Raw genomic sequence first — 107,991 nt, forward strand, 5'->3', positions numbered from 1 at the left:
TAAATAAAAATTGTCCTCAATCTACACACAATACCCCATAATGACCAAGCAAAAACTTTTTTTTAGATTTGTTTTCAAACGTATTCAAAATAAACACCTTAACATAAGTATTCAGACCCTTTACTTTGAGACTGAGCACTGGGGCATCCTGTTTCCATTGATCATCCTTGATGTTTCTACAACTTGATTGGAGTCCACCTGTGGTAAATTCAATTGATTGAACATGGTTTGGAAAGGCACACCTGTCTATATAAGGTCCCACAGTTGACAGTGCATGCCAGAGCAAAAACCAAGCCATGAGGTCAAAGGAATTGTCCGTAGAGCTCCGAGACAGGATTGGGTAGAGGAACAGACCTGGGAAAGGGTACCAAACAAATTCTGCAGCATTGAAGATCGCCAAGAACACAGTGGCCTCCATCATTCTTAAATGTAAGAAGTTTGGAACCACCAAGACTCTTACTAGAGCTGGCCGCCTGGCCAAACAAGCAATCGGGGGAGAAGGGCCTTGGTCAGGGAGGTGATGGTCACTGACAGCGCTCCAGAGTTCCTCTGTGGAGAAGGGAGAATGTTCCAGAAGGACAACCGTCACTGCAGCACTTCACCAATTAGGACTTTATGGCAGAGTGGCCAGATGGAAGACACTCCTCAGTAAAAGGCACATGACAGCCCGCTTGGAGTTTGCCAGAAGGCATCTAAAGGACTCTCAGACCATGAGAAACAAGTGTCTCTTGTCTGATGAAACCAGGATTTAACTCTGGCCTGAATGCCAAGCTTTAATTCTGGAGGAAACCAGGCATCGCTTATCACCTGGCCAATACCATCCCTACGGTGAAGCATGGTGGTGTCAGCATCATGCTGAGGGGATGTTTTTCAACGTCAGGGACTGGGAGATTAGTCAGGGTCGAGGGAAAGATGAACGGAGCAATGTACAGAGGGATCCTTGATGAAAACTTGCTCCAGAGGGCTCAGGACCTCAGACTGGGGCAAAGTTTCACCTTCCAACAAGACAACGACCCTAAGCACACAGCCAAGACAACGCAGGAGTGGCTTCGGGACAAGTCTCTGAATGTCCCTGAGAGGACCAGCCAGAGCCCGGACTTGAACCCGATCAAACATCTCTGGAGACCCCTGAAAATAGCTGTGCCTCGACGATGAATACATAAATGTGATATTTCAGGGAGGGCGGGGTTTATACATTTGCTAACATTTCTAAACCTGTTTTTGCTTTGTCATTGATGAGGGGGGGAACTATTAAACCATTTTAGAATGAGGCTGTAATGTAACATTTGGAAACAAAATCAGGGGGTCTGAATACTTTCTGTATACACTTTATATTATCATCCTTCTGCCTCTGACTGCTGTCCAATAGCATAAACGCCCCTAGGCACTTCATTGAGATCTAAAAGGGTGTATTAGTTATGTATGGTTAAAAACCAACCAGTTCCTCTGATTGGCTTGGTGGAATTTGCCATAATGTTTACACAAATCCAATCCTTTCAGCTCTACTCAAGTAGCTATAGGCATTCAAGTTGAGTTAGATGTGTGAAGGGGAGAATGAGTGAGCTCTGACATCGCAACCATGAGCATATTCATTACGCTGATTCTGTTAAAGTGAAGCAAACGGAACAAAACGGGAAGGGACCTACCAGAATTTGTCAAATAGAAACTCTTGTTTTAACTGGTAAGCCAAGGAGGAGGACTGTTTGGAAGTTTGTTTAGTCTAGCATTCTAGCTTCAGGTGAAGTTCACTCTTGTATGAGTGAGCAAGACTTCACTCAAACAAGTGTGCATGTGTTTTGGGGTTGAGGGTGGTCCCTAATCTGCCTTTATCACCAACTCTTGGATGCATTCCCTCTAGAAAACCATGACTCCCCCACTGGTGTGAGGGAACAAAGCTGGTGGGAATTCAAACAGCTGTCAGGGGAGCTTTAAAAAGCCAATATAAGGAAAAGTGAAGGAGAACGGGGAAGAAGAGCGAGGAAGGAGTGTGGGCAGCATCACAAGACCGGAATGTCACTGTGCTCAGTAGCTCTTGAAAAACAAAACATCATTGGACACCATGGGCCTCACTACACCGGTAAGATAATAATGGTGTCCCATCATATTCAAAATGGCCGTGCAACTGTTTTGGCAGTTTAGTAGATTGTATTAAGATATCTAACACTGTTTCAAAATGAACTAGTTGTTTTTTTGAGACTCAAAGTTTTTAGTTCTATGTTGGATTATTTTGTGACCACTTTGGTCTGTGTCTTCTGTGTCTAAATAACGGAATGTCTATAGGCCTATACATATTTGGCTGAATCTCTGTCATTTCACAACTATCACAGTCCTCCATAACTAAATATGGATGTTTCCCTTTTGTTTAGACTATAAAATGTAGCTCCAAAGTAAATAGAGGGAGAATAAAAGTTGACTTCAGTGTGTATCTATGCTGCTTTTTGGAACTGTTTTAAACTTAGAGAAGAGAACAGTTAAAGAAGAGCATCAGCTTATTAGTGAAACAGTGACTGGTCTATTGAATAAATGGTTTAAAGGATAAACAATAGTACCAGTCAAAAGTATAGACACACCTACTCATTCAAGGATTTTTCTTTATTTTTACCATTTTCTACATTGTAGAATAATAGTGAAGACATCAAAACTATGAAATAACACATATGGAATCATGTAGTAATACAGAGGGTTAAACAAATTAAAATATATTTTAGATTCTTCAAAGTAGCCACCTTTTGCCTAAATGACAGCTTTGCACACTCTTGGCATTCTCTCAACCAGCTTCATAAGGAATGCTTTTCCAAAAGTCTTGAAGGAGTTCCCACATATGCTGAGCATTTGTAGGCTGATTTTCCTTCACTCTGCGCTCCAACTCATCCCAAACCCTCTCAATTGGTTTGAGGCCGGGTGATTGTGGAGGCCAGGTCATCTGATGCAGCACTCCATCACTCTCTTTGGTCAAATAGCCCTTACACAGCCTGGAGATGTGTTTTGGGTCATTGTCCTGTTGAAAAATAAATGATAGTCCCACTAAGCACAAGCCAGATGGGATGGTGTATCGCTGCAGAATCCTGTGGTAGCTATGCTGGTTAAGTGTGCCTTGAATTCTAAATAAATCACTGAGTGTCACCAGCAAAGCACCCCCACACCTGCTCCTCCATGCTTCACGGTGGGAACCACACAGATCATCCGTTCACCTACTCTGCATCTCACAAAGACACGGCAGTTGGAACCAAAAATCAAACATTTGGACTCATCAGACCAAAGGACAGATTTCCACCGGTCTAATGTCCATTGCTCATGTTTCTTGGCCCAAGCAAGTCTCTTCTTATTATTGGTGTCCTTTAGTAGTGGTTTCTTTGCAGAAATTCGACCATGAAGGCCTGATTCATGCAAACTCCTCTGAACAGTTGATGTTGCGATGTGTCTGCTTCTTGAACTCTGAAGCATTTATTTGTGCTGCAATTTCTGAGGCTGGTAACTCTAATGAACTTATCCTCTGCAGCAGAGGTAACTCTGGGTCTTCCTTTCCTGTGGCGGTCCTCATGAGAGTCAGTGTCATCATAGAGCTTGGTGGTTTCTGCGACTTCACTTGAAGAAGAAGTTTTTGAACTGTTCCGTATTGACTGACCTTCATGTCTTAAAGTAATGACAGACTGTCATTTCTCTTTGCTTATTTGAGCTGTTCTTGCCTTTATATGGATTTGGTCTTTTGCCAAATAGGGCTATCATCTGTATACCACCCCTACCTTGTCACAACACAACTGATTGGCTCAAATGCATTAAGTATAAATAAATTCCACAAATTAACTTCTGACAAGGCACACCTGTTAATTGAAATGCATTCCAGTTGACTACCTCATGAAGCTGGTTTAGAGAATGCCAAGAGTGAGCAAAGCTGTCATCAAGGCAAAGAGTGGCTACTTTGAAGAATATAAAATATATTTTGATTTGTTTAACACTTTTTTTGGTTACTACATGATTCCATATGTGTTATTTCATAGTTTTGATGTCTTCACTATAATTATACAATGTAGAAAATAGTTTTTTTTTTAAATAAAAAAAACTTGAATTAGTAGGTGTGTCCAAACTTTTGACTGGTACTGTATGTCAGAGACATCTTAAGACAGTGTATTAACCTCAGGTCTTATAGTATGTAACTGCTGTACTTTCATGTTATGATGTGAATATTGTGACTGTCCACTGTCAAAGTATGGACTATTAATGCTACTTTAGAATATTAGACAATAAGTGTTTATAGTGACACTTGTACATGCTTCTGTCTGGACTTTTATGGTTATATTGTTAGTATTAGATGTGTGGGTGTTTCCTAAAGCAAGCCAGCTGTTTATCCTCAGGTTAAACTCATGTAGTTAATGATTGTCCTTTTCCTCTCCTCCTTTGTGATCAGATAGTCCCTACCCCCACTTCTGTTTGTTTATAGCTACTGCATATATTTCTCTCTCTGTTCTCCAGCATGCTCCTCTGTGTCCCTGTTTCCCCCGTGGTACTGTGCTCAGACACAGCCTCTATTGAAACTGAGAGCTGCCTGTTAGCTTTCTCTACTCACTCTTAAAGGATGTCACATTATGAATTGAGTGTTAAACTTGTGACCTGGGGGCAGGGTAAGTGTCAGTATCCCTGTGAGCATGATGTGAATGAAATTGTGGGCCATCTTTCCCTGTTTTCCCTTCCTTTAACAGGGTGTGTGTGTGTGTGCCATCTTTCAATATACTTGTAGAACGGAAGTCTGAATCTTATTTGTGTGTTCTTTCTTTCTCTCTCTCTCTCTCAGCAGTGAGGTATTCTTTCTGTAGGGTTGGTAAAAAGTATCAGGGGTGTGGAGAAAGATATAAACAACACTGTACTCACACTCTGTACCACTCTGCCTAACACTGGGACCATGAATGCACAGGTAAGCAGGAACATTTCTTTCTTAATGAAACATTCTTAAACCAGGCAAGTCTATTGAGAACTTGTCCTCATCTACAATAACAGCCTGGCCACGAGGTTGCTAACTGATTTGTGTGTCGTCCCTCTCCCAACACCCTGCTAAGAAGGCCACTCCCTGTGAGTATGCTGGCATACTGGGGGACAGCTCAGACTCTGACGAAGGTAAGGAATCCGTTTTGCTGTCTGAGCTGCATCGTTGCCAGCAACAGGACGTGGCTGTACTTCCATTTCCTGTCCTCTCTGTTGTTGTATGCTAGCGAAGCTATGTACACTCTGTCCTCTCTTCTCCTCTCCTCTCCTCTCCTCTGCTCCTCTCCTCAGAGCCCAGTCCAGAGGATCAGCTGGCTATCTCCTGGGAGCACCTTCCTATACTGGAGAGATTGGGCCTCAGCAGGTCAGTTTATACCGGAGAGATTGGGCCTCTGCAAGTCAGTTTATACTGGAGAGATTGGGCCTCTGGAGGTCAGTTTCTACTGGAGAGATTGGGCCTCAGCAGGCCAGTTTATACTAGAGAGATTGGGCCTCAGAAGGTCAGTTTATACTAGAGAGATTGGGCCTCAGAAGGTCAGTTTATACTAGAGAGATTGGGCCTCAGAAGGTCAGTTTATACTCGGACACACTTACTTTAACACTAACTTTTTCGATAGTCACAACCTCACTCTTCTCTTACCTCTCCCTCCCCTTTCTTCCCCTTTCCCCTATCCTGGCTCTCTACCTCACCTTTTCTCTCCAGTGGTACAGAGATGACTGAAAAGGAAGTTGAGGTGAGAATTCTTTGCGATTAGTACACTTGGACAAAGAGACTAGAGACTACATGCACCCACATGCAGACGCACGCACACACACACACTGCACACTCATCCACACACTGTTCTGTCCCCTATAGAATGCGTTTACCCAGCTTGCACTGGCGTTCCGTTGTGACCAGTACACCCTAACCCAGAGACTGCAGGCTGAGGAACACGACAGAACAGTGGCCCAGGAGAACCTCATCCTTGAACTGGAGCAAACCAGAAACACACTGCAGGTAGGGGTGTGTACACGTGTGTTTGACCTGGCTGCTTCACAGTTAATGGTCTGATAAATGTATGTTTCAAGTTTAAACCGTACCTCTCTCTTCCTCCACACTTCCTTTCTCTTTTTACTATATCTATCCTCCAATCTTCTATTCCCCCCCCCCCCTCTCCCCCTCTCACCCAGTATCTGAGAGGTAGATGTGTAGACGCTGAGATGCTGAGTCGTATTGAGGCCAGTCTGGACACAGTGCTGGACGGCGTGAGTGACATCATCACTGCTGCTGAGATGCTGGGGGCCGTGCACCAGGTGAGACTGTCGTGTAATCCTAGGCTTGCTCTTTTGAGGTATAAATCCAGGTTTTGGTTAGTGCTCTGTGAGAAATATATATTGGTTCAAAACTGTTATACATGTAGTTTGTTTGAAACTTTGATAAATGTTTCTGCTGGGTCAGGAGGCGCGTGTGTGTCATTCTGTGGAGATGATGGGTATACACGTGGAGCATCTGAAGCGTCGTCACGCTGTGGAGAGATCCGAGCTGTTGGAGACCAGGAAATGTTTCCACCGCAGCCGGGGCAGGAGACACAGCGACTCAGGTCTGAGTGCTGCTCCTCAATGGATTTTTTGTGAACAAGTGAAAGGAAAATTAATCACAAAGCAATGACTTTTCTGAATACTTTGATTCTTAAAGTACATTTATTCTTAAAAGAACAATTAATTGTAAGTAGGCCTGATCCACTATAAGTGGCTGATTTTCATAATAGGAGCACAGTATCCTCTGACTGTACAGTATAACAAAATTCTCCACATATGGAAAATCTGTGTTCTGACTGATGGCTTTTGAATCATTACAGAGGATGGAGACGTTAGGCACCTGTTTGCCAGGCGAGACTCCCAACATGTAACACAGTTCACTTCATTGCTTTTCATATCCTTCCTTCAAATATCTCAGTTAAATAAATATAAAATATCGGTGAGGGCAGCCCAGTTAAATAAATAGAAAATATCAGTGAGGGCAGCCCAGTGGCTTGAATTCTAACATTTTTAAATGTTTCACTTCCCCGACTTTCTCAGACCCTCCTTCGGCGAAGAGTCAGCGTCACACTAATCCCAACGGGATCCCAGGTTAGAAACAATAACACTAAGACCTACTCCCATTGTGGTCCTGTGATCATGGTATGCATAACTCTAATTCTATGCTGACCTCTCTTTTCTCCCCCCTCTTCAATTGCCTCTTTCCCCCCTCTCATTTTCCCTCTCAGCTCAGCGACCTGGAGACCAAGTTCCAGGAGGGTTGCAGGGCCAGTGCTGCCACTGACAGCCAGGGGCCAGAAGGGGGCAGTGTGAACCAAGCCAGCAGGTACAAGACAATCTGCCCTGTCATTAGTGCAGTTAGTGCACTGAGAGTCATCTGCATGGTCAGTTGTCACTAGTCGCTAGATGGCCATGCTAGTCACTAGTCAATGTGGAGGCTTTCATACGCATATGCACCACAGGCTTAGACACAAGTGTACGGACTATAGTATAAACCTATGATGGATTTAACTGCTGTAGAAAACACATTGTGTGTGCATGGTGTCTGCTGATCTTATGGCTTATCAATGTGCTGTGCCTTGTGTTCATACCATCAGAACTATACAGACCTCTGTAACAGCAGCATTGTTTGTTGTTATAGTATTACCTTGTTTAGTTGGAAGTGTAAATTTAACAGTTTCCTTTTTAAAGGCCCTCTGAGATGTCCCCCCACCACACCCCCCTCCTGCTCAGACAGAGCTCCACACAAAGCTCCCAGAGCCTGGAGGAAGAGAGCGAGGTAGCCCCTCACACCAGGTGGGTAGCCCCTCACACCAGTTAGGTAGCCCTTCATACCCCATGTAGGTAGCCCCTCACACCAGATGGGTAGCCCCTAACTCATCAACAGGTTCCCCATTTATGACTCATTGACATTTAAATAATGACCAACGGGTCACGTGCGACTGACGCAGGGCTGACCATACTGTGTGGGTGGTTGTGTGTGTTACAGTTCCCTGCAGATGACGCTACATCACAGGCGGAGGTCTGCAATCGTGACGCGTGAGGCTAGTTCAGAGAAGGCCAAAGCCAAGGAGTCAAGAGCGGGGTCTGGAGTGGGGGCGGGGTCTGGAGCAGGCACATCCGAGACCACCACAGTCTGCACCACAGTACCGTGAGTGTTAAGATGACTTAACATTATTAAGCTGCTATTAAGTCATATTAAAATGCATTAAGATAACACCATATTATTCAACTGATATAGCAGACAGTTGTCATTATCTGGCCAGGCTAAAAACGTATGTATATTGAAGGCCATAGTGACACACAGCCTGGGATTCCCTGTAAACAAACATGCAACTTTTAGATAATGATGATGAAGACATAAATCTGGCCATAGCATGAATACTGGAAATTTGCTGAGATCATGATTTTAATCTGTATGCCTCCATTTCCCTCCAGGCTAGTGGTGCTGTCAGAGCAGCGCCTCCTAGCTACATGGCTGTCTTACTGGATGTGGATGGTGCTGCTCCTCCTGGCTCTCTACTTCTTCCTGCTGCTGGGGTTCCTCCTCTGGGGTCTGAAGGTTCCACACCACAGCTTCTGATATCTCACTTCTGCTGTACTGCATCTCAGCTCTACACAACAGAGTTCTGGGATTTAGCAGACGCTTTTATACAAAGCAACTTACAGTCATGCATATTTTTACTTCTGTACCACTGATGTCTAAGAACTGAATTCTGAGCTATGCACCACCACCAACTGGACCTGGCTTTGTGAATGCAGGAGTTCCCATAGTGTGGTCTGCAGTTGGGCTCTGCTCAACTACCAGAGTCTCTCGCTGTGCAGTGAGTTTAAAAGGGATGAGAGTAACATGGTTAAGAATGTACAGTATACTCACTCCACAGCTAGCTTGAAATATCACCAACGGATAGCAAACTGGATCCTTTTCTATAGCTCAATTGGTTGGTACAGTACGTTGTTGTCACGCCTACTCCCTTCCTCAGGCGCTCGATGTTGTCGGTCTACTAAGCACTGGTCCTTGCAGCCCACATTACGCACACCTGGCAATCATCATTACGCACACCTGGACTTCATCATTACGCACACCTGGACTTCCTCATTACGCACACCTGGACTTCATCATTACGCACACCTGGACTTCATCATTCCGCACACCTGGACTTCATCATTACGCACACCTGGACTTCATCATTACGCACACCTGGACTTCATCATTACGCACACCTCGACTTCATCATTACGCACACCTGGATTTCATCACCACCCTGATTACTATCCCTTCATATAGCCCTCACCACCCTCAGTCATCAGACTGTATTGGTTTTGTTTTCATGTCTAGATGCTGCGCTTGTTTTGTAACACGCTATGTTCATTATTATTAAACTCACCATCTGCAACTGCGTCGTCGTTGTCAAGGAGGGCGGTCAAGTGTGTTTGCGATCAGAGCCCGTTATGGGGACGGGGACAGTGGAAGAAGCTATACTGTTAGCAGCACACTGAAATCTGTTTTACTGGTGCTGTGACCCAGATCTGCAGTTGTGCTCAGCTCAACGACTGTAGTCTCTCGCTGTGTAGTGAGTTTTAAGAGGGATGATTGTAACAGAGTTAAGAGCGTGCAGTAAGCTCACTCCACAGCTAGCTTGAAATGTCACCAATGGCAGCACACTGACATAGGTTTCATATATAACCATCTTTTATCATAATAAACAGATTGGACAGTGAAGAGAAGACGGGAGACTAGGAAGAATGCGAGTGAAGGTACAGTGGGCTGGCTTAGAACAGACTGACTGGTATACAGTGGGGCAAAAAAAGTATTTAGTCAGCCACCAATTGTGCAAGTTCTCCCACTTAAAAATATGAGAGAGGTCTGTCCATTTTCATCATAGGTACACTTCAACTATGACAGACAAAATTAGAAAAAAAATTCCAGAAAATCACATTGTAAGATTTTTAATGAATTTATTTGCAAATTATGGTGGAAAATAAGTATTTGGTCACCTACAAACAAGCAATATTTCTGGCTCTTACAGCCCTGTAACTTTTTCTTAGAGGCTCCTCTGTCCTCCACTCGTTACCTGTATTAATGGCACCTGTTTGAACTTGTTATCAGTATAAAAGACACCTGTCCACAACCTCAAACAGTCACACTCCAAACTCCACTATGGCCAAGACCAAAGAGCTGTCAAAGGACACCAGAAACAAAATTGTAGACCTGCACCAGGCTGGGAAGACTGAATCTGCAATAGGTAAGCAGCTTGGTTTGAAGAAATCAACTGTGGGAGCAATTATTAGGAAATGGAAGACATACAAGACCACTGATAATCTCCCTCGATCTGGGGCTCCACGCAAGATCTCACCCCGTGGGGTCAAAATGATCCCAAGAACGGTGAGCAAAAATTCCAGAACCACACGGGGGGACCTAGTGAATGACCTGCAGAGAGCTGGGACCAAAGTAACAAAGCCTACCATCAGTAACACAGTACGCCGCCAGGGACTCAAATCCTGCAGTGCCAGACATGTCCCCCTGCTTAAGCCAGTACATGTCCAGGCCCGTCTGAAGTTTGCTAGAGAGCATTTGGATGATCCAGAAGACCCTGGGGCGGCAGGGTAGCCTAGTGGTTAGAGCGTTGGACTAGTAACCGGAAGGTTGCAAGTTCAAACCCCCGAGCTGACAAGGTACAAATCTGTCGTTCTGCCCCTGAACAGGCAGTTAACCCACTGTTCCCAGGCCGTCATTGAAAATAAGAATTTGTTCTTAACTGACTTGCCTGGTTAAATAAAGGTAAAATAAAAAAAAAAATAAAAAAAATTGGGAGAATGTCATATGGTCAGATGAAACCAAAATATAACTTTTTGGTAAAAACTCAACTCGTCGTGTTTGGAGGACAAAGAAACCTGAGTTGCAGCCAAAGAACACCATACCTACTGTGAAGCATGGGGGTGGAAACATAATGCTTTGGGGCTGTTTTTCTACAAAGGGACCTGGACAACTGATCCGTATAAAGGAAAGAATGAATGGGGCCATGTATCGTGAGATTTTGAGTGAAAACCTCCTTCCATCAGCAAGGGCATTGAAGATGAAACGTGGCTGGGTCTTTCAGCATGACAATGATCCCAAACACACCGCCCGGGCAACGAAGGAGTGGCTTCGTAAGAAGCATTTCAGGCTCCTGGAGTGGCCCAGCCAGTCTCCAGATCTCAACCCCATTGAAAATCTTTGGAGGGAGTTGAAAGTCCGTGTTGCCCAGCAACAGCCCCAAAACATCACTGCACTAGAGGAGATCTGCATGGAGGAATGGGCCAAAATACCAGTAACAGTGTGTGAAAACCTTGTGAAGACTTACAGAAAACGTTTGACCTCTGTCATTGCCAACAAAGGGTATATAACAAAGTATTGAGATAAACTTTTGTTATTGACCAAATACTTATTTTCCACCATAATTTGCAAATAAATTCATTAAAAATCCTACAATGTGATTTTCTGGATTTTTTTCCCCTCATTTTGTCTGTCATGGTTGTAGTGTATCTATGATGAACATTACAGGCCTCTCATCTTTTTAAGTGGGAGAACTTGCACAATTGGTGGCTGACTAAATACTTTTTTTGCCCCACTGTATGTGTGCTGGGGTCAACAGCACCAACCACTAGACCACACAGGCCACAAGATGACAATACTTGTCACCACACAAACCAAACCTCTTTGTCTTCATCTAGTCATCCAACCAACACTGCAGCTGCAATGAGGCTAAATGAAGTCAGAGGGCCCCTAAGACTAACCACTGCCGCCTTTCTGGAAGAGCAGGGACATTCTGAGGCTGCTGAAATTAACTGTATACTTTGCTGGCTTCTAACTTTACATTGACCCTTCGTGCCTAACTGTATCCTCTCTTGCCCTAAAAAGTCTGGGTTGGGATGACGTTGATAGCTTCACTGCCTAATGGTAGTGCACACATTGACAATGTTCCCAAAAACATTTTTTGGCACAGCAAATTTCAGGTCTGCTGAGCTCAAACTTGAATGTTGTGAAAATTCTGTGCAACTTCCAGCGAGCGTTTATTGTTAACACTGAGGCTGTACCCTCAGTTTTAACAGTGACCAAGTACACTATTTGATAATGTAGGCCTACCAGAGTGGCCTACCATCAAAAACAATGGAGAAAATGCCTCCCATAACATTTTAACATGGAATTAGCTGTTCTATCATTCAGCCAATGTGTGGTGTTCAGTGTACCTACATTCCAGGAGACATTTGGGGAAAAAACATGCAGGGCTTGACATTAAAAACCTCAAGGATCGGACCCTTTTTTTCAATTCTAACTGTAGCTCAGGACCTGAAGCAAGGATGCATATTCTTGATATCATTTGAAAGGAAACACTTTGAAGTTTGTGGAAATGTGAAAATAATGTAGGAGAATATGTATGTCATGTACTGTCATGTTGTGTCTTGTTTCTGTCCTTTCCCTTCACCCTGTCTCCCTCTGCTGGTCGTTGTTAGGTTACCTTTTCTCCCCCTCTTTCCCCCAGCTGTGCCTTGTCTCCTCCTAACTACCTCGTCACCCCTTTTCCCACCTGTTCCCTTTTTCCCTCTGATTAGTCCTCTATATCTCTCTCTGTTTCTGCTCCTGTCTTTGTCGGATTCTTGTTTGTGTTGTTCATGCCTGAACCAGACTATCGTCATGTTTGCTGCAACCTTGTCCTGTCCTGTCGGAACCTGCCGGTCCATCTGAGCCTACGTTTTGTTTTGTTATTAAAGAAGCTCTGTTTACGTTAATTCGCTTTTGGGTCCTCATTCACGCACCGTAACAGAAGAATCCGACCAAGAATGGACCCAGCGACTTCGGATCCTCTCCACTCAGCCGTCGAGATCCAGGGAGCGATGCTAGGCAGACACAAGCAGGAATTGTCTGCTGCTCGACATGCCGTTGAGACCCTGGCCACCCAAGTCTCCAACCTCACAGAACAGGTTCACCATCTCCGCCTCGATCCACCGGCCACTTCCAGGGCTTTCGAATCTCCGGAGCCCAGAATCAATAACCCGCCGTGTTACTCTGGGGAGCCCACTGAATGCCGCTCGTTCCTCACCCAGTGTGATATTGTGTTTTCTCTCCAGCCCAACACTTACTCCAGGAGCACTGCTCGTGTCGCCTACGTCATATCTCTCCTTACTGGACGGGCTCGTGAGTGGGGCACGGCAATCTGGGAGGCAAGGGCTGAGTGTACTAACCAGTATCAGGACTTTAAGGAGGAGATGATACGGGTTTTTGATCGATCTGTTTTTGGGGAGGAGGCTTCCAGGGCCCTGTCTTCCCTATGTCAGGGTAATCGATCCATAACAGACTACTCTATTGAGTTTCGCACTCTTGCTGCCTCCAGTGGCTGGAACGAGCCGGCTTTGCTCGCTCGTTTTCTGGAGGGTCTCCACGCAGAGGTAAAGGATGAGATTCTCTCCCGGGAGGTTCCTTCCAGCGTGGATTCCTTGATTGAACTCGCTATTCGCATTGAGCGACGGGTTGATCTTCGTCACCGAGCTCGTGGAAAGGAGCTCGCGTTCTCCGTTGCCCCCCTCTCCGCATCACTACCATCTTCCTCTGCCGGCTCGGGTGCTGAGCCTATGCAGCTGGGAGGTATCCGCATCTCGACTAAGGAGAGGGAACGGAGAATCACCAACCGCCTCTGTCTCTATTGCGGTTCTGCTGGTCATTTTGTCACTTCATGTCCAGTAAAAGCCAGAGCTCATCAGTAAGCGGAGGGCTACTGGTGAGCGCTACTACTCCTGTCTCTCCTTCAAGATCCTGCACTACCTTGTCGGTCCATCTACGCTGGACCGGTTCGTCAGCTTCCTGCAGTGCCTTAATAGACTCTGGGGCGGAGGGCTGTTTTATGGACGAGACCTGGGCTCGGGAACATGACATTCCTCTCAGACAGTTAAGGGAGTCCACGGCCTTGTTCGCCCTGGATGGTAGTCCTCTCCCCAGGATTCAGCGTGAGACGCTACCTTTAACCCTCACTGTTTCTGGTAATCATAGCGAAACCATTTCTTTTTTAATTTTTCGTTCACCTTTTACACCTGTTGTTTTGGGCCATCCCTGGCTAGTTTGTCATAATCCTTCCATTAATTGGTCTAGTAATTCTATCCTCTCCTGGAACGTCTCTTGTCATGTGAAATGTTTAATGTCTGCTATCCCTCCTGTTTCCTCTGTCTCTTCTTCACAGGAGGAGCCTGGTGATTTGACAGGGGTGCCGGAGGAATATCACGATCTGCGCACGGTGTTCAGTCGGTCCAGGGCCACCTCTCTTCCTCCACACCGGTCGTATGATTGTAGTATTGATCTCCTTCCGGGAACCACTCCCCCCCGGGGTAGACTATACTCTCTGTCGGCTCCCGAACGTAAGGCTCTCGAAGATTATTTGTCTGTAGCTCTTGCCGCCGGTACCATAGTCCCCTCCTCCTCTCCCGCCGGAGCGGGGTTTTTTTTTGTTAAGAAGAAGGACGGGTCCCTGCGCCCCTGCATAGATTATCGAGGGCTGAATGACATAACAGTGAAGAATCGTTATCCGCTTCCTCTTATGTCTTCAGCCTTCGAGATCCTGCAGGGAGCCAGGTTTTTCACTAAGTTGGACCTTCGTAACGCTTACCATCTCGTGCGCATCAGGGAGGGGGACGAGTGGAAGACGGCGTTTAACACTCCGTTAGGGCACTTTGAATACCGGGTTCTTCCTTTCGGCCTCGCTAACGCTCCAGCTGTCTTTCAGGCATTAGTCAATGATGTCCTGAGAGACATGCTGAACATCTTTGTTTTCGTTTACCTTGACGATATCCTGATTTTTTTCACCGTCACTCCAGATTCATGTTCAGCACGTTCGACGTGTCCTCCAGCGCCTTTTAGAGAATTGTCTTTTTGTGAAGGCTGAGAAGTGCTCTTTTCATGCCTCCTCCGTCACATTTCTCGGTTCTGTTATTTCCGCTGAAGGCATTAAGATGGATCCCGCTAAGGTCCAAGCTGTCATTGATTGGCCCGTCCCTAAGTCACGCGTCGAGTTGCAGCGCTTTCTTGGCTTCGCGAACTTCTATCGTCGTTTCATCCGTAATTTCGGTCAGGTGGCAGCCCCTCTCACAGCCCTTACTTCTGTCAAGACGTGCTTTAAGTGGTCCGTTTCCGCCCAGGGAGCTTTTGATCTCCTCAAGAATCGTTTTACATCCGCACCTATCCTTGTTACACCTGACGTCTCTAGACAGTTCATTGTCGAGGTTGACGCGTCAGAGGTGGGCGTGGGAGCCATTCTTTCTCAGCGCTCCTTCTCTGACGACAAGGTCCACCCTTGCGCGTATTTTTCTCATCGCCTGTCGCCGTCGGAACGTAACTATGATGTGGGAAACCGCGAACTGCTCGCCATCCGCTTAGCCCTAGGCGAATGGCGACAGTGGTTGGAGGGGGCGACCGTTCCTTTTGTCGTTTGGACTGACCATAGGAACCTTGAGTACATCCGTTCTGCCAAACGACTTAATGCGCGTCAGGCGCGCTGGGCGCTGTTTTTCGCTCGTTTCGAGTTCGTGATTTCTTATCGTCCGGGCTCTAAGAACACCAAGCCTGATGCTTTATCTCGTCTCTTCAGTTCTTCAGTAGCCTCCACTGACCCCGAGGGGATTCTCCCTGAGGGGCGTGTTGTCGGGTTGACTGTCTGGGGAATTGAGAGGCAGGTAAAGCAAGCACTCACTCAAACTCCGTCGCCGCGCGCTTGTCCCAGGAACCTTCTTTTCGTTCCCGTTCCTACTCGTCTGGCCGTTCTTCAGTGGGCTCACTCTGCCAAGTTAGCCGGCCACCCTGGCGTTCGGGGTACGCTTGCTTCCATTCGCCAGCGCTTTTGGTGGCCCACCCGGGAGCATGACACGCGTCGCTTCGTGGCTGCTTGTTCGGTCTGCGCGCAGACTAAGTCCGGTAACTCTCCTCCTGCCGGCCGTCTCAGGCCGCTTCCCATTCCCTCTCGACCGTGGTCTCACATCGCCTTAGATTTTGTCACCGGACTGCCTTCGTCAGCGGGGAAGACTGTTATTCTTACGGTTGTCGACAGGTTCTCTAAGGCGGCTCATTTTATTCCCCTTGCTAAGCTTCCTTCTGCTAAAGAGACGGCACAAATCATCATCGAGAATGTTTTCAGAATTCATGGCCTTCCGTCAGACGTCGTTTCGGACAGAGGTCCGCAATTCACGTCTCAATTTTGGAGGGAGTTTTGCCGTTTGATTGGGGCTTCCGTCAGTCTCTCTTCCGGCTTTCACCCCCAGTCTAACGGTCAAGCAGAACGGGCCAATCAGACTATTGGTCGCATCTTACGCAGTCTTTCTTTTCGCAACCCTGCGTCTTGGTCAGAACAGCTCCCCTGGGCAGAATACGCCCACAACTCGCTTCCTTCGTCTGCGACCGGGCTATCTCCTTTTCAGAGTAGCCTCGGGTACCAGCCTCCGCTGTTCTCATCTCAGTTCGCCGAGTCCAGCGTCCCCTCCGCTCAGGCTTTTGTCCAACGTTGCGAGCGCACCTGGAAGAGGGTCAGGTCTGCACTTTGCCGTTATAGGGCGCAGACTGTGAGGGCTGCTAATAAGCGTAGAACTAAGAGTCCTAGATATTGTCGCGGTCAGAGAGTTTGGCTCTCCACTCAGAACCTTCCCCTTAAGACCACTTCTCGCAAGTTGACCCCGCGGTTCATTGGTCCGTTCCGTATTTCTCGGATCATTAATCCTGTCGCAGTTCGACTTCTTCTTCCGCGATATCTTCGTCGCGTCCACCCGGTCTTCCATGTCTCCTGTGTCAAGCCCGTTCTTCGCGCCCCCGCTCGTCTTCCCCCCCCCCCCCCCCCCATCCTTGTCGAGGGCGCACCCATCTACAGGGTCCGTAGGATTTTGGACATGCGTCCTCGGGGCCGTGGTCATCAGTACCTAGTAGATTGGGAGGGGTACGGTCCTGAGGAGAGGAGTTGGGTTCCCTCTCGGGACGTGCTGGACCGTGCGCTGATCGATGATTTCCTCCGTTGCCGCCAGGTTTCCTCCTCGAGTGCGCCAGGAGGCGCTCGGTGAGTGGGGGGGTACTGTCATGTACTGTCATGTTGTGTCTTGTTTCTGTCCTTTCCCTTCACCCTGTCTCCCTCTGCTGGTCGTTGTTAGGTTACCTTTTCTCCCCCTCTTTCCCCCAGCTGTGCCTTGTCTCCTCCTAACTACCTCGTCACCCCTTTTCCCACCTGTTCCCTTTTTCCCTCTGATTAGTCCTCTATATCTCTCTCTGTTTCTGCTCCTGTCTTTGTCGGATTCTTGTTTGTGTTGTTCATGCCTGAACCAGACTATCGTCATGTTTGCTGCAACCTTGTCCTGTCCTGTCGGAACCTGCCGGTCCATCTGAGCCTACGTTTTGTTTTGTTATTAAAGAAGCTCTGTTTACGTTAATTCGCTTTTGGGTCCTCATTCACGCACCGTAACAATGTAGCATAGTTTTGTGGGACCAGAAACAGCAGGGGTTCAAACTTTAGAACCCAGTTCCTACATTTTGAATCAAAAAATGTATTTTATCAAACAAAACTGTTATGTTTTTACCTCCGGATGACAAATCAGAGCAAGATTACTGAATATATCAAATCAAGTGCTGTGATAAAAGTTTTGTTGTGCACTGTCAAACAATAGCATGATATATTTTTGCTGGAATAGCTACTGTAAATTGGACAGTGCAGTTAGATTAACACGAATTTAAGCTTTCTACACATATAAGACATGTCTATTTCCTGGAAAGTTGGATGTTACTTAAGTCATTCTAGTCACATTAGCGGCAGTTAGCAACAACCGTCCCAGTATAGGGACACTGATCTCGTAGAGGTTGACATTAACCTGTTTATCCACTTGTCCTTCAGACAAGGAGGTGACTGAAAATATTGTTGTTGCAAGAAACCACTTTACAAAATAATATCCATTATTATTCCCATACCATTATTATAGAGAATCAGACAAATTATTCTACCCTCTGCATGTTGGCTACTTAGCTTACTCAAGCCTGTCTCAAAATACAGTGCCTTGCGAAAGTATTCGGCCCCCTTGAACTTTGCGACCTTTTGCCACATTTCAGGCTTCAAACATAAAGATATAAAACTGTATTTGGGACAAGTGGGACACAATCATGAAGTGGAACGACATTTATTGGATATTTCAAACCTTTTTAACAAATCAAAAACTGAAAAATTGGGCGTGCAAAATTATTCAGCCCCCTTAAGTTAATACTTTGTAGCGCCACCTTTTGCTGCGATTACAGCTGTAAGTCGCTTGGGGTATGTCTCTATCAGTTTTGCACATCGAGAGACTGAAATTTTTTCCCATTCCTCCTTGAAAAACAGCTCGAGCTCAGTGAGGTTGGATGGAGAGCATTTGTGAACAGCAGTTTTCAGTTCTTTCCACAGATTCTCGATTGGATTCAGGTCTGGACTTTGACTTGGCCATTCTAACACCTGGATATGTTTATTTTTGAACCATTCCATTGTAGATTTTGCTTTATGTTTTGGATCATTGTCTTGTTGGAAGACAAATCTCCGTCACAGTCTCAGGTCTTTTGCAGACTCCATCAGGTTTTCTTCCAGAATGGTCCTGTATTTGGCGCCATCCATCTTCCCATCAATTTTAACCATCTTCCCTGTCCCTGCTGAAGAAAAGCAGGCCCAAACCATGATGCTGCCACCACCATGTTTGACAGTGGGGATGGTGTGTTCAGGGTGATGAGCTGTGTTGCTTTTACGCCAAACATAACGTTTTGCATTGTTGCCAAAAAGTTCAATTTTGGTTTCATCTGACCAGAGCACCTTCTTCCACATGTTTGGTGTGTCTCCCAGGTGGCTTGTGGCAAACTTTAAACAACACTTTTTATGGATATCTTTAAGAAATGGCTTTCTTCTTGCCACTCTTCCATAAAGGCCAGATTTGTGCAATATATGACTGATTGTTGTCCTATGGACAGAGTCTCCCACCTCAGCTGTAGATCTCTGCAGTTCATCCAGAGTGATCATGGGCCTCTTGGCTGCATCTCTGATCAGTCTTCTCCTTGTATGAGCTGAAAGTTTAGAGGGACGGCCAGGTCTTGGTAGTTTTGCAGTGGTCTGATACTCCTTCCATTTCAATATTATCGCTTGCACAGTGCTCCTTGGGATGTTTAAAGCTTGGGAAATCTTTTTGTATCCAAATCCGGCTTTAAACTTCTTCACAACAGTATCTCGGACCTGCCTGGTGTGTTCCTTGTTCTTCATGATGCTCTCTGCGCTTTTAACGGACCTCTGAGACTATCACAGTGCAGGTGCATTTATACAGAGACTTGATTACACACAGGTGGATTGTATTTATCATCATTAGTCATTTAGGTCAACATTGGATCATTCAGAGATCCTCACTGAACTTCTGGAGAGAGTTTGCTGCACTGAAAGTAAAGGGGCTGAATAATTTTGCATGCCCAATTTTTCAGTTTTTGATTTGTTAAAAAAGTTTGAAATATCCAATAAATGTCGTTCCACTTCATGATTGTGTCCCACTTGTTGTTGATTCTTCACAAAAAAATACAGTTTTATATCTTTATGTTTGAAGCCTGAAATGTGGCAAAAGGTCGCAAAGTTCAAGGGGGCCGAATACTTTCGCAAGGCACTGTACATCACTGCCCCTTTTAAGACAAAATCAAATGTATTTACCTGACTCCCTTTTCAAAGATGTCTAGAAATGTACACATTTTGTGCTCTTGAAGGAAACAATCACTCCCCTATTGCTGACTACAAATTACAAGTGGAGCTCCTTTGCTAGCTCACTAACTAGCAAAGGTTATGAATAAAATGTGCACACATGGCTACATGCAACTCTTGCTTTGATCTCAAAACACTCACAACCACAGTTGTAAACACAGTCCAGTTCTAAGTAAATGGCACAGATCCATATATGGCAAGGGTCTATTTATATATAGGCCTACTGCAGCTCTGATTGGTTATGCTGCACCGCCTCAGTAGCATATGAGCTGAGTCATGTGCAATAGAATCCTACTCTGATGGTATTTTGGTATTTTAAACCCAAGTGGGAGTGCCCAGCAGGCCAGCCATTTCCATATTTGAACCCTGAACCTAATGTAGCTTTATGTAATATTGACTCCCCATTTTAGGGAATACAGCAGACTGTATGCAGTTTTAGTCACATGTTCAGCTCACCGGTTCATGTTTTGGTTCTTCAAGAACATGCTTTTCAAGAACTCCTAACCTGGTAGTGGTAGGGTCTTGATCTGACCCTTCAGTCCAGAGGGACACTGCAGACAGAACTGACCAACTGTATGTAGGTACAAAACTACAACAGCAGTGGATGATGAGGTAATAGAGAAAGCGCTAGCACCCTCTTAATCTGTTACAGGGCTTCTCTACTCCCTAAGATCTTCTTCATCCAGCTTTAGTTTAGGGTGTCCAGTCTTGCGCCTTATAAATGTGTTCTATGGCAGAGCGAGAGGTCTATCACAATCATAGAATCAGAAATGATGAATGTTGTCATGCATTTATATTTTAATAGGTGGCCAGAGTGAGGCCATAGGTCTCCAAACCCTGTCAAGCACACACACGCACACACACACACTATTGTCAATGCTACGGCAGAGAGAATGCTTGCAGCTTGGTGTGAACCAGGACAGCTTTCGTATCAGAGGGAGGAGACAGGTTGGGACTTATACATTATGATATTCAGCAGGCGCCGAATTGTGTGTGGTATTGGGGTGATGGCGTCATATTTAGGCTGTAGATTATATACCCAGCCAAACAATGTGCACCTGCAGTTGGGTACGCTGAAATATGATGAAACAGTTTGATGATTGTGTAAGATAGTATTATTTTTTTGTTAAACTAAACTCAGTTATTTTACATGGATTTCTGAAATGTGTGGAATAGAGAGCAATGGTAATGTCATTTTTGTAGGCATTAAATCCGCCATGGTTCGTAGAACATAGCCTATGGGAAAATGTGTGTATTTTCTGGAAGGTGTTTGGATACACGCCAGGGGATCTTATAGGTTTTGTTCTATGAGATAATCTTCATCAGCTAAAGTCACTTTTTGTGAATCGGTAATAAACCGAAAACCCTATTCTTTCCCCAATAAGTTTAACCATAGGAACGGCTGAACGAACGAGAGGTAAATCATACTGAAGTATGCTCAAATCTAGCGAGATCTACTTGTCATTTACCCAGTAACTAATCATATGTTTTCTGATTGGCCAAGGTATTAATGAAGTTGTAATAGCTTTATTGAGGCTGGAAGTGACAGTCTTGAATTGTGGTTGATGGTGGTTGATGTGGTTTAACGGTTGAAGCTGTTAAATAGTTATTCTTATCCGTACCATCCAGTCCTTGCTCCTACAGAAAGTAATCCATCAACCTGTACTCGGACCCTCAATGTACATATGGAAAGATACGAAAAGCCTACAGGGAAGGTATAATGCATTACAATGCGTGGCAACAATTGGCATAAGCACTTATTACACCCATATAACAATCTAAGATGTAACAAAGATAGATATTATCAACAATTTACTCATAATTTATAATACTGCAAATGCAAATGCGTGATACTGTGACATAAGACAATATTGAAAGCACTCATATAGTTATTTAAAGTAATGTATGCACCCCCAGAATGCAATTACGTAGTTGAATAGTCTTGCCATAGGTTCACAATGAGGCCATCTAAAGCAAAACATGCCAATCTGGCAGGTTACGGGTTGTTTTCCTATACAGTAAACTAGCACGTTATCCACTGACACTATACTGCATTGTCGCGAATAAACCGCGCAGGATGTGTTGGGGGACTGCAACGCAAGTGATGTGGAGCGCAAAACACGCCCCCTAGACGCTCGGCTGAAGTGTCTGCAGGGAAGAGGCAGGTAGGTCTATCGAGATACCTCAAAAAGTGTCCGCTCGCTCCTCTCTGTAGCTAAGGTAAGAACAAATGGCCATTTTACTTTCCCATTCAGTTATTAAGATCTAAAGACTTTGTTGTTGTGTCAGTGTTTTCAGTGTTTAGTCTAGGCTACATTATTAGAGAAAATAAAGTTGTTTGTAAAAATAAAATAGAACATGTTATATAATTGAAATGAAGTGCTATCTCTGGCTTCAAGTAATGAACCATTTACTGTAGTTTCATATGGGCATAGTTTTCAACATCAACCTGATTTATCCATGTGTAAAAGGATTGTAAAATTTTATGCACTGTTCTGAGGACCTATTGGATGGATGCTATCAGATGATCACCCAGATTCTTCCCACAGTGCTGCTACTGGATATTATGAATGATCTGGAAAATACTTGTTTTTTGGATTCATTTTAAACTGGACAAAGCTTACAAAAAGAAATCTGCATGGAATGGACACACGACCAACTCCATTTATGGATTCTACCATGGTCTACCTACACTTTCTATGTTGCCTGATATGCCTGATGGCATTCAGAGAACTCAAGGGGGCTTAAGATACTTTTTTATTCCGATGCTGATTTAAAAATAAACAACCAGCTTGGTGAGAGTTTGTTTTGGGGGTTTGTCAGGGAATCAGCAGTAATCTGTTTCCTGAATTGGCAGAGAAAGGAGAGCGAGGGGGGTAGAAAAGTAACCATTACTAGGCATTACAGCTCTAATCCTGCACCCCTTTGGGCCTTCTGTAAGTAATAGGTACAAACAAGCTTAGCCCAATCATGACTGACCTCATACTGAACATGCAAGCTTTGTGTAAGGAAAACAGGGTTGTATACAAAATGAAGGTATCTAACAGAGATATCCACCAAAGCCGTGGTCCCCAAACATTTTTTGTTTTGTGATCTACTTGAAGCCTTTCAAACTTTCTTGTGCCCAAACGATGTGTCTAGCCATATTAGTCCTAAGACGTGACCCAAGAGGAACTGGCTGTGACCTACCAGTGGGTCGGTCCCCAGTACTCACCCGCCATTTGTGAAACACTGGCCCAAAGTGTTTGGTCATGTTCTTTATTTGTGGTGAGGGTTGTCTTTACAAAAATTGATGTATATACATCTAAGACAGCCCAGTCTTAACGAGACAGAAGAGTAAACCTGCCTGTCTGTATGTTGTTGTTCCAGGAGCCTGCAGTGACGACAACATGGGTCGCAAAGAAATAACTTGCAGTTGGAAGAAAGTCACCAACAACATCAGAGATGTGTTCGAATTCAAACAAGCGCTGGGATCGTAAGTACTTTGTCTGATATGATTCGAGCCTAGAGGGTTTTCCTAGCCAGGTCAGTGTTTAAAACCACCACTTAATCATTCTAAGGGGACACTGTAGGCAAACCTTGGTGTCTAGGTTTTCATTTCATTTTAACTCTGTCTCTGTGCCTCAAGCCATTTAATGTGTTTTACGTTTATAACTAAAAGCACTTTTACTTTTGAGCAGGGCCCTCACACACCCAAACAATCTGAGGGGACATAAAGTATGGCTGGGCGGTGGTCTCAAGGGGGCTAGGCCCCCCGTCGGGAAGTTGGAGAATTGAGCACTTTTCATACACCTGAAGCAGCTTTTTCCTACAATCTAGAGCCATAATCATTATGATTAATTCTAGTCTATTTTCTTTATATCTAAGCATACCTCTTGAGCTGTCTGTATCCTCCTGACTGGTGTTTTCTTTTTGAAGAAACTAAATAGGCTTCTCTGCATCTCTGCTAAAATCTGGGTAAAAGTTTAAAAGGAATGTGAATCTTATTCAGTACATTTAATAATTGCTTGCCAGCCAACATGACAGCTAAAATAGTTAGACAAGCTAGCTATTCTAACTTGATTGATAGCCTGAAATGGCTTCTTGGTACTGTAGCTAGTTATGATGTTGGGATATCAGGAACCTATCTGCCCAACAACAAAAACATTTAATTAATAAATAAATACACAGTACCAGTCAAAAGTTTGGACACACCTTCTCATTCCAGGGTTTTTCTTTATTTTTACTATTTTCTACATTGTATAATAATAGTGGAAACTATGAAATAACACAAATGGAAACATGTAGTAACCAAAAAAGTATTAAACAAATCTTCAAAGTAGCAAGACAGCTTTGCACACTCTTGGCATTCTCTCAACCAGCTTCATAAGGTAGTCAACTGGAATGCATTTCAATTAACAGGTGTGCCTTGTTAATTTGTGGAATTTCTTTCCTTCTTAATGCATTTGAGTAAATCAGTTGTTTTGACCAGGTAAGGGTGGTATACAGAAGAAGGCCCTATTTGGTAAAAGACCAAGTCCATATTATGGAAAGAACAGCTCAAATAAGCAAAGAAAATGACAGTCCATCATTACTTTAAGACATGAAGTTCAGAGTTCAAGTAACAGACACATCTCAACATCAACTACTCAGAGACTGCGTGAATCAGGCCTTCATGGTTGAATTGCTGCAAAGAAAACACTACTAAAGGACCCCAATAAGAAGAGACTTGCTTGGGCCAAAAAACACGAGCAATGGACATTAGACCGGTGGAAGTCTGTCCTTTAGTCCAAATTTGAGATTTTTGTTTCCAACCGCCATGTCTTTATGAGATGCAGAGTAAGTGAACGAAGATCTCCGCATCTGTGGTTCCCACCATGAAGCATGGAGGAGGAGGTGTGATGGTGTGGGGGTGCTTAGCTGGTGACACTGTCTGTGATTTATTTAGAATTTAAGGAACACTTAACCAACATGGCTACCACAGCATTCTGCAGCGATACGCCATCCCATCTGGTTTGCGCTTAGTTGGACTATCATTTGTTTTTCAACAGGACAATAACCCAACACACCTCCAGGCTGTGTAAGGGCTATTTGACCAAGAAGGAGAGTGATGAAGTGCTGCATCAGATGACATGGCCTTCACAATCACCCGACCTCAACCCAATTGAGAGGATTCGGGATGAGTTGGACCACAGAGTGAAGGAAAAGCAGCCAACAAGTGCTCAACATATGTGGGAACTCCTTCAAGACTGTTGGAAAAGCATTCCAGGTGAAGCTGGTTGAGAGAATGCCAACAGTGTGCAAAGCTGTCATCAAGGCAATGGGTGTCTACTTTGAAGAATCTAAAATGTAGAATATATTTTGATTTGTTTAACACTTTTTTGGATACTACATGATTCCATGTGTTATTTCCTAATTTTGATGTATTCACTATTGTTTAGCTTTTGGGATAGTTCACATCATCTAATATGTAGAACCTACCTGGGTGATGCACGGCAGACATTTTTTGCTTGGTCGTTTTCAGTGGACCTTTGTTGCTGGGCAGCGACTCTTGTCAGCTTCTTAACTCAGAGAAAAGGGCCATTATTACATGATTGAGTGGATCTCCAGGAGACCTACTTTACCGGTTTCCAGAGAAGGATCCTAGTTTGGCACTATAATCCTGGACGGGCCTGAACATTCCACCCAGATTATCAGATTATCAGGACCCAGGTCAGGGCAGGTCTTCTTTATCAACTGAAGTGGAATACTCACACAATACAGCTTCTCTCTCTGTAGATATGGTTCAACTAGGACCCAAGTACAGACAATTCTTTAGAGATTTTAGAGATGAGATAGCAACAGTAACCAAAAGAGGACAGGACATTGAAAATGTAGTAAAAATGGTTAACTAATATCTGCCCAGTGTGTGAGCGTACATGTTTGGTTGTGTATTTGTGCCTGAGTGTGTGCTTGTCTGTGTGTGTGTGCGGCCATGTGTTCATGTCAGCTTGTGGGCGTGTGCATGTGTTGGTATTTGTTTTTGCAGTGTTTCCCCTAGGATTTTCTTCAGCATATAGGAAAACACTGGTGTTTTGTGTGTGTTTATACATTAAGCCCATGTGTTTGAATGTACAGTATGTGTGAGGTATAGGGGGCTTTATGACTGTTTCAGAGTCTGTTGTGCTTTGCAAAATCAAATAGAAGGAACAGCGTTGTCCAGTTGTCCACACAATGCTGATATCTGCAGAGTGAGAGTGGTATGTCTGCTGGCCCCTGGCCTGTTTATCTGAGGCTCCTGCTCAACTCATCAGCCTCTCCTCAAGCAGCTTATACTCCAGAACATCCCTGGCTGTGAATGAGAGGCTGACGTTGAGAGAGAGGTGTGAGCCAGGCAGGTGTGCAATGACGTCATTACAGCTCAGGAACATCCTAACTCTGTTATAGGATTAGGGGCCTGGGATTGTGTGTCTGTGTGTTTACTGTGTGAGGGAATGTGTGTGCCTGCATGTCTGCATGTGTGAGTTTGAGTGTGAATTTAAGTATCTGTATGTGTGTGTTCATCAGACCTGGGTTCAGTTAGTATAATTTTCTTTCAAATACGTTAAGTGTCTGATGGAGCCTTTTAGGAATATCAGATGAGTGGAATTTGCACTTTTGGAACTAGTATATTGGTCCCATTTTGCCAGGAAGCCAAGTGGCAAGCTCAATCAAAGTGTTTGAAAGAAAACAAATAGTGCAGTATTTAAACCCAGGCCTAGTTGTGTCTGTATGTATGTCTGTCTCTCCCAGACAGTGATGTCTTTGGGCACAAACACACTCATTGCATCGGTTTCACAGGTGTCGGAATGTGACGGTCAGGCCCAGAGTGTCTGCTAAACAGAGGATTACCCTCACCTTGATCTCCTTCAAACAGGGAAATCAGCAGATGGAGGGTAGATCCATTTTGAGTCTTAGGATCCTTTTGGCTTCCTCCCACGCATTAAAACTAACTTCTCTCCTGATGTCATGTTATGGCTGGGGTGTTTGTTTGGTCTGACGAAGAAACAACCCACCCTGCTCAGGGTTCATCCAGGGTTGACTGTGCTAGGTCAGACCGAGACAAACAGACACAATGAACAAATTAAGACCACAATGGAAATAAGCCTCCGGGCTTTATTGTGTTTTTATCGGCAATCGTTTTTTATGTATGTTATGTTGTCTCCCGCTTGAGCAGACTACCACTTTTAATGATCTAATCAGTTCAATCAATCAATCAATCATTTTAGGGGTCCCTGTCCTGAGCTTCAGGCTGGGTTATGTAAAGTGCTTGAGCACTAGTCCTGCCCTGCTGCTATTCTCAGGCCTCAGGAGCACAGGCCTCAGGAGCACAGGCCATACCTGAGCCTCTATCTGGGACACCCTCGTCTCGTTCCTAGCTGTGTGTCAGCTATGAGCCTGGCTAGTGAGGCTGGGTGGTGGTGACTCCACCTACAGCACATAACATTAGGTAGTCTAGCTGTTAGAGTGTTGGGCCAGTAACCGAAAGGTCGCTGGTTCGAGAACCAGAGCCGATAACTTGAAAAATCTATCGATGTACCCTTGAGCAAGGGACTTAACCCTAATTTCCTCCACGGGCGCCTTACTACTACTACTACTACTAACCTTTTTCTCTGTCTGTCTGTGTGGGTGTGTAGGGGTTCGTTCTCCGAGGTGTATTTGGTGCGAGAGAAGAAGACAGGAAACATGTACGCCCTGAAGTGTCTGAAGAAAAAACACCTCAGCTGTAGCAACCTAGAGAACGAGATCACTGTGCTGAAGAAGTGAGTACACGCACGCAGACACACACGCTCATACTCTTCAACACTCTCACACCTGAACAAGTTAACATCACATATCTCTCAATCTTCCTCTCAGGATAAGACATGACAATGTGATTGGACTGGAAGATTTCTATGAGACTCAGACACACTATTACCTCGTCATGCAGCTGTGAGTGAAAACCCTTATCACTACATAAGCTAAATACATGTATTAGCCTACAGATAAATGTTACTATTTTAGAGAACTTGCTGTATTAATCGGGTGTTTAATAAGGGTTGTAAATGCTGGTGATGAGAATGGTGATGTTGATGATGGTGATGCCAAAGATGACAATGTTTATGGTGATGACGAGGATGTTTATGGTGATGATGCGGATGATGATGGTGAATATGGCGGGGAGATTCTGATGTGTGTGTGTTCTTTCCTAGGGTGTCTGGTGGAGAGCTGTTTGACCGTATCATAGATCGGGGGGTGTACACAGAGAAGGACGCCAGCCAGCTGGTCCGCCAAGTACTGCAAGCGGTCAACTACCTTCACGAGAACAGCATAGTGCACAGGGACCTCAAGGTATGTTACACACACACAGTCAACATACCTGGTAGAGAGTGGGGATCAAAGTACATTTTAATGTAGCTAAAAGGTAAATAAATAATATACAATTTGCCACTCCAAACATATTTCATACACGTTACTATATCATCAGTGGTGTATTGGATTTGCACTTTTTACTAGAAAATGCATTGAAAGTATAGGGAGCGTTACTTTACTCACAGCGAACCTTGAACCCATCTATTTTTTGTATACCATGTTGAGAGAACAGTTCCTCTGCCGCTTGTTGACCCTCTCCCCCTCTGTCTCCCTGTGTGTGAGAGCAGCCAGAGAACCTGCTATACTTCGACTCAGACGAGAACTCCAAGATCATGATCAGTGACTTCGGCCTGTCCAAGATGTCCGACCACGGAGTGATGTCCACAGCCTGCGGCACGCCAGGATATGTTGGTGAGAGAGTGTGTGTCAAATCAAGTCAAATTTGTCACATGTGCTGAACAGGTGTAGACTTTACCGTGAAAAGCTTGCTTACGAGCCCTTCCCAATGATGCAGAGGGCTCGTAAGCAAGCATTTCACAGTAAAGTCTACACTGTTGTATTCAACGCATGTGACCAATGCGATTTCATTTAATGCAGATGTGCAGCAAGTGTGTGTTAGATGGTTGGTCATTGAAATAGAGAGTAAAGCTTCATTGCACCGCTAGATAATATTAGCATGGTATCTAACCCTGTTTATATTTGATCCTCTACAGCCCCTGAAGTTCTGGCTCAGAAACCCTACAGCAAGGCAGTGGACTGCTGGTCCATAGGAGTCATCACATATATCCTGTGAGTGCCTATCTAGGACTTCTAGATCTGCCAGCACCTCCTCTCAACCCTTTCATAGTATCAGGATGACTGCATTGTGAGATGGTAGTTCTGTCACTTTTGGGAAAAGTTATTGTAATTCTATGTTAACTCTTTAAAAACTACTCTATGTTCCCCCTCTCTCTCTGTGTGACAGGCTGTGTGGCTACCCTCCCTTCTTTGAGGACAACGAGACACGTCTGTTCGCTAAGATCATGAGGGCCGACTACGCTTTCCACTCGCCTTTTTGGGATGACATCTCTGAGTCAGGTAAGACAAATACCACCACATCAACAACAAGGGTATTTAAAGTGGAACTGACAGCATTTTAGCAACATGAAATCTTATTAAAATCTGTTCATATACACCTCCAAGAAGAATATGACACCTTTTTTTTTTACATTTTCTGACAAGCGAGCACTTAGATATGGTCGTTTTCATAAATTCATAGAATGTTTGGGAATGACGTTGTAATGAGTACGATGGGAGACAGAGTGCTGGTTTCAAGCGCAGGGCGCAGCAGGTGTTTATTACTAATAAAGGACCACAGGAGGAGGCAGGTAGCTGGGTCCAAGGGCAGGCAGAAGGTCATACACAGGAGGAGGCAGGTAGCTGGGTCCAGGGGCAGGCAGAAGGTCATACACAGGAGGAGGCAGGTAGCTGGGTCCAGGGGCAGGCAGAAGGTCATACACAGGAGGAGGCAGGTAGCTGGGTCCAGGGGCAGGCAGAAAGTCATACACAGGAGGAGGCAGGCAGAAGGTCATACACAGGAGGAGGCAGGCAGAAGGTCATACACAGGAGGAGGCAGGTAGCTGGGTCCAGGGGCAGGCAGAAGGTCATACACAGGAGGAGGCAGGTAGCTGGGTCCAGGGGCAGGCAGAAGGTCATACACAGGAGGAGGCAGGTAGCTGGGTCCAGGGGCAGGCAGAAGATCATACACAGGAGGAGGCAGGTAGCTGGGTCCAGGGGCAGGCAGAAGATCATACACAGGAGGAGGCAGGTAGCTGGGTCCAGGGGCAGGCAGAAGATCATACACAGGAGGAGGCAGGTAGCTGGGTCCAGGGGCAGGCAGAAGGTCATACACAGGAGGAGGCAGGTAGCTGGGTCCAGGGGCAGGCAGAAGGTCATACACAGGAGGAGGCAGGTAGCTGGGTCCAGGGGCAGGCAGAAGGTCATACACAGGAGGAGGCAGGTAGCTGGGTCCAGGGGCAGGCAGAAGGTCATACACAGGGGGAGGCAGGTAGCTGGGTCCAGGGGCAGGCAGAAGGTCATACACAGGAGGAGGCAGGTAGCTGGGTCCAGGGGCAGGCAGAAGGTCATACACAGGAGGAGGCAGGTAGCTGGGTCCAGGGGCAGGCAGAAGGTCATACACAGGAGGAGGCAGGTAGCTGGGTCCAGGGGCAGGCAGAAAGTCATACACAGGAGGAGGCAGGCAGAAGGTCATACACAGGAGGAGGCAGGCAGAAGGTCATACACAGGAGGAGGCAGGTAGCTGGGTCCAGGGGCAGGCAGAAGGTCATACACAGGAGGAGGCAGGTAGCTGGGTCCAGGGGCAGGCAGAAGGTCATACACAGGAGGAGGCAGGTAGCTGGGTCCAGGGGCAGGCAGAAGGTCATACACAGGAGGAGGCAGGTAGCTGGGTCCAGGGGCAGGCAGAAGGTCATACACAGGAGGAGGCAGGTAGCTGGGTCCAGGGGCAGGCAGAAGGTCATACACAGGAGGAGGCAGGTAGCTGGGTCCAGGGGCAGGCAGAAGATCATACACAGGAGGAGGCAGGTAGCTGGGTCCAGGGGCAGGCAGAAGATCATACACAGGAGGAGGCAGGTAGCTGGGTCCAGGGGCAGGCAGAAGATCATACACAGGAGGAGGCAGGTAGCTGGGTCCAGGGGCAGGCAGAAGGTCATACACAGGAGGAGGCGGGTAGCTGGGTCCAGGGGCAGGCAGAAGGTCATACACAGGAGGAGGCAGGTAGCTGGGTCCAGGGGCAGGCAGAAGGTCATACACAGGAGGAGGCAGGTAGCTGGGTCCAGGGGCAGGCAGAAGGTCATACACAGGGGGAGGCAGGTAGCTGGGTCCAGGGGCAGGCAGAAGGTCATACACAGGAGGAGGCAGGTAGCTGGGTCCAGGGGCAGGCAGAAGGTCATACACAGGAGGAGGCAGGTAGCTGGGTCCAGGGGCAGGCAGAAGGTCATACACAGGAGGAGGCAGGCAGAAGGTCATACACAGGAGGAGGCAGGCAGAAGGTCATACACAGGAGGAGGCAGGTAGCTAGGTCCAGGGGCAGGCAGAAGGTCATACACAGGAGGAGGCAGGTAGCTGGGTCCAGGGGCAGGCAGAAGGTCATACACAGGAGGAGGCAGGTAGCTGGGTCCAGGGGCAGGCAGAAGGTCATACACAGGAGGAGGCAGGTAGCTGGGTCCAGGGGCAGGCAGAAGGTCATACACAGGAGGAGGCAGGTAGCTGGGTCCAGGGGCAGGCAGAAGGTCATACACAGGAGGAGGCAGGTAGCTGGGTCCAGGGGCAGGCAGAAGATCATACACAGGAGGAGGCAGGTAGCTGGGTCCAGGGGCAGGCAGAAGATCATACACAGGAGGAGGCAGGTAGCTGGGTCCAGGGGCAGGCAGAAGATCATACACAGGAGGAGGCAGGTAGCTGGGTCCAGGGGCAGGCAGAAGGTCATACACAGGAGGAGGCAGGTAGCTGGGTCCAGGGGCAGGCAGAAGGTCATACACAGGAGGAGGCAGGTAGCTGGGTCCAGGGGCAGGCAGAAGGTCATACACAGGAGGAGGCAGGTAGCTGGGTCCAGGGGCAGGCAGAAGGTCATACACAGGGACTCCAACAAGGTAACAGTACAGGCAGGGAAAAGGGTAGTAACGTAGTCCGGGAGATCAGGCAAGAGGTTGACAGGAAATCTAATAGGCAAAAGTACAGGCAGGGTGGTGTCGTTAGTAAGGATGGCCAAAAACTACGATACACGGGAGGACTAATACGGAACTAAACAGAGCTCCGAATAGAATGTGTACCAAAACAAACAATACCTCACAATGATGGGGTGCAAAGAACTGAACTAAGTAGTGTGTGTAAATGACATACAGGTGTGTGAACAGGTGATCAGAATTCAGGTGATTGGGATCTGGAGAGTTACCTGCATTCAAGGGATCTATGTGTTTGAGAGTGTGGGCTGGAAAGTGAGCTGCGTTCAGGGGATCTATGTGTTTGAGAGTGTGGGCTGGAAAGTGAGCTGCGTTCAGGGGATCTATGTGTTTGAGAGTGTGGGCTGGAAAGTGAGCTGCGTTCAGGGGATCTATGTGTTTGAGAGTGTGGGCTGGAAAGTGAGCTGCGTTCAGGGGATCTATGTGTTTGAGAGTGTGGGCTGGAAAGTGAGCTGCGTTCAGGGGATCTATGTGTTTGAGAGTGTGGGCTGGAAAGTGAGCTGCGTTCAGGGGATCTATGTGTTTGAGAGTGTGGGCTGGAAAGTGAGCTGCGTTCAGGGGATCTATGTGTTTGAGAGTGTGGGCTGGAAAGTGAGCTGCGTTCAGGGGATTTATGTGTTTGAGAGTGTGGGCTGGAAAGTGAGCTGCGTTCAGGGGATCTATGTGTTTGAGAGTGTGGGCTGGAAAGTGAGCTGCGTTCAGGGGATCTATGTGTTTGAGAGTGTGGGCTGGAAAGTGAGCTGCGTTCAGGGGATCTATGTGTTTGAGAGTGTGGGCTGGAAAGTGAGCTGCGTTCAGGGGATCTATGTGTTTGAGAGTGTGGGCTGGAAAGTGAGCTGCGTTCAGGGGATCTATGTGTTTGAGAGTGTGGGCTGGAAAGTGAGCTGCGTTCAGGGGATCTATGTGTTTGAGAGTGTGGGCTGGAAGCAGACATTACAGATGTAGAGTAAGGCATTTGTGAAAATTCTATAGCAATATAGAGTGTGAAAGCGTCCGTGCTTTTGGACACTAATAGACACTGCAGGAAATAAAACCGAATAAAAACATTTGCCCAAGAGATAAGAAGCAATGCTTGACTTGGGAAGAAGCTCACCGGGGCTGGGTTCTGGCACCTCAAATGTTCTACTGCTTGAGCTCCTCTTCCTCTTATAGAATATTAGCTCAAAAGTATTGTGGAGCTCCTACATTTCAATATCAACAGTACCAACACCCAAAATTAGTACCTGAACCTATTTCAGTCCAAGTCAAGCACTGATAGGCCTTTTTTACGACGTTTCCACAGGATCAGAGCATGACCTTTTTCCCTTTCATGCTGAGGGGTTATCGAAAGGGAGAGAGCTGGAAAGATTTTTCAAATACATTGAGGAACTATTGTAATTCTCAATGGATGTAAAAACAGACATGGTTTGCTTGCTGTTTGAGGTGAAGAAAACATTACTTTGAAAAGCTCCACAGATCATTAGTGGTGGTACTTTAAGCCAATCTTTATTTTTCTCTTTATTTTTTACTATTTTCTACAATGTAGAATAATAGTGAAGACATCAAAACTATAAAATAACACATGGAATCAGTTAGAAACCAACAAAGTGTTAAACAAATCAAAATCTATTTTATATTTGAGATTGTTGAAAGTAGCCTCCTTTTGCCTTGATGACAGCTTTGTACATTCTTGGCATTCTCTCAACCAGCTGGGATGGGGTATCGCTGCAGAATGCTGTGGTAGCCATGCTGGTTAAGTGTGCCTTGAATTCTAAATAAATCACAGACAGTGTCACCAGCAAAGCACCAACACACCTCCTCCTCCATGCTTCACGGTGGGAACTAGAGGTCGACCGATTATGATTTTTCAATGCCGATACCAATACCGATTACCGACCCAAAAAAGCCGATACCGATTAATCGGCCGATTTTTAAATATATATTTGTAATAATGACAATTACAACAATACTGAATGAACACTTTTATTTTAACTTAATATAATACAGAAATAAAAATATATTTAGTCCCAAATAAATAATGAAACATGTTCAATTTGGTTTAAATAATGCAAAAACACAGTGTTGGAGAAGAAAGTAAAAGTGCAATATGTGCCATGTAAAAAAGCTACCGTTTAAGTTCCTTGCTCAGAACACGAGAACATATGAAAACTGGTGGTTCCTTTTAACATGAGTCTTCAATGTTCCCAGTTAAGAAGTTTCTAGTTATTATTGGAATTATAAGACTATTTATCTCTACACCATTTGTATTTCATATACCCTTAACTATTGAATGTACTTATAAGCACTATAGTATTGCCAGCCTAATCTCAGGAGTTGATAGGCTTGAAGTCATAAACAGAGCTGTGTTTCAAGTATTGCGAAGAGCTGCTGGCAAAACGCACGAAAGTGTTGTTTGAATGAATACTTACGAGCCTGCTGGTGCCTATCATCGCTCAGTCAGACTGCTCTATCAAATCATAGACTTAATTATAACATAATAACACTCAGAAATACGAGCCTTAAGTCATTAATATGGTCGAATCCAGAAACTCTCATTTAGAAAACAAAACATTTATTATTTCAGTGAAATACGGAACCGTTCCATATTTTATCTAACGGATGGCATCCCTAAGTCTAAATATTGCTGTTACATTGCACAACCTTCAATGTTATGTCATAATTACGTACAATTCTGGCACATTCGTTCGCAATGAGCCAGGTGGCCCAAACTGTTGCATATACCTTGACTCTGCGTGCAATGAACGCAAGAGAAGTGACACAATTTCACCTGGTGAATATTGCCTGCTAACCTTTATTTTAGCTAAATATGCAGGTTTAAAAATATATACTTCTGTGTATTGATTTTAAGAAAGGCATTGATGTTTATGGTTAGGTACACGTTGGAGCAACGACAGTTCTTTTTCGCTAATGCGCACCTCATCGATTATATGCAACGCAGGACATGCTAGATAAACTAGTAATATCATCTAGTGATTATGATTGATTGTTTTTTATAAGATAAGTTTAATGCTAGTTAGCAACTTACCTTGGCTTCTTACTGCATTCTCGTAACAGGCAGGCTCCTCGTGAGGGAGGTGGTTAGAGCGTTGGACTAGTTAACCGTAAGGTTGCAAGATTGAATCCCTGAACTGACAAGGTAAAAATCTGTCGTTCTGCCCCTGAACAAGGCATTTAACCCACCGTTCCTAGGCCGTCATTGAAAATAAGAATTTGTTCTTAACTGACTTGCCTCGTTAAATAAAGTTGTAAAATAAAATTTGTATAAAAAAAAATTGTCGTACAAAAATACCGATTTCCGGTTGTTATGAAAACTTGAAATCGGCCCTAATTATTCGGCCATTCCGATTAATCGGTCAACCTCTAGTAATGACCTAACATAATCAGATGGTGTGCTTTCGTCATAAAGCCTTTTTGAAATCAGACACTGTGCTGGGATTAACAGCAAGTTTATCTTTAAAATGGTGTAAATACTTGTATGTTTGAGGATTTTTAATTATGAAGTTTCTGTTTGAATTTGGCGCCCTGCACTTTCACTGGCTGTATCGATCCCGTTAACGGGATCTCCGCCGTAAGAAGTTAATGCTAGATAGCAACTTACCTTGGCTCCTTGCTGCACTCGCGTAACAGGTGGTCAGGTCAGCCTGCCTGTAAGGGATCTCGTCCTCCCCCAATACATTTTTGTGGCTGCCTCTCGGGCTTCCAGCCACGCCGCCGTGCTGCCTCCTCATACCACCGCCTCTCGGCTTTCGCTGCCTCCAGCTCAGCCTTGGGGCGGCGATATTCTCCAGCCTGTGCCCATGGTCCCTTGCCGTCCAGAATCTCCTCCCAAGTCCAGGAGTCCTGCGATCGCTGGTGCTGCCCATTACCACGCTGCTTGGTCCCTTTGTGGTGGGTGTTTCTGTAAGTGATCTCGTCCTCCTCTTCTGAGGAAGAGTAGCGAGAAGGATCGGAGGACCAAAACGCAGCGTGGTAAGTGTCCATAATTTAATGAAGCAAAATGAACACTGAACGAAAACAATAAACAACAAACGAACAGTCCCGTAAGGTGAATGACAAAACACTAAACAGGAAATAAACACCCACGAAAGGCTACCTAAGTATGATTCTCAATCAGAGACAACTAACAACACCTGCCTATGATTGAGACCCGTATTGACTGAATTTCATGTCTTAAAGCAATGATGGACTGTAGTTTCTCTTTGCTTATTTGAGCTGTTCTTGCCATAATATGGAATTGGTCTTTTACCAAATAGGGCTATCTATGTATACTACATAACTGATTGGCCCAAACGTGTTAAGAAGGAAAGAAATTCCACAAATTAACTTTCATCAAGGCGCACTTGTTAATTGAAATGCATTCCAGTTGACTACCTCATGAAGCTGGTTGAGAGAATGCCAAGAGTGTGCAAAGCCGTCATCAAGGGAAAGGGTGGCTGCTTTGAAGAATCGCAAACAAAAAATATATTTTGATTTGTTTTAACACTTTCTTGTTTACTATATGATTTCACATGTGTTATTTCACAGTTTTGATGTCTTCACTATTATTCTACAATGTAGAAAATAGTAAAAAAAATAAAGAAAAATCATTGAATGAGTAGGTGTGTCCAAACTTTTGTCTGGTACTGTATATATTAAAGATATTCATAATTTTTAGAAGGCTGAAAGTTCCATGTCAGTTGTTGATGTTTCTGTCTGTCTCTGTTTCCATAGCGAAAGACTTCATCCGGAACATGATGCAGAAGCACCCTAACAAACGGTTCACCACAGAACAGGCCCTCAGACACCCCTGGTGAGTCACACAAACAGATCCAGGATCAGCCTATCCTCTTGCTCATCTTAACTATAACCATCAGAAGAGGAAAATAGAAAACTGACCTCAGATCAGTGTCTAGGTAGCTCACTCTTTCCTGTTTATTACTAGTTCCTGGTGACCCTATCAATGTCATTTCCTGTTGCAGGGTCATTGGAAAGACAGCGAGGGATCAGGACATCTATAAATCAGTCAGCATGCAGATCCAGAGGAACTTTGCCAAGTCCAAATGGAGGGTGAGCAACATACAGTATGCTAGCATACATATATTTATTATATTATTATTATTAACAAAACCCGATTATTTATACAAACATATCAATGCTAATATTCCTGTGTGTTTGTGTGTGTTACAGCAAGCCTTCAACGCCACAGCAGCCATCAAACACATAAAGAAGCTGCAGTTGGCCCACGCCGACCCCGACGCCCCTCTCCCTCCCATCCCTGCCATAGCCATCAACCCCTGCAACTCCCAGAATCCCCTGCGGGGTGTCAACAACATCACCACAGAGGATGTTGACTCCACCAGCAACCTCCCGATCCCAATGTGTCACATGACCCCTCCAGAGGCACAGTACCGGGGCCTGAGAGCCAGTCACAGCGAGCCCATGCACGCGCCGGTCGTCATGGAGACATATAACGCAGAGAATTGCTCCTCATTCACGGCAGCTAAGAGGTGAGTCCAAGTGGACTGAGTGGAGGGGAATGTAGGGGGGGGGTTCAGATATGTCCACTAAGTGTAGAATCTGTGGTTCTGAAGGCTCTGCTTTTTAATGTTGTGTTTCAGCTGTGATATGGACAGGGCGACCAATAGGAATGGCCAGACTATGCAAACTGGGGTGTGTTCTGTCATGTGATTGGTTGATTGGCCTGAGGATCAATTCAACTACGTCAAGGTAAATTGGTCTCATATACACAATGCATGTTCTTTTGAATACACTCATGCACACAATAAACAAAATACAGAGAGATAAGTTGATAGGAAAACACCCAACTTTCTCACTTTAATTATATGAATCTTCATGTGAACCCCCCTTCTCTCTCTCCAGTGTTTCTGCAGTGTTGCAGTCAAGAAGTTTGAGCCACTCCTTGCTGCTCTACAGGTGTCTGTCTGCTGCCTCCTGCTGGTTCATTTCTGTAGTGCTCTTCTGAGATTTCCAGGGGCCCATAGCAAGGACCCGGGGCCTGAACCTTCTCCAAAGGAGAACACAGGAATACCTGGGGTTCATACCCAATTACAGTGCAGTACATTTACACTCACGCACAAATGTATGCACTCACACACACAAATGCAAACTTTAATTTCTCTGACCCAAGCTACTGTCGATGAAGCTTTTGAAGTGTACATTCTGTCATGCAGTACCAGTCAAAAGTTTGGACACACTTACTCATTCAAGGGTTTTTCTTTATTTTTACTGTTTTCTACATTGTAGAATAATAGTGAAGATGTCAAAACTATTAAATAACACGTATGGAATCAAGTAGTAACCAAAAAAAGTGTTAAACAAATCAAAACATATTTTGCACACTCTTGACATTCTCTCAACCAGCTTCACCTGGAATGCTTTTCCAACAGTCTTGAAGGAGTTCCCACATATGCTGAGCACTTGTTAGCTGCTTTTCCTTCAATCATCCCAAACCATCTCAATTGGGTTGAGGTTTGGTGATTGTGGAGTCCAGGTCATCTGATGCAGCACTCCATCACTCTCCTTCTTGGTCAAGTAGCCCTGTCACAGCCTGGAGGTGTGTTTTGGGTCATTGTTCTATTGAAAACAAATGATAGTCCCACTAATCGCAAACCAGATGGCGTATCGCTTCAGAATGCTGTAGTAGCCATGCTGGTTAAGTTTGCCTTGAATTCTAAATAAATCACTGACAGTGTCACCAGCAAAGCATCATCACACCCCCTCCTCCATTCTTCACAGTAGGAACTACACATGCAGAAATCATCCGTTCACCTACTCTGCGTCTCAGAAAGACACGGCGGTTGGAAACAAAAATCTCAAATTTGGACTCATCAGACCAAAGAACAGATTTCCACCGGTCTAATGTCCATTGCTCGTGTTTCTTGTCCCAAGCAAGTCTCTTCTTCTTATTGGTGTCCTTTAGTAGTGGTTTCTTTGCAGAAATTTGACAATGAAGGCCTGATTCACACAGTCTCCTCTGAACAGTTAATGTTGAGATCTGTCTTGTTACTTGAACTCTGTGAAGAATTTATTTGGGCTGCAATTTCTGAGGCTGGCAACTCTAATGAACTTATCCTCTGCAGCAGAAGTAACGCTGGGTCCTCATGAGTGCCAGTTTCATCAACTTTCAATGTAAAAGCATTCCAGGTGACTACCACATGAAGCTGGGTGAGCGAATGAAAAGAGTGTGCAAAGCCGAAGGGTGGCTTCTTTGAAGAATCTAAAATCTAAAATATATTTTTATTTGTTAAACACTTTTTTGGTTATTACATGATTCCGTATGTGTTATTTCATAGTTTTGATGTCTTCACTACTATTATACAATGTAGAAAATAGTCAAAATAAAGAAAAACCCTTGAATGAGTAGGTGTGTTCAAACTTTTGACTGGTCCTGTATTTGCAATGTATATTTGTCTATGACTAATGGTTATTGACCTATGGAAAACAAATGTGTGTGTATATATATATATATCTATATACACACACATATGTATATATATACACACACAAACATTATATATATACACATATGTGTGTGTATATATATATATATGTGTATATATGTGTATTATGTGTATATGTATATATATATATATACTTTTTTTTGCTGATATGATAGCTGTGACAGCTAGATTCTAATTCATTAATTCATTGGCTTTGGCTACTTTATGTGATGTTGTCTGAACTGAATCAAACTTTGTTGTTCTTTCACTCACATCTGAAACTAATAATGGATCAGGAGAAACATGGAAACCTGGTAAAATAATGGTTTCATGGAAAAGTTTATGAATACTGTACAACATATTCAAGGAGAAGGGTTTCGAGATGTCATTGTCATTCGAGATGTCATTGTGTTATGTATTTTTATATGAACTGAATTCTTTTTTTATCTTCTATAATCCTAAATGTAAGGCTTTTGACTGTTATGAAGCTTGCCGACAGGTTTGAATGTCATTGACAGGTCTCACTATTTGAATCCTGACACCCATGTCATAACACACTGACTTTAGGGCGAGAAGGGTTTGGAGGGCTGTCGTTTCTCTGTGTAAGAGAAGATGGTTACACCACTTAAAGTTGGTCTGTGCACTAACACCACTTTACATACAGGGTTAAATGATATGTGCCACTTTTATGCCATAAGCTGCTATAGACTTCCTGTTGTTTTGACGATGCCATGGTACCTGTATGACTGGAGATGCTCATATCTTAGAACCACCGGCACTATACTTTACGTCTTTGTTTTGTTTCTTCATAAAACAAATGATATAAACTTCCTCTTCTGTGCTTTGGTGTTCTCGCCTTACACAATCACAGATCCCACCCCTCTCTCCTCGACAGCGATCTGATTGGTGGAAGGTTTGAGAGACACTGTTGGGCCAATCAGGATGTACCACAGTAATAAAAACCTGCCACACATTTAGGAAAGCTCCCAGACCACACAACATCAATAATAAAGCTTTTTATTGGGACATTCATTCTACAAAAGTGGAACAAAATAAATATGTAACATCGCTCCTCTATCCCAAAGAACAGACTATGTGAGGATGATCTCTGCACTTTGACCTCAGCCCTGGCAGGTGGAGAAGATCGTGACCTTCTGTCTCATGTCAGCCAGAAGGTCCAGCAGTTTGGCTTCCAGGCCAGTCAGCCTCTGGGACTTCAGTAGGACCTCATCCTGTAGACTATGCAGAGAGTCTGCTTTACCTGGACAGAAAATGGGGGGGAGCAGAAGAGAGAGAAGGAGAGGAGAAGGGAAAAGGGAGGGAGAAGGAGAGCAGGAAAAGGGACAGAGGGAGAGAGGAGAAGAGAGCAAGAGAAGGGAGAGAGAAGGAGAAGGGACAGAGGGAGAGAGAAGGAGAAGGGACAGAGGGAGAGAGAAGGAGGAGGGACAGAGGGAGAGAGAAGGAGGAGGGACAGAGGGAGAGAGAAGTGAGAAGGGACAGAGGGAGAGAGAAGTGAGAAGGGACAGAGGGAGAGAGAAGTGAGAAGGGACAGAGGGAGAGAGAAGGAGGAGGGACAGAGGGAGAGAGAAGGAGAAGGGACAGAGGGAGAGAGAAGTGAGAAGGGACAGAGGGAGAGAGAAGGAGAAGGGACAGAGGGAGAGAGAAGGAGGAGGGACAGAGGGAGAGAGAAGGAGAAGGGACAGAGGGATAGAGAAGGAGGAGGGACAGAGGGAGAGAGAAGTGAGAAGGGACAGAGGGAGAGAGGGGAATGTTTGATTCATTAATACTCATCACATCATTTCAGATTTCACCTCAGCATTCAGTGTCTTTTTCAATGTGCCACAAATGCACGCGCATATACAGTATTTATATGTTAGCAGATGTACATGTCTCCTTGCCATTCCCCATCCGTACCTGCTAGTGCCTTTATCATGTCTCCAGTGTCCTGGGCCAGAGAACCAGCCTCCTCCTGCAGCTTCTGGAGACGAGCCCCTGCTGTCCCCGTCCCATCGCCACGCCCACTGGTCCTCTCTGCAGCACGCAGCTGCTCCAGCTGCTTCTCCAGGGATGCCAGCTCCTACAAACACATAGGCAAAGAGAGAGGCCATGAGTTGAGCACAAACTCATATACAGAGATGGACATACACAAGCAAACACACGTACACATACACAAACTAAACTCACCTTGGCCGCAGCGTCTGCCTCCCTCTTAGCTTTATCGGCCTCTTCTGTTGCATTCTGGGCCAGCATATCTCCAGAGCGCACCAGAGCCCTGAGCCCCTCCAGCTGAGGCTTCATCCCCTCAGCCAGGGCAGACACCTCCCCTAGCGCCTTCACCGCTGGAGACAACTGGGCCTTGGTCTGGAGGGAGTCAAAATAAGGATGTTATTGGGGGGATGGAGAGAGGAGGGATCAAAATGAGAGGAATAATACAGTAAGAAGCTGTTTAATCAATGTAGGTGTCAGACTCGTTTGGAAGCGTATTTGTATTCATCTCCGTCTCACCTGTGTGAGGTTGCTGCTGATGTCATCCACTATGTCCAGGCTCTCCTGCACTTTTTCCTCCAGGCCAGAGAGGGAGCCCTCCACTGTAGTGAAGCCCTCCAACAGCCCGTCAACATCAGCCTTCACACCCAGCGCTGCGTCCCTGTCACACAACAACATTATAGCAATGTTACAGCAACCTTACTACAATGTTCACAGCAGTCACAACAATGTTAAAGTGACCTCAGAAACCATACAGAATTGTCATTAATTACAACAACTAGTTATACTTTACTTAAATTCATAGAAGAAACTTAAAGACTTAAAGATACTTTACTTAAATTCATGGAAGATGTTTGGTGGCGGGGGTGCTGGGGGGTGCCCGCTCTTCAGACGGCTATATCAGCCCACGAATACAGAACTAGTAAAAGCCCAGTGCACTAGTTTGTGTGTATGTATTGATATGTAGGCTATGTGTGCCTGTTTTAAATTGATGTAGTTCTGTTCTTGTCTATTAATGTTCTGTATTATGTCATGTTTCATGTTTTGTAAGGACCCCAGGCAGAGTAGCTGCTGCTTTCGCAAATAAAATAGCAAATACCACTATTTTTGTAGCACCCTCAGCACCCCTACTTCCTGCGGCTAAGCTTAAATGTCTACAGTACATAACCCTGTCTTAAGACTGACAAAAGAGGTCATAAGGTGTTATACCTGGCGTCCCGGGCCTCCTGTAGCAGGCGCCGGGCGATGTCAAGCTGTGGTCCAGCCTGGTCCAAGACCGCAGTGCTGTCTGGGAGTCCTGCCGCAAGGTCTCTGATCTCCTGGAGCTTCCTCTTCAGAGTAGCCAGACTGACAGGCAGCTTGGCATTCAGGATCCACTCACTCACTGTGCTGATGTGTGTCGGGTCTGATGATGGGTCTGGAGAGAGGGAGAGAGAGGATGGAGGGAGGGAGGATATAGAGGGGAAGATGGAGGATGAGAGAATGGAAGATAGGTGGGGGAGAGGGAGGGAGAAAGGAGGGGAATGTCCTTACACTAGACACTCCCAAAAATGCTATACTACTACTTGAATACTTTTACTAAGAGTTAATAAGTAAGTGGTTATTGAAGGTACTGGAACATAACTGTCAATGTCTCACCTGACAGGAAGTCCTTCAGCTCTTTAACAAAGTCTCTCGTCTCCTGCAGATCTGCATCCAGGTCATCCCTGGCCCGCCTCATCTGATTGTCCAGATCGTCTGTGGACTGTCTGACCTTATTGGCTGTGTCCTGTGTTTCCTGAATCTGTGAATTGAATGGAGAAAAGAACAAAGCATTGAACGCCACATGATGAAACAAACCACTTGAATAACTAGTAATGTCCTTCATGTAAGTATTAAAACACTGTAATAAACGGTTAGAAACATACAGTAAACAAACAAAATGTTAGCTCGTACCTGTGCAGCCGCCTGTGTGATCTTCCCATTGAGCTGCTTCAGTCTGTCTTTCACCTCCTCAGCATCACTCACAGCCCGGGTCCCCTGAGGCAGAGCCCCGACGCAACTCTCTCCACGGCCACAGGGGGGCGCCCCCTCTGCAGGGCACAGCTCACCATCACACTGAGCAGGGGTACAGGGGGCAAAGCGCACGCTGCCACACACCTGAGAGACAGGGAATAACAATACACATTCACATTTAGGTGGAGGTACGGTTAGGGCAGGGTTTAGGGCAGGGTTTAGGGATATGGTTAGGGTTAGGGCTAGGGCTATGGTTCAGGTTAGGACTAGGGCTATAGGGTTAGGGTTAGGACTAGGGCTATGGTTCAGGTTAGGACTAGGGCTAGGGTTTTGGTTAGGGCTAGGGCTATGGTTTGGACTAGGGCTAGGGTTCGGGTTAGGACTAGGGTTAGGGTTAGGGCTAGGGCTATGGTTCAGGTTAGGACTAGGGCTATAGGGTTAGGGTTAGGGCTAGGGCTATGGTTCGGGTTAGGACTAGGGCTAGGGTTTGGGTTAGGGCTAGGGCTATGGTTTGGGTTAGGACTAGGGCTAGGGTTTGGGTTAGGGCTAGGGCTATGGTTCGGGTTAGGACTAGGGCTAGGGTTCAGGTTAGGACTAGGGTTAGGGTTAGGGCCATGGTTCGGGTTCGGGCTAGGACTAGGGCTAGGGTTAGGCTTAGAGCTATGGTTCGGGTTAGGACTAGGGCTAGGGTTTGGGTTAGGGCTAGGGTTAAGGCTAGGACTAGGGCTAGGGTTACCTGCTTGGCAGTGGGTGTGAGGTCAGGTTTGGTGTTCAGCTGGTGGTTGAGTTTCTCCAGGTCTCTGGTGTTGGCTGGTTGGACCTGGTTCTGGAGGTCAATGGCGTCTTTTCTGACTGCTTTTGACTGGTCAACAGTCTTCCCACTAGCATCAACACTTTTGGCAGAGTCAGTTGACTTGTCATAGGCATCCTTTATGGAAGAAAAGGCCCCTGAGAGAGAACCAACCAAGAGGACAGAAACAGGTGTGATAGCAGCCATAATTTAGCTCAAACCAAAACAGACTGGCATCAAGGCTTTGGTTCTGATTTTGATTGTGGATTCTAAATTCCAAACCCTTGTTTTTGCCACTCGACACATAGATGGTCCTCCTAGCTCTGTGGCGGCGTCTTCCTCACCTGCATTGTTGGAGTTGACGGAGTTCCTGAGAGCATCTCTCTTGGTGTTGTACACCAGACCCAGGCCGTCCAGTAGAGCCTGGAGTTCGTCCAGCTGCGTGCCTAGCTCAGGGGCTCTGCCTTGGGGTGACAAATCTCCATCCACCTGATCCAACTGGACCCTGGAGGATTATAATGGAGATGAGGGACAGTGAGCTGGGTAATGAAGGACTGTAGTCTACAGGAAAGAGGTGTTTAAATGTATACACTTAAATTTTGAAAAGCAAAGCATTTAGACATTCTAAGTTTGCCAGGACATCTGAACATTCCCCACCTTAGCCTGCGGAGCTGAGAGAGGGCGTCGCTGACTTGTCTGGCAGAGGGAGGTGGCAGTGGGAGAGAGTCTCGTATCTGGGTGAGAGTGGCCTCCAGGGTTCTGATGCGGGGACCCAGACTGGTAGGTAACGAGCCCCCAGGAAGAGAGGGAATCCTGGAGGAGAGTCTCTCCAGGCCGAGGGTGAGGTTCTGGATGTTTGAGTCCAGAGAGAAAAAGCAGGAGGGGCAGACCTCACAGTCAGGGAAGGAGTCACAGTGGCCACGGGTACAGGCATCGCAACGGGCACCTGTGACACCCAGCCGGCACCGGCAGGCCCCCGTACGCTTATCACAGCCTCCTGGCTTTGTGCCCCCAGCAGCACACTGACACGCTACAGAGAAAGGGAGAGAGGGAGGAGATGGAGAGAGAGAGGGAAGAGAACAGGGTCACGAGGAGAGAAAATTATTGTTAGTCTGCCTATTGGATTGAATTATCAAAAGCATTGAACAAAGCATGTTTAAGAGCCTTTGAAGGTTTCTGTGACAGAACACGACAGGGCACTTACATCTGCAGCCAATGAGTGGGTCTCCGTAGGTGTTGTCAGGACATTCTGTACAGGTACGACCTCCGAACCCTGACCTGCACTGGCACTGACCCGTACTCTGGTCACAGGTGTCACCGTGGGAGTTGGTGGGGTCACAGCGACAGGGCTCACAACCACGGGGAGAGGATGGATTCCAGTAACCATGGGAACACAGCTCACAGGTCAGCCCCTGGAGATGAGGTTGGCAAGGACACTGACCACTCACAGGGTCACACACACTGGACAGGGAGCCCTCGTTACTGCACAGGCACTCTGGAGAGAGATAGACACAGAGTCAGATGGGGATAGATCAACCCCACAGTATGGGGAATACAGCTGTAAGTAATCATGACATGAGACTTTATGAATTGCCTATTCAGGGTCAAGAGTGAAAGATGACGCACTGTTGCAGCCCAGAGGGTTGGAGGCGGTCAGACCGTAGTATCCCATCTTGCAGCGGTCACATTGCGATCCATCAACATTGGCCTTACAGCGACAGGACCCTGTGACGTCATCACACTGATCCCCATTCTCCACCCCCTCAGCACTGCAATGACAGCCTGTACAAAACACAGGGAAAAAAACAGAAACACAACAATAATCAAACACAGCAAAGATATTGCCACACTGCGACCTAATGTGGTGGTGATTAAACCTATAGTAGGAGAGAAAGAGGGTTAAAGGCAGCAGTATTTTATTAAAGCATCTTAAACAACGGTTTTAAGATCACTCACGTATGCAGGCATCAGGCCGGTCCATGCTGCTCCGGTGATTGGGTTGGTATCCAGGGGCACAGCGGTCACACTTGGGTCCAGTCGTGTGGTGCAGACAGCTCTCACACATACCTCCACTCCTCCGTCCGCTCGACTCATACACATCTGGGTCGAAACGGCACCGCTGGGAATGGTTGTTACACTCACAACCTACAGGGGGCAGCACCATGGGAAATAATCAACACACACATCTGTGCCTGTATATGTTCAGTCAACTCACACTCGTCTTCACTGAGTTATTACTTATGGTTGCTGGTTGTGCGATACATTAGCAAAGTCATCCTATTTCTCCACACTTGTACCAAAAAGATGTAGTCAGTGTATTAAGGCATTAGTGGTTGCGTACGTTTGCAGGTATGTGTGTCCCCCTCCTCTGCAGGTCTCCAGGGCAGGTCGTTGTAAAGATCTGCACAGCGCTCACAGTTTATACCCGCTGTGTTGTGTTGGCATTCACACTGAGCACTGACCTGCAACACATACACAGAGTTATAAACCCACTAAAGAGCCATTCACTTGTACTGTAACTGTAACCTGCGTGTTTAACTATATGTACCTGTGTGTTGGGTAGCTGGTTAGTATCTGGCAGACACCGGTTGGCATGGCCGTGGCAGAGGCAGGTGCCCATCACTCTCATCTCTCTGAGGGCGTAGAACAGAGAGGGAGCGCGGCCCGGCAGGCGGGGCACAGCACCCAGATTAGTCAGCCTCACTCGCAGGCCTGACAATCCTGATACCTCTGTGGACAGAGAGAGCTGTCAGTCACTGGGCAAAGAACCTCATTGGATCAGGATTGTGTCAATCAAGAAATGTGTAAGTGTTTCTGGAGGAGAGCACGTGCTAAATGGCTTAAATGTCATGTGTAAAGATTGGAATATACTGTAAGTACTCTTTTTGGACATGTAGTTATATTGTCCATAGCAACCGTGGGGGGACGCTATGGACGGGTAAGCATCTTACCTTGAATCTTCTGCCCATCGGGGATGCTGATGGTAGAGAACTGACGCAAGGGGCTGAATTGAATCTGTTTCATACAATGAGCAAAATCAAAAAGAGTACAGAAAACAACTTATTCATGGTACAGAGGCAAAATATCATGGGAATTTTCTCCAGTTTTCAAAGTTGTGTCCCCCTCCCTTACCGTCTGGTCCTGGTAGGGGTTAGTGGTGGCGGGGGGCAGAGTGTAACAATATGTCTGGTCCAGGGAATGTGGCGTAATCATGGCAATGCCAGGGAAGGCCGATCTGCAGTCGGAGGCCATGTAGAGAGCAGGTTGCCATGTGTTACCGTTATCCAGCGTCCTCTCCACCACCAGCGCACTGGGACGAGGACCCTGTGTAGAGGCAACAGGAAAATCAGTCCATCAGATTCTACTGTACTTAAAAAGACTAATTGGCCCTTCCACATTGGAAAAGCCCTGTCCATGCTGGTCTGGCGGCTGGATCTTACCTTGAATGTCAGAACGAGGTTGTCCAGCTGAAACAGGTTCTGTAGGTCCAACTGTACGGTGACCGGACTCACGTCTAAAGAAAACATAGGTTTTGTTTATTTTCTGGATCACAACAGGACAGAGTTTTAGGATGGATCTCAGCACTAAGACATGTGTTCTTTAGCTGTGTATCCCCTCACCTTTCCTGGCCTGCCACCACCTGTTGGGTCCAGCAGTGGATAGAACATCCTGGATGGTGTGAGCCAACTGACTGGATGGGTTCCTGGAGTCACAGGGACAACACTTCATCTTCGACTAAAGGAGAGAGGAGAGAGAGAGAGCGGGAGAGAGAGAGGTAGGGAGCAAGAGAAGGCGGGAGGGAGAGGGAGAGAGAGAGAGAACGAGAGAGAGAGAGGTAGGGAGAAAGAGAAGGTGGGAGGGAGAGGGAGAGAGAGAGAGAGAGAGAGAGAGAGAGGTAGGGAGAAAGAGAAGGCGGGAGGGAGAGGGAGAGAGAGAGAGAGAGAGAGAGAGAGAGAAAGAGAGAAAGAGAGGTAGAGAGAGATAGAGAGGAGAGAGAGATCATTTTAATACTACTTAGCATTATATTCTGCATTTGGCAACCTTTGTCTTGCATGTGCATGTCCCCTGACCTCTTTTTGTGATGATGAGTCATTGGTCATTGGTCAGCACACATTCAAACAGCACGTGAGTCGTGGGAGGTTTCTGTGCCCTTACTTTGACAGGAAATGCTAGTTTAACAGACCAATATGGACTAAGGGAACGTATTGCAATCACACAGCAACAACACAGATCAGGGTATCAGTTCCTCCTCCAACACAATGGAATCTCTCACAACGACCAATGTGCAACTAAATGTTATTGTGGATTTTCCCACAGACACCATAGATAACATTGAGCTAAAGCCTTCAATTTTTGTTCTCTCTCTCGCTTTCTCGCTCTCTCAATTACATTTCAATTTAAGGGGCTTTATTGGCATGGGAAACATATATTTCAATTGCCAAAGCAAGTGAAATAGATAATAAACAAAAGTGAAATAAACAAAAAATGTACTGTCACGCTCTCTCTCTCTCTTTCTCGCTCTCTCTCACGCTCTCTTCACACTCTCTCTCTCACACTATCCCTCTCTCTCTCTTTACCCGGACATCGCCCCTCTCCCTGAATGGGGTGTCCAATCACAACCAGGACCCTGTGACATCATCACACTGATCCATCAAGTCATTGTCAATAATATAATGCTTTTAGCAAAAATGTTTAGCTTTAATTTATGATCTGTAGAATCTATGAAAATAGAAAGGTACAGAACTTTTGTGAAACATCACAGCATAGATGAAAAATATATAGCAAATAGAAATAAAAAATGGATGGTCTTCAGAGATGGATGGGAGCGGTTGATGTTAGCTGAAGGATCGGATTAAAAACAAAAGATAACTATTGTAAAATACATTGTGTTCATAAAATGTATATAGTATGTATACACTGGAAGTAAAAGCCTACGTGTTGTTGTCTATTAGTTTACTCCAATTAGGGGAGGGGTGGTAGGATAAAAAAGCACCACATCATTCAGCTGGTCAGGATTTGTGTCGCCGTGGTAGTGCTAGTGCTAGTGCTAGTGCTAGTGCTAGTGCTAGTGCTAGTGCTAGTGGCAGTATACTTCATAAATAGAACACTAATGGGAAGGCTCTTGTGTAACACGAGTGGAGTTTTCCAGCCCTGGGTTTGCTACGTGTATTATGTGACCCAAGATCACTTGCTCCACACACACACACACACACACACACACACACACACACACACACACACACACACACACACACACACACACACACACACACACACACACACACACACACACACACACACACACACACACACACACACACACACACACACACACACACACACACACACACACACACACACACACACACATACACACATCCTTCACTAACCTTAAATCCTCTACATCACTGTTCTTACTGCTCTCACTACCTCCAAACCCTGTTCCAATCAATGACATTTTATTTGTTCAGCACTTTCTACAAAATTCTTCAAAAAATTCACACAGCTCCACCGAGCCATGCTTGGAGTTGGAGCTTGACCACTCCCCTCACCTCCAACCGGGCTGTGTTCAGTCTAACCTGTGCCACTTCCCTGACCTTCAACCTCTTACCACCCCTTGCAATATATATATATATTTTTTTTTACAAATATAGAACAGCAACTCCTCCCCCTCTCCACTACAACCATAACCTACAACCGTACTACATATATAGTGTATTCTGAAAGTATTCACTTTTTCAAAATGTTGTTATGTTACAGGCTTATTCTAAAATGTATTAACTTGTTTTTTCCCCTCATCAACTAACACACAATACTCCATGATGACAAAAAAAACTGAAATATTACATTTTCATAAGTATTCAGACCCTCTACTCAGTACTTTGTTCAAGCACTTTTGGCAGCGATTACAACCTCAAATCTTCTTGGGTATGACGCTACAAGCTTGGCACACCTGTACTTAGACAGTTTCTCCAATTATTCTCTGTAGATCCTTTCAAGCTCTGTCAGGTTGGATGGGGAGCGTTGCTGCACAGCTGTTTTCAGGCCTCTCCAGAGATGTTACATTGGGTTCAAGTCCGGGCTCTGGCTGGGCCACTCAGGGACATTCAGAGACTTGTCCTGAAGCCACTCCTGCGTTATTTTGGCTGTGTGCTTAGGGTCGTTGTCCTGTTGGAAGGTGAACCTTCGCCCCAGTCTGAGGTCCTGAGCACTCTGAAGCAAGTTTTCATCAAGGATCTCTCTGTACTTTGCTCAGTTCATCTTTGCCTCGATCCTGATTAGTCTCCAAGCGCGCTGTCATCTGCCTTTTACTGAGGAGTGGATGCCGTCTGGCCACTCTACCATAAAGGCCTGGTGGAGTGCTGCAGAGATGGTTGTCCTTCCGGAAGGTTCTCCCATCTCTAAAGAGGAAATCTAGAGCTCTGTCAGAGTGACAATCGGCTTCTTGGTCACCAACCTGACCACGGCCCTTCGCCAACGATTGCTCAGTTTGGCCGGGTGGCCAGCTCTAGGAAGAGTCTTGATGGTTCCACATCAATCCCATTTAAGAATGATGGAGGCCACTGTGTCCTTGGGGACGTTCAATGGTTTAGAACATTTTTGGTACCCTCCCCAGATCTGTGCCTCATGTCCAATCAATTGAATTTACCACAGGTGGACTCAAAACAAGTTGTAGAAACATCTCAAGGATGATCAATGGAAACAGGATGCACCTGAGCTCAATTTCGAGTCTCATAGCAAAAGGTCTGAATACTTAAGTAAATAAGGTATATCCAAAGCATGATAAATGTGCAACAATTTCTAAAAACCTATTTTCACTTTGCCATTATGGGGTATTGTGAGTAGATTGCTGAGTTGTTTTATTATGCGTTTTAGAATAAGGCTCTAACGTAGCAAAATGTGGAAAAAGTAAAGGGGTCTGAATACTTTCAGGAGGCACTGTACCTCCAATTGCCCTCTCCTCCAACCCCCTTGTGTCCACTCCCCTTCACCTCCACCTTAGCTTGCCCTGGCCGGAGCGGGTTGAGGCTGTGGCTGGAGCAGAGACTTGAATTGTGAGAGATCCCATTAAGGTCATGGCTTTGTTCCACACTGGGGGAAAGGTCTCTTTGCACTGGATGTTTCAACACCAGCTGCGGCTACTGTCCAACTGTTCAGCTTTCTCTCTCTCTCTCTCTCTCTCTCTCTCTCTCTCTCTCTCTCTCTCTTTCTCTCTCTCTCTCTCTCTCTCTCTCTCTCTCTCTCTATATATATATATATATATATATATATATATATAGGACAGGAAGCAATGTATATATATATATATGTATATATACTGTATATATACATATACATTTACATATATATATATATATATATATACATTGCTTCCTGTCTCTCGTTTGCTCTCTTTCTCCTTCAGCCAATCCCCCCCTCTTCCTCCATACAACGATTTCAAAAGTTAACAGGCAAGTTTCCAATCAGATTTCGTCAAACAATCTAAAATCTGCACGGTGCACACACATATGCACACACATGTCCTCACACATGCACCCACACACACAAACGCAAACATTTACTGTGGATTCAGTGTATTAATACATTGTTAATACAATGTTATATAAAGACAGAATTATGTCCACTAATGTGTGAACTATTGCCAGTGTTGTATAACAACTTTATATTGTAATGTCATTGGGCAGTAATGATGTAATAATATTATTCATGTATTTTGGTAAAGTCAATGTGACTTGTACCATAACCAATGGTGTGGTAAAGAAGGATATGTATATTCTACTGTACTACATGGAGAGATGAATGCATGCAGTGTCCATCAACCCTGATTCAATGTATACCCATGGCAAGGCTCAAAATATGTATCCCATGCAAAAACTACATCTGCAATCAAACCAACAACTTTGACTGTCAGAACCACAGTGACATCTAAATACATATGCTGTGGCATCAGCCTTGACCCTGGTCTGTCTGTGTGTCTATTTCTGGACCAGTGGTCAGGACTCACTGGGAGATTGACCCCGAGACATATATGCTGACGGGACAACACTGTTCACTGTCTTGGCTTTATAGTTATCTGTATGACACAGTGTTTCAGTTAAGTATAGTCTGCATCAGACCCTGCCTGGCCCTGGCTAGTGTCCAGCCAGTCAGTGCCCTTGGGCTGCGGGCTGCTAAGGACAACATGGAGAAACTCTTCCAGACCACTGGAATCTGACCAGAAGAGTTAGTCTGCCAATGTAACAGTCTGTATCAAAGTGTATGTGTATTTCCAGCTGGCCGGCTCTCTGGACCAGAGGACAGACACTCACGCCAAAGATGCATGGACCATGATACTGCTTGGAGATATTCCTGGGCCCTTATCCACAAAGCATCTCAGAAAATGCCCTAGGAATCTTGTTCAAACCTGTTTTAAGACAACACAAAATCTCCCAGCTCAGAGTAGGTTTTAGGATGATGTTAAGACACTGCCCAGACAAACCCTGAAAATAAACTCATCAAGTTTATCTCAGCTGGTAATCACGACAGTTTGAGCTACCACAAAGAAAAGATAGTGATGAGGCTCGGTAACATTGTTGCAAATGATGGGGGATAATCAATCACGATGAGGCGTGACCAGCCGTGAACTCTATAGCAGGCTTCAGACAACCACGGTGAATGTGACTGTACATCAACTGTTGCAATGGTAAACGACTGATATAATTTTCACGATCACTTTGCCTACTTGTAATTATTGTCTAATATGTTGGCATGCACAATCCTTTTAAATAGATAGATCCTGATATGTTGAACAATGTGATATGTATATTGTACTGGTTGCAAAAATAATAATTTTGATCATATTAACGTTATATCAACACACACGTCACTCCCATTCAAGAACTCTAAATCACTTTTGGCATAGTAGGCATCAAGTCACTTGCCAATAATGTTGCATAAAATGTTTGTAAGGTCTATCATTAATCACCAAACACATATACCCAAGATGCTGTCAATTGCCCAACTCATAGGCATGCCCAATTTCTACATATTTTTTAACAAAGTGATATTGAGCTCCAAAGGGATAACTTGAAATAACATGATTTAGGTTAATTAAATAATCAAAATAAAATAAATTATTATTTCCTACCCACTGGACAAAAACTGGCCGAATCAACATTGTCTCCATGTAATTTCAACCCCAAAAATATATGTGAGGATGTTGAATAAACGTGGAACACTGATAGGATTTTACATTTTTTTTAAAAAATGTATGCTTTGGCCACAAATATGAGTATAAGACCAGTCAACAAGATTATTTGGGAATGAGGTAGCTCTTTCCTTCAGTCAAATGACCTTAATAGGTGGAATATTATTAATATTCTCCAGAATTTCATAGTTAATAAACAAAAAAATCCCCCAAAAATCAGATGTTTCAACATCAAACGGTTTTGTTATTTTTCAGTCATCTGTGATGTATATAAAGTGTAATATTGGGATGCAAACTCAAAATTGAATAGATTTCTATATCGGACATGGTATATGTGTATTCTTTATTTTAAGCCCATAACCATGTGTGTGAGGTGTAAACTTTTGTTTCAAATTAGATTTGTTTAAGACTACCAAGACACGCTCTGTGTGACCATGATTTAGCCGACTGCAGTAAAAGGTTAAAGGTGCAATATGCAAAAATGCCGTTTCCTTTGTTGCTAAAAATTCTAATAGTTCGCCTCATTTCAGTTTATGTGACAAAACAAGCAGTCGGAGTGTAGAGAATCATTGTACCATCTAAACCGCTGTGAAATATATTTTACATAACCAAGAATTATACATTTTCAGCTGTTTGAAGCTGGCGTACAAAACCGAAAGTAAAAGATGCAAAAACTAAACTTAAGAGCAGGAAGCATAGAAATGGCGCACATAGAACACATCTACCGCTTCTTAGACTGGCTTTCAATGAGAATTCATTTTGTTGGGTCGCCTAAAAAGTAACACATTGCAGCTTTAACTAAATATACATTTTGAAAAGTGAGATTTTCACTGGACAGTTACTTGAACTGCATAGGACAGCTCATGAGGTTTCCAAAATATCTGTTGACTAGGTGGGACTCTTATGACTAAAGAGGCTTCATGCATAGCTTTTACATTTACTCATAAAAATAGGGGTAAAATGTATTTATTCTGAGCACTTATGACCCATGTTCTACTCTGAGACGCTTTGTCACTACGGCCCCTGGCCTTGGCCATTCATGGTACCCTCCTTCTGGCATCCCTTTACTTGAACCCTGTATTATAAATCTGTCTAAGCTATAGAATTAGAATTCCATGGTTGATGGACGGGTGGCAATATTGGATGCCCCATTTTGAATATCTGAATATGTTATGCTCACTAGTTAGGTTTCCATCCAATTAGCAAGAGATTTTCATGTGAATATTCTAAAATCCGCATAAATAAAACAGACTAAAAATGAGTGCGTGATGCCGTAGTGCACACAAAATGTACTTATTCGCTTAAATTTTTATGTACTGAAAAAAATTACATCTTTACATCGCATTTTCAACTCTACTGATAGTTGCGTTAAATAGCCAATGTTCCTACTCAGGTCTTGGCACATGCACTCTAGCCAACAGCTTGAATATACAGTACAGGTAGGTCTACATGATGAGATTATTATGGATAAGAGCAAGAATATTTGACAAACATCGATCATCATGTCACCAGAATAAGACTCTCAATATTTGTTGGAAAGTAGCATCAAGACCACAGTGTACTTTCACCACCCTGTGAAGTTCATCATAACTTATTCATCCATTTAACCTTTATTTAACTAGGCAAGTCAGTTAAGAACAAATTATTATTTTCAATGACGGCCTAGGAACAATGTCTTGTAACTGCCTTGTTTAGAGGCAGAACGACAGATTTTTACCTTGTCAGCTCGAGGATTCGATCTTGCAACCTTTTGGTTACAAGTCCAACGCTCTAACCACTAGACCACCTGCCGCCCCTTATAAACTGCATGGTTTCCAAGTGGTAGTGGGAGGTCTACACACCATATCGTCACATGACTCCAAGTTTACTTTGATAGGATGGTTATTATAGCAGAATTTGAGAATAAAGGCATTTCCACCGTATTTCTCACATAATTAATTTTACAGACATGAAAAGATCCCACCATGTCGAACAAACAAATTATCTGTCTGCATTTGTAACATTGTACACAAATGTTCTGTTTCCATCACAGATGTCATGATTTGTTTTTATATGGTATGACTGGCATAAAAACTGGATTGAAACGTTGTTGATATCTCTCAAATATTAGTATCTTTCCACATTTCTACACAGGAAACAATGGATAATTCTATAAAGAAAGGAAAAAACTTAACCACAAGAATATACCGAATGAGTATAAAGCATGGAATGAAATTAGGTCACAGTGTGGAACCTGATATGGTTAGTAGGCTCGACCTGGTGTCGGAGCCAGCTATTGGCTAAGATCCCCTCCATCACTGAGTAAAAGGGGATCAGCCTTTCTTATCTCATCTCTGATTGGTTCATACCAAACCCTGATGGAAAATCGCTTTGAACCATGTTGGCTTGTTGCTATCTGCAACTCTCTGGCAACGGCCAGTGCCAAGGTCAGGTCAAGGGTAGAGATGAGTGTTGGGCAAGAGAGAGGAGAAGTTAGGCAGTCTGGTTATTCAAACTTCGCCGTATCACTGTGCCAAACTAAATCCAACCATACCCTTCAGAATAGATCTGTCAACACTGGATAGGAAAGCCAAGGCTCCTATCCTCTTTCTCCATCTCTCCTATCCCTCTCTTTCGCTGTCTTCCAATATCCTCTGCAGGGGCATGGCGGGCACCCTGCCCAGTCATTATCAGGTCATGCATGCCACTGCCTGGACACTGAGTGATAAAGCCCTGGCACACTGTACTGCTCAACTCTGCTTCTGGCTGACTCAGCAGATATGGCAATCTCATCCATTTCTGCTAGGAAATCAATAAAGTATTTCTAATCGACCATTAGATGGTTTAGCACAGCATGTCTTCCATCATCAAATGCAGTCAGTCCACCAAAGAGTTTGATACTGTACAAAGAGTAGTGATTGCCTTGCCGCAGGCCAAGCAGGTGGCTACTGTAAACACACACACCTGACAGAGATTGCATAAAACAAGCAAAGATTAACACAGGGGCGATGGAGAAAAAAAATCCGCTCTAGGAGAATAAAGTTGATCTAATCTACTCATTTTATTTTATGTCACATTGTAGTACTATTACCTATGGAACTATCCAGCCTGCACAATAGGCAGTACAGTTACAGCATGTTTTACCACCTGTTCATTTCAACTCCAAGCATGAAGCTGTAAACTCTGAGGACATGCAAAATGGCACCAGGAGAGAAGGAGAGGAATCCAACACCACAGTGTCCTTCCTTGTTCTTAGTAGCAGCTTAGTGATAACTCTGTGGCCTTGAGAGGAATGCCAGTGGAAATGCAACTCATTAGTCAAAACATTTCATAATGTCTAGGTAACTCTTTTCAGATCACATCTTGCTAGTGTCCACATTGTCTCAACTGTACTGAATGATACAGAGTGTGTCAGAGAGATATACGATACACACCCATAGCCTTAACACATGACTCAACACATACAGTCAATCAGCTATACTACATCCACACTCCAGTCTAGACCAGTTTCTATGGCCTGGAGCACCTTTCTCCCACACGCCCAACATTAAAAACATATTTCATGTCTGTGTTGTGTGATCAACACATGCATCCAGTGAAACACAATCACTTTAAGTAAATATTCAAATACAAAAGTGCTGGAGTTTCAAAAACTCAAACCAGAACCACCAAAAATATCTACAGTCTGGTGTGTGTGTTTATATGGTGCGTGTGTGCCTGCACAGACAGAGACAGCCTGGTATTTGTGAGAGCAGAACTTGCTTTGCCCAGCAACACCAGATGAAGGGTGTGGCTCAGATGAAAGACTTGACTGTCAAGCAAACACGCAGCACCACAAATTAAATCAGAAAAAATGTCCTATGTTCTCCTTTCACCTGGTTTCAGCCCCTCGTTTGGCTTAAACACTGATGTTTGAAGGTTAATCAATCCCCTCAAAACAGCATATTTGATTGTTCTCTTGTTCCTTTGAAATCAAATAAATCATTCTCTATCCAATGTTTTTCCAAAGACTGTAGTTGCAACATCTGGCACTGTGTGTCTCTGGCACCAGATCCAGACGTTTTCACAAATTACACCAACCAGTTCTCCCCTGACCCTCCATCCACCCTCTCCATCACACCCCTTCACTCCCTCCCTGGTCTCCTACTGTGCATGATGAGACAGAGAGCAGCATGCACAACCAAGCAGTCTGTCCATCTGTCTTCTGTCTTCATACATGCATGTCTGTCTGGCTCACTGACATGCCTAAAGATATAGCTACTCTTCAAACCTGAAATGTTGTAACACATTAAACAACCTGGTGAACAACTCATAATAATTAAGAGCTACAACACCTCCTAATTGCCCTACTTTCCCCCATCTCTTACAGTGCCGATGCACTAGCATTAAAAGGGACTGCGCTTGACAAAAACACCGTGGGTAGAGAAACAGCCCATGTCTTCACTTGAAAGTTTACACAATCTTATGTATACACTCACAAAACTAACAACGTCAATGAGATCTACTTGTCTTTGTAACATATGAGGTTCTTTGTGTCTTTCAGAATAGTAAGAGTAGGGTCGTACCTGTCCGAAGGGGGTGCAAAAGACCTCCGAGCCGGTGAGGCCGCAGGTGGAGGAGGCGTGGAGCTGACGGCCCCTACCGAGGAGCAGGTCTCCCATAGGGGGGTAACAGGCCCCCCGAGAACAGTCCCTCTGTGTCGCAGCCACTGCAGTCAGGGCTGGGTGAGGGGATCAATTCATCAATCAATCAATCAGAATCATACATATTTCCTCATATCCTACACAAAACTATCACAACAATCTAGATGTTAATACTAAAACGAACTACAAATCTAAAGAAATTAAAATGTATATAACTGTAACAACGCATCAATCATTTAAAATTAGAAATCAATTAAACATACCTGCTAGCTGGAATAAAATCCACATCTTTGTTTTCTGCTATGAGAAATTCTTTGAAAGACAAAAAGACAATAAGCAAAAAAGGCAACACAACAATTTAAGAAATAATTGGTTGACTAAATAATTGGAAGAAATGTACAACACAGGAAATGTATGAAGGCAAAATAAGTTGAACTACATTGAAAAGAAAAGGTCCAATCTCCAGTGAAAGTGAATCAATCCAGCTCACTACTCACCAGTTGTAAGTGTATGTATGTGGACACGCGTGTGTGTGTGTGCTGTTCAGAATCTGTCTGTTTAAATGTGTGTGTGGGTTCTTGGATGTGTCCTTATAAACACTGTCTCACCTGGGCTACAGAGTGTGTCAGAAGGTAGCTGGCAGACACACCCTTCCCCTTTTCAACCACACCCTGATGGGATGAATACACACACACACGCACGCACGCACGCACATATACACACACACACACATAAACACACACAGGCACGCAAATACACACACAGTCGTATTTAACTAATCTTTGATTCCCATTCAAAATCCTATTTTCTCTAACCCTGCCCCTAACCCTAACCTGACAATCTAACCCTACACCTAACCCTACCCCTAACCCTAACCTGAAAATCTAACCTTAACCCTAACCCTTAACCTAACCCTAACTCCTAACACTAACCCACCTACACACACACACAAATACACACACACAAATACATACACACACATACAGTACACACACTGACACACACGCACCAGATGGAATTTCACAAGGACACATCTAACAAATCAAATCACATTTTATTTGTCACATACACATGTTTGGCAGATGTTATTGCGGGTATAGCGAAACAACAACATATTCTTGAAAAGGGTGGACCTTCCAAAATGAACTACAGAAAATAACATTATAAACAGTTCTTTGTAGCGATGTGGTATAGCTGTGGATGAGTGGTTGGGTTAGCAGCTTGTCTCAACAAGGAGAGTAGACTAAGTATGCAGTGATTGTTTATGATACATTGCGCAACAACATTTGTAAATTAACCCATTTTGCTGAATTATTCTCTTTGGCATTCCCATCTAAACACAATAACTAACACAAACACACACAGAAACACACATCTAAATGTTTATCCTGCAGGCAGTAAAATGGCTTGGCACCACTATGTTGTAACCCTGGCATTCTGTGTGTTGGTGTGTGACGGTGTGGATCATCACCTGTGTGTAATAAAACCTAGCCTCAGGGCTACTGAATGCACACTGTTTTTCTCCATAGCTACTGACTAACAGCCAGGACCAGGGCGTGTTCTCTGACTCACCTCCGTCTCACACACAGACACACACACACACACACACACACACTGCCAGACAGCTGTAGCCACACCTTATAGCTTCCGCTTAACCTAAGGTAGAATAAGGACTGGTAAGGTATCCGTGGCAACAACAGGGAACACTTTGGTATAATATTTTGGGAGAGGGAGGCTCTAATGACCAAACAAAAACTACTAGTACTCATCTCAAATTACTATGGCCTTCATGTACTGTACCAAATGCCTCATCAGTGTGTGTGTATTACTGTGTATGTGAGCAAGGTTGAGGGGTCAGGTGAGGGAGTACACTGTCAAATTGGGTCCATTATATACTCATCTGAAACAGCTGTGTGTACCGGCTAATTCCAAAATGACGAGTGTAAATGGCCACTAATACAAGGCCTTCATTAAACCTTCGACAAACTCCTTTGTCTGTAAACAGTGGTGAAGTGAGAAAAACCCCTTCACTCTCACATGCTTATTAACACTGGCCAAGAGTCCTCTTATTTTTCACATCTCAGATTTCCATTTCTCCCATCATCTGTCTCAAAATCATACGGAATTATGTATGACTGGTCCAGTCAAATTCATGCAATAATAAGATCATCAAATTAGTCACAGTTTGCTCAGGAACAGTTTGTGTGTGTGTGTGTGTGTGTGTGTGTGTGTGTGTGTGTGTGTGTGTGTGTGTGTGTGTGTGTGTGTGTGTGTGTGTGTGTGTGTGTGTGTGTGTGTGTGTGTGTGTGTGTGTGTGTGTGCGTGCGTATCTGTCTGTCTGTCTGTCTGTGTGTGTCAGTACAGACAGAGTTCACGGTGTCTGCAAATGTAATGATCATGACAGGAGGGTGACTGGGTTTATAGGGCCTTTGACTTAATTCAGACTGATCTCAGCATCTTGTATGCTGCCTAAGGCCAACAGGTGTCGTCAAGCCTAACAATTCTATACAGAATAACAATTTATAATTTTCACATCGATAAATTATGTTGTATATATTTTAATTCTGCTCTATATAGATTTGGTAAGCCTTTATTTTACAGTAGATAAACGACAAGGTAGCCAATTGAAGATGGCAATTGCACAATAATAATAACCTATGAATTAGCTTGTTTATTTCTATGGGATGAAGAAGCACTACTAGGCATAATTTGGTACCTTACCAGGCAGGCGGCAGCTACCAATGGCACATAGGCGCACACACACACACACACACACACACACACACACACAAGTAGGCCATCATTTACAGAGTGGGTGAAAGACTCTGAGATGAGTTGTAACACGTAGTCAACATATGTAGCTCACTTTCCTCTGGACCCATGCTCCTTATGTTTTAACAGAAGAGAGCTTGTGCTCACTGAATATTCATAAAGCGTCACTGAGTGGGCGTGGATTAAAATAACCAAATCTTTATAAATGAGAAGCTCCGAAAGTGTGCTCAAGCGACACAGAACAAACTCATCAAATATCCAGAGAAGGACAAGATCAATTACTTTAATACAGTAAGTAGCCTACCAATGCACGTGATTGTCCTGCTTTTTATCACATTGTTGTGACATGAAAAGTGCTTAGGCCTATGTGTTACTTTTTAAACGCTTTCCTTTCCTTCTCTCCCCAGTCAAATTCAGACCACATAATCCAACCGAAATGGAGACCATGCACGAAATCATCCCTTTCGCCAAGGAGATGCTGGCGCAAAAGCCTAGCCGCCGTATGCTGAAGGTGTACCTTGTGGGCACCGTGGTGGCCTTCTTGGGCATGGTTCTGGGTCTGGTGGAAACCGTGTGCCAGTCCTTCTCCTCCGGAGAGCCGCTGGACGCAGAGCTCGTTCAGTTGAGGGCTCGGGAGCAGAGGGCACTCGAGACGGAGGAGAGAAGGAGACATGAGGAGGTGGCAACAGTTTCGGCCGCAGAGCAGATCACCATACCCAGGAAGCTACAACAGGCCACGGGAGCGCATAGAAGCGCAGGTGCAGCCAACCGACTGCACGCCTCGTAGAAATCGTCACTGGGCCAGCGCCAAAACGCTGTTAACCTACACAATTATTAAGGAACTGTATAGTCCTTGCCACGCCAAATACGGTGCGCTACATACGCACTCGAAAAAGCTTCACAAGAGGAATCGCACTGGGCACAGAGGTCAATTCAACGTCTATTCCACGACATGGAAACAACGTTGATTCAACCAATGTGTGCCCAGTGGAAGGATTGGCAACCTCAAACAGTCAACAGAAAAACGAGTTGACTGTCTGTTGAGCTGCGCTTTGCTGCGCTGCTTTGGGTAGCCTAAATTGACGCGTCAGTTGGAGGCTCCAAGCTGAAATTTGAGTCCCGGGTCGAAATAGCCGGCGAAAGAGCAGCTGTCCGACTCTCACTATCAGACAATGAGAGATAGGGCGTTGACTGCACAGCCCCGGACCTGCTATCTCATTCTCCACTCCATCCATGGTGCCAAATGTGTTACATTTAGATTTTTTGTGTGTGCTATGTCAATGCTGTAAATATATTAATGTTTTTCCTACTCAATAAATTCATATTTTTATTTACAATGTCTATAGATGGTATTTTCTGAGAGAGATATACTGGATATATTATTTATAAGCACCCAAATATAAACATATTCACGGCCAGCATTGTAAAACCAAAACGAGTAGGACTATCATAGGTTTAGTAGCCTACGGTGGTTAGCTTTCCTTTGGAATATTCTTGCATCAGGTCACTAGAGGGCGCTTTCATACTGGGTAAGCAAAGGGGCCCGAATGTAGCCAATAATAAAGATTCCATTTGGCATTCTTCCTTCCTGCTACCTCCAACCCTTGAGCAATCATTGAACTGGACGTGATTGGATACGTGAAAGAAATGTAACAATCCTATTGATTTTTTGAAACAAGCCTTTGTTATATCTGTAAGAAGCTGCTTCAAGAGAGTAGTAGTGAATGAAGGATGCATTCTCAAAGGGGTTTTACAGGTGTAGCGATGGAAGGGGAACAGGCAAGGAGGGGCTTGTATCAGCAAGTCTCTACCTTATTATACAGATGTAGGATCTTCATTTGATCATCCTGTTGCAATGCAGGAAATGTGTTTAAAAAGGCTTCTGAAATGTGTCATTTCCACTTAGAAATTTCAGACTTGTTTTTCCCTTTCCAAAATTATATCAACCCTTACAAAAAATGTCCATTAATTATAATCCACATTTCCTGTTACTTCAGGATAATTTTTCTGCTGTCGCACGTAAACTGGCTCAAATTAAGATCTTACATCTGTAACATAAAGGCACAGAAGCCTTGACATGGGACAGTGCGCAGGAAAGTCCACACAGGGAGGCTATGGGTAACCTTTGATTTGTCTTTGTGAGTAAGACGGTAACTTCTGGTGTTGTATGGTTTCTATTAAGACTTTAATGAGCTAAACATGTGCAACATGGCATCCAGTTCAAATCTAGAAATCCAAGATTCAATGGATTTCATTTCATTTGCCGCATGAGACAGAAAACCATTTTTGTGAAGCAACTAAATCTCACAATATCTGTATACTATGTCTGCCGGCCATCATCCTGGTTGGTTCTACACATCAGTCTTGGATGAGGTCACCCCTGCCTTCCCCTTACAGTGTAAAGTGAGACCTTGTGTAAAAGTGCTTTATAAATGCAAATCCATTATTATTTCCATTGTGTGCAGACAATCATCACTCTTATGAGGGGCTCGACTGAAAAGTCTTCCCTGCAACAGGAAGATACAGTATTATGCCATTGGGTTCAGTGTGTTTATCTTTTCCGAATAAAACCAGAGACCATTTATGCCTGGCCTAGTTTAATAGGGTCACAGCGCTGTGGGGGTGAATTATAGATGACACTTCCTGTGGCTTGGACGACTGAGATACTGAACAAACAATGTGACACCTTTAGCTCAAAGATAATCACATGAATGTGATTGGGACCAAAAACCAGACCGAGCTGAACAGAGAAAAATATGGTTCCTCCTCCTATGTAAATGTCTCTAATAATGTCTCTAATAATGTTTGGCTATCACTAGGACAGACATGACACATTAATACCTGGAGGTGCCCTGAATAGGGAGAGCGGTATTGTAGAATTGATGCAGCTGGGATTAATGTGGGACCAAGAACTATGATTTCTGAGTCCCTAGCACAAATTGGCTTGGGAACACGCAAAACAATTAATAATCATTTTGAAAAAAACATCTAATCAAGAAGTCATGTTTCACCAAGAGAACAAGAAACCCAGAATCAAAGTCAGGCTGTAGAGTATAGAGTGGTAGGGATTAAACACCATTCAAACAATTGAGGATTCTCTTTGTAGAAGGAGAGGGATTTGCTCTGAAAGGTTGCCAGTAGTAACAGAGGCAACAGACACAGTTTGAAGCTTGTGAGACCGTGCCAAGTTCTTCCCATTGCCAACAAGGCTCTCAGAGGATGAACAACCAACCAGGCAGCAATTATATCCTGCTCTAGATGAATACCCTACCTACACTCCTTTTATAACAGAAACAGAGTGAGAAAGGAGGAGATAAAGTGATCAGTGAAAGTTAATGCATTGTCTTATTGTGTCGTATTCTGCCAAATATCAAAGTACTTGTACATTTCATTAAAAAAATACTATTTGTCTACAGTATATAATGTGACAATGTCGAATCCATCTTCCTTCATTGTTCTAAGTTTAATATTGTCAAACATATATTTACATACACTAAGTGTACAAAACATTAAGAACACCTTCCTAATATTGAGTTGCACCACCACCCTCCTCCTTTGCCTTCAGAACAGCCTCAATTCTTTGGGGCTGGACTCTACAAGGTGTTGAAAGCGTTCCACAGGGATGCTGGCCCATGTTGACTCTACAAGGTGTTGAAAGCGGTCCACAGGGATGCTGGCCCATGTTGACTCTACAAGGTGTTGAAAGCGTTCCACAGGGATGCTGGCCCATGTTGACTCTACAAGGTGTTGAAAGCGTTCCACAGGGATGCTGGCCCATGTTGACTCTAAAAGGTGTTGAAAGCGTTCCACAGGGATGCTGGCCCATGTTGACTCCAATGCTTCCCACAGTTGTGTCAAGTTAGCTGGATGTCCATTGGTAGTGGATCATTCTTGATACACAAGTGAAACTGTTGAGAGTGAAAAACCCAGCAGTGTTGCAGTTCTTGACACAAACCGGTGCACCTGGCACCTACTACCATACCCTGTTCAAAGGCACTTAAATATTTTGTCTTGCCCATTCACCCGCTGAATGGCAAATACACAGTCCATGCCTCAAATGTCTCAAGGCTTAAACCACCTTCTTTAACCTGTCTCCTTCCCTTCACCTACACTGATGGAAGTGGATTTAACAAGTGACTGTCACACCCTGATCTGTTTCACCTGTCCTCGTTATTGTCTCCACCCCCTCCAGGTGTCGCTTGTTTTCCCCAGTGTATTTATCCCTGTGTTTCCTGTCTCTCTGTGCCAGTGTATTTATCCCTGTGTTTCCTGTCTCTCTGTACCAGTGTATTTATCCCTGTGTTTCCTGTCTCTCTGTGCCACTTCGTCTGGTATGTTTGGAAGTCAATCAGCAGTTCTCCTGCTTTTTGCATTCTCATCTTTCTAGTCCTCCCGGTTTTGACCCTTACCTGTTTCTGGACTCTGTACCTGCTTGCCTGACCATTCTGCCTGCCTTGACCACGAGCCTGTCTGCCACTCTGTACCTCCTGGACTCTGATCTGGTTTTTATCTTTTTGCCTGTCCACAACCATTCTCTTTCCTACCCCATTGGATGAATAAACATTGTAAGACTCCAACCATCTGCCTCCTGTGTCTGCATTTGGGTCTCGCCTTGTGCCTTGATAAGTGACATCAATAAGGGAGCATAGCCTTCACCTGGATTCACCTTGTCAGTCTGTGTCATGGAAAGAGCAATTGTTCCTAAAGTTTTGTACACTCAGTGTATATCAGGCAGCGGTGATTACATGAACAATTTCCTAGTTGTCTTTGGAAATATCATGAGAAATAAAGTATAAACTTAAACAAAAGTGTGAAAAATAGATAATGATGACATTTCAGACAAACATTTGACTGACTATAAGCAAACACACCTGGCTTTAAACGCACACTTTGCTTTTGAATATGGAGGTTGTCAATAATACAAAAGGTAGTGGTAGAAATCACTTTAGCATTCTGAATACATAGAAACATCTACGGGAAAGAATGTATTTACACAGTAGTTCTAGGGACACAAATCATTTTGGCTGTGTGACACAATCAAACCCCTATGTCCTCTTGTTTGTGGTGTTGAGAACACGTGTTTTATGGTATCATATCTGAAAGTTAGGGAGACGCCCTAGTGTATAAAATTATACTAATGCACCTGTTGTTCATTGTCATCTCTTCCAGCTTAGTTCATGACCTCATGAATCAAGTGTCAGGCATATTTGTGTATCTTAAGTCTCTAAGAAAGAGAGGGAGAGCGAGAGAGAGTTTGAGAGGTTGGCGGGACCATAGCTTCAATTGTCACTTGGCAACTCAGAAGAGAAAAACTCAGCATTTAGTCAAGCATGTGTCATCCTTAAGAAGCCTCGAGAGCACCTCTCCAAATCACTCAAAAGATAAAGGTGGGGGCACTGTGTAATCTAGTTACACAACAAGCACAGCGGGAAACCCAAGAAAGGTTATGTGTCTACTCAATCTAAGGCAGGATGAGTTTACATGGCAGACATGAGTGTGACATACGGTATGGTTTCCCACAGCAAAACTATGTATTTTTCAGCAGATGGATTGAGTCCCTGCTGAGTAACGGGCTTACACGTGTGGGAAGATTTCAGTGGGAGCAGGTTGAGGGGAGTGAAAAGTTGAGGGGAGTGGAATTTCTCATGCTTTTGTAAAGGAGTCTTATGCCAACCTTGATAGAATTGAATAGGTGAACCTGGGTTACGCTACGTTTAGAAAATAACCTCCTACGTTGGTCAACTAGCACATTTAAATACAAAATAGTCCGAAGAAGCAACCTGGACTCTGTAAAACCTGTAAATTAAAATCCAGGACACTCCAATTAGTGTGATATGTTACGTTTGGTATTCATTTGTGGTTGTCCATCACCCATTTCGTGTGATATGTTAGAAATTACAATTTGTATGGTATTTTACAAATTACAACTTGTATGATATGTTACGAATTGCAATTCATACAATATGTTACAAATTTTAAATATGTATGATATGTTAAGAATTACAAGTTGTTTTGGCTAATGTTAGCTAGGTGGCTAACGTTAGCTAGGCTAGGGATTTGGGTTAGGGGTTCCGGTTAAGGTTAGGAGTTTGTTTAAAGGGTTAAGGTTAGGGGAAGGGTTAGCTAACATACTAAGTAGTTGCAATGTAACTAAAAAGTAGACAGAAGTTGAAAAGTGGCTAATTAGCTAAAATGCTAAAGTTGTCCCTGATGAGATTCGAGCACGCAATCTTTGGGTTGCTGACGTTTATGTGATACGCTTACCCATCCACCCGACAAACCATCGTCCTTATGTTACGTTTGGTATGGTTACATAAGACAGAGGATAACTTAAGGAAAAAACAAATCATACCAATTTGAGTGTAGCGGATTTAGCGCCAGTCATTTATTTTTTAAAGCAACAACAAAAAAGGATCATACAGTGAGTGAAACATTCAAAAGTGAAGCATCCCCATTTTAAGAACTGTCCAAATGTGGGGAGAAGATAATGACAATGTCTCATTTCCACTGAAAATGCAAATGTACACCCTGCAGTACCCCTTCTTCCATGACATTCTTGTAAACTAGCAAAAATATGTGTCTCATCTGTCCATCAGTCTAGAACATGAAATCTGGGTCATCATGTCCATGAGTCCATCTGTCTCACTGTTAGCCATCATGGTGGTTACCCTACATAGCGATAACAGTCCTACGCTATATAGCGACTCCCTACACAGTGACAGTAGTTGCGCTAGCCGTGGCTGTGGTGAGGGGGGCCAAGGCGGCATCGTTGATTGTGACCTGTCCTTGTGGTGAAACCTTAGCCAGTCGGTGCTCCTTGTTCTGGGAACAGCTTCGGGCACAGAGCTTGCAGGAGGTGCAGGCTGAGTTACAGCAGGGTAGGAAGCGGCAGACAATGATCCTCCAGAGGAACCAGCCTGGAGACCAGCAGCACCAACACTGCAGGACCAAACCAGCTATCACACCCAGGGTGATGAAGAGCGCCAGCAGAGACAGATAGGGTGGAGAGTCTGGTGGGAGCGTGGAGGGGTGAGAGTAGAGTACAGTTAGCAATGGGGTCTGCATGCAATTTTTGGCCAATCTCCAACCTTCCATTCTTAAGCAAAATTTTGGAGAAATGTGTTTTCAAACAGCAAAATTATTTTTTAAGTGCCAACTATATTTTAGAAAAAATCCAATCTGGTTTTCGAGCCCACTACAGCACAGAGACAGCCTTAGTTAAAGTGGTAAATTATCTAAGAGCCAACACAGATGCCAAACAGCTCTCTGTACTCTTAGATTTAAGTGCAGCATTCAACACTGTTGACCATGATGTCCTTCTGGACAGATTGGAGAGGTGGGTTGGCCTCTCTGGTCCAGTTCTAAATTGGTTTAGGACCTATTTATCCGGTCAAGAGTTGTTTTTTGTCACCCTTGGTGAACATACTGTAACTCAGAGAAAGGGGGGTGGGGTGCAGCGATCTAAGGCACTGCATTGCAGTGCTGAGGCGCCATTACATCCTTGGGTTCGATCCCAGGCTGTGTCACAGCCAGCCGTGACCGGGAGCCCCATGGGGCGGTGCACAATGGGCTCAGCGTCATCCGGGTTAGGGGACGATTTGGCCGGGGGGATTTCTTTGGCTCATGCGCTAGCGACTCCTTGTGGCGGGCCGGGTGCCTGTAAGCTGACATTGATCGTCAGTTGGACGGCTTGATGGGTCATGTTTCGGAAGACACATTACTCTCAACCGTTGCCTCTCTCGAGTCCGTTGGGGAAATGCAGCAATGAGACAAGATCGTAACTACCAATTGGATATCACAAAAAAAGGGGGTAAAAAACAACAACATAGCATTGATTTTCACTGCTACGTAATTAATTTCAAGATTCTTCTATTGGTTTTTAAATCAATCCACAATTGTGCACCCCAATACACATCAAACATGCTTTTAAGTTATTTACCCAGTAGGTCCCTCAGGTCCTCTGGCACTGGCCTTTTAACTATCCTAAAGCCTAGGACCAAGAGGCATGGAGAGGCAGCCTTTAGTTATTATACCTGCAGCCTTTGGAATAGAGAACCTAAAGGGGGGCTGAATCTGTGGACATAATTAAAAGAGACCTTGATACATCCTTTTAGCTTTGCTTTTCTTCCGGGTGCTTTTTGGTTGTTCAGTTTGTGTCATTCTTTTGATTTGTATCTTTGTATAGTGTATCTTTGTACAGTCAATATTTTAGCTTTAATTGTCATTGTTTTTATTCGTTGCTTCCTGTAAAGCACATTGCATTGCATTCCATGCCTGAAATGTGCTGTATAAATAAAGCTTGATTTGATTTTATTTGAATAGTACAAACATCAGAATGCTTTGTTGCCAAATCACAGAAAATACTTTCCCATGTATTCAATGATGATCCATTCATCCCTTAATTTAGGCAGAAAAAAAGACCATTCACACACATATCCTGTTATCACGACTGGCAAATTCCTTAGACATTTTTCTCCCCTTAGCCAATTGAATTGGATTGAATAAAATAATGATTGTGGTCTTGGCTGGATTTCTGGTGGTTTGCCACTGAGAAGCCGCCATCACACTTTATTGGTTTACAACTGTTAAGGTTGAAATAAAGACCTTAGTTAGTTTTATGCCCCCTATCATAGATATGCTTTGCATTTGAATTAGGTTCCCAAATAGAGTTTACAGACACATACTGTACAATACCTCAACACTGATTTATGCTCCCAAAAAGTATCTTACCCAGCAGTTAAGAAATAAGGGATCTTTTAGAAAAGCCACTGTGAGATATACTACATGTAAAACACTGAGTTTTGGTTGAGATTGTTATTCTATTAACCTTTACTTAACCAGGTAAATCTTTGGGAACTAACCTACTGTAGCAGGCAAAGAAAGACACCTGAACAGAGTCCCCACTTCCATTTCTCAGGGGAAACGGAAGTTAGGTTGAAAATACTGTATCCCTGAAAACCAGAAACATCCGCTTTCTTCCAATGCCGCTAAGGGTGTTGGGAACTGATCCTTTTATAAAAACAACCTCCTAGTTGGTCAATAACCTGCATCACCTGTAACAGTTGTCAGTTGTCACTCACCTGTCACTGATTCGTGATTGGGTACGCCGTCCGGAGTGCCACAGTTCCTATAGGTGGACGTGGGAAAAGTTGTCGGGTTTAAGACAGGAGGGGTCACTGCTGGGGAAGTGGCTTGGGCTGGAGCCAGCTGACCTGCTGAGGAGAGGACACAGGTGTTATTTACCTTCCCTTTAGTAAGTAAGGTGACTGAGAACACATTCCAATTTACAGTAACAATATTGAAAAGAGTTGTACAGGACAAAGAGCAGTAGAATAATACAATTGGGTGGTCTAGGGTGGTCTATGGTGGCCTAGGGTGGTCTAGCAATCTAAGCCGCTGCCTCTGGTGCACATATACCGCTGCAGCATGGGTTCGAACTCGGTTACTGCTATTTCAGCACACTCTCCTCTATCTTTCCTCTCTACTTCTGCCCTAACCAATAAACCAATATATAGTGTATGAACTGTGGAATAGTGTAACATTAGTGACACTGAGTCTGAAAGGTGTTTGGGGGCCACATAGAACACCTTTAAAGGTTTGTTGAACAGGTAGCTGCACAGGTGTCTTACCTAAGTGACCTTTGCACCCGGAGGGCAGGTGATCCTCCAGGTCGCTCCCGTCCCCACAGTTATCAATGCCCTTGTCGTCACACACCAGACTCATGGGGATACACTTCCCATTGTGACACGGGAAATAAGGTTCGCCGCTGCACGCGGATTGGTTAAAACCTGAAAAAGGATAGAGCAAGGCATTTGATTGGTTACAAACTGCACAAACTACAGCTTATGAGTTGGCTAGGATTGTAATGATGAGCTAGATTTCAACACCGACGTCAGATGACTATAAAACTACAACTAATGAATATGTGGCAAACATCCACGTGTCATGTCTCACCCAGTCTGAAGGAGGTAAAGTCCCCCACAAAGTCCACTCTTGGCTGGGTACCGCGGGTTACCAAACGCAGGGTCAGGTGATTCCCTGTGGACAGCACCGGACGGGGTGGGCTCTTCCCACACAGCGGAGGCCCAATTGGAGGCGAGTTCTTGTCCCGCCCATCATAGAACTGAATGTATGACCCCGCATGACACGGGTCCCTTGGCTCCACCACTGGATTCGAAGGCTCCAATTGGAGGTCCCCGGGGGACTCAGGGAAGAGGGGGGTGGGACTTTGGGGTGCTAAACGAAGCAGGCTGTAGACCAGGAAGAAGCGGAAGTGGAACTGTACCTTCACGGGAAGAGAAGGAAGGGGGGCATGTTTAGGTGACGGACATTGCAAGGAAGATAATGTGTAAAATATTGGGATTATCACTCAATGACCCCTTGCCCCTAACCCTTGGATCTGAAAGGACTTGATAGGTGTGGGAAGTCAAGGTGGAAATATTATCATATTGCATATACTTATCCAATCCTCTAAGATCTAGGGCTAGGAGTCGATTTGGGATATTGGGCATACATGTGTAGGGAGCACAAAAAGGGAGGTGGGGGCTGGGTGCGGTTAGTGGTGGGCACCTTGTCCTTGGGGGAGGCCGCCTGCATAGTGAAGTGGCAGTCTGTTCCCATGGTGACAAAGTAGTACTTCTTGGACTCCTGGTGTGAGTTGACAATCATCCCGTTGCCCTGGATGTTCTGGCCACAGAAGTCCACCACGTTGACTGGAGGACAACAAACAGATGAAGAAGTACCATGAAGGAACAAACTACTTGTTTGTGAGGATGTGATGTGTAAACAATTTACTTTCTCTGTTTCTCCATAGTGCCATTGAGTCACTGACGTTTATCAAATTATGAGATTAATAATAAAAACTAAGATAAAATAAAACACAACTGAGTAGGCTACAGCTGATTGTTGCAGGTGAGTCGGTGGAACAAATAGCCAGAACCGAACCTAAAACTGCTGCTTCAGACACCCACTCTGGGCAGTGAGCCATATAATGGGAAGATTTACAACCCCTTCCTGGTTTTATTAGCTGTTTCCCAAGGCAACCCCTGGATCGTTCTGCGCTGACCTCCTGGAATGTTCCAAGGAAGGGGACTGAGGAGCTCTATTGGCGGGAAACAACCAGTCCCACAATACCCCAGAGGTAAACACGATGCCCGCAAGAGAAGCACTGTCCAAAACATGGACAACGGCAGAACAGTGAGTCCCCAATAAAGGATTTTACAGTTGAAAAATAAACAGCTCTGGTACTACTGTAGTCCAGTAAGGAAAAGACCAGTAAGAAGGCATGGGGCAACTCCTGATGACAGTCCCATGCACGCTCACACGCAGTAGTGAGCAATACCTCTGAAAATGGCAGCTGCCCCAACGGTACATCCATGTGTTATCCTAATGTCAATGACTGAAAGCTAACATGTATTTATTTGAGCTTTGAATCAAGCTGGACCTAAAGGATTATATGTAATTTATCTTAAATAATTTGGTGAAGGGTTAGGGACAATATTAAAGTAACTGAGTCAATGACTGAAATTCAAATTCTGCATTTGTGAAGGTATAACCACGGAATTAAATATAACTATCATTATAACTGGTAAATTTCTGTTATTCCCCCCCAAAAATCAAGTCCATAGAGAATGAGCTAAAAATGATTTTTATAATGATTATTTTCTGTTCACTCAATAAATCAATAATAAAATAATGTTTCTTTCCCAATTATCCGGTTTTGATAATGATAAAAGCATAGAAACATGTCAAAAGTCTGTGGAATACAACATAAGTGAACAAAATATTTTAGGGTGGTTGTCAAAAAAGCCAGAAATATTCCATGAATTAGTGTAATTAGAGATACGTCAAACCCATGTGTAAACTGTTATTTCACAAATGAAGAATAGTCACAAATGAACGTTCAGCTGCGGCCCTAACCCCTGGCGCCATGGGCATCCCCTGTATGCATTATTCTCTTATCCATCGGTATGCGCCTGTTTCAATGGCAATTTCTTTTAGAAAGCAGAGTTCAAATCAACAGGTATCTGATAAAGAATTATATATATATGCTTCATTACAGTGACGCGAAAAACCACACTGTATTCCGTGACAAAAGCCCAGTGGCGCAATGAGAAAGCCAGGAGCAACAAATAGGCAAAAGTATGCGCACCAGGCAGTGCGTCACCGTAATGGCAACAAGTGGCTGAAATGGCGACGGATTACATCTTACAATTGAGCTTCCATCTCCTTACCCGTGTCGATGGCATTGGTCTTGAGTGTCATTATGCTGAGCAGAACAAACCCCTTTGACAGGCTCTGAAGTTTATTCCCCTTGTTGACCATCTTGGTAGCCTACTCCCAAGCGCAAAGGATGGTGTTCCACTCTGATGCGCACTTTCCGTGTCACTCAGGCCTGCGTATCTCAAGCCTCAAAACTGTGTTGCATGTGTGTCTGATTCGATTTAAAATTATGTTCTTCACAGAAAGCAACCATATTGCAAAATGCACTATGTGGAGATTAGGTTATCGGTGTGCCAAGAGAAGCGCGGTCTTCATTTGAGGGATATACAAGGTACATTCGCATTTAATGTTTCTGACGCCTTTGGAAGTAGTACTCTTTATCATACTGGCTTTTGTTCCTTTGAAGCCCCCTTCTTTGTCAAATCCATCTACATGTCCTTTGATTTCCATGACAACGGCCCCAAAGCGATGTTTCCAAAGGACGAGCGGTGAGGTCTCTGACTAGATGCATCCCAAAGAGGTCTAGTAGCCTATCCTCACTGAACTGTAGCCTCCCATTGGGCAAAAACTGTTAGAATCAACGTTGTTTCCACATCATTTCAATCAAAAAATAAATGTGATGATGTTGAATCAACGTGGAGAACTCATTGGAGGTGCAAAAAGTAATCAATGGAAAGGAATTTCCTTTTTTCACCCTACTTTTAACCTAAATCCAATGACATGGTGACATTTTTGGTTGATTTCACACTGAATTCACCGGAGTTCACCAATCAACCAAATGTAAATCAAAAGTAGATGTTGAACTGACCTCTGTGCCCAGTGCACTATCACTCCTTTCAGCCTACAACTGCTGCATGCTTTTGCAATTGCTGAAACAGTGGAGTCGGGCCGGATTAAGAAATCATAGGCCCCTGCACTATCACTCCTTTCAGCCTACAACTGCTGCATGCTTTTGCAATTGCTGAAACAGTGGAGTCGGGCCGGATTAAGAAATCATAGGCCCCTGCACTATCACTCCTTTCAGCCTACAACTGCTGCATGCTTTTGCAATTGCTGAAACAGTGGAGTCGGGCCGGATTAAGAAATCATAGGCCCCGGGGCTTGACTAAACCAGGGATAAAAATGATATGTTATTGTGTGGGGTGAATGTTTCTGGCATGGTTTAGGTACACTTGTAGAAGCTATGCCAAGGCACATTGAAGCTGTACTGGCAGCTCGTGGTGGCCCAACACCCTTTTAAGACACTTTATGTTGGTGTTTCCTTTATTTTGGCAGATACACTACATGACCAAAAGTATGTGGACAACTGCTCGTCGAACATCTCATTCCAAAATCATGGGCATTCATATGGATTGGTCCCCCTTTTGCTGCTTAAACAGCCTCCTCTCTTCTGAGAAGGCTTTCCACTAGATATTGAAACTTGCTTCCATTAGGTAGGGAACTGATGTTGGGCGATTAGGCCTGGCTCGCAGTCACCATTTCAATTCATCCCAAAGGAGTTCGATGGGGTTGAGGTCAGGGCTCTGTGCAGACCAGTTCTTCCACACCGATCTCAACAAACCATTTCTGTATGGACCTCGCTCTGTGCATTGTCATGCCGAAACAGGAAAGGGCCTTCCCCAAACTGTTGCCACAAAGTTGGAAGCACAGAATCATCTAGAATGTAATTGTCTGCTGTAGCGTTAAGATTTCCATTCACTGGAACTAAGGGACCCAGTCCGAACCATGAAAAACAGCCCCAGACCATTATTCCTCCTCCACCAAACTTTACAGTTGGCAGTATGCATTCGGGCTGGTAGCATTCTTCTGGCATCCGCCAAAACCAGATTTGTCCGTCGGACTGCCAGATGGTGAAGTGTGACCCATCACTCCAGAGAACTAGTTTCCACTGCTCCAGAGTCCAATAGCGGCAAGCTTTATATCACTCCAGCCGATGCTTGGCATTGTGCATGGTGATCTTAGGCTTGTCTGTGGCTGCTTGGCCATTTCATGAAGTTTCCAACAAAATGTTATTGTGCTGATGTTGCTTCCAGAAGCAGTTTGGAACTCAGTAGTGAGTGTTGCAAACGAGGACAATTTTTTATGCGCCACGAGCTTCAGCACTCATCGGTCCAGTTCTGTGAGCTTGTGTGGCCCACCACTTAGTTGCTGAGCCATTGTTGCTCCTAGACGTTTCCACTTCAAAATAACAGCACTTACAGTTGACTGGGGCAGCTCTAGCAGGGCACAAATTTTACGAACTGACTTGTTGGAAAGGTGGCATCCTATTACGGTGCCACATTGAAAGTCACTGAGTTATTCAGTAAGGCCATTCTACTGCCAATGTTTGTTTATTGAGATTGCATGGCTGTGTTCTCAATTTAATACACCACATACAAGTACACTATATATAAAAAAGTATGTGCTTGTGATAAAACTTAATCCATTTAAAAAAAATTTTTTTTATAAACTATTGATCCTCTTGGCTGATGCTCTCTTGTGTATTTTGAACATAGAGAACAGGCTCCTGTGGTTGGAAAAAAATAAAAATAAATGTTGGCCTCTTGGGCCCAGCCCGACTCATACAATTGACCATTCACATTTATTTATTATGCAGCTAATTTAAAATCATATCACTACCTCCTCTCCTTCCCCCATCTGATGATTAGCAGAGCAGCAGCAGGCTGTCTACACTCATTGAGAGCAGGCTCCTGAGATCTCCTGTGGTTGGCGTTTTTTTTGTTTGTTGTTGCTTCCTCTTGGGCCTGGGCACAGGGGCTTCTCAGCCCTGGTAAACCTATTAAGGATTTTTTTTTGTTTTTTTTTGTTTACAATTTTAGCCTAAAATGACCTACCCAAATCTAACTGCCTGTAGCTCAAGACCTGAAGCAAGGATATGCAGATTCTTGATACCATTTGAAAGGAAACACTTTGAAGTTTGTGGAAATGTGAAATTAATGTAGGAGAATATAACACATTAGATCTGGTAATAGTTAATACAAACAAAAAAACTTGTTTTCATTTTTTATTTTTCATCTTTGAAATGCAAGAGAAAGGCCATAATATAATATTGCAGTTTAGGCGTAATTTAGATTTTGGCCACTAGATGGCAGCAGTGTGTGTGTGCAAAGTTTCAGATTGATCAATTGAAGCAATGCAATACTGTAATAAGTCTGCCCAAATGTGCCAAATTGGTCAATTGATACATTTTTAAGTACATAACTATAGAGAACATACACACATGATATGGTAATACAAAATGTAAGTTTACACACTTCCAGGAATGTCATACATGATGGCTCATTAGCTTATACACTAACTTTCACACATCTGGATGGCTGGGTGTGGAGCCAGAGACAGCAGGGGTTCAAACTGTAGAACCCAGTTCCTACATTTGAATATAAAACATTTTTTATCAAACAAAACTATGGTACATTTTATCTCTGGGGATCTCAGGATGACAAATCACAGCAAGATTACTGAACATTATTTACCTTCAGAGATGAATGTATCAAACCAGTTGCCGTGATAAACCGCCAGATACCGCTAAAAGACTCGGAACTAGATGTGACACACTCTTTTAACGGCACTTTGATATAAAGTGATTATCTTAGCATGTTACGAGAGCATTTTCGCTAACCCTAGCCCTAACCATAGGCCGTCATTGTAAATAGGAATAAGAATGGGTTCTTAACTGACTTGCCTAGTTAAATAAAGGTTACACACAATCATTTTGTTTAACCAGCTAGGTTAATTATCCTAACCTGCTGCGTAAGATATCCTAACCCTCTACGAAAATGTCACTTCGATATTGAAGTGGCGTGAAAAGAGTTTCCCATTACTAGATACAGACGGGATGAAAAAAACATACTGGATGGAGGTTTCTGCAGATCACAGACGAATGCGTCCAATAATGGAGAAGAAAAACTCAAGTTTATTTACTGTCTTTGGAAATGCCCACTGCGATTTGCTCCACCAACCGCCTTTTCTTTGAAAGGGACGTAGCTACGTAGACAACAATGGCACGTCATGCGTAAGTACTTGCGCCTTTCTCAAGTTTGAAACTGAAGGATGAAATATTTATTTAAAAACTGACGCAAGGGCGCTAAATCTAAAACAAACTGAATAAAATATGAAAATATATGCAGCTGCAAAATCAGAAGTACACGCACGAAAGGTTCGAATGTACATTTAATTATAAAAAAATATATGCTAACGTTAGCAAGACATGATGATGGGTAGCTAGTTAGCTTGAGAGCCAGCTAGCTACGCAGTTATTTGCAGTGGGAAATATCTGACAAGCTAGCTAGTAGCTAGCATGATGGTTGGTAGCTAGCTAGCATCAGCTGATCTGATTATGGTGTTATGTTAGAACGTTTAGTTGATGTAATTAAAATGATTTCATTTGAACTGGTTGCCTGCTGTGCTTAACATTGTATTATTTTTTTGGGCGTTTTTCTGCCGCCGACTACTATAGCTAACTATATTTAGCCAGCTGGCTAACTAACGACGTTGATTGACTTAAGTTAGCTGTGCTAACAGGGCAAGTTAAACTAGGCCGAAGCATCCTCGGGACCTCTTTGTCGGGGTACCCATGGTAAGCTCGGTTTTTCTTACAGAATGGCGCCTCGCGTACAGCTTGAGAAAGCAGCCTGGCGCTGGGTCGACTCGGTGAGACCGGAGGACATACACCGGGAACATATTGAGATAGCTTACCGAATCTGTGTACCGCCGTGCAAGAGGGGAGCATGCAGGTAAATGGGCACACATAGTTAACAATTTCGAATTTCTTCAATTCCCATACTTAAAACTTGTCGTTTATGTCATATTCACTGCTATAATGTTGCCAGATCGCTAAGAGTGAGTTGTGTTGCATAACTATTTTATTTTGTCTGCAATTTGATTATCATGTCGCTAGCTAGTCACTCAGCTGAATGACATGTGCAGTCACAATATGAGATTTCAGCAATGGAAAGATGGGTGAAACACTTCATGACTCATTTCCTTTCCTCTAGTATTTTGATATTCACATTACAGAATGGCATCGGCTTCCTGATGCCTGATGTTATTCTCAAGTTTCAATGCCTGAAACAACTGTCTCTATTTGCTTTAAAAAAAATTGTGAAAGAGATGGTTGTTAGGATATTGACATCTCTCCCCCTGACTTTGCTTATAAAGGAGGAATTGTAAAGGGAACCCAAATTGTCTTGTCGGTATTGGGGAACATGCCTGGTTGGGAGAGATAAACGAAAACAGCTTCCACAACATTGATGATCCAAATTCAGAGCGCCGGGACAAGGTTGGCCTACATCCACAACATTCATCTTGAACACAGATTTACACCTGCAAGGACTTGCTCCTGCCTGTTTTTAAATACACATGACTTGGGTCTACTTCAAGTTAAATTGTCTGCCTTTCATCTGCACTGATTTGAAAACACTGGATGAACTTGTCCATCTCTCTCACCCCCCCTCCCACCTTTCTCTATCCCCTCTAATTCTCGTCCTCCCCCTCTCTCAGAACACGTTTGTGGGTCTGACGAACCTGGGCGCCACGTGTTATGTCAACACCTTCCTGCAGGTGTGGTTCCACAACCTGGAGCTGCGCAGGACCCTGTACCTGTGTCAGAATGCCCGGGCAGAGGAGCACAACATGGACTCAGGTGTGCTAGCCCTTGGAGATGAGCCCAGATTGTAGGGATGTAACAATTTACCGATACGCATCGGTCCACGGTTCATATGTTTAAAATATAAGTGCATCGGCCCTTGGGAGCCCAAACGGATTACTTTCTCTCAACCTTTAAAAAACCCAAATCTTTTGTGACAACTACATCCTGTCCTTCAGTGTCTAACTAAGCATGTAATTGGCGGCAGGTAGCCTCCAGATTAGATTGTTGGCCCAGTAACTAAAAGGTTGCTGGTTCAAATACTGGAGTCGACAAGGTAAACTGTCACTGTGCCCTTGAGCAAGGCACGTGGAGTTGGCACATGTAACAAAAAAAACCACATTAGCATTACACACTTGTGTGTCACAGGATAAATATAAGCACCCCCCCCCCCCCAAATAATGACTATTGGGTTGACAGTCATTGATTTAATATTGCATACCAAACAACCCCAGGCAATATCAGTAGCCTAGTGAAACTGCGGTGTGCGTAGCTTCTCGCGCTGACCAACGAGAAGTAGGTCAATTCCTGATCTGGCACATCTACGTGTGCCATTTTGTCAAATGGGCTGAAAATGGTGATTTACCTGAATAAAAGTAGCCTAAGCTACTGCCGGAGACACAACTCATCTGGTTATACATGCTGATCGGTTGTTCAGGTTCACCAGCAGCAATGGTTTTGGTAGATTTGGTAGTTTTACTTGAAACAATAAATATATATATATATACACACACACTACCGTTCAAAAGTTTGGGGTCACTTAGGAATGTCCTTGTTTTTGAAAGAAAATCATTTTTTTTGGTCAATTTTAAAATAACATAAAATTGATCAGAAATACAGTGTAGACATTGTGAATGTTGTAAATGACTATTGTAGCTGGAAACTGCTTTTTTTTAATTTTTTTTTATAGAATATCTACATATTATTATCAGCAACCATCACTCCTGTGTTCCAATGGCACGTTGTGTTAGCTACGCATACTGGCTCTAACCAGAATAGAAAGAGGAGTGAGGTGTTCGGATCACAAAGAAGAACATTGCTGGAGGAGTGCTTAAGGCTATCTGTCAAGCATGGTGGAGGCAATGTGATGATCTGGGGGTGCTTTGGTGTTGGTAATGTGGGAGATTTGTACAGGGTAAAGGGGATCTTGAAGAAGGAAGGCTATCACTCCCATTTTGCAACGCCATGCCATACCATACCCTGTGGATGGCGCTTAATTGGAGCCAATTTCCTCGTACAACAGGACAATGACCCAAAGCACACCTCCAAACTACGCAATAACTATTTAGGGAAGAAGCAATCAGCTAGTATTCTGTCTAAAATGGAGTGGCCAGCACAGTCACCGGATCTCAACCCTATTGAGCTGTTGTGGGAGCAGCTTGACTGTATGCTACGTAAGAAGTGACCATCAAGCCAATCCAACTTGTGGGAGGTGCTTCAGGAAGCATGGGGTGAAATCTCTTCAGATTACCTCAACAAATTGACAACTAGAATGCCAAAGGTCTGCAAGGCTGTAATTGCTGCAAACAGAGGATTCTTTGACAAAAGCAAAGTTTGAAGGACACAATTATTATTTAAATTAAAAATCATTATTCATAACCATGTCAACGTCTTGACTATATTTCCTATTCATTTTGCAACTAATTTCATGTATGTTTTCATGGAAACAAGGATATTTCTAAGTGACCCCAACTTCTGAATGTGTGTGTGTGTTATATCAAATATGAGAGAGTAATTTGATATACAGGGTGAAGTTGATCATTTCTTATTTTCATTGGCTATGTCATAGCAATTGTTTTACAGGTAGATATTGATACTTTACTAGCTCTAACACAAAAATGACAAGGGGGGGGACAAAGAGCAAACATTGCCCCCCAACTGATAGTGGGGTGGCTGAACTTCTAGGGACGGCAGGTAGCTTAGTGGTTAGAGAATTGGGCCAGTAATCGAAAGGTTTCCCGGTTTCCCTTATGGCTCAGCCAAGGTGCCTACATCTACCATATACATAATTTACACACACACACACACACACACCGAAGTCAGCTCAAACAAATGCTGCTCAGAGAGGCCCAGCTCATCAGCAGCAGATTTTAATTTCGAATGGAAAATGAATGTGTTTATGCAACAAATGTTAGTGCATCGAACCAAATCACATCAATTTGTTCCTCTAATCAAACTGGATCGCACAAATAGTTTGAAACTAAAATGTATTGCATCGGCGCCCAGGTATCTAATGAACCATCTAGAAAAGAACAACCCAAATTCAAGCCCTCACCATTTTCCCTTTCTCAGACTATGAGCCTCGCAGCATATGTGAACACCTGCAGTACCTGTTTGCACTGCTTCAGAACAGCAACAGAAGGTACATTGACCCCTCAGGGCTGGTCAAGGCGCTAGGGCTGGACACAGGACAACAGCAGGTAGTCATCTTTTTACATGCTCAGGAAAGTCTGAAGAGTTAACAATGTTTTGGAGAAGCTTAGTTATTTTTATAGTGGGTATAGGAAGAAAAATAAGAATACAATTAAAATGTAAACTACAGTATTTAAATTATACTCATCGTCATCTCTATTTCTCTCTCTTGCCTTTCTTTCACATTCAGGACGCTCAAGAGTTCTCCAAACTCTTCCTTTCGCTATTGGAGGACACATTATCCAAACAGAAGAACCCAAACCTGCAGAATGTCATACAGCTGCAATTCTGTGGACAGATGTCTTACGTCACTGTGTAAGCCAGCACTACATTCACCCATCAACTTTAATCAGACTTAAGTAACATTGGGCTCCCGAGTGATGCAGCGTTCTAAGGCACTGCTAGAGGCTTCACTACAGACATCCTGGTTAGAATCCAGGCTGTATCACAAACGGCCGTGATTGGAAGTCCCATAGGGCTGCGCTCAATTGGCCCAGTGTTGTCCGGGTTTGGCCAGTGTAGGACGTCTTTGTAAATAAGAATTTGTTCTTAACTGACTTGCCTAGTTAAATAAAAAACAAATAAAAACAATTTTCTAACAACCCAGTGGTAGTTTTATTTGTTCGAATTTGGAATATTCAGGTTGCCATGAGAGATGTCCTTTTTTGCTTTATGGGTTGGTTTTATAAAGTCAAGCGTTTTAACTATTTTGTGCTTTGACATCAGTGGTGGTGCCAGTCAGAAATGCAACAGGATTTTTAGTATTTTATTAACATCATAAAGACAGATGAAACTGGGCTGTTAACTGGACTGTTCATGTCAGATTGGACACTAGGGACTTTTACTAGAGGTTTGGCTTTGTGGCTGCAAAGGTTATGCTTTTATCCGGGCCATGCTTTTGCCATTTTTGCCATTTACGTTTCTTCAACTAGTACCTAGGTTTTAGTCACCTTAACTCAACCCAGACTTCTACACAACACCTTTTTAAACTTCCTTAGAAACAGCAATAACAGATGCAGACTTTGAGTGTCTTAGTCTGTGGGTTTATGACAGGTGTAACCAGTGTGGCCGCGCTTCTCCACTGCCGTCCCGATACTACGAACTGGAGCTCAACATCCAGGGCCACAAGAACCTTACAGAATGTGTCACAGAGTTTCTCAAGGTAACCTTGCATTCTGACATCACATTAGTCATGAAGATGATGATGCATCATGTTGTTCTTTAAGACGATTATGCGTTATGACAGCATATAGTTCATTAGTTTAACTAATGCATTTTGACCACACATCGGTTCCCCAAGGTATTAATGCAGTATGACATTGGTTCCCCAAGGTATTAATGCAGTATGACATTGGTTCCCCAAGGTATTAATGCATTATGACATTGGTTCCCCAAGGTATTAATGCAGTATGACATTGGTTCCCCAAGGTATTAATGCAGTATGACATTGGTTCCCCAAGGTATTAATGCAGTATGACATTGGTTCCCCAAGGTATTAATGCAGTATGACATCAGGGTTATTTCCCCATGGTAATTAATTGATGTAACAGACTGATTGAGTTTTAAAATAACATGTGTGAGTAGTTGGGTTGAACAGTTTAGAGTAAAAAAAAAAAAAATGTTTGACCTCCTAGTGTTGACCCTGTGATGGCTCCCTGCAGGAGGAGAAGCTGGACGGTGACAACCGCTACTTCTGTGAGAGCTGCCAGAGCAAACAGAACGCCACTCGGCGCATCAAACTGCACAGCCTCCCACACGTACTCAACCTGCAGCTCATGCGTTTTATCTTCGACAGGTCAGTTTGATTCATTCAGTCTGTCGTTTTGTAGAAGGGTCTCGAGTCTACAATCCCTCAGCCCACAACTCAAAATGTACATACCTTCACTAGTAGTGGCCATATGAAGTATCACTAAGGGTCAATGCAACAACTCTAACTTGGTACTGTTGCTGAATGTTGTCTGTCTTCTGATTCGCAGACAAACGGGTCACAAGAAGAAGCTCAACACCTTCATCAGTTTTCCAGAGCAGCTGGACATGGGCCCGTTTCTGGAGGGAAAAGGTATCGCCAGCCTTTCAATGGCTCAACATACTGTCCTCATTCTATAAATGTGGCAGAATATTTAATGATGAAGATACATGACCGAAGTTCTGTGACTATGGTATGATAAAAGCTGACCCTTTACTATGCATTGTGACATACAGACACACATAATCCATGCTGTTTGTTTTGGGTCTCTTTGGGTGGCGTCCCCAGAAGATGAGAAGTGTGTGTACGAGCTGAGTGCGGTCCTGATCCACCGCGGGGTCAGCGCTTACTCGGGTCACTACATTGCACACGTGCGAGACGCCCGCACCAGCGACTGGTACAAGTTCAACGACGAGGAGATTGAGAAGATGGAGGGCAAGAAGCTACAACTGGGCATCGAGGAGGACATCGGTGAGCCCCCCTGCTCCTTTCTGCATTAGTCAACTTGTGCCCCCTTAACCTCTTCTCCCCTTCACTTCCCTGAATTGTAGCTGTATTGTTTTGTAATACAGCTTGGTTAAAAACAGACTGTTGTTTGGTGGTCAAATTCCCACACCCACTCCCCTTAATAAATCAATGTTTATTTAAAGTGCATCTAAAATCGTAACACTTTACAGTAAAACAACAAATGTCGGAGATAAAATAAAACCCATACAGGAAGAATAAAGGAACTTACCACTCTTCAACATGGCTTCTCTTATACCTGTTCTCTGCTGCTGTTCTGCTCTTTCTCCAGCTGAGACGGTGAAGTCCCAGACCCGTAAGCCCAAGTGCAGTAAAGGATACCACTGCTCCAGGAACGCCTACATGCTGGTGTACAAGTGCCATAGAGAGGAGGACACTGACCCCATGGAGACCAACGTTGACGTGCCAGGTGAGGATCTAACTACTGGACTGCACCTGGTGATGACTGTAGTTCAATACATTATGTACAAGATAAGAACTGAGTTAGCTGGATAGCTCCAGTGTGTACATCCCTTTGACATACTTTATTAAGGTCATCAACCAAAGTTACCACCCCAGGGAAAAATAGGTAAGAAGAAATGTGTAGGCGGTTAAAGCTATTCCCCAGAAAGACTTGTATAGTTATATATTCCCTGCAACTAAAGTCAGCTAGAAATGCGTGGTATACTACCTGTTGCTGCAGAGGTGACGTGGTTAGAATGTTGTTTGTATGACCTTTGAACCCAGCAACGGTAGCTGTGATATCAGTGGGAGCCCTCTATCTGTGCCAGGCTTTCTACAGAGGCTGGTGGACCGAGACAACAGGAAGTTTGAGGAGTGGTGCCTGGAGATGGCCGACATGCGCAAGCAGAGCGTCGACAAGGGCAAGGCCAAGCACGAAGAGGTGAAGGAACTCTACGAGCTTTTACCTGCGGAAGACGGTCGGTAAAAAACATCCCCTTAGCCCAGCTATCACAATATTGCAATATGAAAGTAGTTCTTTGTTCATGATGTTGTATAATGCATTATAACTAGGGCTGTTAAACACTTAAAATAATTAATCGAGTTGATGGCATTAGTTATTGCAATTTTTTAATGTGCTCAAATTTGGCCCTAAAATATTTTTCCATTTAATTAGCAGTGCATTGAGTTACAGGTTTTGATTTGTAAGGGATGGAAACACAAAATGATCTACATCCAAATGTTTTAATAGCATTTTCCCCTTAAACACAAGTCATTGTAACGTACAGCTATTTATGCTCCATATGTTTAAGTAGGCCTACTCTCATCAATGTTCTTGAAGTTTAACACTTATGCACAACACAAAGCTATAAGTACTATTACTGCTGCAGGCTTTCTAAATGAGTGACTACAGGAAAAACCTGGCTCTATGGATACAAAGAGCTTTTACATTTGTCCAACAATCTTATGAAAACACTGTAACCATCTGTACTGTTCAGGGCCCTGTTTCCCAAAAGCATCTTAAGGCTAATAAGTTCATTGTTAGAACCTTCATAGGAGCCTTGTTAAATCTCCCAGCTGTTTCCCTAAACGCTCGTTATTAACGTTGCACTTGAAAACGCTCGTAATTTAACTCCTGCCTCAGATCACTCGAAAAACAGCTAAGTGCGTCGTTAGATGCTTTTTGCCCTCCCGCGTCACTTTATACACAGAAAATATACTACAAACATAGAATCCCGTGGTTTAACTGTCTCTCTGTGACTGCCGATAACTTCAGAACATAGTTGACTACAAATACAAAGTTGCCCATGTCTACAATTGATACAAACATGCAACGTATAAAAATATGCGTCAAATGAAAACTGAGATGACGGCATTAAAATATAAATAGTAGACTATAGGCCTATTTCATTCATATTAAAATAAATGTCATGTTCAATCTATAGAGTTATAGTTTGCTACTTGTAGGCAAGTCAACATCGACACATGCTCCAACAACGCACTTAGCGACTGTTCTCTGTGCATGGTGTTTTGGGGAACGCATATTAGATCTTCGGCAATTGTAGGAAAGATGCGTCATTAAAACACTCCTAAACCTAAGTTGCATCACTATCGGGGAAACTGGGCCCAGATAACTTTAAGTAGCCTATTCCTTCTCAGTTCTTCCTGTGCCATCCAATTGTGGTCAAGTTATCAGGTTGCTAGCTAGAGGCACACGGTCTTCAGCGATGTAAAGGAACAAGTATTGGCTGTAGTTGTGCGCTTTAAAAGGGTCAGTGTGGAAACACCTGCGCCTCAAAGGTCCGTCCGGTAAAGAAATGGAGTCGTGATTCATGGCGTCAGAAATAATTTGCAGAGATCATTTTGACAGCCCTAATTATACCACATCCCTGGTATGCTATGCAGGTGCATTAACACTAGCTATGCTTACTTTGTAAAGAAACAAAGTCACACAAGAATTTAGCTCTGAGGTATTTACAATAAATGTTGTACGAGTGCAATATACTGTGTGTTGCCCATTTTCTTAATCCAGAGTTCTTTTGCCCAGCACTGAAGTTCAACTAAGATGTCCATCTTACAAGGTTGAGGTCCGGGTCGAGTGTTTCATGTTTGTGTGTTTGTTTCAGGCCAGCAGTATGAGTTTGTGCCTCTGGAGTGGTTGAAGAAATGGCTGGACGACTCGACGGTCACTAAAGAAATCGACAACGGCAACTTCCTCTGTTCTCATGGTAAACTTCATCCAGACAAGGTGGGGGAGGCCAAGAGGATCTCTGTTAAAGCGGCAGAGCTTCTCTTTGACAGATACGGCGGAGGACCCAGACTAGATGGTAAGAGACATTGCTGATATGCATGGATAGTCTCAGCTCCTCTCTGTGACCTCTGACCTTGTGTGTGTGACCCTGTGTCCAGGGTCAACTCTCTGTGAGGAATGTGTGGGCCAGAGATGCAGGGTGCTGCGGCTAAAGAACCAGCTGGCAGAGGACTACAAAGAAGTCACCAACCTTGTCAAGGGCCCGCCCAAAAGGTAACCACTCTCTCACAGATTAATGGCAACGTTTCGTGTTCGTAAAACAGTCCTCGCAGTGCAGAATGTTAGACAAAATAACAGTATATTTTATTGATCCAGACATGTTTGTAGTACTGCAGCTAGGATTGCAGTTTGCGCAATGTGTGTATGTTCTAATATCTCACCCCTATCTGACAGTGATGAGGGGTACTGGGTGGGCAAGACGTCTCTTCGGAGCTGGAGACAGCTGGCCTTGGAGCAGCTGGATGAGGACGAGGAGGAGACCAAACACATCGACGGCAAAACCAACGGAGAGGGACCAGAGATCACTGCTACTAAAGGTACACAAACCAGCAGAGGTCACAGAGTACAACTTGAAAAACGACTTGTCACAATGACATGTAGAGTAGGTAACTACAATATTGTTAGAATCATGTCAGAAATAACATATTCACCTCCTTTGTGCGGAGATCATGATTGGTTATTGCTGTCTGGTTCTTTATCAGTGTGGCCCAGTATTGTTTGACTATTGCTGTCTGATTCCAGAGTACGGCCCAGAGAACCAGGATGAAGACGAGGAGGAGATGAAGACCTTCAACGAGGACATCCTCTGTCGGCATGCTGGCCTGAGTATCCTGGAGAGCGAGAGGCGGCTGGTGACGGAGGAGGTGTGGTCCAAACTGAGGGTGTATTTCCCCAGAGCCCCCCAGTTCACCCAGCTACAGGAGCCCTGTCAGCAGTGCCTGGTAAGAAGGGATGGACCGAGGTGGTGGGAGGGATAGAGATACTGTTGTCTCTCTCTCCCTACTCCTCTCTAGCCTTGTAAATGGAAAAACCAAATTGAGCTGATCACATTCCTTTTAGCTGTGTGATATCCCTGTGGGTTTTCCTGTAGAGGCTGGAGCGTGAGGGGAAGGAGAATGAGGCTCTGAACAGGATGATGGCGTCAGAACAGAAGAGCTCCCTCCTCAACCTGTTCCAGGAGAAGAACAGACCCACACTCACCAAGTGGCCGCAGGTAATAACTGTTAGTGCACAGGTAATAACAATATCGACTGTAATTTTTGGTGAGTGGATATTTACAAGCGAATATGAACGAGACATTGTGCAAATTAACAAAGTTTTAACGCATGCTTGCCTGAAGGAAGAACAGTCCTGGCTCTGGAGCAGCATGTGTACACGCTGTGTCTGTGGAGTCGCTAGGGTAACTGGTCTGCCTGCTCTGCTCAGAGAATGCCTGGGGGGAGCAGATGGGCCGAGAATGGAGAGGAGAAAAAACGCAAGGAAATCAAGATGGTTTGGCAGCGGTACAGATTTCTGAAACACAGCAGAAAGCTAACGCTGTGATGTCCGTCTCATTCATTCAGCCACTTACAGTGGCAAGAAAAAGTATGTGAACCCTTTGGCAATACCTGGATTTCTGCATAAACTGGTCATACAATTTGATCTGATCTTCATCTAGGTCACAACAATAGACAAACACAGTCTGCTTAAACTAACACACAAACAATTATACGTGTTCATGTCTTTATTATACACACTGTGGGAAAGTATGTGATCCCTTGGATTTAATAACTGGTTGACCCTGCTTTGGCAGCAATAAACTCAACCAGACCTCCACAACGGTCAAGAGGAATTTTAGACCATTCCTCTTTACAAAACTGTTTCAGTTCAGCGATATTCTTGTGATGTCTGGTGTGAACTGCTCTCTTGAGGTCATGCCACAGCATCTCAATCGGGTTGAGGTCAGGACTCTGACTGGGCCACTCCAGAAGGCATATTTTCTTTTGTTGAAGCCATTTTGTTGATGATTTACTTCTCTGATTTGGGTCGTTGTCCTTTGCATCACCCAACTTCTGTTGAGCTTCAATTGGCGGACAGATAGTTTAATCTGTCCACAGAATATTTTGCCAGTAGCACTGTGGAACATTCAGGTGCACTTTTGCAAACTTCAGACGTGCAGCCATGTTTTTTTGGACAGCAGCGGCTTCTTCCGTGGTGTCCTCCCATGAACACCATTATTTTTTAGTGTTTTATGTATCATAGATTCGTCAACAGGGATGTTATCATGTTCCAGAGATTTCTGTAAGTCTTTAGCTGACATTCTAGGATTCTTAACCTCATTGAGCATTTTGCGCTGTGCTCTTGGTCATCTTTGCAGGACGGCTACTCCTAAGGAGAGTAGCAACAGTGCTGAACTTTCTCCATTTATAGACAATGCCTTAACGCGGACTGATGAACATCAAGGCTTTTAGAGATACTTTTGTAACCCTTTCCAGCTTTATGCAAGGCAACAATTCTTAATGGTTCACATCAGGCAATGCTTCTTGTGTATAGCAAACTCACATTTTGTGAGTTTTATTTATAGGGCAAAGCAGCTCTAACCAACATCGCAATGATTGGACTCCAGGTTAGCTGACTCCTAACTCCAATTAGCTTTTGGAGAAGTCATTAGGGGTTCACATACTTTTTCCAACCTACTGTGAGTGTTTAAATTATGTATTCAATATAAAGACCTGCCAACATGCACGCATTTTGCGTACCAACTACGCAATTCTCTGTCCATGTACGCAGGTACGAGATCCGAGTTAAAAGTACGCAGAAATGAATAGGGCCTGATATATCATTTTTTAAAACATTTTAATAAAAAATAAATCCACTGAGTAAATCTAACATCTCGATTCTCGAGCAGTAACACACAGACATGTACGGAGTTTGTGTCAACGGACATGGAAATTAATTTTTCGACGTAGCTACCGGGTGTCTGCCTCCTGTTTGTTGTGATGCTGAGTTTGCTGGCTGTCAGCTGTACGTAAACACACGGACAAATCTCTTTTCGACTCCGTGTGTTGTGGAAAGGTAAACACTAATTGTTTTAAGCTAACGTTAGAGAACATAAGATGGACATTCAGTGGGCTCTAAAGTGCCAGCAGTTCACTCACATTTGCTAGTGAAATAAATTAAATGCAAATACGAACAATAACTGGTCGCATTTGTGTGAGTGTGATATACATTTAATTCTGCGTCCCATTAGTTGTATTTTCCAAGTAACATTACGAGGATCACGCAACCTGATATACTGTAACTGTAAACAAAAAGCATTACAAAAGTAGAATCAAAAATAAATATAAACATATTGGCATTAAATGGAGTCGGGAGTTTAGAAGACTGTGCGATGCAGAATGAATGAGTGTCCGGTATTGGCAATAGAGGCTTCTAAAATGCCTTTGCAGTAGATTTGAGATGTTATCAATTTCGAAAATCACAGGTTTGGCAATAATTTGTGTGTTATTAGTTTAAGCACACTGTTTGTCTATTGTTGTGGCTTAGATGAATATCAGTTAAAATTTGATGACCAATTTATGCAGAAATCCAGGAAATTACAAAGGGTTCACATACTTTTTCTTGCCACTGTAGAAAACTAGCAAGTTTCACACACGGAGAAAAATTATGAAACCCATAAGAAATACACTGCTGTGTTTTATAAAAGCAGATTTGAAATGCTTCTTATTGTAATTTCTGCTCGACACAGACAAATGTTGTTTCAGTTGCACTTCTCCACTGGATGAGAATTCACAAACCAACAGCACTCTGATGTGTAGCTACCTTTCTCCGGTTGTACTAATGTATTTTCTGTTGAAGGTAAACTGTAGTTGCACTCCCCTGATAACTCTGTTGAAGCATGAACACACTGACTTTCAATATAAAACACGACCCCTGTCAATACACAGCTGGACTCACCTGCTCCCACTTTCTCCTGTTGTGCTATTTACAAAGAAATATGTGACTGGCTCATTTGTTCTGGGGAACTGTTTTATAATGTAAAATAATTTGAGCTGTGAAATGAATGCAATCTGCTTTAACTCCTAACGTATTGCACAAGTTGACTGCAGGTATTTACTTAAAAAGTAGCTACAATTGGGGCCTCCCGAGTAGTGCAGGGTCTAAGGTACTGCATTGCAGTGCCACTAGAGATTCTGGGTTCGAGTCCATAATCTTGGGAGACCCATGGGGCGGGGAACAATTGGCCCAGCGTCGTCCGGGTTAGGGGAAGGTTTGGCCGGCAGGGATGTCCTTGTCCTATCGCGCACTAGCGACTCCTTTTGCGGGCCGGGCGCAGTGCGTGCTGACACGGTTGCCAGGTGTACAGTGTTTCCTCCAACACATTGGTGCGGCTGGCTTCCGGGCTAAAGTGGGCATTTTGTCAAGAAGCAGTGCGGTTGGCTTGCGTTTCGGAGGACGCACAGCTCTTGACCTTTGACCTTGAGCTGCAGTGATGAGACAAGGCTGTAACTACCAATTGGACACCACGAAATTGGGGAGAAAAAGGGTTAAAAAAAAAAGTAGCTACAATTATTAAAATGTATGGAAAAACTTAAAAAATCGTTACGTTATTGACCATCCTGTGGCTTTTTCCAAATACCCTGGTATACTGCCCAAGCCTACTAGACAAGTAATAAGTTAGTACACGTGCAATAACACAGGTTATTACATGAGTAATTACAGTAAGTACACTGGTAATAACACAGGTAATAATGGTTATTGCACAGGTAATAAGAGGTATTAACAGTTTGTACACTTGATATCTTATTGGCTGAACTGAATATATTTGTTGATGACATGTTGACATACTGATGAATCCAATCTTTGTTTTAGGAGACGGACATTCTCTACATAGTTCCTCTGTTTTTTGTGGACGAGTGGAGAAAGTTCATCAGGTAAGTCCAGTCCTAATCCTATAGTTTATTTTTTGAGTGCTTCACCATTCAAATCGCCAAATGAATGACTTCTCTCATCCCCTCCCTCTCTCTCTGTAGGAGGCCCACTAAGACCACCCCAGTGTCTACCGTGGGGAACAGTTTGCTCCTTTGTCCCCATGGAGGCTTCATGTTCACCCATGACTCCATGTTGATGGGAGACGCCCAACAGTGAGTGACTTCACTGACCTCTGTCTGACCCCTCTCGACCCATGTTGTTTTCATGTTTTATACTGCGCTGCTCTGGTCTTCATCATCCATCCCTCCTGGTCTCATGTTGTGTTTTATACTGCTCTGGTCTTCATCATCCATCCCTCCTGGTCTCATGTTGTGTTTTATACTGCTCTGGTCTTCATCGTCCATCCCTCCTGGTCTCATGTTGTGTTTTATACAGCACTGCTCTGGTCTTCATCATCCATCCCTCCTGGTCTCATGTTGTGTTTTAAACAGTACTGCTCTGGTCTTCATCATCCATCCCTCCTAGTCTCATGTTGTGTTTTATACAGCGCTGCTCTGGTCTTCATCATCCATCCCTCCTGGTCTCATGTTGTGTTTTATACTGCGCTGCTCTGGTCTTCATCATCCATCCCTCCTGGTCTCATGTTGTGTTTTATACTGCGCTGCTCTGGTCTTCATCATCCGTCCCTCCTGGTCTCATGTTGTGTTTTATACTGCTCTGGTCTTCATCATCCATCCCTCCTGGTCTCATGTTGTGTTTTATACTGCTCTGGTCTTCATCATCCATCCCTCCTGGTCTCATGTTGTGTTTTATACTGCTCTGGTCTTCATCATCCATCCTCCTGGTCTCATGTTGTGTTTTATACTGCTCTGGTCTTCATCATCCATCCCTCCTGGTCTCATGTTGTGTTTTATACTGCTCTGGTCTTCATCATCCATCCTCCTGGTCTCATGTTGTGTTTTATACTGCGCTGCTCTGGTCTTCATCATCCATCCCTCCTGGTCTCATGTTGTGTTTTATACTGCGCTGCTCTGGTCTTCATCATCCATCCCTCCTGGTCTCATGTTGTGTTTTATACTGCGCTGCTCTGGTCTTCATCATCCATCCCTCCTGGTCTCATGTTGTGTTTTATACTGCTCTGGTCTTCATCCTCCATCCTCCTGGTCTCATGTTGTGTTTTATACTGCTCTGGTCTTCATCATCCATCCCTCCTGGTCTCATGTTGTGTTTTATACTGCTCTGGTCTTCATCATCCATCCCTCCTGGTCTCATGTTGTGTTTTATACAGCACTGCTCTGGTCTTCATCATCCATCCCTCCTGGTCTCATGTTGTGTTTTATACTGCGCTGCTCTGGTCTTCATCATCCATCCCTCCTGGTCTCATGTTGTGTTTTATACAGCACTGCTCTGGTCTTCATCGTCCATCCCTCCTGGTCTCATGTTGTGTTTTATACTGCTCTGGTCTTCATCGTCCATCCCTCCTGGTCTCATGTTGTGTTTTATACAGCACTGCTCTGGTCTTCATCATCCATCCCTCCTGGTCTCATGTTGTGTTTTATACTGCGCTGCTCTGGTCTTCATCATCCATCCCTCCTGGTCTCATGTTGTGTTTTATACAGCGCTGCTCTGGTCTTCATCATCCATCCCTCCTGGTCTCATGTTGTGTTTTATACTGCTCTGGTCTTCATCATCCATCCCTCCTGGTCTCATGTTGTGTTTTATACTGCTCTGGTCTTCATCATCCATCCTCCTGGTCTCATGTTGTGTTTTATACTGCTCTGGTCTTCATCATCCATCCCTCCTGGTCTCATGTTGTGTTTTATACTGCTCTGGTCTTCATCATCCGTCCCTCCTGGTCTCATGTTGTGTTTTATACTGCTCTGGTCTTCATCATCCATCCTCCTGGTCTCATGTTGTGTTTTATACTGCGCTGCTCTGGTCTTCATCATCCATCCCTCCTGGTCTCATGTTGTGTTTTATACTGCGCTGCTCTGGTCTTCATCATCCATCCCTCCTGGTCTCATGTTGTGTTTTATACTGCGCTGCTCTGGTCTTCATCATCCATCCCTCCTGGTCTCATGTTGTGTTTTATACTGCTCTGGTCTTCATCCTCCATCCTCCTGGTCTCATGTTGTGTTTTATACTGCTCTGGTCTTCATCATCCATCCCTCCTGGTCTCATGTTGTGTTTTATACTGCTCTGGTCTTCATCATCCATCCCTCCTGGTCTCATGTTGTGTTTTATACAGCACTGCTCTGGTCTTCATCATCCATCCCTCCTGGTCTCATGTTGTGTTTTATACTGCGCTGCTCTGGTCTTCATCATCCATCCCTCCTGGTCTCATGTTGTGTTTTATACAGCACTGCTCTGGTCTTCATCGTCCATCCCTCCTGGTCTCATGTTGTGTTTTATACTGCTCTGGTCTTCATCGTCCATCCCTCCTGGTCTCATGTTGTGTTTTATACAGCACTGCTCTGGTCTTCATCATCCATCCCTCCTGGTCTCATGTTGTGTTTTATACTGCGCTGCTCTGGTCTTCATCATCCATCCCTCCTGGTCTCATGTTGTGTTTTATACTGCGCTGCTCTGGTCTTCATCATCCGTCCCTCCTGGTCTCATGTTGTGTTTTATACTGCTCTGGTCTTCATCATCCATCCCTCCTGGTCTCATGTTGTGTTTTATACTGCTCTGGTCTTCATCATCCGTCCCTCCTGGTCTCATGTTGTGTTTTATACTGCTCTGGTCTTCATCATCCATCTCTCCTGGTCTCATGTTGTGTTTCATACTGCTCTGCTCTGGTCTTCATCATCCATCCCTCCTGGTCTTTATCATCCATCCCTCCTGGTCTCATGTTGTGTTTTATACAGCACTGCTCTGGTCTTCATCATCCATCCCTCCTGGTCTCATGTTGTGTTTTATACTGCTCTGGTCTTCATCATCCATCCCTCCTGGTCTCATGTTGTGTTTTATACTGCGCTGCTCTGGTCTTCATCATCCATCCTCCTGGTCTCATGTTGTGTTTTATACTGCTCTGGTCTTCATCATCCATCCCTCCTGGTCTCATGTTGTGTTTTATACTGCTCTGGTCTTCATCATCCATCCCTTCCTGTCTCATGTTGTGTTTTATACAGTACTGCTCTGGTCTTCATCATCCATCCCTCCTGGTCTCATGTTGTGTTTTATACTGCGCTGCTCTAGTCTTCATCATCCATCCCTCCTGGTCCCGTGTTGTGTTTTATACTGCGCTGCTCTGGTCTTCATCATCCATCCCTCCTGGTCTCATGCTGTGTTTTATACTGCGCTGCTCTGGTCTTCATCATCCATCCCTCCTGGTCTCATGTTGTGTTTTATACTGCTCTGGTCTTCATCATCCATCCCTCCTGGTCTACTGTTGTGTTTCATACTGCGCTGCTCTGGTCTTCATCATCCATCCCTCCTGGTCTACTGTTGTGTTTTATACTGCTCTGGTCTTCATCATCCATCCCTCCTGGTCTCATGTTGTGTTTTATACTGCTCTGGTCTTCATCATCCATCCCTTCCTGTCTCATGTTGTGTTTTATACAGTACTGCTCTGGTCTTCATCATCCATCCCTCCTGGTCTCATGTTGTGTTTTATACTGCGCTGCTCTGGTCTTCATCATCCATCCCTCCTGGTCTCATGTTGTGTTTTATACTGCTCTGGTCTTCATCATCCATCCCTCCTGGTCTCATGTTGTGTTTTATACTGCTCTGGTCTTCATCATCCATCCCTCCTGGTCTCATGTTGTGTGCTGTTCCCTCTGCACAGTATAGCTCTTCTCTGGCCCGGTGAATGGGAGGTGATCAGCAGACACTTCCTGGTTGATCAGCCAATCTCCATCTGCCAGATCAGTCAGGCCACACCCAACAGCTCCAGTGTGGAGTACACCACCCAGCCTGGTGAGATTCAAGTCCTTATGATTTCCCTCAACTGTGTGACTTAATGCTGTTATTCTGTTATGATTCTTTGAGAACTGTGCAGAGGAACTGTTTGACTGTGTTTGTGTTCTGTGTCCAGAGCTTTGTAGGGACTGCAGAGAAGGCTTCATCTTCCAGCAACAGAGGGACATGAGAGAGTACGCACAAGCCACAGTCTACGTCCGCAAGGTCATAGACGACAAGAGGGTGAGTGTCTTTCTCTCCCCTTCCCCTCTTTCTCTCTTTAGGAAATATGTCTGTCACAGAGTGTAATATGCAAATAGTATGAATCTCCAGAGAAGAATACAACTGCCTTCCTATTTAGCTAATGGAGGCAGCTCCTGAGGTGAATGTGAGTGGGTCGGAGGCAGAGGATGAGAGGGAGGAGCCTGTTACTAAGGTGGATGGAGAGCGAGACCCTGACTTTAGCCAGGTAGGACACAAACCCCTCACTTCAGTTTAACTTTTTATTGCTTATAAGTCTCTAAGAATTGAATGTTTGAGTAATGGTTTTGTGAACTAAGCCATTTACCAATAATGTAGAAATTAGAAGTGCTGAGAGGATGATGTTTCCCTTGCTTCCTGGTCACATGATGTCTGTCCAGATAGAGGACGGGGCGAAACGTCAGAGGCTGAGTGACAGCACCATCGGTGCTGCCGCAAGTCCGGCCCCCATAGCCAGTGGCGGCAAATCAGGTATCAGGAGGAGCACAAGGCACAGGAAGCTCCGGGGAGAGAAAGCACTCATCGTCTCAGCCAATCAGACGCTCAAGGAGCTCAAAATACAAGTGAGGGGTTCACCAGTGTTGCCATCGATGGAGGCTTGAATAACCATAATGCATCATCCTTGCTTTTGCTCAACACTGAATCTAAGGATTCCTGATCCCTAACTCTGGTGTGTGTTAATGGTTCTCCCTCAGATCATGCATGCCTTCTCTGTGGCCCCGTTTGATCAGAATCTGTCGATCGACGGCCGGTGTCTAACGGATGACTCTGCCACCCTCGGCAGCCTAGGAGTCATCCCAGAGAGCGTCATCTGTCTGAAGGTATGTACCGCATTTATATTAGATTTGATTATAAACTTGAATTTATAGTAAAATCAAATTGAATGGGGTAAAGACTAGTATCTAATATGAAAGTGAACATGTCATCATGTCATTACCGGAGACGAGCAGTGAATGGTTTGAAGTTGCTTATTCCTGAATATGCATTTTGTCTTTCAGGCTGATGAACCCATAGCAGATTATGCAGCATTGGATGACGTTTATCAGGGTATGTTTCTTTTCCTCTCGTTTTTCTTTTTTTTTTCTCTTCTTTCTTTTGTATACCCTGAATCTTTTGTATACCCTGAATCTTTTGTATACCCTGAATCTTTTGTATACCATGAATCTTCTGTACACTATGAACTGAAAGATTCCATTTGCTAACAACGGTTTCTGTGTTCTTTTTTCAGTCTGTATGCCTGAAGAAGGATTTAAAGGTATGTTCTGATTGCGATCATGTTTGCATTGATTAGTTTTTTAACCCTGATCTGCAGTATGTGCATCTGTTATCTTTGACATACAACAACTCAATAAAACATACTGTATGGATCCATTCAGGCACTGGGCTTCTCGGTCACTGAAGAAGACATGACAGTCTCTGCCCTCGAGGCGGACTGAAGCTGGACAACAAGAATCAAATGCTTGTAGTGTCCATAAATTGGAAAAAAGTGCTTTAATTTTGATTTCTCTTATGTCGTTTTCTAAAGATTTCGTTTTTGTATTTTAAGCTGTGACTGTTGCAAATCCTTTGGTTATTTCTCTGTTAAAATTTATCTGCTGGCTTTTTAATATTTAAAGATGTTTATGCATTCTCTGGGACTTTGTAGTCACACTCTCTTCGCCTGGGCTGTGAGTAGAAACAGGTCATGAGAATCGAGTGGCATCTTCCAATGTGGAACCCAAACTTCTCTTCTGTCTGCTTCCGTAGACTTCTGAGAGGATCGACCCAATTGAATTTTACAAGATACATTTTTTTTGTTCAAAGGAAAATTGTGGTCTCACTGCAAATGTTCTTCAAACATTTAAAGAATGCATGAGCAACTGTTAAATATTGAACATTGTAACTGTTTGGTGGTTTAACATTTAAGTACCTCAACAACAAAGTTAACGAAATACTCCCTTGCATTTAGAATAATAAAATATATGTATATTTCTTAAATGAATAAAAAACATTGCACATTTAGATTAGGTTTGTGCTGCAGTCAGAAACCGATGCAGGCCTTGATGTGAACTGTTATTTCATATGGGCAATAAAGTTGTTTTTTCTCCAACAGATTTTCTCACACACACATTGTTTTGGATCTATTTGTGCACTGTGTGAAGTAAAAAAAACAACCATGGGGAGGTTTCCCCAATACAGATTAAGCCTAATCCTGTGTCTGGGAAACCGTCACTCTGACCCGTTCTTTCATACCTCAATGCTTTGACCGCTACGTTATTGATAAAGTATCGACTCTCGTTCTCTAACACACATAGTAAACCAAGTCTGGATGTGTAGTGCATCTACAAGAGAGCATGGTTGGTGTTTTTAGATTCAACGTTTATTGGTCATGTACACAGATTTGCAGATGTTATCGCAGGGGCAGCGAAATGCTTGTGTTTCTAGCTCTGACAGGAGTCATATTTAGCAATAAAATAACCAAAAAGTATCAGAACAAGCCGTCAGAATCTGGAAAGTATGTGTGTATGAATAGAAAAGGTATGTACAGCAGTAGTTATAGGATGACCCATGACTAGAATACAGTGCCTTCAGGAAGTATTCACACTCCAGGACTTTTTCCACATTTTGCTGTTACAGACAGAATTTAAAATGGAATAAATTGAGATTTGTCACTAACCTACACAATACTACATAATGTCAAAGTTTTTATTTTTATGTTTATAAATAATCTCCGATTTGGTCCCGCTGTACATACCTACATGTAGGGGCGGCAGGGTAGCCTAGTGGTTAGAGCGTTGGACCGGAAGGTTGTAAGTTCAAACCCCCGAGCTGACAAGGTACAAATCTGTCGTTCTGCCCCTGAACAGGCAGTTAACCCACTGTTCCTAGGCTGTCATTGTAAATATGAATTTGTTCATAACTGACTTGCCTAGTTAAATAAAGGTAGAATAAAAATAAATAAAAAATAAAAATGTATGCTACGGTCACAAGACGCAGGCCTCCTTATTGTCCCTATAATTTATCCGCAAACGGCAGGGATTTTTCCTATAGAGCTCAATTTTTATGGAATGGTCTGCATATCTCTGTGAGAGACGCAGACTCGGTCTCGACCTTTAAGTCCTTGCTGAAGACTCATCTTCAGTAGGTCCTATGATTGAGTGTAGTTTGGCCAAGGGGTGCGAAGGTGAACAGCAAGGTACTGGAGCGACTAACTGCCCTTGCGCCCCCTTGGGTTCATGCGGTGGAGGAGAACTTTGTGGGCTATACTCAGCCTTGTCTCAGGGTAGTAAGTTGGTGGTCTGTTGATATCCCTCTAGGGGTGTGGGGGCTGTGCTTTGGAAAAGTGGGTGGGGTTATATACTGCCTAGTTGGCCCTGTCTGGGGGTATCGCCGGACGGGGTCACAGTGTCCCCTGACTCACCCATGTCTCAGTCTCCAGTATCTATGCTGCAGTTGTCTATGTGCTAGGGAGCTAGGGTCAGTCTGTTATATCTGGTGTAATTCTCATGTATTATCTGGTGTCTTCTGTGAATTTAAATATGCTCCCTCTAATTATCCTTCCCCTCCCGGAGGACCTGAGCCCCTGGCTCATGATTCAAGACTACCTGGCCTGATGACTCCAGGCTGTCCCCAGTCCACCTGGTCCTTCTGCTGCTCCAGTTTAAACTGTTCTGCCTGCGGCTAGGAAACCTTGACCTGTTCACTGGACGTGCTACCTTGGCCCGGACCTGCTGTCTCTACCTCTGAATGCTCGGCTATGAAAAGCCAACTGACATTTACTCCTGAGGTACTAACCTGTTGCACCCTCTACAACCACTGATTTATTATTTGACCCTGCTGGTCATCTATGAACATTTGAACATCTTGAAGAACAATCTGACCTTAATGGTGATATAATCTCCGCCTGGCACAGCCAGAAGAGGACTGGCCACTCCTCAGAGCCTGGTTCCTCTCTAGGTTTCTTCCTAGGTTCCTGACTATCTAGAGTTTTTTTCCTAACCACTGCTTCTCCATTGCTTGCATTTTGGGGATTTAGGCTGGTTTTCTGTATAGCACTTTTTGACATCCCTTTGAGCCAGTCAGTACAAAGATACAGGTGTCCTTCCTATTTTTCTACATACTATGCCATGGGGCCGAGGTAATTTTTTGCAGTTTCTCAACCAGCTTCACCTGGAATGTTTTTCCACCAGTGTTGAAGGAGTTCCCACATATGCTGAGCCTTGTTGGCTGCTTTTCATCCCGGAGTCGCCTCTTCACTGTTGACGTTGAGACTGGTGTTGTGCGGGTACTGTTTAATGAAGCTGCCAGTTTCTCAAACTAGACACACTAATGTACTTGTCCTCTTGCTCAGTTGTGCACCTGGGCCTGCAACTCTTTATATTCTGGTTAGAGCCCGTATGCACTGTTCTATGAAGGGAGTAGTACACAACATTGAACAAGATCTTCAATTTCTTGGCAATTACTCGCATGGAATAGCCTTCCATTCTCAGACCAAGAATAGACTGACGAGTTTCAGAAGAAAGGTCCTTGTTTCTGGCCATTTTGAGCCTGTAATCGAACCCACAAATGCTGATGCTCCAGATACAGGGGGCGGCAGGCAGCCTAGTGGTTAGAGTGTTGGACTAGTAACTGAAAGGTTGCAAGATTGAATCCTGACAAGGTAAAAATCTGCCTGAACAATGCAGTTAACCCAGTGTTCCTAGACCATCATTGAAAAAGTATTTGTTCTTAACTGACTTGCCTAGTTAAAAAATAAAGGTTAAAAAAATAAATAATCTACTTGTCTAAAGGAGGACAGTTTTATTGCTTCTTTAATCAGAAAAACAGTTTTCAGCTATGCTAACATAATTGCAAAAGGGTTTTCTAATGATCAATTAGCCTTTTAAAATTATAAACTTGGATTAGCTAACACTAGGACCCTGTCCTTCAAAGATAATGAATTAAAATCCAAATAATTTCACAGATCTTCATTGTAAAGGGTTTAAACACTGTCCCATGCTTGTTCGGTGAACCATAAACAATTAATGAACATGCACCTGTGGAACAGTCATTAAGACACTAACAGCTTACAGACGGTAGGCAAAAGAAAGATGCCCAGGGTCCCTGCTCATCTGCGTGAATGTGCTTCAGGCATGCTGCAAGGAAGCATGAGGACTGCAGGTGTGGCCAGGGCAATAAATTGCAATGTCGGTACTGTGAGATGCCTAAGACAGCGCTACAGACATCCTCCTCCCTCATGTGGTACCCTTCCTGGAGGCTCATCCTGACATGACCCTCCAGCATGACAATGCTACCAGCTATACTGCTCATTCTGTGCGTGATTTCCTGCAAGACAGGAATGTCAGTGTTCTGCCATGGCCAGCGAAGAGCCCGGATCTCAATCCCATTGAGCACGTCTGGGACCTGTTGGATCGGAGGGTGAGGGCTTGGGCCATTCCCCCCAGAAATGTCTGGGAACTTGCAGGTGCTTTGGTGGAAGAGTGGGGTAACATCTCACAGAAAGAACTGGCAAATCTGGTGCAGTCCATGAGGAGGAGATGCACTGCAGTACTTAATGCAGCTGGTGGCCACACCAGATACTGACTGTTACTTTTGATTCTGACCCCCCCTTTGTTCAGTGACACATTATTCAATTTCTGTTAGTCACATGTCTGTGGAACTTGTTCAGTTTATTTCTCAGTTGTTGAATCTTGTTATGTTTTACAAATACCCTGATGAAGACAGCTTGGCTGTCAACGTTGGTAATTACATTTTTGCATCTGAGCTACTAGAGTGTGCAGCTCTCTTTAATTTTCAAACATACAAATATTTACACATTTTAAGTTTGCTGAAAATTAATGCAGTTGAAAGTGAAAGGACATTATTTTTTTGCTGAATGTGTGTGTGTGTGTGTGTGTGTGTGTGATATATATATATATACACACATATATCTCTAACATTTAAAAAAAAAATTTAACTAGGCAAGTCAGTTAAGAACTAATTCTTATTTACAATGACGGCCTACATCGGCCAAACCCGGACGACGCTGGGCAAATTGTGCTCTGCCCTATGGGACTCCCAATCACGGCCGTTTGTGAAACGGCCTGCATCCGAACCAGGGTGTCTGTAGTGATGCCTCTAGCACCGAGATACAGTGCCTTAGACTGCTGTGCATCTCGGGAGATGTGTGTCTGCGCGCACATATTTTTGTGTACTTTTTACCCCTTTTTTTCTCCCCAATTGGTAGTTACAGTCTTGTCCCATTGCTGCAACTCCCTTACGGACTCGGGAGAGGCAAAGTTCGAGAACTACACAACCTCCAATACACGACTCCGTCAGTCTCTCGGTCCTAGCTTTGATGCACCTTGTACTGTCTTCTAGATTGGGGTTCCCAAACTTTTTCACTCGGGGGGCCCCCCATCCAGCATTGGGGAACACTGAAAATTAGAGTTATCGTTAGGTTGTAGCATTTGGTTTACTTTAGATTTTAAAACCAGAAATGTTGGTGATAACTAGCTAGCTAGACCACTGTGTTTATATACACACACACTAGATAAGAGCATTTGCTAAATGACAAAAATGTGTTGTAACGAAGCTTGCAAGTAATTCCCATATTTCCTCCTTTCCCACATCTGTGCAGCTAGACTGATTTGTAATGGAGCTGCCCAATTACAGCAGGCTGCTAATGCAGCAGCTCCGCGCCCTGAGGAAGGAGGGTAAGTTCTACGACTGCTCTATCATTGTGGGGGACACCCCCCATCGCGCCCACAAACTGGTGCTGGCCGCATCCAGTCTGCTATTCAGGTTGAGTAATTAACCATTATTTTCAATAAAGCAGCTTTGTCACCTGTAGTGTCCAATGAAATAGCAATGGCCTTATTTATGAACATTTCATAGCCTACGGAACACACATTGTAATACATATCCTACAGTACACCCACAACAAACCACTCCTCTGTCTCAGGTCTCTGCTGGAGGGCACAGGCAGCATCTGCATCGACACGGACTTAGTGTCTTCCCAAGAGTTTTCCTGTGTGCTGGACATGGTGTACACCGGAAAAATGTCCCCAGGGAAACACAACTTCACCCGCATCATCACCGCCGCAGACAGCCTGCAGATGTTCGACGTGGGCAACAAGAACATCGACACCAAACTGATGAGGCAGTCGACTACACATCCAGTCTCACCTCCACCCAATCACAGCTCAAACAGTTTCAGAGCCAGGGGGCCAAGCACACAGCTTCCCCAGAGACAGCTGCCCCTAGCATTGGAGAGTGTGGTGTGAAGATTCCCTTCACCTGGACTCCAGAGGAGACAAAGGTGGGTGAGGGAGGTTTGGAAGGTGGAGTGACCACAGAAGCCAGAGTGACCACAGCAGCCAAACATAGCGAGTCAATGAATGTGAATGAGGACAGGAAAGAGAAGGCTGGCCCACCATCTAAAAGAGCTCACCTACAACTTCCAGAGAGCACAAGTGGGTTTCAATTCAAATGGAATAAAACGTTATCACAATGTTCTGTATCCTGTTTTTTTATGCTCAGGTGACTAAGATTGTATTTCCTGGTTGCAGCTGACATGGACCCCCTGTCTCAGGGAGGTGCCAATATGGTTGGAGATGGAGGATGTGCAGCAGTGGCTGAGAGCACTGCAGACCTGGGATGATATCTCCTCTGAGGAGAAACAGGTGAAACTTTGGCATGACTGGAAGACAGTGGTCTCTAATCTGACAGGGCACACAATTCAACACAACACTCCAGTCGTTAAAGTGTGTGTGTGTCGACCACTGTGTGTGTGAACCACTCTTCCTCCACAGCGTTTACAGCATTATTATCTCAGGGGATACTGTCGTGCTGTGAGGAAGATCCCAGGAGTCCTGCTGTGTTCCATAGGCTCCAGAACAGGTGAGGGAGAAAATGAGTTTCTCAGCCCAGACACTACTCACCCTGCTAGGCTTGCTCAAGGAGTTTAACCCCCATTTGGCAACACTGCTGCTTTGCAAGGAGAGAACAGCAGAAAGGGAGCTAAAGGTACAGAGTAGGAGAAATAAGGGCAGTGGCATGGTTACCAGTCTGTTTCAGTTTTAGCCAACATGTTCTGCAAGACAACAACTGAGGTTGACTTAAGTTTGTTTTATGTGATCCATCTCTTTGTTGTGTTTGGATTTGTCTAGACCCTTCTCAGCCAACAAATTAATGATCAATCAATTCATAAATTATTTACTGCATTGATCCACAGGCTCTGAGGCTGAAGAACCAGGGGAGCAGCCCTATACACCCACTACTGTAGACGCAGACATAGCCGAGGAGGAGAAGAGGAGGAAGATAAGAATGAAGGAGAAGAAAGGGAGAGGAAGACTAGATCCAAGGCTAAGCAATCCTTTAACAATAAGTGTGGTATGAAGGCCCACACCAAGCACTGTACCATGTCCCAGGAGACCATGCTGCAGTGCCCTGAGTGCCCAGAGGAGCTGCCCACATTGCAACAACGGGTGGTTGTTGTCCTTGATGATCTTTTTGGCCTTCCTGTGACATCGGGTGGTGTAGGTGTTCTGGAGGGCAGGTAGTTTGCCCCCGGTGATGCGTTGTGCAGCCCTCACTACCCTCTGGAGAGCCTTACGGTTTTGGGCGGAGCAGTTGCCGTACCAGGCAGTGATATAGCCCGACAAGATGCTCTCGATTTGAGCATCTGTAAAAGTTTGAGTGTTTTTGGTGACAAGCTAAATTTCTTCAGCTTCCTGAGGTTGAAGAGGCGCTGTTGCGCCTTCTTCACCACGCTGTCTGTGTGGGTGGACCATTTTGTTTGTCCATGATGTGTACGCCGAGGAACTTAAAACTTTCCACCTTCTCCACTACTGTCCCGTAGATGGGAATACGGGGGTGCTCCTTCTGCTGTTTCCTGAAGACCACGATCATCTCCTTTGTTTTGTTGACGTTGAGTGTGAGGTTATTTTCCTGACCCCACACTCCGAGGGCCCTCACCTCCTCCCTGTAGGCCGTCTCGTCGTTGTTGGTAATCAAGGCTACCACTTTAGTGTCGTCTGCAAATTTGATGATTGAGTTGGAGGCGTGCATGGCCACGCAGTCATGGGTGAACAGGGAGTACAGGAGAGGGCTGAGAACGTGCCCTTGTGGGGCCCCAGTTTTGAGGATCAGCGGGGTGGAGATGTTTCCTACCCTCACCTCCTGGGGGCGGCAGACCCACTGACAGCTCTAGTCTCTGATGCAGTGCAGCGTATGTTGTAAGTTCTTCCCTAGTGGCAGGAGCCTGGCCAAGCACCAGAGGAACCCAGGTGAGGACACCCACAGCTGGGGAGAGACCCAGGAAAGGCTTTCAGACCTAACCTACCCTGTCCATGCTATTACATTACAACCATCCCCCCTTTTATTTGCTTGGGTACCCAACTGACATAATATCTTCTTGTTGTTGTTGTTGGTTTAGTGTTGTCCATCCCTGTTAAGGAATATGCCATTTGGGGTGTAGTATGTATTCCTTCCAATCCCGTGTGTCTCCTAAAGGCATGTTTGATTCTGACGTGCTGCTAGTGGGGAATCCAGACCTGCCATCAGGTAAGAGCTGTGATGTCTTACTGCTATACTCCTAACATACAGTTCTATCTGTCTGTGGCCGTGTCTGCTCTCTGTGCATGTGTATTGAGCTCTTCTCCCCTGTATCCTCCCAGACTCATCAGTGGTGAAGTGCCTGTACTGTCCCAGCCTGTTCCCCCAGCGAGGCTGAGATGCAGGAGCACGCCAGCACCGAGCATTTCAGCCAGGAGGGGGCAGTGTTCAGCTGCTCTCTCTGCCAGCTATAGCTCCAGGAGCACTAGCTCTCCTGCCACATAGAGGCGCCAGAGGAGCAGGAGCAGGCCTCCAGCTCCCAGATGGTAAAATGCATCCTAAATCAATCCTTAAAACTCTAACCCCTAAGCACTTCCGAAAGGGTTGAATAGGGGTAATGGCCCCATCTATCCCTCTGATAGACTAAGTGTAATTTTTCACCGTGTAGAGCCCCACAGTGGAGGTGTCAAAATATCCCTAAAATCTAGTTGTCAAACAGGAAAATGGTTCCATTCATTTTTCCCATCGACTATTTTAGAAAGGCTTCAAATAAGGCCTGTTTCGTGTAGGTTACCCTGGCATGACGTTTTGATAATCATGTAAATCTCTCTCGGACAAGGTGACCTTTTTCAATATATTCGGCTTCATTTACTCTGATTCAAATGCAATTGGCATCAAAATAGACATCAATACAAAATTATAAGTCCCTGCAAGGTCCTGCATCTCTAGCTGACACCTTTGCTAACAGTTATTGTGTCAATTTAACATTTTCACAAGACAGTTCACAGAATTGTCCATTTAAAGAAATTTAGACAATTTATTCGTTACTACATTAAACTAACGTTAGATAGTTAATCCAGAGATTCTTAGCTTTGTCTCAATTCGCCAGTCTCGCCCAGATCATCATGGCATTTGTAGTTCTTTATGATCGCCACATTAGCAGCTACTCATCGTTTCATTTTTGGGGGTAAATACATGACTATAATGATAAAAGACACCTTGTCCTAGAGAGATTTACACTGTTATCAAAACATCACGCCAGGGTAAGCCGATCAAAATATTTCCGTTTGACCGCTAGGTTTTATGGGTATTATGACTCATACTATGGTACTCTATTGATTATAATATCCAAAGCACTTAGTCAAGCATGTATACATTATTTTTAAACATATGTGTGATCTACACTATTGAATAGGGGTTGGGACGACAGGGGGTGGCTTTGGCTCTAGGCGCTCCTACAGTGCCTTGCGAAAGTATTCGGCCCCATTGAACTTTGGGACCTTTTGCCACATTTCAGGCTTCAAACATAAAGATATAAAACTGTATTTTTTTGTGAAGAATCAACAACAAGTGGGACACAATCATGAAGTGGAACGACATTTATTGGATATTTCAAACTTTTTTAACAAATCAAAAACTGAAAAATTGGGCGTGCAAAATTATTCAGCCACCTAAGTTAATACTTTGTAGCGCCACCTTTTGCTGCGATTACAGCTTTAAGTCGCTTGGGGTATGTCTCTATCAGTTTTGCACATCGAGAGACTGACATTTTTTCCCATTCCTCCTTGCAAAACAGCTCGAGCTCAGTGAGGTTGGATGGAGAGCATTTGTGAACAGCAGTTCAGTTCTTTCCACAGATTCTCGATTGGATTCAGGTCTGGACTTTGACTTGGCCATTCTAACACCTGGATATGTTTATTTTTGAACCATTCCATTGTAGATTTTGCTTTATGTTTTGGGTCATTGTCTTGTTGGAAGACAAATCTCCGTCCCAGTCTCAGGTCTTTTGCAGACTCCATCAGGTTTTCTTCCAGAATGGTCCTGTATTTGGCTCCATCCATCTTCCCATCAATTTTAACCATCTTCCATGTCCCTGCTGAAGAAAAGCAGGCCCAAACCATGATGCTGCCACCACCATGTTTGACAGTGGGGATGGTGTGTTCAGGGTGATGAGCAGTGTTGCTTTTACGCCAAACATAACGTTTTGCATTGTTGCCAAAAAGTTCAATTTTGGTTTCATCTGACCAGAGCACCTTCTTCCACATGTTTGGTGTGTCTCCCAGGTGGCTTGTGGCAAACTTTAAACGACACTTTTTATGGATATCTTTAAGAAATGGCTTTCTTCTTGCCACTCTTCCATAAAGGCCAGATTTGTGCAATATACGACTGATTGTTGTCCTATGGACAGAGTCTCCCACCTCAGCTGTAGATCTCTGCAGTTCATCCAGAGTGATCATGGGCCTCTTGGCTGCATCGCTGATCAGTCTTCTCCTTGTATGAGCTGAAAGTTTAGAGGGACGGTCAGGTCTTGGTAGATTTGCAGTGGTCTGATACTCCTTCCATTTCAATATTATCGCTTGCACAGTGCTCCTTGGGATGTTTAAAGCTTGGGAAGTCTTTTTGTATACAAATCCGGCTTTAAACTTCTTCACAACAGTATCTCGGACCTGCCTGGTGTGTTCCTTGTTCTTCATGATGCTCTCTGCGCTTTTAACGGACCTTTGAGACTATCACAGTGCAGGTGCATTTATACGGAGACTTGATTACACACAGGTGGATTGTATTTATCATCATTAGTCATTTAGGTCAACATTGGATCATTCAGAGATCCTCACTGAACTTCTGGAGAGAGTTTGCTGCACTGAAAGTAAAGGGGCTGAATAATTTTGCACGCCCAATTTTTCAGTTTTGATTTGTTAAAAAAGTTTGAAATATCCAATAAATGTTGTTCCACTTCATGATTGTGTCCCACTTGTTGTTGATTCCTCACAAAAAAATACAGTTTTATATCTTTATGTTTGAAGCCTGAAACGTGGCAAAAGGTCGCAAAGTTCAAGGGGGCCGAATACTTTCGCAAGGCACTGTATATGTTTTCTCCTATCTCATACAGTATATCTATGTTAGTAACTATGGGGAGATAGTGAAATATGAATGACATGTCATTCCTCCTATTAGGTGATTGAGACAGAGGAGGACACTGCTGGTGGGGCAGAACAAGTGATCTCTATGGACCAATCCCATCAGGTGTTTGTTGCCCTGGGAGACGGAGGTGATGGTGGTTAACCTGGAGGATCTACTGAACGGAACCGTCACCTTTATATGTGGAGGTGACCTCTGACCCCTAGTCTCTACTTCCTGGAGAAGGCGGAACTGTCCTAGCAATAGTGGCAGCTTGGAATGAATGAAACAAACTTGACACTGGCAATGCCACTGGTTTTGTATCCTGTAATAGCTGTAAATACTGAGATGGTGTGTACGCTTAT

The 107,991-nt window shown here is 44.2% G+C and overlaps 6 protein-coding genes across 27 annotated transcripts; 4 read left to right on the plus strand and 2 right to left on the minus strand.

Moving 5' to 3' along the window:
- Positions 1 to 1,753: 1,753 nt before the first annotated feature.
- On the plus strand, positions 1,754 to 9,392 carry irag3b (inositol 1,4,5-triphosphate receptor associated 3b). 8 transcript variants are annotated; one of them, XM_021610422.3, is made up of 14 exons: positions 1,754 to 2,077; positions 4,790 to 4,909; positions 5,052 to 5,109; positions 5,269 to 5,341; positions 5,681 to 5,711; positions 5,834 to 5,974; positions 6,148 to 6,270; positions 6,416 to 6,557; positions 6,816 to 6,862; positions 7,036 to 7,086; positions 7,224 to 7,321; positions 7,687 to 7,791; positions 7,985 to 8,146; positions 8,434 to 9,392. In XM_021610422.3, the coding sequence occupies exons 2-14, from the start codon at positions 4,898 to 4,900 to the stop codon at positions 8,576 to 8,578; spliced, it is 1,188 nt and encodes a 395-aa protein (XP_021466097.3). In that variant the 5' UTR covers positions 1,754 to 2,077; positions 4,790 to 4,897; the 3' UTR covers positions 8,579 to 9,392. The 8 variants fall into 8 exon arrangements, with proteins under 8 accessions (XP_021466097.3, XP_021466101.3, XP_021466099.3 ...); XM_021610426.3 differs by having other exon boundaries at positions 1,774 to 2,077; positions 5,055 to 5,109; XM_021610424.3 differs by having other exon boundaries at positions 1,957 to 2,077; positions 4,793 to 4,909.
- Positions 9,393 to 23,001: 13,609 nt separating this feature from the next.
- On the plus strand, positions 23,002 to 37,534 carry LOC110529013 (calcium/calmodulin-dependent protein kinase type 1D-like). The gene is made up of 11 exons (XM_036984447.2): positions 23,002 to 23,214; positions 27,374 to 27,499; positions 27,594 to 27,668; positions 27,929 to 28,067; positions 28,376 to 28,499; positions 28,802 to 28,877; positions 29,053 to 29,165; positions 36,539 to 36,617; positions 36,787 to 36,874; positions 36,995 to 37,314; positions 37,426 to 37,534. Exons 1-11 carry the CDS (start codon positions 23,129 to 23,131, stop codon positions 37,493 to 37,495), a joined length of 1,296 nt encoding a protein of 431 aa, XP_036840342.2. The 5' UTR covers positions 23,002 to 23,128; the 3' UTR covers positions 37,496 to 37,534.
- A 2,734-nt stretch (positions 37,535 to 40,268) lies between these two features.
- On the minus strand, positions 40,269 to 58,518 carry lamb3 (laminin subunit beta 3). Its single transcript, XM_036983984.2, has 22 exons — positions 58,345 to 58,518; positions 58,111 to 58,159; positions 57,770 to 57,924; positions 47,659 to 47,773; positions 47,479 to 47,552; positions 47,171 to 47,362; positions 46,990 to 47,053; positions 46,587 to 46,768; positions 46,380 to 46,500; positions 45,995 to 46,183; positions 45,665 to 45,820; positions 45,243 to 45,533; positions 44,696 to 45,068; positions 44,383 to 44,543; positions 43,985 to 44,196; positions 43,189 to 43,392; positions 42,892 to 43,036; positions 42,463 to 42,670; positions 41,773 to 41,914; positions 41,452 to 41,628; positions 41,182 to 41,344; positions 40,269 to 40,528 (listed from the first exon to the last, which is right to left on the minus strand). The coding sequence occupies exons 2-22, from the start codon at positions 58,133 to 58,135 to the stop codon at positions 40,389 to 40,391; spliced, it is 3,489 nt and encodes a 1,162-aa protein (XP_036839879.2). The 5' UTR covers positions 58,136 to 58,159; positions 58,345 to 58,518; the 3' UTR covers positions 40,269 to 40,388.
- A 2,252-nt stretch (positions 58,519 to 60,770) lies between these two features.
- LOC110528394 (G0/G1 switch protein 2) lies at positions 60,771 to 61,953 on the plus strand. The gene is made up of 2 exons (XM_021610428.3): positions 60,771 to 60,910; positions 61,027 to 61,953. The coding sequence occupies exon 2, from the start codon at positions 61,056 to 61,058 to the stop codon at positions 61,404 to 61,406; it is 351 nt and encodes a 116-aa protein (XP_021466103.3). The 5' UTR covers positions 60,771 to 60,910; positions 61,027 to 61,055; the 3' UTR covers positions 61,407 to 61,953.
- Positions 61,954 to 66,974: 5,021 nt separating this feature from the next.
- Positions 66,975 to 84,091, minus strand: LOC110528396 (low-density lipoprotein receptor class A domain-containing protein 2). Of its 8 annotated transcripts, none has more exons than XM_021610438.3 (6): positions 83,600 to 84,091; positions 71,189 to 71,331; positions 70,574 to 70,904; positions 70,249 to 70,407; positions 69,700 to 69,834; positions 66,975 to 67,629 (listed from the first exon to the last, which is right to left on the minus strand). In XM_021610438.3, the coding sequence occupies exons 1-6, from the start codon at positions 83,610 to 83,612 to the stop codon at positions 67,328 to 67,330; spliced, it is 1,083 nt and encodes a 360-aa protein (XP_021466113.3). In that variant the 5' UTR covers positions 83,613 to 84,091; the 3' UTR covers positions 66,975 to 67,327. The 8 variants fall into 8 exon arrangements, with proteins under 8 accessions (XP_021466113.3, XP_090097909.1, XP_090097912.1 ...); XM_090241783.1 differs by having other exon boundaries at positions 69,700 to 69,831; positions 83,600 to 83,733; XM_090241786.1 differs by lacking the exon at positions 83,600 to 84,091 and adding an exon at positions 76,692 to 76,821 and having other exon boundaries at positions 69,700 to 69,831.
- LOC110528395 (ubiquitin carboxyl-terminal hydrolase 48) lies at positions 76,564 to 97,303 on the plus strand. 8 transcript variants are annotated; one of them, XR_016497392.1, is made up of 27 exons: positions 76,564 to 76,853; positions 77,440 to 77,574; positions 77,999 to 78,119; positions 78,341 to 78,482; positions 80,778 to 80,905; positions 81,088 to 81,212; positions 81,951 to 82,059; positions 82,559 to 82,692; positions 82,874 to 82,956; positions 83,152 to 83,334; positions 83,660 to 83,797; positions 84,159 to 84,308; positions 85,956 to 86,156; positions 86,239 to 86,353; positions 86,534 to 86,676; positions 86,882 to 87,081; positions 87,231 to 87,353; positions 90,992 to 91,053; positions 91,153 to 91,263; positions 94,844 to 94,969; positions 95,088 to 95,194; positions 95,313 to 95,420; positions 95,593 to 95,775; positions 95,908 to 96,033; positions 96,211 to 96,259; positions 96,441 to 96,467; positions 96,589 to 97,303. XR_016497392.1 is itself a non-coding variant. In XM_021610432.3 (27 exons), exons 1-27 carry the CDS (start codon positions 76,840 to 76,842, stop codon positions 96,609 to 96,611), a joined length of 3,171 nt encoding a protein of 1,056 aa, XP_021466107.2. In that variant the 5' UTR covers positions 76,564 to 76,839; the 3' UTR covers positions 96,612 to 97,303. The 8 variants fall into 8 exon arrangements, 4 of the variants coding, with proteins under 4 accessions (XP_021466107.2, XP_021466108.2, XP_090097880.1 ...); XR_016497393.1 differs by having other exon boundaries at positions 83,155 to 83,334; XM_021610432.3 differs by having other exon boundaries at positions 94,839 to 94,969.
- Positions 97,304 to 107,991: the final 10,688 nt, after the last annotated feature.

The sequence above is a fragment of the Oncorhynchus mykiss genome, chromosome 7, assembly GCF_057628025.1.
Source record: "Oncorhynchus mykiss isolate SJ-2025 chromosome 7, ASM5762802v1, whole genome shotgun sequence".
Taxonomy (NCBI): domain Eukaryota; kingdom Metazoa; phylum Chordata; class Actinopteri; order Salmoniformes; family Salmonidae; genus Oncorhynchus; species Oncorhynchus mykiss.

Excerpts from the sequence above, each read along its gene's own strand:
- irag3b (XM_021610422.3), top strand. Across the intron at positions 5,975-6,147 it reads AAACCAGAAACACACTGCAG|TATCTGAGAGGTAGATGTGT; the intron begins GTAGGGGTGTGT and ends CCTCTCACCCAG. Across the intron at positions 6,558-6,815 it reads CAGGAGACACAGCGACTCAG|AGGATGGAGACGTTAGGCAC; the intron begins GTCTGAGTGCTG and ends GAATCATTACAG.
- LOC110529013 (XM_036984447.2), top strand. The coding sequence starts at position 23,129 with ATGGGTCGCAAAGAAATAACTTGCAGTTGGAAGAAAGTCACCAACAAC. Across the intron at positions 27,500-27,593 it reads GAGATCACTGTGCTGAAGAA|GATAAGACATGACAATGTGA; the intron begins GTGAGTACACGC and ends TCTTCCTCTCAG. Across the intron at positions 28,878-29,052 it reads GGAGTCATCACATATATCCT|GCTGTGTGGCTACCCTCCCT; the intron begins GTGAGTGCCTAT and ends TCTGTGTGACAG.
- lamb3 (XM_036983984.2), bottom strand. The coding sequence starts at position 58,135 with ATGTGGATTTTATTCCAGCTAGCAG. Across the intron at positions 57,925-58,110 it reads GATTTTATTCCAGCTAGCAG|CCCTGACTGCAGTGGCTGCG; the intron begins GTATGTTTAATT and ends CCCCTCACCCAG. Across the intron at positions 47,774-57,769 it reads TTTGCACCCCCTTCGGACAG|TCGAAGATGAAGTGTTGTCC; the intron begins GTACGACCCTAC and ends TCTCTCCTTTAG.
- LOC110528394 (XM_021610428.3), top strand. The coding sequence starts at position 61,056 with ATGGAGACCATGCACGAAATCATCCCTTTCGCCAAGGAGATGCTGGCG.
- LOC110528396 (XM_021610435.3), bottom strand. The coding sequence starts at position 72,943 with ATGGTCAACAAGGGGAATAAACTTCAGAGCCTGTCAAAGGGGTTTGTT. Across the intron at positions 71,332-72,852 it reads GACCAATGCCATCGACACGG|TCAACGTGGTGGACTTCTGT; the intron begins GTAAGGAGATGG and ends GTTGTCCTCCAG. Across the intron at positions 70,408-70,573 it reads CTTTACCTCCTTCAGACTGG|GTTTTAACCAATCCGCGTGC; the intron begins GTGAGACATGAC and ends ATCCTTTTTCAG.
- LOC110528395 (XM_090241754.1), top strand. The coding sequence starts at position 76,963 with ATGCAGCTGCAAAATCAGAAGTACACGCACGAAAG. Across the intron at positions 86,354-86,533 it reads GTCAAGGGCCCGCCCAAAAG|TGATGAGGGGTACTGGGTGG; the intron begins GTAACCACTCTC and ends CCTATCTGACAG. Across the intron at positions 91,264-94,838 it reads TTGATGGGAGACGCCCAACA|TATAGCTCTTCTCTGGCCCG; the intron begins GTGAGTGACTTC and ends CCCTCTGCACAG.